Source organism: Parasteatoda tepidariorum, chromosome 8 (genome assembly GCF_982258835.1).
Source record: "Parasteatoda tepidariorum strain Cologne lab strain chromosome 8, Ptep-v5.0, whole genome shotgun sequence".
NCBI classification, from domain to species: domain Eukaryota; kingdom Metazoa; phylum Arthropoda; class Arachnida; order Araneae; family Theridiidae; genus Parasteatoda; species Parasteatoda tepidariorum.
In genome coordinates, this window is record NC_141762.1 from 59,023,078 (window position 1) to 59,144,029 (window position 120,952).

The 120,952-nt window shown below is 27.7% G+C and overlaps 5 protein-coding genes across 6 annotated transcripts; 3 read left to right on the forward strand and 2 right to left on the reverse strand.

Moving 5' to 3' along the window:
• Nucleotides 1-8,449: 8,449 nt before the first annotated feature.
• On the reverse strand, nucleotides 8,450-44,688 carry LOC107444620 (uncharacterized). Of its 2 annotated transcripts, XM_016058833.5 has the most exons (18): nucleotides 44,542-44,687; nucleotides 41,585-41,748; nucleotides 38,839-38,978; nucleotides 36,995-37,063; nucleotides 35,467-35,627; nucleotides 34,627-34,728; nucleotides 33,147-33,332; nucleotides 29,469-29,570; nucleotides 28,200-28,340; nucleotides 28,016-28,112; nucleotides 25,635-25,701; nucleotides 23,136-23,219; nucleotides 20,609-20,727; nucleotides 18,480-18,684; nucleotides 13,562-13,637; nucleotides 12,167-12,320; nucleotides 10,730-10,809; nucleotides 8,450-8,738 (listed from the first exon to the last, which is right to left on the reverse strand). In XM_016058833.5, exons 1-18 carry the CDS (start codon nucleotides 44,616-44,618, stop codon nucleotides 8,597-8,599), a joined length of 2,166 nt encoding a protein of 721 aa, XP_015914319.3. In that variant the 5' UTR covers nucleotides 44,619-44,687; the 3' UTR covers nucleotides 8,450-8,596. The 2 variants fall into 2 exon arrangements, 1 of the variants encoding a protein (XP_015914319.3); XR_015428765.1 differs by lacking the exon at nucleotides 12,167-12,320 and having other exon boundaries at nucleotides 44,542-44,688.
• A 138-nt stretch (nucleotides 44,689-44,826) lies between these two features.
• Nucleotides 44,827-51,053, forward strand: LOC107444621 (guanine nucleotide-binding protein subunit alpha homolog). The gene is made up of 3 exons (XM_016058834.5): nucleotides 44,827-45,375; nucleotides 46,873-46,923; nucleotides 49,689-51,053. Exons 1-3 carry the CDS (start codon nucleotides 44,899-44,901, stop codon nucleotides 50,262-50,264), a joined length of 1,104 nt encoding a protein of 367 aa, XP_015914320.2. The 5' UTR covers nucleotides 44,827-44,898; the 3' UTR covers nucleotides 50,265-51,053.
• A 9,556-nt stretch (nucleotides 51,054-60,609) lies between these two features.
• On the reverse strand, nucleotides 60,610-91,690 carry LOC107444610 (leucine-rich repeat-containing protein 45). Its single transcript, XM_043041077.3, has 20 exons — nucleotides 91,515-91,690; nucleotides 90,242-90,378; nucleotides 89,034-89,095; nucleotides 88,857-88,927; nucleotides 87,701-87,788; nucleotides 84,898-84,988; nucleotides 83,526-83,654; nucleotides 82,284-82,396; nucleotides 80,387-80,445; nucleotides 77,548-77,625; nucleotides 74,828-74,963; nucleotides 72,936-73,013; nucleotides 71,808-71,919; nucleotides 70,225-70,295; nucleotides 67,700-67,792; nucleotides 65,844-65,936; nucleotides 64,932-64,997; nucleotides 63,895-64,002; nucleotides 62,913-63,057; nucleotides 60,610-60,969 (listed from the first exon to the last, which is right to left on the reverse strand). The coding sequence occupies exons 1-20, from the start codon at nucleotides 91,601-91,603 to the stop codon at nucleotides 60,752-60,754; spliced, it is 2,037 nt and encodes a 678-aa protein (XP_042897011.2). The 5' UTR covers nucleotides 91,604-91,690; the 3' UTR covers nucleotides 60,610-60,751.
• Nucleotides 91,691-91,697: 7 nt separating this feature from the next.
• On the forward strand, nucleotides 91,698-97,150 carry Sce (E3 ubiquitin-protein ligase Sce). The gene is made up of 2 exons (XM_016058837.5): nucleotides 91,698-92,887; nucleotides 96,016-97,150. The coding sequence occupies exons 1-2, from the start codon at nucleotides 91,963-91,965 to the stop codon at nucleotides 96,237-96,239; spliced, it is 1,149 nt and encodes a 382-aa protein (XP_015914323.2). The 5' UTR covers nucleotides 91,698-91,962; the 3' UTR covers nucleotides 96,240-97,150.
• A 4,678-nt stretch (nucleotides 97,151-101,828) lies between these two features.
• LOC107444629 (ATP synthase subunit C lysine N-methyltransferase) lies at nucleotides 101,829-111,752 on the forward strand. The gene is made up of 4 exons (XM_016058840.3): nucleotides 101,829-102,250; nucleotides 105,960-106,097; nucleotides 111,398-111,448; nucleotides 111,571-111,752. The coding sequence occupies exons 1-4, from the start codon at nucleotides 102,020-102,022 to the stop codon at nucleotides 111,736-111,738; spliced, it is 588 nt and encodes a 195-aa protein (XP_015914326.1). The 5' UTR covers nucleotides 101,829-102,019; the 3' UTR covers nucleotides 111,739-111,752.
• Nucleotides 111,753-120,952: the final 9,200 nt, after the last annotated feature.

Below are 120,952 nucleotides of genomic sequence, written 5' to 3' on the forward strand. Positions count from 1 at the left end.
TTCTTGTTTTATTTTTTTTTCATTAATTTTTTTTATTTTATTTAATTTTCTTATTTTATTTAATTTTTTTTATTTAATGTTTTTAGTTTATTCATTTTTTTGTGTTTAAAAAATTAAAAAAATGATCAAAAAGTTTACGGTGGTCTTAATTTTTCGGGTGACTTTACCCTTGCGTCCGATTTACCGAAAAGTAACCAATTTTGTTTTACAATAAGAAAACTTCTTATTATTATCTTTCATTTCAAAACTAAAATTTAAAATTTCTTGCTTCGAATACAAATACATTTATTTGAAGTTCATAAGACATTCTGGTAGAAGAGAAGATAATAAAAAACAGTTTTTTTTTTTTTTAATATTACTAATTTTAAATGCTTCTAGGTGTGTATGAGCCCTGTTTCGGAAAATTTGGTAACTATGCAAGTGGTAAACTTTCGCAATCGCTTTTTTATTTTATCATGAAACATGAAAACATACAAAATGCCTATTGTATCCCCCCTCAAAATCATTTTCTATATATCTCGAAAAACTTACATTTTCTTCAAAAATTTCCAAAAATTGACCTCTTACAATCATTATTTCGAATTTACGGAGCGAGTATGGCTTATTGCTATCTCAGACAAAAGCCTTTCCCAAAAATTCTCAAAAATGGTAACGAAAATCTCCTTATAAAAATTTAGATACATTTCCTCACAAATTGATATTTCAAAACGGAAATCAATATTTTGAATTGAAGACACGAATATGGCTTATTGCTATCTCACAACGAAAGGTTTTCTTATCTATTCATTAATAGGGTTACAAGAATCTCATTCAAAAAATTTTACTTTTTCTACAAGCATTTAGATACATGTTCCACGCATTGACCTCTCATAACAGAAATCAAAATTATGAATTTATGGCGCGAATATTGCCTAGTGCTGTCTCACACAAAACTTCACAAAAAGGATTGTTAAAATCAGTTCCTGAAATTTTGCTTTTCCAACACAAATATAAATACACGTTCGACAAATCGACATTCAATAAGAGAAATCAATTTTTTGAATTTATGGCGTGAATATGGCTCATTGCTATCTCACATAAATCTTTCCCATATACTCACTAAAGAGGTCACATAAATCCCCTCCCATAAACTTTTTTAACATAAATTTATATAGATTTTTTTTTCAAATCGACTTAATGACCTTCATTGAATTTACGATGTGAATCTCCAAAGTATGTAGCGAAAGAAGAAGAAGAAAAAAAAAAACTCTATCTAGTTGTGAAAATAGTAGAAAAAAAATTTGTTTGACTTTTCGTGAAATGAGTCATTGTATTTGAGAATCCCCCAGCAAATGTGCGGCCGGAACCAACATTTTGGGAGATGGGATTCGATTTCCACTTTTCAATTAGCGCCATTTCCTTTTCTTCTGAGTTGACGGTTTCAGATGAGCAGTCAACATTAAACTGTTGCGTTAACGCCAGAGTTAATGTGTTTGCGCTTTCTGCAGAACCGGCGACAAGTTTTCAATAGTCTTTCCATTACGATTAAAATATCCTACATTAGAGCATAGCTGCCAACATTTGCCCTTTTCGAGGTAGTTCTTTTTCCCTAGATAAAAAATTTATTTGGTAACTATAAACAAATATCTGTTTAAATTTTGCCAGCCCCGGTACTCACATGTGATAATGAGCGAGCAATATAATTTCGTAACATTTTCTGGGTTCCTAGTTATTTTCTAAGATTTTAAAACACCAGGAAAATTCCTTGATTTAACAAATATATTTAAGAATAAATAATTTTCATCATAGATGTCGAATTTCTATTTATTTTATCGAGTAAGTCTGGTGATCAGGAACACATTGTAATATATTCAAGGGGGCCAAATTCTCCGCTTTCTGCAAAAGTTGTTAAAAAGTGGTGGAGTATAAAAATATTTAAGACTTTCAGAAATATTGTCATTCTTGCTAACGTTTAGAAAAGTTCACTACGAGAATTTTTCACCTATTTATACTAAATGGTGGACAAAATGACTTAGGGGAGAGGGGGGCACATGTGAACAATTTTTTTTATTTCTTCACTTTTCGAAAAATATCATCAATTTTTCATAGCAAAAAAGTCCATATGTTTAAATAGTATTTTCTTTGTCTTGTGGAATTTTTTGAGATTTTTCAATAAAATATTTCTTTACTTTATAATATTTTAGAAAAATGACTTCAGTTGTTCACATGTGCCCCTATTGGGGGCACATGTGAACAGGCCTGGGGCACATATGAACAAGATTAAAAACACAAAGCAATCATCATATTTCAAAGAAAAAAAATCTTTAATATAACAGATATAGATACGCATTATACTGAGGGGGTTGTAGCTTACTATGTGAATTTAAATTGTACAACAGTACTGTCAATAAGAAAATAATTTTTCAGCTGTACAATAATTTATCCGTAATTGGGTTTTTCACAACTTCATGTTCCACGGGTGTTGTAATGGGCCTTTTTCTTTCTTCTCTAATACTCTTTCATGCTTTTTTTTTCATTTTTTCTATCTTTTCATTTGTAGCTTTAACAATTCTATTTTCTCAGGTGTATCAGTTAATATGCGTGATGCGCGATCAACCATTTAATAAAAAAAAATTTTTTTAAAGGAAAAATTGATAAATTAATTTTGGAAAATTAAATAATGATAATTTTAAATGCATACATATTTTTTAAACTTATAATATCATGAGGATAATAATCTTAATACTATGTAGGGGCACTTGTGAACTGTTCACATCTGCCCCAGATGTTTTGTTCACAAGTGCCCCTATCATCCTTCTTAAACCTAACTTGAAAAATAAAGAACTTTTAATTGAGTAAAAAAAAAGAATAATTGTCATAAACTTACCTGAATGTTCATATAATGATCTGCAATAGTTAATTTTAGTTTATTAGTTGATTTATATTATGCTTTCACTTGGAGAAGCGAGCGATTATAATATATGCAACACCAGCTGATACAAAGAAATTGTCAGAATAGACCAACAAAATGTCTCATTGTTCTGAAAGTTTTTCAGAGAGGTAGGACTAGTACTGCCATCAATTGAAAATTTTTCGAGATTTTTTATTTCAAATCATATTGGTAAAACATACCATGTTCACATGTGCCCCCTGTTCACATGTGCCCCCCTCTCCCCTACCCCCGTATTCACCGTTGACTCTGACCTAACGCGTAACTCCCAGTTCCAAAACCCCCGGTTTGGAAACTTCGACCGAGAGTTCAAAAGCGATTCCACCATTATTTTTTGACCGTCGGTTTCTTAACTGCGAGTTACTTGACCGGCAGTTACAGGAGGTAGAGTGCATCGCGGCGGTAGATTTATATCCGTATTAACAGCGTTTGCTTTCAATTTTCGTTGCTATTTTTTAAAAAAAATTTCTATTAAAAGAAGAAGAAAAAAAGATTGCATCGAGTTATTAAATTTGAATCTCTCTTTTACTGGTCAAATAAAAAATATGTTTAGTTTCGTTTTCCTAACTGACTTGTACTGATGAGCAAAAGGATCCGAGCTTTAATATTATGATTTTAGATATTTTATTATTATGGATATCATAAAGCCGCAAGCAACCATAGAAATGTAACTGAAATTCAATTAAAAATACTTTTATTTCACGCAATTATTTTATACTTTTATTTTACACTATGATCAAGGGGATTATGCTAACATCATTATCATCCTTATTCGCTTATTTTTAATCTCCCCCCCCCCTTCATAACATATAATCAACAACTTAAACCATTGAGAAGAATTTTTTTTTTTTAATTTTAAATAAAATTGTATATAATAAACTTCTTAGTACAGATAAGCATAAATCAACACATTCATATTATTCAGAAGTTATAAATGACTACTATTGTGCTGCCATCTGCTGATGATAAGAGAGAATCGACGTCGGTGATATGGTGAATAAGATAACTATTTTTTTAAAGGAAAATGTCATAATCGGAACAAATATTCCGAAACTTTAAAATTTTAAAAAGAATTATGCCTTTAAAAATTTAATTATTTAGATAATTGTACATGGAAATATATCAGTTTTATAAATGCCCCATATGTCATAAAGTAGTCAGGCTATATATTAAAAATTACAACTAAAGACGGGCATTTTAATTTCATATAGTTTTAAGCAATAAATCTCTTCCAAATGATCCTACTTTTTCGAAATATTCAGCAGATTATTTTATGCTTATAAAATTCTAAATTTCCTGATTTGCAAAGTTATTTGATGCAAATTATTGTGTAGTTAAAATGTTACCTCGGATCAAAATTCGCATTGATTAAGTAATATTTATTTCAGCATAATTTCTAATATATATTTAAAATAATGTATATGTTTTTAAATTTAATTAATAGCTTTATTTTATGTATTAAAAAATTTTTAAATTCTTTTCGTTATCTTCATATCTAAATATTGCACATTATTTTGGAAGTTCAACTCTAAACTATTTTTATTTTTGGGCAAGATCTATCATCTCGATAGATATTATCGAAATCTAAAAACATTTAATGAATTACATTCTTTTTTAAATTTTATATTTCTTTCAAGTATCGATTGTTTTCTTTCTTTTAAAAAAATAAGTAAAAGTTAGTTAAATTATTTATAATCTTCTTACTTACACTATTCATTTGAATTATTGTAGCCGCAATCTTTATTATCCACGACTTTTTTTTTTCGAGTGAAAAATTATTTAAGTGCTGTAACGACTGCTAATAATAATTTGAGAAATATATATAGTATCTTCTGTAGAAGATACTAATTCAAGAAATTTTCATTTTATTAATAAGCACTTATTTGATATAAATTAATCATAGTTACATCGAGTAAAAAAAATGATCTTATTAAACAGAAAAAAGCAACCGACCATCAAAATAAAGTGTTATTTAATTTTCATTTTATTAATATATTTTCATTTTATTAATATTATGGTATGCTATATTTTTAAGAATGCAAGGCAAAGATATAAATTAATTATAGTTGCATCAAGTGAAAAAATTGACCTCATTGAACATAAGCAACGGAACATCAAAAGTGTTACTTTAGAAAACATAAATAAATAAAAAAATCTCCTTCATATCCGCATTTGCTCAAACCGGGGAAATCTGCAGGTTAAAAATACAAAAAAAGAATCGAAATTCAAAACAATTAAAATTATCAAACGAAAAAGAGCAGAAATATAAAAAATACCGACGAAGAAAACGAAGTAAATGAACAAACACTCGTTTACTGCGCATGCGCGGTTACTCTAACCGGGAATATCTTCAGGTTAAAGTTACTTAACTCTGGGTTAGAGTAACTCGCAGTTACGTACACGGTGAAATGAAATTTTGGACTCTGACCTAGAGTTGCTCTCATAAAACCTGTTTTGAACTCTGACTGAGGGTTAGGGTCTTACAAGAATCTTACATTAAAATCTTACAAGAATCTTACATTAAAATATATATATTGTGACCAATCGAAAAAAAAACTTTTTTTCCGTTGTAGCAAACGGAACAAGTTGGTATCTCTGTATATTTTTGAAAACAAATAAAACATTTTATGATATAAATTTTGCTAACTGCTTAATTACTTTGGCAGACCACTGAAAGCAATGTATTTTGTATATAATAATCTTTAATCCGGGGAAAATAAAAAAAGAAATGCCAAGAAGAATGATATAATCAAGTTTTTATCTTTCTTAAAGGAGAATATAATTATAAATATATATTCATAGGAACATATTCATTATCTATATTATGAACACACTAATTTTAATAATAGCTAAGAAATAGAATTTGCTGACATAATTGCCACATGGTGGAAAGAGTTTTATTTTAATGCACAGAATACAGAAGTTCTAGCTCCCAGCAATGCTTAAAAACAACAATTAACGTAATCTTAATTTGTTTAATTTTGCCAGTACATAAAAACTTCATTCAGCGATTATCAGTTCATATATATTTGTTTTAACTGTTTTTGTATAGTAGCTGATAATATCAATGTAAATCAAATTTAATCAATCAAAATTAAAATAGTAAGCACAAAATTTATTGCAACTTTAAAGTTTTTCAAAAGAATCTCCGGTTTAAATACGGCACGTCTATTTTCGTATAGCTATCGATAAAAATAAGTTAAACAAGAAATAAAAAGAAAAATTATTATATAAACAATAAATATTTATTATTCTTAAAATTTAGCTCTGTTAGTCTTTATTTCTAACCAACTTTCATATTAAAACCCTTTTTTTTGTCTTTTTTTTTTTGTTGTTGATATGCTCACAATAGTGATACTGCTTTTAATTTTAACAAGACTTTTATTTCCTAAACTGGGATTGGTTAAAACAGATGAGCTGGAGCAATTGTATTTCTTAATGTAAAATTCTTATTAATTTTGAATAATTCCGACTTTTTCATGTTTTAAATTAAAAGTTAGCAAAATATTTAAGAAAGCTGAATATAAACTGTTCAAAATCAAGTTATTTATACTTTTATTGAAAGAGAAAATATTGTTAACAAAGCTAATTTCTTTTTTATTCGTAGATGCTAAATGGTATATTGGTATTTAACTCGTCAATACAGTTTCTTTTTACACATAAAATTCTAATGTTAGTAAATACTATTATTAATTTTAATTGTTAAATGCAAGGTTTTTAAATTTAAAGGGTAAAAAATATTGCAATTTAAAAATTAACCGATTCTCTTCATAAGTTTCAAAAATATTTCGAAATACATAAAAAAAAGAAACTAACAATAAGGAACAAACTTTCAACCGCCCGCGTGACATTGAGTTATTCGGACCATATTTTTTTGATATTGGTTACCTTCCATATTTTGAGGATCCAGAATCAGGGTTCGTATGGCTCAAAAATTAGAAAATAAAATGCCTTTTTATAAATTCGTGTCCACCGTTACGCTTAATTTTTCCAATTAAATCCCGTAACAAAATCAGTTTTTGTATTTTTAATATTGAATTGGAAGCTGATAAAAACTTTTAAACTTCTTTTTATTAAAATAATATCGCTTTTTAATTTTATAAGGATAGTTCAAGCCCTGTCCAGAATTCAAATCCATCAAAAAAGAGGTATGTTTATTCATAGAAAGTATGTTTTTAAGTCTTCCTTGAAAACTTAAAATATCATCAGCACAAATTAGCATATTTAATGCTAAATCTTCAAACCATTAAGATCCAGTGCCAGTACGTAAAAATCCGATCATTAAATCAGAAGTTATTTAGGCATTTTCCCCTCTTTCTTACTCTCTGTACGGTAAATAATGATTAGGGGAAATCTCAATCAATGCAGGGAAGAAAACGTCACAGCTGTTTTGAGCGTTCAACTTAATGTAAAAAAATTTTTTTTTTGCTCAGCATAAACTATAAGACTTAAAAACCTTAAATTAAGTAGACGTGTAGAAAAATGCATAGGGAGTAGAATGGAATAAAAAATTCAACATTCGATTATAAATTCGAGGATTATTAACAATTGTTAAACTTGCAGTAAAAAAATGCAAAACGAGGAGTTCTACAAGCTACAGAAATGCAACTACAAAAGTGAAATTTAGAGTTCTGAAAGGGCCATCTTTATTTACGAACTTAACAACTTAATACGGGTTTTTATTTTTCGTAATTCCATGGAAAGTTACTGCAATTTTAAGAGCTTTTTTCCCCCTTAACGCAACTTTTTTCACTCATAAACTACAAGACGTAGAAACTTAAAATTAAGAAGGCTTTTAAAAAAATGTATAAGGAGTATGATGGAATAAAGAAAATTAACACTCAATAGTTAGTTTGATAATTTTTAACTAGTAGTAAAAAATATCACGTAGGCCACTCTGCAGTCCACAGAAAAGCAATTACAGAGTTGCTATTCGACCTGCTGCAAAGGCCAATTTCCTTTATGAACTTAAGACATCGTTTGAAAGTTATAGCAATTTTTTTTTCACTTTAAAAAATGACTATCCAATGCTGTAAAAAAATATCAAGGTTATGTGATTGAATAATGATAGAAACAAATCCCTATTTGGATTTGCTTTTCAACAGTGATAATAAAATAAAATCTGTTTAATATGAATCCCTTCAAGTAATGATTCTTCATATTAACTCAAGAAAAGTAGTATAGTTGAAAATTGGAATTTAAACTCTTTAAATTCCTTAGAAATTAGGTAAAAGACATTTTTTTTTCGATAATCAAAAACCTTTTACAAAATCAAAAAAAGCATTTGGCTATAAGTTAATGTTTCTTTTCTTTCCTTTTTTTGTGTGAAAAGAACAGCAAAAGTGTAAGAAATTCAGGTACTTTCTTGATATAAAGGTTAAACTGAAATAATATATATGTATAAACGCAACATTCTCTGTATGTTGCATGCTTATAAAGCACAACTAAGTATGTAACATCAAATTTCTCAACTTAAAATTTCAATTTCGTGTAAAAACTGAAGAAATAAAAGTCAAAGTAGTCTACATAATTTAAAATTTTTATTTACACAAAAGTTTCTTAACACTATATTAGGAAGTCACAATATTACATCTTTAATTATTGAAAAAAAAATAGTACTTTTCCAATATTTCGTTTTGTTAAAAAGTCTATGGTTAAAATCTGTAATTAGATCTGTTTATTTATTTTGCAATTTGTTAAGTCTAAGTCATCCAATAAAGCATCTATGCTTGGATCTCGGCCTCTAAATTTTCTAAATACTTCTCCAGGATGGCAAGCACCTCCAAGAGATAAATACGTGTCTCGGAATCTAAAAGTAAAAAGCAATGATTACATCAACATCATTGACATCAAAACATCAACATCACTGAATAAACTATTGGGTTCTTCGGAAAGTAATTTCGTTCTTTTTTTCCCTAACAGAGTACTTAATTATATTTTTTCACAGCTTAAGTCACACTAAAGCAGCGTAATCATTACATATTTCAACAGTTGATAAAGCAAGGCTTGCTTGTAAAAAACCTTGATAAAATCAATGCAGTAGTTTTCGTTGGTGCCCGTTCAGACATGGAAAGAGATATGCAGAAATTTTGGCATGTATTTTTTTGGAAATGTAAAAATGCAATTTAAGAAACAAAAAAAATATTATCTGATGGGTATGAAGAAGATGTATTTGCAGCTGCCAGTGCCAAAACTTGTTTGCAAAACTTCGCTTAAGATACAACAAAGAAGTAGAATGCCAGTTTAAGCTGATGAAGATACGATAAAGGCATTAATTGATGCAAACCGACGAATAACAACTTCTGAGATACTTGAAACATAAAATTTATAGTAATCAACTGTTCATGATCATTTAAAAATCCTAAGGTTGAATCTCAACATTAGGGTTAATCATGTTCTTATGGAAAAATATGCGTGCCATCACTTTGATATCTGTGATTTGCCACTCAAACGTCAAGAAAATGATCTATTTTTGAAGCGCAGCATCACTGGGGACGAGAAATGGGTTGTCTACAACGATATTCTGATCTCTGTAAAATTTTTTAGATGGTAAAACTTTTACTTCAAATCAGGAGTGATTGTCGCATAGAATGAGAAAACCCAATCATTGTATTAAAAAAATCGATATCAAGATAATACTTTATATATCATACAAGTTTCATATCTAACGTAATTTTTTTTACTAACATTTATAATTAAATTATTTACTAATGAAGAATATCACACTTTTATAGTAACTAATTCAATAAAAAACTTACTTCTTACAAGAATCGTGATGTTGCAGTTTAAAATCGCGATATTCGATTTTTAAATCAGATGAATATAAATTGAGATATTGGACTTCAAAAACGCGAAAATACAAATTGCGATAATAAATTTTTTAGATGGCGTAAATATGAATCATGATGGATAATTTTTAGATCCCGTGAATAAGAATCGCAATGTGAAGTTTTTAAATCACGTACAAATACGAAAATTTATGTTTGATACTGCAATCGCGTGAATACGAATCACAATATTGGATTTTAAAAAAGCGTGAATACAAATAGCGAAATTAAAATTTTAACTAGCGTGAATACCAATCACGATATTGGGTTTTGAAAACGCGTAAATACAAATCGAGCTATTGGACTTTTGAATCACGTGAATAGGAATTGTGATGTACGATTTTTAAATTGAGTGAATACGAATCGAAACACGTAACTTTTTTAATCAGGTAAATACAAAAATTGATATTTGATATTAAAATCACGTGAATAAGAATCGCGACATAAGCAGATTGCGGTGCAGTTCTAAATATTCAAAATGACGAAAATTCGTCAAACCAAAAGAATCCAACTGGCAGATGAATCACGTGTATGTAAACGTCTCGTTAACAGGACATAGCAAAAGTTTCAAAATTTTGTCGAATTATAAGTTTTTGATTCGTGGAAGTCCGCAAGCCAATTCTCTGGAGATACGGTTAACGAAAAAATTCCATGACCAGCTTATAGTTTTTAGATCCGGAGAATTGAAACGAAAAACCCGGAAATATGACGTATACAATCAAATCTGTCAAATTAGGAGGTCAAAAATGGAATGGATCAGTTTTTTGCCACGAAAAAATAAAAAATTTGCGCATGTGGAATCATGCTACCACCAGAAGTTATTGGGCCAGAACAGACAATATACGATTCAATAAAATATTTATTCACACTAAGAAAATAGTCTTTAATTTTCATAAGAAAGAACGAAATTATTTGAAAAATTTAGGGAAAAAAACTGCTGCAAATTATTTTCAAAAATTAGTCATTTGCTTACCTTTTGCCTATTTGCTTCATATTTTCAGGATTTTCAAGTCCAGCTTCTTCAAATGCATTGAACAGATCAGCAGCAATCATCTGAAAGTAATCCAGGACAGATATGTAATAACGATATGATTGAAATGAACAGCAAAGGAATAATGCCATTTTCTGTTCATTTATTCACTTTGACTTTCTTGTATCAAAGCAAAATATGTTACATTTTAACACTAAAACGACCGAACATTTGTGTTATACGTAGAAAGACAGAAGGAACCACATTTGGCTCTTTCCAGACAGCCAAAATCTTAAAATATAAAAATTAATTTAATGGAATTATATTGCAGAATTGATCATCACAATTCTATGGTATTTAATTTCATTTCAATTACTGTTGTTGTAGTTCATTTACGTCGCACTAGAGCTGCACAATGGGCTATTGGCGAAGTTCTGGGAAACACCCCTGAAGATGATCCGAAGACATGCCATCACAATTTTGATCTTCTGCAGAGGGAATGCCAACCCGACTTCGATAACCTGATGACTTGCACGCGAAGTCGAGCACTTTACAATAGAACAGTTTAACGAGGACCAATACCGCACACCCTCGGTCCCTACGCAAACTAATCCAAGTGGTCCCCCACCCGCACACTGACCACAGCCAGCGATGCTTGACTTTGGTGATCTGCGGGGTACCGTGTCTTAATGATCAGTCCACTGCAGGACAATTTCAAATTAAAATATTTGATTAAATGGAACACTGGCATTTCAATTATAGGTATACATTATATTTTATATAATTAAATTTCCTCTTAATAACAATAAACAATGTTAGAATACTCTTGCTTGTTTTTTTTTAATGAAACGGGGGTACCTTATATATACCAAAGAGTAGCTAATACTCTGAACTAACTAAGGTTATGGGATATCTACCAAACTGTGTAAAAAGCCACTCTGGCCTCTCCTGTCATTCTTGATCAAATCTCTATATATAAGGCTAACGATATACATAGAACTATAACTATATATAGAATTATAAATATAGATATATATATAAGCTTCTATAAGGGTAATGCATGAATGATTAAATAAGCACTTAAATTGGATAAAATTATGAAAAGTCAGAAATATTTAGCGTTTTTATTTTTCAAATTACAGAACAATAAAAAGTGAGAAGAGCCACATTTGTTTTTCTAGAATATGATTTATATAATGGTCCTTTTTTACTTTTTTTTTTATAAACAGAAGCTACAAAATTGTTCTGCAAAAGTTAGCAAGTTATTTTTATGCTGATTAATAAATAATTGTTTAATAGCTTTTTATAATTATTGAAAATAGTATATTTTTTAAAAAAAATTTGCATGAAGAAATTTTTAAGAGAAATAAATTCAATTTTTAATTATAACACAGTATCTACACATTCATATCAAATAAGGAAATATTAAATAATACACACTTTCGCCCATAAGTTGGAGAAATATGCAGCAGGATATTGTTCACTAAATATTTCTGGGAAAGAGCAAGGTTTAGCTGGTTTGATATCTTTCGGATAGTCTAAAGGCATATACTTTTTCCAAACTTCTTTCGTAATTTCCAGCCAAAAATCATTTCTGAATAAAAATCAATAGCGGCATGAATACAAACTAAATAAATAAACACAAATCAAATATACTAATAATACAAGCATATTTAGGTTACTACAGGTGCAAAATGTTCACTTGCCAGCTCACCATTAAGGCTGTTAATAAAGAGTTTCAAATTAAACTACTACATTTTTGTGTTGTGAGTTTTCAGTGGACAAATATTAAAAATGGAGAGGAGGTGTCTCGGGATAGAACACTCGCCTCCCAATGATGTGACATGGGTTCGAATCCCTGGTTTATATCAATTCCCGACCTGGCTCACATCAACCACAGTGCTGACGTAAAATATCCTCAATGGTAGACAGATCATGGATCAGAAACCCCTTTCCATGAGGCTAACAGTGAGAGGTTTTCGTGCTTTTCCTCTCTACGTAACACAAATGTGGATTGGTTTCATCAAAAAGTCCTCCACAAAGGCAAATTTCTCTTAATACTTGATCCAGAAGTTCCCTTGTCTTTTGAATTGGTATCAAAATTACAAGGCTACAGAGTTGGTAGCAATAAACTTAAAATTGGGTCAGCTTTTTAATGATGGTTCTAAAATAAAATATTAAAAATGGGGAGCAATAGTTTTAGCGTTTAAGAGGGAGATTAGTCAAACACGTGCAAAATATTCATCACAAAAAGACTACAATTTATGTAAACAGATGTGTTAACATCTCTGCATGTTTTTGACATCTTAAGTTGACCCTCTAAAGAAGAAATTTTTAAATTTGGGATAAAGGAGAAAAAGAAACCAATATTTTTGTGCTTTATTCTACCAGTAATCACAGCTTTGTGTGAGAGAGGCTTCAGCTGTCGCAATAGTCAAGTCAAAACAGCTAACGGAAACTCTTTGAAGATTAGGGCAATAGATAATTTGATTAGAATTTCTACAAATTGACCTCTTCCCTAACAGAGCTTGAAATCACTCCAGGATTTGATAGATAGTAATTAAGTATCGAAAGGCAGGGTTATAAAAATAGTAAACGTTGAAAACACACAAACATTTATAATGTCTTCATTTTTTTTTTAATTTAATTTTAGGGATTTTAAATGATATATGAATAATAGGGAAACCATTCTAATTTTTTTAAAACTTATATCAGTATTTTTTTAGCAGTAAGCATTTTTCATTTTTTATTTTTTTACATTATTTTATGGTTTTGGTCACCAAAAGTTCTTTAAACAACATATATGCGACATCGTGTGAATCATTTTAAAATTACCTGCTATAGAGTTCCAAATCAAGAGCAGAGAGGAACAGCTCGTCAGTTAGCTGCAAACCACTCATATAGTTTTCCCCTGAAAATAAAACAAAATCACAGTTCAAAATGGCAATTTTAAAGAAAAAAGAAATTAAAGATATATTATGTAAATATATCACATGATGATAATGCAAATATGATAATCACATATGATAAAGCAAATAATACACGGAATAAATATTATTATTTGTTAATAATATTAAAAAATAACTCTTCTCTCAAAAAATGTTTCTCTTCAGTGTATATTTTTTGTATGATGAAGTTATAAGTTACAGAAAGATAATTGCAAATCAAATTCTTTTTTTTTTTTTTTTTTAAATTCAATCAAAAAAATATTTAAAATTTTAAATACATCATACTTATACTTCAGGTTTACATATATAACACTCAAGAAATAATAATAAGTATTAAATTAAATGGGTTATGCCATAATATGACACATTGTTTCTTTAAAAAATTTTAATAAATTTTGATTTTCATCTGAAACATTCAGAGACATAATTCGCTTAGATATGTTTTAAAGAAATTTGGGCATTATGGGAATTATCCGATAATTTGCAAAATACTGTTCAAAATTCTAGTTTCATTTCAAACAGGTAATATTTACAATTGCTTTAGCAAACAGTTTATGAATATCACAAATTATTCTGTATACATAATTCAATAGATAGATATTTTTCTTTATCATTAGTAAAAATACTGGCTGTTAAAAATATAAGAACTATGTACACTACTGGCAATTAAAATTGCTACACCAGGAAGGAATCAGAATGATATTTATTGGGACATACATTATAGTTGGAAGAACAAGTGATTAAATTTTCATGATGTTTGGATGTATCATGCCTGAGGAATCAATATTCAGAGCAGCCTCCCCTGGCAGCAATAACAGCAGTTGATCTCCTGGGCATCGAGTCGAACAGAGATTGGATTGCATGGACAGGTGCAGCATTCCATGCAGCTTCAACATTATGCCACCTTTATCATCGACCGTAGTGATGAGTGGTGGAGTGCCAGTCGTTCGGCAACCATTGATCAGACGTTTTTAATGTGCTGGCCAGGGCAACAGGCAAACATGTTCAGTGTCAAGGAAGGTCAGGACAGTGCGGTCGTGCATTGCCTTGCTGAAACGTAGCATTATGGAGGCCTCGAAGATAAGGCAGAGCAGCTGGCCCTAACACATCAGAAATGTAACGGCTGCTGTTTAAAGTGCCGGCAATGCGAACAAGAGGTGGTCGTATCCAATGACCCCATACCATTACTCCAGGTGATGGGCCAGTATGACGATGCCGAATGCAAGCTGCCAATGGGCGTTCTCCACAATGTCACCAAACATGGATGTGGCCATCATGATGCTGTATACAGAACCTGGATTTGACCTTGGATTTGTCTGAAAATATGAAATCACGCCATTGGAGGTGTTCCTGCGTGTGATAAAGGGTCAAGGGTAGTCGAAGCCATGGTCTCCGTGCGGACAGTCTATGTTGCTGTAAAAGTCGTCAAACTGTTCATGCAGACACTCGTTGTCTTGCAAATGACCCCATTTGTTGACTTTGTGGACTTATTTCTCCTTCTTAAACGAGGCATAACAAAAAAAAAAAATTCCCAAGAACAACGCTCAACTTCGATTCCTGTATAGGAAACTTACTGTCAAATCTCTTCTTTTATACACATTGTAGGTGTCGCCACCACTGCCTGCTTTGCATGAATGCTCTGATAGGCTAATCATTTGCATACCACAACATGCTTTATCCGTCCTGCTAATTTCACAGTCGTGGTGTGTCGCCTTCCTGGTGTAGCAATTTTAATGGCCAGTAGAGTACAGTGAAAAATATAGAATGAAATATATATACAGAAGAACCGCAACCGATCATTATTTTCCACTGGTGGAAACGGGAAAACAACGACTATGGGTGAACATTATCTAATACTGACTTTAAAAAGTATGAAAAGTAATAAACTTATAAAAATAACAAAGAAGTAATAAATTCATAAAAATAATAAAGTAATAAATTTATTAAAATAATTAAGAACTAATAAATTTATAAAAATAATAAAGAAGTAATGAATTTAAAATAAATGTAAATATTTTTAATTGAAAAAAAATATGCTCTTACTGCAAAAATTTTTACAATGCCAAAAAAAGATGAACACAATTTTTTTAAAACATTTAAAAATTTTAGTTTGAACACATTCTTTTCATTTCAGCGCAAACAACAAATTTTCCACAGTTGTAACAGATCGCTATTGATTTACTTAAGTTCATGTGAATACAATAAGTTCCTCGTTATTTCAAAGGCTTTAAGGTTTCTGCACTGGTTGCGATTCTGTCATCATGGGTTACATTTTCACTTCAGTTTCTGCAACCATTTTTTCAATCAACATCACAAGTTTTACAATTTATGTAAACTGATGGAAAATTATTAAGTGTGGTGTTTAAGGAATTTAACCCAAACTTTAACAAATCATCATTTTCTTATTCATTAAAAAATAGTTTTTCTTTCTCAGAACAAAATAACTTCAATTTTTCTCAAATGTTGGTAAAATTTCTGAGCCAGAGACATGGGAAGCTTTTAGCTTCAAAAATGATCTAAACAAGGATTATAACATCATAAAAAAGAACGTTTGTGATAGAACCAATGAAAATAGACAATAAATACAGGAAAACAAAAGATGGGGGAACAATGGATCAAAGTTCAACTTTGTATATATATATATATATATATATATATATATATATATATATATATATATATATATATATATATATATATATATATATATATATATATATATATATATATATAAACTGCTGTTTGTAGAAAATGCAACACCATGAAAGAATCATCAGAATCAAATGAAATTTAATGCAGAAACGACTTGTACTGATACAAATAAATGATGAAATTTTCAAAACAAAAGAAACAAATTAAGCGTCCGAAATCAGTATTTGGTGCAGCCACCACGCGCTGCAATAAGTGCTGCTATACGACGTGGCATGGAGTCAAACAGATGTTGAATATCTGCTTGAGGAAGAGAATTCCATATCGCTTGTATGCGCAACCAAAGTTCGTCTTTGGAAACTGCAGGACGCGGATCACGAGTGAGACGCCGACCAACCATATCCCACACGTGCTCAATAGGCGACATATCCGGCGAATAAGCAGGCCAAGGAAGAAGTTGCATGCGTTGTGCTGAACAGAAGTCTCTAACAGTCCGCGCAACATGTGGGCGTGCATTATCCTGCTGAAAGATAGCTCCAGGGATGCCTTGAAGGAAAGGAACGACTTCGGGCTGTAGCACTTCACGGACGTATCTGTTGCTATTGAGATTACCCTCAATTCGTATCAAATTGGATCGTCCATGATACGAAATCGCACCCCAGACCATAACTCCGGGTGTTTGACCACTATGTCGTTCAATAATACACTCAGGAAGGCAGCGTTGACCGGCATAACGTCTAACACGAACACGGCCATCATGGGTCCGCAAATTGAAGCGTGATTCATCTGAAAAGACAACTTGGTGCCAATCAGCTCGCCAGTCTCTGTGCTCAAGAGCCCACTGCCGACGCAGCCGTCGATGATCCACCGTGAGGGGAATCCTGTATAATGGCACCCTTGCACGCAATCCACGGCGCAGCAGACGACGACGAATTGACGAAGCCGACAATTGTACACCTGGAGCAGTAGACCAATGTGCTGCCAGCTGCCTGGAGGAAGCTGTGCGATCATTCACCGCCATGCGGAGCAGGTGTCGATCATCGCGCTCTGACGTCACCTTCTGTCGTCCAGAGCCTGTTTTTCGAGTTGTTCGGTGCTCGTCGGTCCACTGCTTCCAAACTCGCATCACTGTGGAACTGTTCCGCTGCATACGAGCTGCTATTGCGCGATAGGAAAATCCTCCTTCTCGAAGGCCGATTATCCTCCCTCGTTCAAACTCCGTAAGTTACTTGAATTTCTTATTCTTCCGTCGTGGAGGCATACTCAGGTCTCACTAAACGTTTGCCACTAACAAATAATCATAGACTATTTTCAACGTCCCGCTACAGCACTTTATTTATACGCTTTCAGCATCAATTCAGAGGGCGCTGCGCGCGCCACGCACGCGCGATGGCTCTGAAACTTTATTAATTTGCATAATATCCTATAATTGACATTTGCTGCGAATTTCATTTGATTCTGATGATTCCTTCATGGTGTTGCATTTTCTACAAACAGCAGTTTATATATATATATATATATATATATATATATATATATATATATATATATATATATATATAAACCCAATAACTTAAGCAAAAATGGATAAATGATTATAAAACAATGAACAAAAACTTCTTACAGAAAAATAATGGCAACTACAAGTTTTGAACCGCCAACTTTTTGAATAAAAGATACTTGTTTCCCCTTGCATCACAATAACTGCAATTTTTTCGATTATATGCAGCATAAAACATATTTTTGAGGAGCAAATAATGCAAGAACCATCTAAGTAGCCCCAAAATTAATGACATATTTTAATTTAAAATCTAAACAGTTTCATTTAACATCAAAATTTTAAGTTGTACTTTTACTTGGACTAATTTTCTTGTAAAATTTGAAGTAAGGAGCCCCAAAATGAAACTTATTATCTATGCACAAGTGATAACAAAAACAAAAAAAAAATATTCGCTTTATTATTCAAGCCAAGAACAAAACACATAAATATTAAAATATAGTGGCTACATAATAAAGTTATTTATGCTTAATGTAATCACTTCATAAGAATACTTGAATATTTAACTACATTCGGATTCGATTATACACTTTCCATATGATTTAACTTTAAAAGAGAATATAAAAATATTTTTTCTAAAAAAATTAAAATCACTTACGTTTTATAAGTTCTTGATGTAAAGCAGGAGGTAAAGGTTTTCCAGAATCAACATGGCTACTGAGTCTGGAAATAACACTATGATGCTTTAGGAAAGAGTTCATTACCATTGGGCAAACATTAACAACATCCCATTCCAAATTGGTAAGGCCAGCTACTTCTGAATAAGGAATGGTTGTCAAGGAATGTTGAAGTAGATGTCCAAACTACAAAATACATAAAACAAATAAGTCACCTCCAACTGGAAAAATTTTATTACATTTTGATTTTGCATATCTAATTAAACTTATATTAAAAAAATAAAATTGATGAAAAATTAAAAAAATTACAAAACGTTGAATATTGCTTTACACGTTACATTAATATTATTTTGCACATTTGTACGTACTGTTCTGTGCATTCTAATTAAATCAGTATGCTGATAAATGAAATATTATGCAAATTAGAAATTAAAATTTGTAATTGAATTTAATATTTTACATACTTTAAAAATGGTGTAATCATTTACTTAACTGTTAAAAGTAAATTGAAAAATAAATTCAATTTTTTCTATTGTATGTTTAAGATAAATACCTCATCAATATTTTAAACAACAAAGAAAAAAAAAACACAAAGCAAATTTGAACACTACCTTGTTAGCAATGAATATTACAAAGAACACATGATTATTTAGAATTTATTACACTTACTCTCGTGATAAAATAGTAATAAAAAAAACTGTAACTGTCCAGCTATTTGTGCAAGTACAACAATTTCTAAACTGAGCAGTAGTTTTCTGAGGAACATGTATATAAAATGGTTTAGTATACAGGACAGCAAGCACAACTTGTCTTAAACTATATCTGAGATTGACAATAAAAGTTAAACAAGAATAAATAAATAAATTAATTAATATATGAAATATGTAAACATATTTTCCGATAATAACAACTGGTATTATAATTTTCAAAGCAACTTTAACATATTCCAGAAAAATTCATTTTTAAGACTTATAATAAAAAAGTAAATAGTTTGATACTTCATTTAAAAATTACAGATAATTTTTTTACAAAATTAAATATTTTGAACTTTTTTTCAAAATCATGCAGCAGAGGATAAAAGATTGATATTATTATTATTGTTTTATGCATAGTATATTTAGTGAGGTATTTGTCTCATTGAGTATTGACTCTTGAGGAAAAAATTTTATTTTTGTTTGACTTAAAACCTTGTCACTAACATTTTTTTTTTTTGTGGTTATTTCAGATTAAGTACTTTTAGCAATTGAGAACCACTGAATCATATAGCTACATTTTAATTCTTTTTAGAGTGCATGGGTGCAATACAGATAGTAATTGTAGCTTGCATTCTAAAATTACTTATAAGTTAACTCTTTTTCCATCTGGGAAACCTTTAAAAAAGTGTAAAAATAACTGTTATTAATGAATATTGATTTATATTTTACAATTAGCTAACAAAAAAGTAATGTTATGTAAAAAAGTAAAAGTTATAAAAAGTAAACAAAAAAGTAAAAGTTATGCAATACAAAATAACTGTTATTAGTGAATATTGATTTTTATTTCACAATTAGTTAGCAAAAAAGTTATATTCCAATTGAATACAGTATTCAACCTGAAATATTTTTAATTTTAATAAAATTTTATTCCATATTTCCAAATTTAGTGATAAAAAGTGCAATTTTGTAGAAGTACTAGAAAATGATGTAAAAAGGCTGTTGAAGCTTTGGTAATGTTTAAAGGTTAGCTTTGCAGGAAACATTTATATATTTTCCTTAGAAAACATTTGAATTGAATAAAGTAGTCATCTTGTCACAGTTCACAGTTATTAAATTACACCAGATCATCTAGAACTTAAAAATGATATAGATGCATGAATGAGGTGGTATGATAAACATACCACCTCAGAGAATAGACTCAATCCATAATAAGAAAAACCTCTCTAAGTTATCTCAGATCTAACTATGACTTAATGATTTATATTGTCATGCCTAGAGATATATGTAATATCTGTAGGGGTGACAAATTTTTTGTCTGTAGAGCTCACGTTTCCCATTAAGAAAGGTACACATTTTTCTTACAAAAAAGCATCTTAGATACATTAATAAACCAAACAAAAAAAATTTAAACTAACTTTTTGAAATAAATTTTTCAAATCTTCAAAGGATAATAAACATGGCTTTCCAAAAGCAGGCGGCTGAAAATTGAAAACCAAATATGAAAGAGGTTTGGACCCAATAACATCACTTCGACCTGCAATTAATACAAAATAAAAACATTAGTATCCCACCATATTTATTATTCTGATTTACCAATAAGTATGATGTTGGTAAAATTCTAAAATGTATAATTTTTTGGTATCAAGGGGAATCTATTCAAAATTAAATTCAGGCAAAAATATATTTATATTGGTTTTTTTAATTTAATAATTAAAGAGAGTAGTTAAGTTTAAAAATTAAATTTAATAAATAAGTTCAATAATAAAGTTAATTAAGATTCAAAGTGAATAATGCTTTCCTATGTATTATTTTCCTCAAAAAATATTTCTTAACTGCAAAATAAAATTGTTTATTCAAATTAAATAGAAAAACATTTGAATTATTCTATTAAAAGTCATTTATGTGATATTTACGTAATACATAAATGAAAGAGGTTTGAGAAGAGGAAATTAAGAGACAAAGATGAAAATCAGTATTTAAACTTTTATGCTTCTCTAATGCAAAGGATTCCAAAGCATTCAGTACTAGTGGGTTAAAATATTTATATCTTAAGATACTTCGGCAAGAATTTCATGATCTCAGGGTGAATAAAATTCATTCCTCAAAACAGGAAATGAGTAAAATACGGTGTCCTATAATCACCACTTTTAATATTAATTTTTGAAGTGGTAAAATAACCAATTTTACGATGCTCTGGGAAAAATAATTTTTTTGTTGAAAAGTTAGTTACTAGAACATATAACTTTACATTTTTGTAAGCTATTATAATCATGTCAACATTATTTAACTTGAACATGTTGAAACACTATAGTTAGAATGTCAAGAAAACTAAATTATTAGCTCATATTTTTTACCCCGGTTAAAATTAGATGTTCTTATTTACACAAGACTGAATTAAAATTGTATATACTAAAAATTTCAAACTTTATTATTTCTCATTAATAACGATTAGGATTTTCAAAATCTTTTGGCCATACGTAATTTCAAATGAGCAACTATACCAAGGGGCCAAAATGAAACCCATTACTGAAGAAATTAAACATTGCAGATGGACGTGGATTGGACACAATCTGAAAATGTCTCTGAATTTCTTGGTGTAGCTCTCAACCACCAGAAGGACAAAGGAAGTGAAGAAAACTGAAACTAACATGGCAAAAAATTATAGCCACTAGAATGATGGCCACTAGAATAATAGCCAAAGAAAGATAGGGGGTGAACGAGATGTGCTTGGATGGTACAGCTGAAGCTTGGTTAGGAAGGCTGCTTGGGACTGTAAGAGATGGAGGACGAGACCTCAAGCTTTAAGCGCCAGACTGGTGTAAAGAGAATCTAGATAATGATAATATAGAAACAAATACATTTTTATATCATTAAACAAACTAGTGAATAAGTAGAATGAAATCCAAAATAAAAATATATAATTCATGGATAATTCAGAGAAAATGAACAATTTAAGACACACTATGCATTTTATAATTCAACTATTAGAAAATGTCTTGTGTCATGTATGAGTCATGTGGTATTGGTAGAATTTACGCTAGTGATTTAAGGAATGGAAACTTCAAGCAGAAAACAGAGGAAAGGATCATCTTATTCAGCTTATCATTGCTCTCTTCTCACATTCTTCAAGAGTTTCCTTTATGCCTGGGACAGTTTGAAATAATACGCTAGTGTTGTTAGTCGCTTTTTTCTTCTTTTTTTTTGCTTCCTGAGTGAGAATACACAGACTACCAAATTCTACCACTTTTTTCAACAGCAAAAAAATAAATAAATAAATTTGTAAGCTATGTACAGCTCTCATGAAACATAAAAAGTTAAACTATTTGAAAAAATTTCCACCACAGTCAGCGACCAATTTACAGATCTTAAGGCCTCAGGCACAATTTAGATAGGGAGTCTTTTCAGATAACATTCTTTTGCAAAAACATGGTATTATTTTCAAAAATTTTCAAACTACACACTGGAATATTATTTATTACAAAATATTTTTATTCAAGTTTCAGAATTTTGCCTTAATTTTTAAAATCATTTTTGATTACAGTGAACCTAAGATTTTGAAAATGTACGAGCAATTCTCACTAAAAGAAAAAGAGCACATATATCACAGGTTTCTATTGTTCAACTTTAGAAAAAATTAACTCATCTACTGAGCTTCTTTGCCAATAGTAACTTCTTTTTCTCTACTAAAATATCAATAATTTTTGTAACCATAACAACAAGCAAATTTTTTTATCGTTTGAAACAATTACATAATGTGTGTGGGGAGTTTTACATAAAAAATTTATTATTATATTTGAAAAATAATAGTTGGAAAAATTTATTATTAGTAGTAATGTACTATATGTTATTCTTGAAATATAATTGCCTTGCATATAAATATGTTTTGCTTAGAAAATATAAATTATAATAACATACTAAAATTTTGATTAAAATTATACTTACTTCTACCAATTTCAATTAAAGAGCCTTGAATTTTTTCTGCACCTCTAAAATATGGATCCATATAAAATGATGCTAGTTCTTTACCTATGAGAATAATTAAGATTAATTAAAAAATTTCTAATTATGATACATACAGTTGTTTACAAAAAAGATTAATTACAGAGGTAAATGAAAAAATAATTAAATTTAAATTGTTTCTAGATTGATTTAGAAAAATAAAATAATTGTAAACACAATTAAACATTCCCAACTATTTTGTCCTTCAAATATTTATTTCCCAGTGAATAACAATTAGGCCATAAAAGCAAAAAGACAATATAACAAAATATTTTTATAGCGACATTTGACAATAGAAGATGGAATTTTTGTTTTAATGACCTTGTCATTATAAGCAAATACAAAGAGTCAATATTAAAATAGGAATTTAAAAAAAAAAAGACTTGAATGTGATAGTATGAAATAGTTTTTAAAGTCACTGACAACATTGAATGTTGATTTCAATAGTAAGATGTAAAATAGTAAGCTGTACTGGGTATGAATTCAAGAGTCATGGTAGATATCAGGCAAAGAAATGGCAAACACAGGGGCCTGAAATAGCAAGGGATTTATTTTTTTTTTTTTCTAAGGAGGAAGAAAACTTGTCTGATCGTTACCCACACATGTTTGCTTTATAAACATAAAGGATTAAGATTCAAGGAAGAAAATAACATAAAATGATCTTTGTTTTCAACTTTATTATGTGATATCAGATATAAATAAAAATGCTTTCCATTTTGACACTTCTCACACAATGTTGCCCACTTAAACACCAGAAAAATGTTTCGCCCTCAAACAAAAAATTTGTCGCAATAGCAAAAGGCTAGCAATTTTTTTTAAATAGTATCTTTATCAGCATTTTGAAGGTAACTTAGAGACTTGTCATAATAGCCAACTTCTTGTAAAATGCCACACTCATTATGTCAAGCTTTAACTATACCTTTGTAAATCTATGTAAAGTTGGTAGTAAACTAATGTTAAAAAGCGCTTATTTTCATCCAATTCTTAAATTCTTATAATTTTCAAAACTGTACTGATATTTTTTTTTTAAGTATACAATTAAAATTAAATATAGCAAACTGTGTACACTGAATTCAAGATTGGTAATGTTTTTATATATTTAGGTCCAAGTTTTGTCTTTCAAAAAAATACCTTAAGAACTTATGATTAGAATTACATTTTATGAACATAATTAAAATTGTAATTTATATTGAAAAATCTTATCAATATAATTGAAACAATTTTACATAAGAAGTAGAAATATTTATAACGTTCGCAAATTTAAGGAAAATGGTAAAGAAATACCTCAATTATTATAGCTAAAAAACAGGTTAAATAAATAGACAACAAATTTAACAGCAAATTTTTTTAACTTCTGAATGATAAAAAAAATTTGCTGCCATACACAAAAAAACATTTATTTTAACTGAAATTTGACAAAGAAATTTTCATACAATACCCATTTTTTTGGACTTACTTACTTACCCATTTTACTTACTACCAATATATTTTACTTACTACCAATATATTTTACTTACCACCAATATATTTTACTTACCACCAATATATTTTACTTACCTCCAATATATAATTATCGGATATAAATAAAAATGTCTTCCATTTTGTCATTTTTCATACAATGTTGCCCACTTAAACACCAGAAAATTTTTTTGCCCTCAAACAAAAATTTTTTGCAATAGCAAAATGCTAGCAATTTTTAAATAGTTATAAACATACAATATTAGTATCTTTATCAGCATTTTGAAGGTGACTTAGAAACTGGTCATAATAGCAGACTTCTAGTAACATGCCATACTTATATCAAGCTTTTACTATGTACTATACACAATCAGACATTTACTTTAACTGAAATTTGACAAAGAAATTTTCATAGAATACCCATTTATTGGATTTACTTACCCATTTTACTTACTACCAATATATTTCACCATTTTAATTACAATTTTACATTTTATCATTATTTACCATTTACTTGTTTATTTTATTATTGAAATTACCCATTTATTATAAAAATAATAACACATAAAAGAACTTAACATAGTAACAAAAAAGCAACCAAAATTTATTTATACGAAGACTTTGTTTTAAATACAACTTTAGGATAAATTTATTTTAGCTTATTCAAAGAACTTGAAGATTCAGAAACATGTTTGCTACATTAAAATAAAATACGATTTTGAAGATTAAGTTTTAAACTGAAAAATTATAAAGAATTTCATTAGAATCATGAAAAAACAAAATTCATTAACTAATTCTTGCAGAAAAAAATAGAAATAAACTTTCACTTTATTCTTTAATATAAGATTTATAAGAAAGAATTATAAGAGTTTTAAATATTATTTCAAAAGTGCAGGGATTTATTACAAACCACTTCTTCACACAAGGTGATAAAGGTAAAGAAAGGTAGGAAGAAACTATTTTTAAACAAGTTAACATATTTACCCTGTTCATTTAATACTTGATAAAATGAGACATCTTCATGCCATACATCAATACCACCTTTTACTTCCTGAAAAATAAAAATAACGAATGGTCAATCATGTAAAATAAAACTCAGCAATATATAATAATAATAATAATTTATAAACTATTAACACTATAATATAATTATGTGCAATTTTTAATAACCTAAATATCAATATTTAATTGGCATAAACTGGATAAAAATATTTTATTTTATATCCAGATTTCATTAGTTGTCACCAGCATAAAGTTAACAAAAAAAGTTATAAAAATATTGTTTACCTGTAAAGCATTTCTTTATACCCACTTTAAAAATGTTTACTTGCATGTTTTTGGTTTTGATTATTATTCCAAATTGAAGGTTTAAAACTAAAAGCAGCATTTATTTATTATAAAGTAATTCTATGATTTTATAAGCATTTTATTGTAAACATATTTAAATCAATATATAAACTTATAGATCTTTTCCTGATTATTAAACAGTAAATAAGTTATATTCACTTATATTACAAGCTTTACGGTACAACTGCACGCAAAACTGTGCAATAGAAATAATGAATCTACACTTAAAACAATACAAGGAATTAATTTTTTGCACTATTACTAATTTAACTCTTTGCCAAAAAACATCTAATGAGTCTTTCAAGTAATCAAAATTTATATAGGAATTAATAAAACAAAATTGTAGATGAGGTTGCAATGATATCGCAGCAAAATAAATATGTTTAAATTTTATCCCAATAAAATCAGAAACTAAATCTGTGTTAATATAATAAAACATTTGGGGATAATTTGATTGAATAATTTTTTATTTAGATGTAACAATCTCTTCATTGTCAAGAAACAAAACATGATTGTAGCAATTTGTGGGGTTGGTCAGCAAAGCCACTTAGTTTAAAAAAATATTTTTATTAGATAGAAACAGATAGATCTTCACAAATTTTAGCTCTAAATCAATACTATGACAAAAGAGAAAAAAAAAGTAGGGAAATTTATTTTGTTTAACAATCAAACTAGGGGATATATCTGATTTTGTATAATAAAGCTGTATTATTCTTTTTTTTACTATCCTATTTTATCAAGATTAAAACTGACAGATAATGAGGGAAGAAAAAAATTATTAGAAGCACAAATCAGCTAAATTAATTCTACTACAATTGATATTGTTATGAAGCTACAAGCATCTTCATCAATCTGCTTTTAAAGCTATTTCCTTTCCTATTCTATTTTTAACAACCAGCTGCTGATTCACCTTCAAAAATGAATAGCACCTAGCTACTTCATAATATTCTAGCTTTGCTAACAAATGAATAAATTAATAAAATGAATGTATATAAATATAAAAACTGGAAATTTTAGAAAGTTTTAGAATAGACTTGGCAACAACCGGAGAACATGATTAGTTTTTTTATTAAATAATTTTATTAAGCAAGAATCAATCATAATACTAAGAACTAAAACAATTTCAAAATTATATAATATATATATATATATATATATATATATATATATATATATATATAATATATATATATATATATATATATATATATATATATATATATATATATATATATATATATATATATATATATATATATATATATATATATATATATAAAATATAAAAAAATTTATAATTACAAAATGCTTTACATATAAACAATTATACAAAATTATATAATATATATATTATATTACAAAATTACATATATATATATATATAAAATATAAAAAAATTTAAATGCAGAGTCTACAAATTTTTAAATTTGACGCAAATAAGTTCTCCAAACTTAAAATTATAATTTTTTTTAATTTAATTTTCATGAAATAATAAAGCTGCAAGAAGCTACAGAAAAAAATTAAGAGATTGTTATTTTCCGATGCCTACCATCCTTTGGTGGTTTTTGGAGTAACCTGAAGGCACCTTTTTTTGCAAAACAAAAAAGGTACCGGCATTCTTAAAAAGTTCCAGAAAGACAAGGTCTCTTATTTTTAGACAACTATTTCATCAAAAAACTTCCTGAGATGCTAAAAATAAGTCCTGAATTGTACTAAGTTCATACATTTCCTTGCATCCTGGTTTCAGGCCCTACATCAGCTGTAAATGTATTTAAACTTTTAACTGAACATGATTGTTCCAGTTTAATTTGATTAGTTGATTCTGACCATACTGTGCCTAATGTAATTTTAAGCAATGACTGCTATTCCTCTAGACATGTGTTTTGCACTAAGTGACTTGAATTACATAATCATGAAAAAATATTGGAGAGCCCATTGCATAATGACTCAATTGTTAATGACTTGGCATCTGCTAAATAAAAAAAAAAGCTAATTTATAAACTAATGTATAATCTAACCTGAATTGTCACATTAAACAGAAGTTGGCACAATTGGAAAAGCCCTTTTATTGCAGAAGGAAAAGGGAAAAACTGACGAACCACATCATCATCAACACTAAAAAAAGCAATCAAGTTTAAATATACCACAGTAAAACAACATATGATTTATATGAAATTACAATTGCTAACAAAATAAAATTACTTAAATAGTTCTTCTCTCTGCAATCGTTGAAAATATGGGACATCCCAGAGTTCTAATTTATCTGGAAAGCCATTTTTGTTAGCGAATGTTTGTAGTTCATCTAATTCCTGAAAAGTCTTTGGTTTGCTTTTAACATGAAGTCTGTAAAGAACAAAATAAAACGATCAAAATAGTAAAAAAAAATATTTAAGACAGGGTTGGCAATGTATTTACCATGTGAGGTTTTTACCGGCATTTACCATGGTTTTTACCATCTTGTGAAAAATCTGTTTTTTCCCATTGTTTTTACAAATGTTTCGCATAGTATTAACTGTAAAGAAACACTTTTCATATCCCCAAATAAATTTCTTATTGTTTATGCTATATCTGTGCACTTCTTAAAATCCTTCATAAAGGAGGTATTGAAACAAGAATTTGGAACATCTGAAATAGTTTTGTATTGTAACATTGCAGTGCAATAAATGATGATTTTAAAAACTAATGCTCTAAAAAGTTTTGTGAAGGTTGAAATTTTCTTGATATTCCTAATAAAAATATTTTGTCCTGATTTGCCGGTTCTCTTGCTTTTTTTCTGTTATAGAGCAATACTATGACTCCTTTATAATGCTCAATATAACAAGCACGACATATTATGAGATCCTGTTTTAAATCCTAATATTAAATTTAAAAAATGAACGTTTGCAACAAGTTAAAAATTACTGGCCTTCCCTTTCTGCAATTTTTTTTCATGTTTAAATGAGGAATAATTACTCAAAATAGAGATAAGTAAAATACATTTGTTTTCAAATTTCTGGTATCAATATAGAAAAGTGAAGAACAAACATAATTTCTGTTTGTTTTCCTCTTAGAATCTTAAACTGAAATGTCGTAGGAGAACACTAGCTAAGTAGTCTTAATCCCTAAAATAAATACCTCTGCTATTTTTGGAAATTCTGCTGCATACTTCACCTTTACTTTTGTTGATCACAATCTATCATGCCACCTATTTTCTAACTTATAACTAACTATTCAGATCAACATTCAGTGTTATCAACGAAGTCAAAAGCCATTGCACTTCATTTTATTTTTTCCTAGCAATTTGCAAATACTTTTTCCCTTTTAGCAATTTGTAGTTGGTTATTAAATTGTTTGAGTTTTAATGTTAGTTAAAGTGTTGTGTGTGGAAGAGAAATTTAAAAGATTTAAAATTTAGTAGAATATACATATCTGAAACATAAATGGACAATTGCAAGAAAAAGGACAGAAATATTTAGTAGAAAAAAAACTTACGTTGTGATCATTTCCATTACATTTTCTATGGTCCCTGCCATTTTAGTTTGCATGGAAAACTCTGCATATGATTTAAAACCTAAAATTGTGGCTAATTCTTTCCTGAAATTGAAAAAGAAATTTCTGACAGCTGATAGATAAAAATAATGTATAAAGGTCCCAAAAACAATTATTGATATATTATTTAAAATGTATATAGTGCAACATAAAAACTTGCACAATTCTTAAAAGCCTTCCAATAAAATTTAAACAGCACTAAACATATATCTATCTCAAAATAATTAAATAGTTGATTTTATTTCTACTACTTGATTATTATAAACATTAAGTTATTTTGTCTTAAAACTATGTAAACAAAATATAAAGGCATTTTATAATTTTAAGAATAAAAATAGAATCCTAATCTGAGTTTATGTCATGTGAAAGCTTATTGAAAACTGCTTACAATTAAGATAACATTTTCAATTAAGTTTTTCTTCTCTTCTTTTTAAGTATAAAAAAACACAACAATGAATTTGTACTGTTCTAAAAATCTATATCTAAGAAAGAAAATCAGATGCAAATACTTTATTTGCAAAAGTTAAACAATATAAACTAAAAATAAATTATAAATTAAAATGCACTTTGAAATATCCAAAATTCAGTGTCCTACTTACAATTTTTTGAAACACTATTGATTTTATGTGAGCTACAAAAATGAGATGAATTTAACCTGTGCCCTAAGAGCTTGATCTCTAACTTGCACTTGTGACAAGTTATAACACTTTGAACATTATTAAATCTTTATTTAATAAATTAAATTACTGATTAAATTAGAATAAAAATATCCTATGAGTCTAAGGAATAGACAAAGAAAGATAGCTTTATAAAGTCGATCGGACTGTTTAGTGGTCAGAGAGCTGCTCTCACATAAGAAAGGTCCCGACTTTAAATCCCGGATAAGGTATGGTTATTCTTTCATTCTCTGTACTATCTGTCCTTACTGAGAGAGCAACACTAGCCCACCTAATATGGTGCTCCTGAAAAAGTGGTCAACAAATCTGCTATACTGATACCAGAATGACGAGTGCCAATCAAGTGGGTATTGGAGAAAAAAAAAGATAGCTTTATTAATTAGTTATTAATTTAAGAATAGTATGCAGTTTGTGCAAGTGTATAAAATTTAGTCTCCTGTCTCACAAAATTTGCTTTAAACTTACATGAAGTTTCGAACAAGATGAGTGTTCTCAAATATAAGCAATTTTCCATTAAGGAAAAAACTTAGGTAACATTTCAAAAATCACGAAAAAATAAAAATTTCACAATTGTTCTTATTGTATATCCTAGTTAATTCTGAAGAGAAATTTGCTGTCTTTTCTTCCTTATAGTGCTCTATATATTTACATTTAAATAAGTTAAACTAAGAACAACTTAATTGTATACGTTACAGAGAGATAAAGAAAACAGATATTTAATCAAATATTTGAGGCAGATAATTCATTCACTGAAGATGTTAAAATAACAACTCTTTGATGTGATTTCCCTAAAAATTGCAAGTGATTAATAGTATGTGATTTCCCTAAAAATAGTAAGTGATTTGATTAAATTCCTTTAGTGAAAAGATGAAATAATATTGTTGAAATGTTAAGATCAAAATATTTAATCAGTTAATATTAATAATCTCATATATCATAAATAATAACCAATAAAGTATGATCAATAGAAGAGTCTTGAACTCATTTGGCTAGATTTCCAATATGATAAAAAGAGATTTCTATAATGGTAACTTCCCCCGCAAACAGCTAGACAATATCATTTGTGTGTTTACTTTGGATGCAGATGCCTGCACTTTGTTTGCAGTGTTATTTTATTTTATTTTTTTTTGTGCTAATACTTTGTGCTGGAAATCTTTTTTATTCCTTTTATGTTTTTTAAGGCACTTAACCTTTAAAAAACACATCAGTATTAGGTTTTTCAAGCAAATGTGTGTCGAACAGTGGAAATAAACATTAAAAAAACATCAGTGTAGGATATACCGGAAAAAGTGTACTGATCAGTGGTACTTAACATTAAAAAAACATCAGTGTAGGATATACTAGACAGTGACATTTAGCTTCAAAAAAATATCAGTGTAACATAAACCAGGCAATGGTATTCACTTGCCTTCATTTATCCGATTATTAAAAATAATAAACTACAATTACTATCAATAGCCGCATTCCATACACTAATATTTTCATTAATCTTTCATCTTCATCATCATAGTTGGCTAGACAGCCCAATGTGAGCCAATGCCTTCCTCCAAAGATTTTTCCATGACGACTTCCGATTTATCTTTGATCTCCAATTTTTTTCATTAATTGCGAGAAAATAAGACTCCACTGAGTCAGTTCATCTCAACCGCAGCCTTCCCCGCTTTCTTTTTCCAGTGGGTGTAAAACGCAGTATTCAAATCACGTGGGCGATCCAATTTATTGTACTTAATTTTATGTATTTAATAATATCAGGTTGTTTATAAATCTTGTACAGTTCAAAGTTAAATCTCCTTCTCCAGTTATTGTTTTCATTTACACCACCAAGTATACCCCGCAAAATCTTTCTCTCAAATATTGCGATACAATTTTCCTCCAATTTTGTCATTGTCCAAGCTTCAGAAGCGTATGTCAAGACTGGCCGGACAAGAGTTTTGTAGATTAAGAACTTTGTTTTTCTAGAAAGAACAGCCCATAGACAGCCGTATTCGAAAAATAGAGTCGGTTTTTTATTTCAGGAGTAATTCTGTTGTCAATGGTAATAGTTGATCCTAAGTAAGTAAAACTCCTCACTGTTTCAAATCTATAAGAATTTATTTCAAGGTAGGGGTCTGGGACTCTGTTTCTTGAGAATAACATATTAAAATTAATGAACACAAGATTTCAAGAATTATCATTTTTCAATGGATATGATATACAAACTATTATTTTATTTAAAATTATTATTTTAAATTATAGCATAAGTAAAAATCTATATGTTCATTTCATCTTTGTTACTTTCCTCTGACTTGTTTATTTCATCTTTTCACTAAAATAAGTACGATCAAATCTCTATTTTAGTTTCACTAAAATTGAGATTTGATCAAATCCCTATTTTAGTTTCACTAAAATTGAGATTTGATCAAATCCCTTACTTTCTTTAGAGAAATCACCATCACACAATAACCACTGAGTTGTTATCTTAACCAAATTCTGTGAATTGATTACCAACCTTAGGGATTCGATATCAAATCTCCAATTCATATTTTCTTTGCAACACATATTTTAATAGTTTCATGTATTTCTTTCGCATAATCATACAATTTTTAGCAAGTTAGCATCAATAATTATTCTTTGGAAGCTAAATTTCACTCAAGAGAAATAATTTTTTGATGTATGTTTTTGAGTTTTTAATCTTAGCATAATGAATTTTCATTATTAAAAGGCTTCCCTGTCTTTTTTAATTTGAAATTACCAGAATTGACTGCCTTTATTTCAAGCAACACCCAGACATGAGACACATACTGTATTTATAAGTTTGTAAATATTTGAAGAAAAAATACCGTATTTATAAGTTTGTAAATATTTGAAGAAAAAATACTGTATTTACAAATTTGCAAATATTTGAAGAAAAAATACTGTATTTCTAAGTTTGTAAAGATTTGAAGTAAAAAAAGCTGTTTTTCACCTTTGATGTCTAATTTCTTCAACAGTTACACTGTTGTTGTTATCCATTCCTGATATAGAAGTAGCTCTTGTATTATAAGCATTCCATACATTCCACCTTAATGTACTATTTTCACAATACTCTAAGAACGCTCTATAAACATTTGGCTCTAGAGTTACAGTCCAAGGACCTTTGGAAGGACTAGTTCTATAAGAATAAATTCATCATATAACAAAATAACAAAAAATTAATGTTAAATATAATTAAAAAAACATTAAAAGTTTGACACTGTTTAAAATTATTGGTCTTAAATGATTTACACAAATTAAGAATAAATACTAATTCAAACGATATCCGTAAAATTTCAACAAATAGCATTAATATTATTCCTCATCAGTTGTACTTTTTTGATGTATTTAATAAATATAAAAGAAAACATTGTTTTTTAATATGAGCATTATTTTTTAAATGCTTTTTTATGTAATAATTTCAGCAAGTCAGCAAAAATAAATGCAAAATGTATTTTCTTCTAAAAGATTGGAAATTAAGAAAAAAAGTTTATTCATTTTAGTCAATAAATTAAAGAAAAGTTTGGATTTACTACTTTTTATAAAAACACATTATTCCACATAGAATTTACTGAAGATCATCATTAGAAACAGTTATCCAAACATAAATACTCATTGACAGTAAATTAAATAACAAGTGACACAGAAGCTGAAGCAGTGACACAAAGACTTTTAAATGGCGTTGATAACTTAAAAAATATTCTGATAGCTTGGAGAGTTGTACTCATATGAGACAATTGCATATTTCATTTAGTAACTTATCATTAAACATTACACAGTTAAACCTCATTTAACAACCTCTTAAGAATCATTATATGCTTATGAATGTTGAATATTTTTAACAAGTTTTACATTAGTACGAACTTCTGGACTAAAAGATCTAAACAATCACTACACGTGGCTAGCATGAATTAATGTTCAAGATTTACCTCAGTTGACTTCTTCCTCCTTTTCAGTTCGAAAATTTTGATTGTTTCAATTGATCATGCTTAAAATGTTGTTGATTTTGAAGGTACTGATAGAAATTGAGTAGTTTATATTAAGTAAAAAAAAAAGAAGGAAGGAGGCAACGATGCTAATGAAAAAAAGCTGCCAAAAGATAGAAAATTCTTATATATAAATTAGATAAAATAGGGCAATCACACATCACTCTCAATAATAATTAATACCTAAAACATAAGTTTGGCTTGAACAGTACACAGAAAAAAATACAATACATTAAAGGGGAGAATCAAATATTATGTATAAATGTAAAGAAAGGAAGGCATATGCTCTTGATTTATAATATCACTAAATCATCACTAATCTTCTAAATCCCTTGTAAGTAATCAAAAGAAAATTAAAAAAATAATATGTAAGAATAGACTCTTACACAATGTCTGAATGGGATCCCACTGTAAAATTTTACAAAATAAATATAAAATACATCTTACTTGTCAGCAGCAAAAATTTGAAGAATATTAGGTGGGAAATTAACTACATCGTTGAATTGCAAATCATGAGAGAACTTAGATGTTGTTTCAAACAACTTTTTTCTGTAATAAAAAGAATTAAATAAAAAAGAATCAGTAAAACAGGTAACAATCGTTTTAATCTTTAATTTCAACTATTCTTAGCTTTATCTTATAAATCATGTGATATTATGTTGAATCAATGGATTCAATATATAAATTTAACCTTCAATTAATATATTTGAAATAACTTCAAGAAAATGCTTAAAAAGAGGGAAGCAAGATTTTAAAAAAAAAATTTTCACACACATCAAAGGGCTTACATTATAATTCATTGCAACACTATATAATGAAGTACAATACAAAATCAAAAAAATTATTATTTTGTAGAAATAATGATACAAAACAATAATAAATAAACTAAAATAATTTTAAAAAATATTATAAAATTAACTTGCAGTAAATAGTAAATAATTATAAAAAACTGTCTGTCAAAAAAGTGAGGTTTGTATGGAACAAAAAGTTTGAAAAACAGAAAAAGAAAATCAAAATTTCATTTATTTATTTTTAATTTTTTCAAGAACATCAGGCAACTCCTGGGAACAGTTGCTTATTTTTAAGCCCTTGAAACATGCCGACTTTTATTACCATCTTCAGTTTTTCTTTAAGCCAATGTAGCTTTTAATTGAGTATATATTTCTGCTACAATTTCTCAAGATTATTTATTTAAGATTGCAGGAAGTTAAGTTTGATTAAAACTGCCATAGAAAAATATTACATTATTTTGATTGGCTAAAAAAATTAAAAACTTGTATTATTCACCTATAAATTACTCTCTGCTCATCAAGTTTTTGCATGGCACTTTGAAAATGATTATATGGACCATCAGGTAAATGTATACCAGAAAAATGAGATTCCAATAAATGTTTATCAGTTATCCTCCTTACTGATTCGAGAAGCTGAGCTTCATTATCTTTTAATTCCTAAAACAATAAAAAAACAAAACATTCTTACTAAAAGAGCAATTATCATTAAAACAGCAAAAGTATCATTAAAAATATTACCATGAAATTAAAAAAAAAGAAGTTTTTTTCTATATGTGTTTATAAATTCTAAATAATAATATATATTTTTTAATCTTCAATCAAAAAGTGATTCCACAGTCCCCAACAATTATATCAAAATACATCTAAATAATTTAAAAATTAGACAAGTCTATAAATATAAAAATCAGTGGTCAACGCTACCAAGCTACTAACAGCTAAACTACTGTAGTCATACTTTTTTAGTAGTTTGTATTGTAGTGTGCTTTTTTTTTAAAAAAAAAAATAGAGTAGAAAGTAGTTCTATACAAAAAAAATTATAGTTTGTAGTTATTCCTGACAACTACTTATAACATTAACATTAATTTAGTAAAAGAACAAGTTTCAAACACGAGCAATTTTGAGAATCTAATTTATCCAAATTTTTAAGTTTATCAGTAGTGCATTGAAAATAACCTTGCAGCTTAGCATTTTAGAATAAACAGTATAATTGCTTTTATATAAGAAACATAAATAACTAACAGTTCAGCACCAGAATTTCCCCTCTTTCTCTCAGTGCAAACTTAAAACAATTCTTTGGTAGAACATCTAAAGGATGCTAAGCAAACAATATTTAATGAAGCTAACAACTTGATATTCTTATCATTGTTTTGCTTTTTTATAAAATGTCACTGTTTTTATTGTAATTGTCTCATCTACTCTATTTGCCTCATTAACACATTTTATTTCACCAATATGGTCTGCAATTCTTTCCCTTTGTGACTATTTTCTTTTTCATGCATAGTAACATAATTTAATAATGAAATGTTATATTTGATTTCAAAAACATCTCTGTTTTTATTCCTAACCACATAGTTAGATTATAACTTTGCATTTTGCAAAGGATATAAAATGTATAGAATGTTTCCTATTATCAAATAAGATATTTCATTAAAATTTCAGTTCTTATAATATGAAAATGTCAACATGCTTTTTAGTTAGACCTCAACTATTTGATGCTGTAGTGAATTATTGTTTTCAGTAGTAGTGAATGAACTGAATTTTCTTTTAAAAAATTACAAGAATTTAAGCATTTGTCTACATCACCTTATATGTATCTGTTTAAATTACTTGTGTTTAATGATGAACAAATTTTTTAAAATTCTGATTTATAAAAACATTACTAAAACTACACATGCAGATTATTTTGCCTTTTTTTCTTCAAATTGACTGCATGCCACCTCTTAAAGGACTGTTAAAAATTTTAAAGTAAACCGACCAATACATTTGCAAATAAAATGGAACAAAAAATTCATCGGATAACTTACTTTAAATGCTTGATACAAGGAAGGGCTAAAGTACTTTTCCCGCTTGGCCTTTATAATTCTGGAGTGTAACTAAAAACAAAAAATATTTACTGTAACAATGTTAATAAAAAGTTTAAAACAGAATGTCCTTCATAAACTAAAATATAAAAAATGTAAATGAGAAAACATATCTACAGATGAATTCATAGCAAAAAAAAAAAAAAAAAACTGAATTAATAGCATCATCAATTACAATGTTATGTTTTAAATGTGAAAATCTAGATGGTTTGTTGATCATTTGAAAAGCTGATTGATTGATTTTGGGAAAAAGGAACTATTACATTTTCAATATAAATCATAAAATTTATGCAATATTTGGAGCATCTGTAAAAGGTAGCAATGATTAAGCTGCAACGAAAGGAATATCTGTTATGATATATCAGTAAAACTTCCTATATGACTTTGTAATAAATAAATATATAAAATAGTAATACATAATCTATGCATTATAGAAAAAATATAATTTTTTATAAAGATATATAAAAAAATAATCACCAAGTATGGAAATGAAACATATTTAAATAATTAAATTCTTAAATAATTTGGAGCACTTGTTAAGTACACTGCACAAAATAAAAATGTATCATCATTAAATTTAATACAAAAAATATAAATAATCCTAAAAAAATTGTTTAACGCATGAATTTGTCTTTTGATGGTAAGATTTGTGTATAAAAAATCTGATTTTTTTATCTCTAAAACTAACATACAAAGGACTATATTTCATTCATAGTGCTCGTACTAAAGATGTTTTATATTCCACATTATAATATAAAAAAATACATCGAAGTTTTGTTTGAAATGACTCATTTTATCTTAAATTTTACAGATAATAAATAAAAAATAATATCCAAGTTTTAAAATTAATACAAACAAGGTAAAAAATATTTTAAACACTTTCTGAGGCAATGGTTTTCAATTTTTTTCCTAATGGTGGATGGCACCTTTTGTGGATTCATTATACTACATGAAGATTAAACCGCATTCGGTAATTATCTCAATTATGAATGTATATATACAGTGAAACCTCTCGGGAGAGAACACTCTGTTTCACAGCAAAATGGCCGTTTATGGAGGTTGGTCATTCTTATGAGCTATCTTCATTGAATTCAAAATGTTATCAAATGTTGTTAAGGTACATGATGACTCAGTGTCCTTTTCTCGGAGTGGAAATTATACTTGTGTTGGCATCATGAAAATTGGATCCATGAATAAAATTTAGCATCAATAAAAATGACCTTGACCTTTACTGACATAATTATGGGTAAAGACAAATTTATTACAAATAATGAATTATACAACTGTATTAAATAAATATATTTTTTTTCATTCATGTTAGCATTTAATTTTATATCATAAAAATTAGTTAACTTTAAGAAAATGAGAAGAGGTGTGTTTGTTTAAAGATGCTTTGTTTTTTCTAAAATAATTTTTTTTTAAATTTAACTTTCAATTCTAAAAATAAATCATTGATAGCATCGTCTTTAGTACACTCTGACTGCAACATGAGGTTGTCAATCTCTTTCAGAGATCATTAAAAAGATCTCTCTATATAAGAGCACTAACAAATATTTTGGCTACATTTAAATCTACTTATTTGTTTTCTTAATATTTTCTGTATTGATAATTTTTCAAGTTTCTTTATTTGACCATTTGCGCATTCGGTGTAGAGGTTTACTCGGTCTATGGCAGATGTTTCAATGGTCTCTCCTAAAGGATTTCTTTCACATAAAGTCTATAGAAAAATTTCTGTCAATAAATAAATTTTTGCAAATATTATAAAAATATTTAGTATAATAAATTACTTTTATATAAGATTTCGCTAGGTCTTCATTTCTATGAACTGTATACAGAATTTTAAAAGCACCCCAAGCATAGTCCAACTGACCAGACAGTTTATCTAAAGGCAAAATAATATTTTCGACATTTCTCTGAAACCCATCATCTAAGAATAAAAATCACAACAGAATTAGTTTCATATTTATTTTGAGGTATACAAAATTTATTAAACAACTATAAATTAGTTTTGAATTCTTTAATAAATCCTTGAAATTATGCAAAAAAATTAAATTTTTAAAAAGATTAAAAAAAAAAAAAAATATAGAAACTGCTAATCTGTTTCTTACAAAAATAAGAACCTTAAATATCAAAAATACTATTTCAAAACTAATATGTGCAGCAATTTGAAAAAAATACTAAAAAAAACTGCTCTTTGAATCTTTTATAATGTCTTATAAGAAAAAAAAAACTTAAGCTTTATCCTTTTTTAAATGAAATTTTGAAGATTGAACATTAATTATATTGGATGGTAATTCTAAATAGAAATTAAGTCTTAAAGTTTCCAGAAGAAGCTATGATACTTTTACTGACATCCAAGATTCCCATTTTAATTAATATTTTTAAAATTTATTGCACTTATTTAATTATTAGTTTATCTATAAAATTTTTGATTTAACGATAGTAAAACCAGCAATCAATAGCAACTAATGTAACACAACAAACAAATTTAAAACTAATAATCAGCTAACACAATAGTTTATAAATCACAACAATTTATAAATCTATAACAAGAAAAAAGAAATCCAATAAAGAATCTTTGGCACATTAAAAATAACACCATGTGGTATATAAAATACATTAAGTATAAAAGCAATGCCTTTTGAGGATTAAAAAACAATAAAGGGAGTAAAGGTTTGGAGAGAATGTCAAGCAAGAATATCAAGAACTTGGCCCTTCAACCAATATCAGGATATTTTTAAATGAGTGAAAACTGAAGAGCAACAATTTTTAAGTAACAATTGTTATGAAATTGAGAATAGAAAAAAAAAATGTAGAATCGTATTATAAAGAACTCTTAAAATATAATAAAATTTTATTAATACAATTAAATTATCAAACAACATAGTAAACATATAATTTTTTACAAAATCATATATAGAATTCACAATTACAAATTACCCACTATGTTTCATAATCAAATACTGTTAAGTTTAATACTCAAAATACTCCAGCTGACTCTTAAGTAATATGATAATATAATTTAAAAATTTGGTATAAATAATCAAAAATAGGCCTAATATATAAGCATAATATATATATTAGGTTTATTTTGGCTAAGGTCCCAACTCTGATCACAAATCATACAATTTTGTTAAACATTAAGAAGTCTAACAAAAATTATTTATTCATAATATTATCACTATGCAATGTAATCAAATAATCAATTATGGTTGGAAAGAGTCTCAAATATACGATTAAGGAAAAAAAATTCATAAAATTAATCATAGAAGTCAATGGCATTATTTCTTTGGGGAGGGGGGACAAAATTAAAATACAGAATTACATGACCAAAAAACATGAAAATTCATGAAATTTTTTTCTTCTTAATGTCAATTTCTTATATTATTATATTTTTGATTATTGAGTTAAATTTAACTCAATTAGAAAGTAAATACATATCAACGGAACTTTTATGATAACTTTTTGCAATTACAACTAAATAAGTTATATTTACTTGTAATAAATCATATTAACTTTCATAATAAATATTATGATTAACTTTGCTTTAGCAAAATAAAACTCACACCTTTGATTAATGAGGTTTGAGTTTTCTTCTGCTAAAATCGTTCAACATTTTTTTCATCTACCGAACTTGATTTTTGAGAGTCATTCCATATTTTGAAATATTTTTATAATTTAACTAAGCATCTCTCAATTGCACAGTTTCCCAATATTTAGAAGTCTATTCCAATTTAATCTGTAGTTGCACCCTGGGGTTCTTACAAATCCTCTCACACATGTTTCTTATCAATCCTTTTTTATTATTTTTGTTCAAACTTGTTTCTTTGTCCCTATTGGTTAAACCACTTTACACAATGTTTGTCCTTTTACTTCTCTAACATCACTTGGTGTTTAGGCACTGAGGAAGATTCTTCTTTATAGACCAAAATAAGAGTATGCTTATTTCTGTATTTTAATTTGTACTTTATTCACATTGTTTTTAGGCTTTAGTCAAACAAAATAGGTTTAAATTTTATCTTAATAGAATTAGAAAATAAAACTGCAAAATCTAAGTTACTACAATTAAAAATTTAGGGATATACCTTTCAACTGAATAATTTTAAATTCCAATTTAAGAGTTTATTCATCCCCAAAAAATAAAAATTATTGCAAAAAGTAAATGTGAGTTTGGAAAACAAGGGATAGAAATCTTTAAGCAATAGTTAAAAAAGTATTAACAAAGAAGGTTTTTATAATATGTATGTTTGAGATAATAGAGGAAATAAGTATCATTATTCTTCTGTGGGTCAGTAGAAATTTACATTAAAAAAATCTAAATTTAGCAAACTTTTTTTTTATCCCTTATGCATTAACCAAATACCTTTTCAATGAGCAAGTCTTCAAATTAAGCAATCAATAAATGAGCTGCCATCATCAAAATTCAGTATAGTTAGATTACAATATACATGTTACACTAAAAAATTAGTTTTAACAAAATCTGGTACTTTTAACTTTAGAGAATCAGATAGGACAGATTGTTATTTAACTTACTATAAAGCCTTTGATCTAGGTCATGAATACTTGACTCATATTCAATCACAAGCTTTCCCACAGCATTTACACACTTTTCTACAGTTAGCTGGCTAAATGGTGGGAGCTCATTAGGCCGCAAAAGGGGATTAGTTTCTGCAGTATCAGTAGGAATTTCTGGCAATCTAATAAAAAAACATATTTTTTTGAATAGAAGAACAATGACCAACAAAATAACCTTTTCAGGGTTGCCACAGAAAAAAAAGAGTAAAATAATTGCTTTTAGTAGCCTAAAGCATGAAAATAATTGCCTAAATAAGAACAAAAAATTTTCAATTACATAACTAAAATTTTATTAGACTTAATTGACCATGATCTATTTAGTCAAGTTGGTTGCAAATATGATTCTTTTTGTATAAATGTTAATGTTTTAGCAGTAAAAGTTTATATAAAAATTTTTTCCCTTTCATTAATAATTGATTTAGCAAATATATATATACATATACTATATTGTAAAAAGTGATTATTCAAATTCAAAATTCACGCATCATAATATTGTATTAAAAATCAGGTTTAAAAGCATGTAGAATTTCGTAGCAATAACCGTTGAAACCGCAATCTAGAAACAAAATAGACTTACGATGAAATCTGTGCAAATTGAGAACATTAAAAAGTAATAACTCAAATTTGCAATTGAAAATCTTACACATTTTTCGAGAAAAAAGAATTTATCATGTTCAAAACCTCCCACTGGCTGCAGTTTGTCAACCAAATTTATGCTAACAAACATTTCCAGGAGTACAGAAAAGTCTCCCAATAGTCTCCTTTTCCTGTAGTTGCATTTTAATACTTTTAAGGCAAAAAAAAGTTGTCGTAGTCGCCCCAGGTCGAAAATAAATGCAAATAGTCGCCTGTGGCAATCCTGTCTTTCAAATAAAGCTTTTGACTTTTTAGAATACACAATATTGTTTTCATTTACATGTTTCAGAAAAATTGCATGAATTTAGTAAATTTAACTTTAATTTATACATATCAAGCTGTTTTTGCCTTTTTTATTTAAAATTTTGACATTGAAAAAGGTACTTCACTAAACCAAAACTATAGTATGTTGGTTTCGGGGCACTATATGCACTCTTTTCACATTATTTAACTTTATTCATCCTCTGCAGAGGGGATGGCTTCCCCAAATTTGTAACTTAATGACCTGTGTGCATAGTTGACCATTTTACAGTAAAGTAATTTAGTAAGGACCGATACTACCCACCCTTGGTCCCATTGCAAGATGATCGAAGTTGTGTGTTCACTAACGAAGACAGTGAAACTTCACTGCGATATTCTATTGGGAGTCGAGATGGATGCAAACCACCTTCGTCTTTGCCCGGCACTGGGGGACATCTCTATGTGTGACCGTTACTGGAGCGCAAGACACTTATTGGGTTCATAGACTTTTCTTGCCACGTTTGTTTTTGTTTATTTTGTTGTTCCTCCCTTTGTGGTGAGTGGTCTTTTGTAACCTTGGCCATTGGAAATATAAAAAAAATTCGATTGGGAGCAGTGCCTTATGATCAGTTCACTGTGGGACTTACGATCAATAGACTTTGCCATTTTAAGTAAATAGACGATGTCTCTATTTAATATACCATCAAAAATTATTTAAATGTAGACTTTTAAATTATTTTTCAGAATCCTGTTAATCCTTTAAAGAGCATATAAAAATAATTTTAACGTAAGTAGATCATTGTAAATTTTTTATTAAATTGGAAAATTTTAATTATTAAGATTTTTCACCATAAAAAACTTTAACCTTTTAAACCATTTTGATTACTAAAAAATCAATCAGTTTAAATAGATCAGGTAGATATCTAGAATGAATAGTGCTTGACAATTCCGCTTATATGCTTTAGCGTGTCAAATACCCCCAGAAACTGTAAGGAAGAGGCAAAAAAAGATATGGTGCATCCTTAGGCTGTGTGGTTAACCACTAGCAAAAAATAGAAAAGGTAAAAAAAGCACACCTACAGGCTAAATTAAATTAAACTTTTTTTTTCTGAGTTAAAAACAAGAGAAGAAAATAATTTAGATGATTTATAAATTGATGGAAATTTTGGTTCTAATTCTTTGTTGAATAATTATTACCGAAGCAATTAATAATTACATTTTTTCTCTAATCATAAATATTTATTTTTTATGTAATCTATTAAGTGGATATTTGTATCATTTTAAATAGGAGCCTGCTTTTAGCAATAAATGATCCAGAAATTTGGAAGTTCTGCATCCTATGGACGTCCGAATGGAACTGAAGTCTTGTGTCCTAAGGACTTCCTAGAGTCAAATGGAATCACTGGGTGCTAGCCTATATACCCTTTGAGTTGGTATCCTTCTGTGATGTTTTTTCCAGTTTATCGCAAGTTGCTGCACCTAAGTTGCCAAGACTGGGCAATAATTCTACCACAGATAATACGGATATAATTCCGATTTTTCCTAGTTGAGCAAAATGTAAAAGTTAAATAAAGGTTGTTTTTTTTATCTAAAAAATACTTTTTTCCATCACTTATTATTAACCTAAAAACATATAAGAAGCCTTCTGCCTCACACTTTGTGCAATGCAAAATGCACTGTTGAATGCTTTTTTTTTTTTTTTTTAAGCGCACAGTATGCTATTGATAAGTCTTATATAAATCTAGTCTAAAAATAATAACACCACTAAATAATTTTAAAACTTTCCTGACAGTATCCTTAGCATTAGTTTTTCGCGCGTAGCGAAAATAACATTTAATAACTTTTACTTCTTAAATTATTAAATATTATATTAATTGAAATATTAATTTTGCTGCCGGGTCTAAATGTTTTGGTAAATTTCTCGAAGGAATCAATGTTTTTCGATACATTTTCGATATTGTTTCATAGGCTGATTCGTGAAAAAAATTAAATCTGAACTAAGAATATGAAGCTTTGGATCAAAGATCTAAATTACTTACAAAACCACATATTTATTTCTTTGTTGCAATAATTTGTAATTTTCTTTACGAAATCTGAGAATTCCCCTAGCAAACATCGTGAAGTCTCCGTATTTTGTTTATAAACATTTTACGAACTACGACAGTCACAGTTTGAAATATTTTGCCACCCTGTATTTAATTGCATTTTGCTTGAAAATATTAATATAATTTAGCTACGAAATTAAAGTAAGTTTACGAGATTCTTATTTTTTTCTTAAACTATTGCTGATCAAGATGCAATTTTTCGAAAGTATATTTTAACATTTCCTGAGGCAAAACAAAAAGATAACCGTTATGTCATTGGCAATGTAAACAATCAGCTGTCAAAGCAAAAAGATGGCCGGGGTGAGTTTGTGTTGTTCTTGTTTCGAAAGATTAAAATACGGTCCGGAAGAATTAGATCAATTTCAACGAAGCAGAAAAATTGATAAAATGTTAGAAATGGACAAAAAGGCACGTAGAAAACTTGTAAAATTACTTTTACTTGGTGCAGGGGAGAGTGGCAAAAGTACATTTCTTAAGCAAATGCGAATAATTCATGGTTTAACATTTGACGAGGAAACTGTTGCTGAATACAGAGTCACTATATTTCAAAATGTTGTGAAGGGGATGAAAGTTCTAGTTGACGCTCGCGATAAATTAGAGATTGCCTGGCAAGATCCTTCTCGAAGTCAACACGGCGAACGTGTGATGAGTTATGAAAACTTTTTCTTAGATAAATCAACATTTTCTCAGTACGCTCCTTCTGTTAAGGAACTTTGGAAAGATAAAAGTATCAGAATAGCTTACCATAGAAGAAGAGAATTTCAACTTGTAAGTTTTGGATAGAAGAAGTGATGTATTAAATAAGTTATTTTAATTATAAGTACCTATAACTTGTTTGAAGCCTGTTATTTAGTTGATACTAAACGAATCAATGTTTGCCTTCTAATTAAATAAAATTTCAAGATTTTTTTATAAAAGAAATTGATGTCTCAAATGAAGTATTTCTATTCTATAATATAAGATTCTTGAAATTTCAATGTGATTGCGAAACTTCTATGGGATTGCGAAACTTCTGTGGTATTCGGTATATTGCTTCTGCAGTAAAACAGGAGAGTAATATTATTTTTTAGGCTTGTGTAATTATTATATAAGAGTGTAGGGGAGATTTCCGTATCGTGATCTGTGGCAGAATAATCAGCAAGTCTTGGCATATCAGTTTGTTACATATTTCATTTGTTATGCAAATCATATTATACATTTGTATTTGATGCATTTCACTCGTTATATGAATAATATATTATGTCATTATTTACTGCATCAGTATAAAATAACAGAACTGATAAATTTATTTTATTTAAATCAGTATTGTCCTCCTAAAGGAAATATTGAACTTCACATTTTTAAGGCCATTTAAGTTGAAATGATTCCATCCTTGTATCTTTAAAAACTGGTATTAGTTCGGAATGTTTTAAAAACTTAAATTGGTTTAAAATATACTTTTTATCACCATGTTACAACCACTCAATGATTTAATTTTGAGAATTTTAATATCTAACTGTGAATGTCTTAAGTATTACTCCTTTGATGTCTTTTTAAATTCCAAATAAATAAATTTAACCTATACTCGAGGTTTTCTGAGAAATTATCCTACATTATAATATTAATAAAAGGAGAAAATATTTCTGTTATAAAATAAGCTTGTGGTGCTAACTTCTCATTATATTAGGTTTTTTGAGAAGCAGCAAAATGTGATCTAACATTGTACAATTTTAAATAATGAAGACATTAATGTTTTAACTTTTGTTTTTCATATTCTATTACAATTTCTAATGTTGTATTCAAATATTGTGTTTGAGTAATTTTCAAATCTATGTTGCATATTCTATTTAGTACTCAATTTAGAAACCACACTCAGTTATCACTATTATCGAATGGATAGTTGCGATAGTGATGCTGTGAGCAGGACAATGTTAGAAATTAGTTATATAGTAGGGCTACTGCTCTATTTCTTCAAATGCTTAATGTTAGTCAATTTAAATAAATGTATAAATATGTAGTTTTTCTTCAAAATATTTGGTATAAAGCAAAGAAACTTTCTTCTCAAATGTTGCTAATTTATCAATAAGTGTTAAAACCTTACTGACTAATTTGCACCTTACCATATTACTATAACAGGTATAATTGTATTTTTTTCATTATAAAATTTTCAAAAAAGCTTATGTCTGAATTTGTATTGAAATACAATAAAAATTGATTTGTAATTAGCCAATTGTCCAAACGTTGAAAGTTAAAATAATTTATTTACATATAATTTTTTTTTTCCAGAGTGATAGCGTACAATACTTTTTTAACAATCTTGATAGAATAGCATCCACCGTAAGTATAGTTTTTAGTATTTTTATTTTGCACAAATTGTTTTTTTGTCAAATCGTAATTCATTGAAAATTTCAATACATAATTATCAAAATTTTCAAGATTTAATTATCCCTGGGCATTAAATTTTCAAAAAGTCCCTACATTAATGAATATACTTAATTTAGTGAATTCATTGTGCTGAACATAAATATGGCAAAAAAAGGTTAACTTTTTTTCCTTGTGATGTTTACACATTCCTGGTAATAATTATGCAAGTGTGTGCATGCGTATAGATTACAATTCATTTACGAATTATATTTTACTTCAGATGTTCAAATTCTTTTGGCTTGTAATAAACGGGGTAGCAGTTTTATTGACTGTGGAACATTTACTGGAAATTAAAGAAACCTTGAGAAGGAATTTAAAGCACCGAAACTGCTTAAAGAGTGCTTAGTTGTAAATTTCATTATAATAATGGGATTTATCTATGTATGAAATTTATTTAATTTATTTATATATAAAAATAATATTTATTAATGATTTTTATTTTTTTTTAAATGCATTATTCAGCTAATTTTTTACTCGAATACTCAGTATTTAGAAATTTTACTATTCGTTACTTCCCTACTTTATAACGCAAAACAATTTAAATATCTCTACAATAGGATCCAATTAGCTTTATTTCCCCAATTTCACATTCATGTTCTATTGAGCATTAATATTTTAACAACAAAATGTTTTATATAAAATGCATCTGTTTATTTTTATTTATATTTGAACAATCATTATTAGATTTTTATAAGCACAGCTTGTATTATAATTTTGCTTTAGAGATTAGACTATCTAATAATTGGCAATCAATATAAAGCAGCAGTATATTACATTATTTTGGTACTGGAAAAATAACTCAGTTTATTTATGGTAAAATGGCGGAAATTTGGAAAATATTGGGTTGATGCATAAGTTCCCACGTTTTTTATTTTTTTATTTAAAAAATTTGCATTGAAAATGAAGTGTTTTGGCATAATCTTTTATGTTATTCGAAAGAGAAATTTTTGCTCTATAAAATAGTGTATTTCACTTTTTTGTTGACTTTAATTTTTGTTACTTTTTAGAGCATTTAATTTAAATGGAGTGTCAAGTGGACAAAAAACGAGCATTTCCGACACCACCTTATTTTTGCGTTTAATCGAGGTGCCAAAGCAACAGAAGCTGCTAAAAATATTTGTGCTGTGCACTTTTAAATGCTTTATGCTGCGTTTCATTCAATAATGACGTCGAATTATGGGCTTCATTGGACGACTTTTTTGAGACGCTTCCGGGTGAGTTCTGCCTAAGAGGCGTCGAAAAACTCGTTGAGCGTTGAGAAGAAGTCATAAACAACAACAGAGAGTACATTATTGATTAAATGGTTGTTATTTTATGTCAAGAAATAAAGTTACAAAAAAAAAATTTTAAAAAACGTGGGAACTTATGCATCAATCCAATATTTAACTTTTAATGTAACTGCAATTATTATTTAATTATAATTACGTTTTATTATATAAAAGTAATTCAATGACTAACTTTCTCTCTTTAATATCATTATAGCTTCTCACTAAATGTTTTTACTAAACTAATATGGCTTATTAACACTTATATGTTTTTTTTTATTGCTGTAGTTATTGTTTTCTTGTAGATCTTGTGAGCGATCTACATTAAGTTCTTTAAACATTGATGAAATAATTTATTCACTGTATAATATGTAAAATTACAAAACCACTGTTTCTCGGCAGCAAATAAACTACTGATTGTTATTACTATCTATAAAGATTATTGGAACTGATCTATTGATTGGAATTTTAACCCTCTTATATAATACAAGGTCCGGCTATTAATTTCCAGGACTGACGTAACTGTAGGAGAACGAAAAGCCGGAAGATGGCGCTAATGATTGCATATTGAAGAGTGTTTTCTTGCGCATGTGCCGTGCAATCGGCACCATACTGAAGTAAGTGGTTCTCATAGAAAGGCGCATTAAAACATAGCTCTTAAATTCCTATTGTCGAAGTGAAAATGGAGCAAGAATAAACATTAAATGTTGCTTCAAATTGGGCAAGACAGCTGCAGAAACCTACAAATGATTTAAAGAAGTTTACGGCGAGGAAGCATTATGTCGCTCCAGAACTTTTGAATGGTTTAAACGCTTTTGAGACAGCGCGAAAGCGTGGAAGATGATCCACACACAGGTTGGCCGCAGTCGTTACGCACGCCGGAAGAAATTGAAAAGGTTCGCTTCCACACATTGCGTTGCCTGTGAGGCGATTCTTACCCCAGCATGGTGTCGTTGAAATGCAGCATCCACCATACTCTCCAGACCTAGCACCCGCAGACTGTTTCCTAAGCTGAAAAATTCTCTGAAGAGGACAAGATTTCAAGATGTCGAAGCCATCAAGAAGACTGTAACGTCACTATTAAAGAGCATTCCAAAAGAGGACTTTAAAACTTCGATCCGAAATTTGCACTGCCGAGCACAGACGTGCATTATGGCTGATGGGGGTTACTTCGAATAATATTAAATGGCTATGTGTTTAATTTTATTTTCTTCTGAGTTATTCCATGAGTCCTGGAAATTAATAGCCGGACCTTGTATAATATCTTATGAAAATAACTTTTAGTTCCTAATGACTTTAATTTGTTTATTTATATATCCTAAAAATGTTTTATATATTATTATTATATTATAGTATCATATCTCATTGTTTTATTTATTAATATTTTTATTTATTATATTATATATATTTTAGGATTATACACCCAGTCACCAAGATATTCTTCATGCCAGAAAAGCAACCAAAGGAATTACCGAATTTACAATTACAATTAATGAAGTACCATTTTGTTTTGTAGATGTAGGAGGTCAGCGATCTCAGAGGCAAAAATGGTTTCAGTGCTTTGATTCCGTCACATCCATCTTGTTTTTAGTGTCTTCCAGCGAATTCGACCAGGTGCTACTCGAAGATAGAGCTACAAATCGTCTACTAGAATCGCGGAACATTTTTGAAACCATAGTCAACCACAGAGCATTTGTGGAGGTGTCTTTTATCCTTTTTCTTAACAAAACTGATTTATTAACTTACAAAATTTCTAACAAAATGTCTGACATTTCATTGTTTTACCCTGAGTTTAAAGGTGATCCTTTCAGCATAGAAAATGTTCAAAAATTTATTTTAGAGCTATTTGAAAACACAAGAAGAGATCCAAATAAAGCTATCTTTCACCATTACACTACAGCTATAGATACAGAGAATATTAAAGTAGTGTTCAATGCCGTCAGAGACTCTATCGTGCAAAAAAATATCACTCAACTGATGTTGCAATGATATGTTGAAAAAGTCCCCTTTATATCATGTAAATTTTATTATACTATTTAAACTTGAAGTTATACTATGTGGTGTCGATTATTAAGTATTTTGAGTTTTAAATTATATTTAATTGGCAGCTGTTTAGTATTTCTTAAATTAATTAAATGAAAAGAATTCATTTCCATGTGCATTATTTTGATTGAAACTGAAATCAACATTATAATATATCTTAGCAATTTAAATAATTTTCCTGCCAAAAGATTCATGAACTTTTTTCTCTAATCATAAAATCAAAGTACTCCAGTTATCCATATAATTGTAAAATTTATTAAATTAAAAAAATATATATTATTTCATTGACATTCTCAAAAAAAATTTCCTTATTATGTATTAAAAACTAATAAATTAATTTGCTATCTTTTTTTTCTGATTTTAGATCTGCCAATTACTTCTCATTATTTGAATCCAACTAATGCTATATCTATCTTTGAAAACCTTATATCTCCCTCCTACTTAATTATCTTTATAAAATTAGTTTCATTTCATTAAAAAATAATTCTAAAATGTGAAAGTAAGTCATGAATAAGACTTAAACTATAAGATCAATGATTAGTTTGAATTTACGTATTGATATTGCGTAAGAAACAAAAACCATTATATTGCTTAGTTTAAGAATCCCCCAAAATATGCTGATAAACATGCAGTAACTATAATACTAAGTAAATTTAATTGAAAAATACATTATTATAGTGAATTATTTTATATAGGTAAATGTTTTATAGCTTTACATTAAAAGTGAAAAAGAAATTTATATATACCTTAACAATCATAACTAAAAAATTATTGTAGTTAACAAAACACTTCAGATTGCAAAAATTGTGATTTTTTTTAAAATTCGAAAATAAAGGCTGTTGGGTAATTTTTGGAAATTATAATTATGTTTTTTGAATCAAGGATTTGAATATTTTTTGTTTCTTATGCTATATCAATATGCAAGTTCAAATTAATCATGTCATTATGAAAAAATTTAACATTGTACTTATTCATTACTTTCTTGAGCATTTTATGCCTTGGAATTATCGGAGGATATCAAACTAATGCTAAATAATTAAGCTATTGAAGTTGTGTATTATGAATTTTAAATGTTCATTTTCATTAAATAAATATTTTTAAGAAAAACTATTAAAAATTTTAACTGAAAAAAACAAAGGTAGAATTTGATTTTTATTATTTAAAAGTGCATTCATTTGAACAGAATTCTTTAATTTTTCAGAATTTTTATTTGGAAATTATAATTTGTTTGTTTTTTCGTGATCAATCTAAAATGTATTATTGACTTAAACTGAATGAGCTTAGGAAACCTAATAAATGTAGATATATGTTTGTTCTTATACATACTTTTTTTTTTGTGGGAACATTAAGCATATATTTATTTGTGTATGTAAGCATTCTTCTAATTGCTGTAAAAAAATTAAAAATTCTTATTCGGATTTATATAAACTAAAATTTTTTTTAAAATAAAATATTAATCAGCTTATTTTGTAAGGAAAGTATTATTTAAAAAATATTAAATTTATTGCTATTATTCTAAAACAACTTTTTTTTTAAATTTAATAAAAGGCAGCTTTTTTTTTTCTCTTTTTTTTTCATATAGCTTTGGTTATTTTATTTTTTCCTATTTTCATAGTTATAACACTTTAGAGACATTCCACTTTTTTGGTAGAAATCAGTTATTACAATTAACAAAGTTTTCTTCCAATGTCTCTTTACTTTGTGTCAAAAACATGTTAGCTGTTTAGGCTTCATTTTGCTAAGTTTCTTTTCCTAATTAGGGAATGTGTAACTATACCAAAGTTGTGTAAATTGATTGACTGATTCAGCTTTTTGAATATAAAAACGTGTTTCTAGTTTTAGTTTTTTGACAAATTTTCTAATAAAATATCATCTTAGCAAGAAAACTTTTGTTTTAACACTAAAGTTTCTTTTTTTTTTTAGCATATAATATCATAAATAACTTCAATAAAGCCAAGTATAGCTATCTTATTTTTTAAAAGTAATTTATTTCAGACGAATTGTGGATTTTTAGCTATAATTTTATTCAGAATGGTTAAGATAAATTTTAAAGGCAAGGGGGGGGGAAAGAATATGTTCTTAGTACTTATAATTTTGAGGTACTATCAACCTTACCTCAGTACTATGTCTATGCACATCATGTTAACTCGATGTGGAAATTTTTATTTTATAGATTTTTGTCTCTCAAACAATCGCAATTCCATGTAAACATAATTCTCTAAACTATATTTAAATGTAGGAACTTAAGCTTCTCCGGCTGCAAATGCTAGCTCATGCATTGTTTCTCAAAGTAAACATTCCTGTTTCCCAGCATTCCTTATCTTTACTTTGATATTGTAAGTTTGCTGCAATATGTAAATGTAGATGAAATTGAAGGAAAAAAAAACAATTTCTGCATTCTGTAGATATTTTTTTAATATCATACTTAATAAATGACTAAAAAAAAAAAAATAGGGTGGAACCACACAAAAAAATGGTTGGCAAGGGGGTGTTTAATTTTATACTTCGATGAGTTCAACATTAAAAATTTGTCACAAAGGGCAACTATGTTTTCTATTTTATTAAAATCTGTAACATATTTATATTATTAATGGAGTATGATACTTATTGTTGGAAATTCTTTTAGCTTGCTACAGTTAAAAGAAATTTCTTCATTTGTTAATTTATTACCGATTTGCTTCATGATTACTTAAGATATCATTCTTCATAAACAGAATTTTTTATGTATACACGCTTTTATTTTCTATTGCTCTCTTTTTTCTATTTGTTTGTTTATTTTTGTATTAAATTTTGTATTGTTTTAAATTGAATGCTGTATGTATTCGAACTTAAGTTATACTTTTGTAAATTTAATACTTTAGATATACTTTAAAATCAGATAAGATGATTTTAAAAAGTTTATTAATTTTAGCTTCTTTTGCTTTTTTTAACGTGTTCACATTTAGGAAAATTGATATTTATCTTTCTATGTTATTTTGTGTTAAAATTTATTGACCTCAATCTCATATGTCAGCTCAATTATTGTTAGCTATTTTATTATGTATGATGTTCACTTTCTAGTCTAAAATAATATATGTATTGAGTAAATATTTTTTAAACTAATTTTAATATTTAAAAAAGCATTAAAATTTCGAAAAAAATATAGAAATATCAATTGTAGTATTTAAAGATTTAAATCCTTAGCCTTTTTAAACTTTGTGGAATTTTTTTTTTACCAAAACGTATTCTATTAGAATGAGATTTATTTATTTCAAAACTAAAAAATTACAAGATTTATTTAATAATTAATAATGTAACAAGTTATATAAAGCAAATTATAATGAATAAAATTATTTTTCTCTGGGAAAATTTTAAAACTTGCTATGATTTAATTTTATTAAAAGACAGTGCATGCAAAACTACAAATAATATCAAAAATATTATGCTTCTACTTTTTTCATGTATAAAGTTTACTGTTCAATACATTATTTTTTATGTGAAAATTATATAGTTTATATTAAACATAAAAATAATTAAAGTTATTCTTGATACAAAATCTCAGTTTATTTTATCCCTTGAAAAAACAGATTTTTTTTCGCCTTCTCTGAAAAAAAGATTGTGCACCCTTAGAAGAGATCACTAATAAAAATAATTGAAGATTGGGTACTAAAACACGTGTTTCATTGCTAGTGTCAAGACCCACATCTCAGACAATGAGATCTCCTGAGTTTTCCTCCTTTATAATTTGTCATTGCAACCCAAGTTGTTCTATAATATTTCTCTCCATTTCCAAAAAACAATTATATTTGCTGTAATTTTAATAGTCTTTCTTCAACTATTTTTATTTTTTCTCTTTACTTTGTGTCCTGTTTAGTTCAGGGTAACCATCCTCTCTGTTTCTAAATCAATTTATTAATTAAACAACCATCATGTAAAATAGTTTTTCTTCAGGGGTCTGTTTAGAAGAAATTTGGGTCCGTTAACGGACCCTTCTCAAAATATCTTTTCTTAGAAACGAACCCTTCACAAAATAATTTATCTTTTAATCGTACCCTTCACAAATTTGTTTATCTTCATTATTGTTTTGTTAATCGAATAAACCCTTCTAGGGAAAAAGAAAGAAAAATGGCTGGAAACGAACTAAGTTTTCATAGTTTCCCTAAGTTTAAATTGCAAATGTAGTATTCTAAGAAAATATTTCTACTTTTTCAAACATTGTGTGCACATTCTTATTGATATTAATATTTTTTTTCCTAAATAAATAATTGATCAATTTATATTTATTCATAAAATTAATTAATAGAATATTATATAAATAAAAATTAATTTCTGGCAATTTTTTAAATAAAATATTATAAATTTATGAATTGTTTAAATTTACTTAATGCGTAACACATTAAAAGTGATGCATAATTAAGTTGTTTTATTTAAAATATGTCAATTGAAATTATTAAAAATGTGTGTGATTTTGTTTCCATTATTCGTCTGAAATGAATATTCTGCATTGAGCAGTATAGGCTAAATTCCAAATATTTATATGTTGCATCTTTAATTTAGTAGCAGCAATTGTTGTGTATAATCTTGTATCTATTTACAATTTAAAAACTTCTTGAAAAGGTTTTTAGCAATTTTTGCAATAACAGGACCTTATTTGCACAAATTCACAAAAGCAGGACCCTGGTTGGAAGAATATGACTTAACACTTATTTTATATTCACAAATTATGAGTAGTTTGTTCACAATTTTACAAAAACAGGACCTTTCACAAAATGTCTGGACAGACCCCTGTTATGAGTTAAATACAGTAGTTCAATAAATTTTGCTCAAAGGTAAACCATGTTATTTGCAAAGTTTTAGAATCTAGCTTGTGTTTAAGCTTTTTTCTTGTTGCAATTCTTCCTATTGTTAATTCTATAAAGATGTTTAACTATTTTATTTGTTTCATTACAATGTTTGATATGAATATCTGTGATATTGGCATTGTGAAATATACAAATGGTATTGAATGTGAAGAATTTGTTTTTAATTGCTTCTTTTGAAGAAATTATTATAGAAATATTTAATTACGAAGAAGATATAATTGTGGATTTTATTTCTTTTGTTAAGATATAAATATCAAATTAATTGTTTTATCTTTTCTTTATTTGAACTATTAAAATTGATAACATTAAAGTAATTTTACTTCTATTTGCATTCAGTTTTGACCCTAAAGAGTGTTGGAGCTTTCATCTAGTAAACTTACTCAATTTATTTTATCGATATTATTTGTTTTATTTTGTATTGGGTAAGTTTTCTTTATCTCATAGAAAAATAGAATAAATTAAATAAACCATTGAGATGCTTCAAAGCGGATTTTGCAATCTAATCACTAAAAACTGTTTTTACTAAGTGACAAAATAAAACTACAATGTATTTTTTGTATAAATTGAATGTTTGAATATTTACTATACCTTAAAATATTCTACAATTTTATGCTACATTTAATTTTTTGAATTTGCACATCTGATGATTTGTTATTGAAAAAAGTCATATGCATACTAAAAAGTTTAGTTCACTGATTAATTTTAGAACTTGTCATGAAAGTGCTAAATAGTTATTATAAACTAAAATTTGGTCACAACTGAAATAATTCCTGTTTCTATAAATATAATTTCTTTTAATTCTCATTATAATATTTTTATAGCATTTCCTGACATGTTTTGGAAATACAGTTTGTATAAAAAGAAAGTAGTGAAGTAATAAAAGTAGGTACTATCAATACATAACTGAAAACTTTGTCTTTAAAAAAGAACATTATTCAAAATATTTTATAAAACTTTGTAAAAGTGTGGGTACATGTGGTAAATATATTTCTTCTGTAAGATGAAACTTGTTTTAATGTTAGACATTTTATAAGAAGAATTTTGTAACTTTTAAAAATTCTTCAAGAGGTTTTTTTACATGATGTTTGGTGCTAAGTTGTTTCAAACCAACTGTTTCTTTCTCCACCTTTAAAATTTCTAATTGCAGCTACATTGATAGCAGCTCATAAATTTAATACTTTGCTGTTGTTTTCTTTGCTCCATTTAACTTCTGCAGGAAATTCTCAAAAATCAAAATATAAAGGTTGCTCAAATAAAAAGTGGGCAGAAGTGTGATAGCGTTAGATATGAAGTACTTCCTTTAAAACCCCGAATGGTAACGTCAACACTAGTCTGGGTTTTAAAGGAAGGTTAAAAGAGGAGTGTATTGCAAATTGCTTATAACTTATTAATAATTTTGACTTGGAACATTTAAAGTGAATTAATGTAAAGTCGAGCTAAGAAGAATGCATTCAAAACTTAACAATAAATAGTCATAAGATTTTTAGGGGCAAAAGATAATTGCACCATTCATTTACTCATGTCAAAATGCTGCACAGATTTCATAAGTAGTAATACTTGAATTACCTCTTATGAAATCATGCCATTTTTTTCCGTTTGGTTGGCTGATCGAAAATACCTGATGATCGATGGTGTTTGTCATAAACAGAAGCATATGACAATAAATATTCACATTACACCCACATTCTACTTCTAAAAAATCTTATTACCAATTATTGTTCTGTTCTGGGCGCATTTATCTTAGTACTACTTTACATTCACTTTAAATGCTATCAGTCAGGATAGTTAATTATATCATATTTCAACAAGAAATGAATTTTTTAGCCAATTTTTATTAATGTTGTTTATAAATTGAATTCCCATATTCTGAAGGTGGATGGGTATTTCAATATTTTTGACAATCGTACCCTTTGCAATTTTACTAATGCATAATTAAAACAAAGAAATTTTCTTGAAAAAAAAACCCTTTTTATTACATAAATATACTTCAAATAATAGACCACTATATGCTTAAAAAATATCCATTTGAAGAAGAAAAAAAAGACCTCCTTATAGTTAGAAAAAGAACTTCAAACATTCTAATAATTATTCATAGCCATCATTTCTTTATATAAAAAAGTAGGTAATATAAAATTTTAAGTTAAAAAGTCAAATTAGAGCAGATTCCACAGAATCCTTCAATATTTTACTACATTTTTATTTAACATTTTCTTCATGCAGTTCTAAGACTATGAAATTAAAATGATTAATTATTGAAATTAAAATGGAAAAAACTTAACATAGAAAAGAAACCTCTCAAAAGAAACTTTTCAATAACATGTAAAGTTAAATAAAAGTTGCTTTTTGATTTTTAGTCTATTTAAAAATTCCTATATTTATAATAATAGCATGCAAATCAAAATTACTATTAAATGTTTCAAATATGCATGGACCACAAACATTAATCTACTTGCAATATTTCTCTTCGATCTTTAAGCTCTTCAGTATTAGTTTTTGTGAGTGCAATATGAAATGATCAAAACAATTGTTTATAATTATTTGCAATTTTAGAGGAATTATCACTACCTCTTCAACTGAAATCTATATAGAATATATATTTTTATTAAATCAGTTTTAGTTGCAGGGATATTTTAGAGATTATTAAATAAAATAAAAAGTATTTTATATTTTATTATGTTTCAAATTTTGTATTTTTATTTAAATTTGTCGAGTTTATTCTACTTTTTATATATATTGTGTTAATTTTATTTGAAATGCAACTATGTATTTTTATGTGTTTCTCTTTATATCTGTGCTAAAATTGTGCTGTCATAATTGATGCTATGTTAAAAAAAATTTAGATTAAAATCTTATTACATTGGCAGAGCTTCACTTAACCATTGCCAAGTTCAAGGTACTAGTTTAACAAAATAAAACTATTCTTTAATGCAACCTTTAGCAATTGATTATTGCACGTTGATTGAAATGTATCACTTTACTCATGAATTATATTTTTAATTATACTTATTTAAATTATTTTACATGTCTCTGATGTATAAGTGAGCAAAAATGGTCGCTTGACTTTAATTAAAACCCAGAATTGCTTTCTTAAAGTTTGCACTACCTTGTTTAAGGTAAGACATGTTGTGCAATGATCCTTTATTATATAATTCTGATTTTTATCTTTATGTAAATACATAAATATATAGTCTTATTCAATTTTCTACCTTACTCTCATGTTTTGTAAAATTTTACAAAATAAAATATTTTTCATTTGATGATTCAAATCTTTATAGACAACATAAGCATTACGTATATATAGTTTTATTAACGATCTCAAGGAAATTTTAAAAAAATAAAATATTAACAAATCACTGCCTGTTAATGCTTTTTCAGTTTTTTTTTTCTCAAAAATTTATTCACAGTCATTATTTATTCTTTGGTGTTTGCAAAATGATCCTATTAGTCTCAGTTTTATAATTATTTATTTATTTATTATCTGTGCATAGGCTTTTGTGGGTCATGTGATTAATTTACATTTAATACACTTTTAAACAGAGTGTAAATTATTTAAATAATACGAGAAATCAAATATACATCGTGAAACTCTTATTTTGAATATAAATTCTTTCTACGAAAGCCTTTCTTTCAAATGGAATCATACACTTAATAAATGAGTTTACACTTTATCTGAAAATGCAGTCAAAATCTCATGTTTTTGATGAAATTTTGACTGGTTTTTAACGTTACTGAGGATAATTAAGAAATTAATTTCACACATTTATACACTAAATGAAACCAATATTTTTTACAAAAGTCATTCTTCAAAAAAGAGTGGTATACATTTTAGAATTGAATTTAATCTAAAAATGGCAGTTAAAATATTACTTTTTAGAGGGAAATGTGAGTTTTTATGTTGCAAAGTATAATTTCACTTACAAAACCTATGTTTTTCAATCATCAATGTTTTCATTGTAAGTTAAATTTTGATTTCATTGAAAGTGAAAGCACCCATATTCAGTTTAAAAGAGAAAAAGTTTCAACATAATGTAACTAATCTTTCTGTTCAAAGGTCACCTTAAGTTGATCTATCCCAACCAGAGCTATGCTTTATATATTAACTAGTTGCTAAACTTTCCTCCAGATAGAAGCTATCATGCTAAATCATAGAGAAGACAGATATCGTCATAACGTCTTGGACTCAACACAGGTCATTGAAGAAAATGTAGTGAAAAAAGTTACTAAAACTTTTTAAAAAGTGACAAATAGTGACTTAATTAAAACGGTGAACAAATATATAGAAGGCAACATCTTAAACAACCTTAATATACAAGTTAAAAATTTAGAAACATTTATTTCTGTAGAAATCAAATAACTTTACATTTTAATTAACTGCTATCAAAATTTCTTTATTTTTTTTTTAAGAATTACGTAAAACAATATGCAAGACGTAAAAACATCTTATTTTCAAAATAAAATTCAATTTTTTTGAAAAGGAAAAAAGTAATAATGATAAACATAATATAAAAGTAAACATATTATTTACACTTTGTCAAAGAAAAAGTAAGGACTTTTAAGCACTTTAAACGAGAAATCGAAAATTTTAAGAGTACTTAATTTTTATGATGCAAAATTAGGCACTTTTAAGATGCATATGTACCCTATAAAAAAAGTAAATCCAATTCCAGGAGAAATGCACAAAATTTCATATCCTGGCAGCTCCCCAGCAGATAAGAAAATGAAAAGTTAAGATAGATGATAAAATCATACCTCGATACTGTGATTGGTTCTCGTGCATTTCAAGAGATATTCGTTTGAAAGTGGAAGCTCTCGATTGTTCATTACATATTCAATCCTCTTCTATGCTCCACCTATTCTGTTGAATCTTACTTTACTAGCTCAGGTGGATCATAATATCGTGGGTTTAATGGAGGGGGAAATGTGAAATCTTTCTTTTAATTGAAAAGGAGATAAGTGACCAAAAGTTACTATTTTTTAAGATAATGACATTAAGTGACTCAATCCGAGCCCTGTAGCATCTAAAATCAGCGTGCAACATCAAAACCTTTGAAATGCTAAGTGGACTAGCAGGCAATTTAGTCCTTCATTCACATTTAGAGTAATGATGAATATACAACAAATATTCACTGAATGAAGTTCTTTCATATCAAGTGTAGATTATTTATTAGTATGAGTAGGAGGCAAAATAATAAAATGCTTTGTCATAACACAGTTATTATTAAATAAAATAACAATAAATGTTCAATGTTCGTTAATTTGCTTATGGAATTTTTTTTACCCATTTTCTATGTGCCTATGAGGGATTTACCCATTTTTATGTGATATTAGCTTATGTCATGTAGATATTTTTTTAAAAATCAATACAAAAGCCCGAGTTAAGAGCTATTCTTTTGCAGGTACAAAAAAAAAAGTAGGTTCTCCAATAAACCTGAAACTAAATAAATCAACTATTTATATACATTAAATTTTATTTACATATTTACACAGACATCATTTTATGCAGAGAAAATTTAATATAAAAATATATATTTATTTTTTGCAAACTTTAAATTGATAATTGTTTTGTTTTGCGCATGTAAAAATAATTCTTTATCATAAATCTGAATCACCTGGCACAAAACCAGAACTTATGGCAATTCGATTGGAAGAAGCCAGATATACTTCAAAAGCATTTCGTAACTGCAAAGTTCTTTTGTCTTCTTCTTCCAAGATCTGGTTAAATTTATTTTTTTCTTCTTGGATTTGGAGTTTTAACATTTGGATCTCTACATCTTTGGATACTAAATCTTCTTGATGTTTTGTTTCCAAGTCTAAACATTAGAAAATAAAGAATATTATGAAAATTGTCTTAAAATTTTTTATTTTGTTTCAAAATTAATAAAGCGTATTCTGGGTTATCTGAATAGCTATGAACTAAGGTATTTTCTCATTCGAACTTCACAATTATAACAATGTATGTAAATATTGAAATCTGCTAAGTTAAAGGTTATTGTTCTAGATATTAATTTTCATGATTTTCTCTTCTGTAACTAATAAGGAATTCAGTTAATTTACAAGAATCACACACAAAGTGCCTAAAAAAATTAACTGTCGTATTTTATAGACATATAAGATTATTAATAAAAAATACATTTAACTCCTAAAGTCTTTCAAATGAATAGACAATCCTGGATAAATAATAAGTATTCAATAATTTCATTTAAATATGGTGAGCTTTCTTCTTTTTTTATGTATATGGGTAATTCTCACGAAACATGACAATTCACTATCCCTTGCTCCAAGATCTAATACTATAAAAGAACTTTTTTTAAAAAAATAATTATAAATAGCATTGCTGTTAGCATTTCAAAATGACTTTGCACTAGCATTGACTGTTTTGTATACTTAAAAATTTTTATTGAATATCAAAATGTCATTTTCGTGGCATGTCCCAAACAATATTTCCAATAATAACTAGCTTTAAAACTTCCCATACATTTTTCAAAATCTAATTTTTTTTATCTTATCCTATGTAAGCATTTCTTGAATATATGCAGAGGGTATTGTTTACTAAAACTTCGTTTAAAATAATTTTTTCTGTCAATAATTTGTTTGTCCCATGAAAATCTGTCATTTTCCTGGCTACTTTTATTTAGTGATTTATAACCAAAATAGATAGCGCCAGGAATCAATATCTTATGTTAATAGATTGATTAGATACCCTTCTATCTGAACATGTCTTGTTGCATGAATAAAGAACCAATTTTCTGGCTCAAAATCTATTTCAAAAAATTTTTCAAGGTGAGTAGGTTTTTATGCTGTCATTTTCCTGGCTTCTTGAAATCATTAATAACAAAAACTACATTGATTTATCTGAGTTATTTTAAGAAATACTGTTGTTTTCTGCAAAATATAAACGTCTTCGGCAAAATATTAAATTAAAGTAAAGTTATATGCTATAAAATGGTGAATTTGTCATTTTCCTGGCTTATGAATGACAGGACATTGAAGTGTTACCAGAAATTCTTTTTAACTGCTAATACTGTAAAGAGGGAAAGCAAATATTAACCTAATACCAAGTTTATGTATGATTGTAATATGCTTGGATGTAATCAAAGTTATTTATTTATTGAATGATTGATTATTATACACAATTTTATTCTGTACATATCAGCAACAAAAAAAATTTTGTTTCTTTCTACAGTGGATAAAAAGAATTAATTTAAGCAATTTATGGTCCATCTAACATAAAGGTTTAAGTTGAGTTACTTACTATTAACTTAAAATGACTGTTTTTTAAACTTCTAAGGTAATATGTCATTTTCCCGGCGTTCAAGATTTGGTGAATTTCTATTTTATTTTTTTTCTCGATCAAATGTCAATAAACTACACTGCTGTCTATAAGATATTAATAAGTGTAGCTAAAGAAGTATACAAAAAAAATTTAGATTATTTTAAAGACTTTAAATTTGAAGAAATTTTTTGGTCCGAATTGTCATGTTTCATGAGAATCACCCATATATCAAAAAAATTATTCTATGACAACAGTTTTTAAGTTGGGTGAAGTTTGAAAATTTATTTTTGTGTATTTTTCTAAGAAATGCGAATGCATAATTCTCCCACACTTTACAACTGGAAACAATATGACAAAATATTATTAACAGCTATCATTTTTGCAAAGTCATATAAATTATAAACTGAGATTAATTAACTATACATATAAAATAGTTAAATTGTCTATTTTATAACCATAAACTTTAATTTCATGTTTTACCTTTTATATTTTGTTTCAGAAGATTAGTTGTATCATTAACTTCTATGTGTAGTTTTGACCTGTCCAGTTCTTCAAGTTGCTCTTTAAACTCTAATTTAGCTTTTGCTATGGCTGCTTCTTTTTCAGCATCTTTTTCTGCAAGTCTCTAAATTAAATTAATTTGCTAATTAATAATTTTTTCAAATAAAAGAAACTAAGATTATTTTTAACTATAATTTTCAGTTCTCTTTTATTGTGTTAAGTTTCTTCTAATGTGCCAGGGGGGGGGGGGAAATATCCAACTACCGATGTAAAAATTTATTGTGCTAATTCAGTATCTCTTTATAAGGTCAATAAACTACAAGTGTTAAGGGATAACATATTTTCACTGTAAAATTAAACATTCAGTATTGTTTGACAAGGTTAAAATAAGATTAATGAATTTTGTGTATTACAAAAATGTTTGACATGGTCAACAAAATAACTTCAAGTGTTACTAACTTTTGTTGAGTTGTTGAAAAAAGTACTTTACAAAAACCATTAAAAAATTTAAACTTTTAAAATATTTATCTGAGATAATAATTATAATTAATCATGTATTAGTATAATAATATATATCTAAGAAAATCTTTTTTCTCTATATTAAAAAAAAAGATTTTTTTAAATATTTTTTACATTAATAATAAATAATCAGCCGAAAAATGCAATAATACTTATATTTATAATAATATGACATTTTTAATAAAATTACAAATTTGAAGTAGCAATGAGTATCAATTTTAATAAACATTTTTAAAGTATTCAGTTTTATTATCTGAAAAATAATTTTTAATCTGAATTAAATTAATAAATAATGAATTCTAAAAGCAATACTCATGAATGATAAAAATTAATTATAAAAGAATACATTAATCATTATTTAATTTTAAAATAATGCTTTAGTGCAAAATGTAAAACATATTTAGGAATTATTAAAAAAAAATTAAATAATCAAAAGATAAACCTGTTCTAAATACTGCTCACGGTGTTTTTCTTCAGCCAAGGCTAGGTCTAAGGCAGTCAAGTTAGTTTTCAGTGTATACATAGATTGTAAATGTTGTTTCAACAGGTCCTAATAGAAATAATAATAATATACTACTAATACTTATTCATGTTAAATAAAGAAATAAACTCCATCGGCAGGAAAAAATAACATAATTCGGTTTTGTATTTGGTCTTTTAGCACTAAATTGTTCTTGAAAATAAGACAATATGATACTTAACTATCAAGTACAATTAAAAACATTATTATTCTAAAGTATCACTTGATTTACTTCTCTTTGGTTTTAAGTTAACATTCATGCTTATTATTAAACAGTAACAGGACATAATGATGAGTACATTTCAAAACCGGTGTCTAATAAACCATACAAAGCTTTGGAATTAAATTGATTTTACAAAAAACTGCTAAGAATAAAAATAAATTTTTAAAAAATGGCGTTAAAGAGCCATTAATTCTGAGTTTACAACTATCAATATTCAACTTTAACCTTGTAATTTTGAATCCAACCCAGAAGAGAACTTCTAGATCAAGCTTGGGAGAAAGTATCCTTTGCAAAGGACATTTTGATGGGGGGGTGCTTTTTGCATTTGTGTTAAATGGAGAAGAAAAATTACCTGGGTTAGCCTGACAACAAGGGAATTCCAACCCCAGATCTATCTATCACTGAGGATATTTTATGTCAACATTGTGGCCGGCGTGAGCCGGTAGCAGAATTCAAATCAACCAACCACCGCTGGAATTCAAACCTGGGTGACCTCGCTGGGAGATAAGGGGACAATGTATAGCTCAGATGCATTAAAATATTAATTTATGCTGGTATTTTTCTTTCCTCCGGGACCATTTGACACTGGGAAAAATTTTAAAATGGTCAATCTACATAAAAAAACTAGTGCCATTTAACTATTTATAATTTCTTAATTTTAAAATGAATAGAAAAAAAAACAATTATATTATTATAAAATTTATAAATACATAAGCAGGGAAATTGCTGTACATACTTCTTGATTCTTATTAACATCTTCAAGAATTTTAATTCTTTCTTCCATTTGGGTCTTCAAGATTTCCTAAAAAAAAAAAAAAACTATTCCAACCTAAATATCTAAAAATTTATAATATTCAGGAAAACATTCTTTATCTATGAATAGCTGTTAGAAATGAAAATATTGTGTGATTATAACTATTTAAACAAACTTTTATAATACATTTGGATTATATTCCACTAGACCACCTACAATTGAGAAATTTTTCTTTGTAAAAGTTGGTTTTTTATGCTATTACACAGTTTACAGAAGTTCAGTGAAAAGAAAATATCATAAATTATTTATTCACTGCTATAATTTAAAAATATTTACAATTCATAGTAATTTTAACAAGACATTCTTATGAATGCAAACGATTGAAACTAAATAATAATAATTGAAATTAAAATTACTCTTTCTACAGTATAAATTTATAGACATGAATTTCAAAATTAAAAAAAAATAATGGTGTGAAAATGTTTTTTGAAAGAAAGAAAAACTTGAGCAATTATTTCATAAAATCAACTATAGCTATAAAAGTATTCTGTACAATTTAATTATTATGTATTTATAAATTATGACAATTTCACTTCAATCAATATTTAAAAAGCAGATACAAACTGTAAATTCTGCTGAAAAATTCTAAAAGATACTGAAAAGAAATTGAAAAATTTTAACATTGAGTGCTGTGTCCTTTTTTTTTTTTTTTTTTTGTAAACGATCATTAAAAATTAAAATAGCAATAATATAATAGAACAATAATCATTATGCTGTAAACAAGCTAAAAACTTCCATAGAGTCTAAGAAATTTATTGAATGGGGACAAAATAAACAAAATACATTATGGATAAAATGAAAGAAGATAAAAATATATAGATAAATCATTTTTACGTGCTCAGACTTCATTTTCTTTTCAGTCTGATGCAACATTTCTTCAGCTTTAGATTTCTCAGTTAAAAGTATCACTCTGCTTTCTTTTAATTCCTGCAAGATAAATAGCATTAAAAGTTACTTAACTTTACAAACGATTCCTTTCACTCTTTCACACAAAAATTTAAAAGTACACAAAAATATTTCATAAATTTTTATCAAATGATTTGGGATAACAACACAAACCAAAATTTAAATTTTAGCTCCACTTTTTATTTTACAAAACTGCAAGTGAAAAACTTTCATTAAAAAATTAGTGACCACAAATCAAATTTCAATCAGTGCTGTAAAAGATTTTGTTACATTTTAAAATTTGTGTGCATCTGCATAATTATTAAGTAATAGTAAATAATTATTCACTAATAGTAAATAGTTAAATTGAATAATTAAGAAATAGTAAATAATTATGAAAAGGTTTTGCAACATACGAGGTATAGTTAATATTGTTTTATTTAAAAAAACAGTGTTCATTCCTGAGGACAGGTGTTGATGAAACTTGGTATACATTGTATGAATTGCAGGAAAAGAAACCTTACAAAAATAGATAATATTTCCACGGAAATATGCCGCTTTTTGTGTTAGAGAAAGGATGTTAATACATTTGGAGTGATTTAAAAAGCAAATAATCATGAAATTATTTTATACTATGACCATTTCAGAATAAACAACTGGGGAAAATAATTACTAATTTTGAATAGACTGGGTAGCTAGAAATGTGCAGCAAGTTTCAAATGAAACTGAATAGAAAGCAAGTATAAAAGTGGCATACTTGTGTTTACTGTTGAATCTTTTTGTTTTATGATTGAACATATACTTTGATTAAACAAAGTTATATGTCTCCAATTTGTGTACTTTGCTTTTTATCTACATTTTTTTCTTCCTTGGTGGTCAAAATTTGAACCTTTTTTCTAATGGATTAATTATCTGTGTTTCATGTAATGCATATACATCAAAATCCACCAATAAAATGAAATCAGTGTAAGTCAAAAAAAAGGTAGTTTTTATTATAACCACCCTGTACACATATTATTGCATCACATATCTTTAAATTTTTTTAAAAGAAGATTTTGTCTAAAAACAGCATAACAAAAATATTGTGCTCAAGTGTTAACTTAAAGTGTTCTATACTTACAAAATTATATAATCTTACAATTAATTTCTATAATCATCCAATGTTAAGTTAATTAGCCACCTATTTTTTGTTAATATGTGGCTTTAAATGATAATTTAATAATTATAGTCTAATCCTTTAGCAAATAGAAATGTTCAAAATTTCAATCTTTTGATTATTAATGCAATATGTTATAGTATAGAAAGATAAGTGTTAAACAACTAGAAAACAGATCTTACTGCTATGAGTCATAATAGCCTTTTTATAAACAAATTTTAAAATTTACCCAACAATATTTGTTAAATGATATAAAAATACTTATAAATGAAGATCCAGCTTTACATCTCAAAAAATTTTCTAAAAATATAACTGACGTGTAAGAAAAATAAGATTTAAAAATGAATGAGCAAAGATCAGAGTAAAGATCAGAAATGGGTAGGAACTTTTATTTATAAAATAATTCAAACACAAAATACTATATTATATATATATATATATATATATATATATATATATATATATATATATATATTCTTATTTAAGACTCTGATGTTATAAAGACGATGACACAAGTGAGTAAAAAGTATAAAAGCAATAACCATTTTATAACAAAGAATTTTAAATTAGTTTTTTTATCAAAAAATAATTAAAACATTTACAGGAACTGTTACAATTTTATTTCTTAAAAAGAAAGATATATACATACTTCAGCGAGTTCTGATTTTTGAGTTCCTAACAATAAAATCTTTTGTTGTAAGTTCTTTTCAATTTCTAAGTATTCTTCTCTGAGCTTTGTAAGCTGAAATAAAGAGGAAAATGTTTTTTTTTTTATAAAACATAGTCACATAATAATGCCATAATAAAACTCTGAGATATTGAAGTTTATTGAAAATAAATGCAATTAGCTATACTAATTATTTCCTTAACATTACTATTTTGTTTTAAAAACACAAAACTGAGATAAGTATAAAACTATCACTGGAAAGAAGTGCATATATTTGTTCTAGTTAAAACGTTGTACACAGTTGCTGCTAAGTTTAAATTTCTCTCAATACAGAGATAATTGTGTCAAATTAATTAGTGAAGGTCATATGTTATTAGTTATAAAAGAATTTTATTCATTTTTAAATTTAATATAAATTTCACTGGGGGGGGGGACAGCTCACTTTCTGATTGCCATAATCCACAACCCCAAAAATTGCTTTCCTAGTTCCTATCAGATTTTTATCTAATTTAAGTCTGCTTCATTTGCTCATTGGATTCTAAGATATTTAAGTCTAGCTTCAAATGACTGCGTGGGGAGAACAGTTTTAAATTCTTTATTGTATTATGGACTTGTAAAGTGTATAAGAACAAAAAAAGGTAATAACATTTTTAAATAAAGCATAGTATCAATATAGATAAAAATAAGGGTAGTATTTCGAGTTTAAAGCAAAATTTTGGGTGCAAGGTCACTAATCATAAGTAACATAACAGAAGGCTATCTTGAAAATCAAAAAAATTTTTTTATATATATATATATATATATATATAATCTTATTTCATAACAGTCGTTGAACAGTCGACCCAATTTATGGGTTTACGACAACCAATATTCAACTTCGTAGCCTTGTAATTTTGAACCCAATCCAGAAGACAAGGGAACTCCTGGATCGAATATTGGGAGAAATTTGCCTTCGTGGAGGACTTTTCGATAGAGCTAACCCGTATTTGCGTTACATGGGGAGAAAGACCACGAGAACCTCCGACGGTTAGCCTGACAGCAAGGGGAATCTAACCCATGATCTGTCTACCACTGAGGATATTTCACGTCGGCACTGTCGTCGGTGCCGTAATTTTGAATTTTGTACCCAATCCTTGTAATTTTGAACCCATCCAGAAGACAAGGGAACTCCTGTATCAAATATTGGGAGAAATTTGCTTTCATGGAAGACTTTTTGAAGGAGCTAACCCACATTTGCATTACATGAGGAGGAAGACCACGAGAATCTCCCACGGTTAGCCTGACGGCAAGGGGAGTCTAACCCATGATCTACCTACCACTGAGGACATTTCACGTCGGCACTGCGGGTGGTGCAAGTCGAACCCAGTTTGCTGAATTGAAAAGCGAACGCTCTATCCCCTGAAACATCGCGGCTCTAATATATAGAATTGTAAATTTGGGAGTTAGGAGACACAACAAAGAGAGAATTTAAGGATCTTAGCAACTCTCATTTCTTGATTCTAACCAGTTCTATGTAGTTTTAGGCCAGTTTGTTTATGTTTTTTGTTACCAATGTGAGAAAATAATTCCATTATTTTATGACCACATACATATACATAAACGTTTCATAAAATATATATCATTAACGACTCATAACAGGTGTGGTATTGCTTACTGTGTAAGTAATATTTATTTATTTCATTTTTCAAGTTCCAAAGCATTATTGCCATTATAATTTTTCAATATCTATTACTAATTTGTGTAATTTTATTTAACTACAATCTTGTTTGCTTAATTTACTTGACTAATTTGGTTTAATAATTTAACAAATATTATATTATTAATTTTGGTGCATTTGTTTGATTCATTCAACTCTATTTTCCCGTTCGTTTCAAGCAAACTGCAGAAAGCATGGAATTAATTTTGCCTGCATGAATTGCTCATTCTTTGAAGAATCCCTTGTCCCCATTATTCTAATGCCACCTTAAAGATTGAATATTTTTTGTAAAAATACCGAATATTGTCTAGGTTTAACACTCAAGGGCGCTTCTTTCTTTCTTGAAATTTTACTATGCTTAAGGATTGAGCTGATAAGCCATAGAAGAAGAAATGTTCCCTCAGATAAAACAAAAATTATTATGTTTCAAATAAAATTCAAAAAAAATTATAAAAATTATGCACATCATTTGTTAAAATCTTTTACACATGATGCACTAAAATTCATGTGATGTATTCAAAAAGAACTATAGTGAAAAATAATTAGAATAATTTTTAAAATAGCTAAAAAAATTTCTCTTATCAATTCTAAAAAATATGAGTAATAATCTAAAAATTTAAAATTTTTCCAGATTTTTTAAATTGTCTAAATTTTTCAAAACTAAAAGTGTGAAAAAAGACTATGATTTCACCAGAATGTTAAAAAAAAAATTCAAAGAAAAAAATATTCTAACTGAATGATTTACAATAATTAATTTTTAAACAAAATGAATGCAAAACGTAGTGTGAACCATTTGATAAAACATTCTCACCTCTTTTCGGTGTAACAACTTTTCTTCTCGCAATATTTCAGAATGTTGCTCTTTCAAAAATAGAAGCTGTTCTGAAAATGAAAAAGATCTTCCTTTGTTTGTAATATTAATTGTAGACAATATAAACAAAAACTTTTAAAGATACTCAAGATAGAATTAGAAATTATACATTAATATATATAATTTATTTATATATATATATGTATGAACAAAGTTTATGAACATAAATGATTATAAGTCTAAACGCTGAACAGCACATTTGCATTATTGAAAAAAATATATAACAAATATACAAGAAAACTTATGCTTATTTATAGTAGTGACATAACGTTTCACAGTAAATAAGAGCTTATTATGAAATTACTAAAATACTGTACACAAATAATTAAAAAAACAAAAAAAATGTAAAAATGCATTATAAAATAAAACTTTTCTTTACAGTCTTCCATACTTTTCAATTAAAATTAAATTAATAAACATATGAAAAACTTTTTTTCCAAAAACAAGAGCAGAAATTTCTGCGTTGATGCCAGTTTCAAGGAATGAAAACTTTATCATTGAAATATTGTATAACTATATTAAAATTATCATTAATAAAATCATATTTTTTTCAAAATACTTAATACAACAGTTTGATTAATTGATTGAAAAGCATTTTAAGATTAGAGACGCATGGCAAATCTTTTTAAAAGAACAAAACATTCTGATAAGTAAAAACCAGAATTGTATCCTTATTTTACATGATTACAGAAGAGCAGTAATGTCCTTTATATTTGCTGTTCTATTTAATTGATAAAATATATTTTTATTACTATCTTGTTCTATTTTATATTCAGATAACCACTAAAAGTCTGCTGAAAAAATTATTGTTGTCTTATGCTACTTGTCAATACTGACAATATTTTTAAGGCAGAGTACACTTCTTCGCGTTTCCCAGTGGCGCTACCTATGGCCGATAATTTAACTTCTGCCACACACATACATCACAGCCCGTTTTACAGGAGAACGCCTTCACACACCATCATCCTAAGATCATAATTTTGAACTGAGCTAGAACATGATTAATCTCTGATCCAGTACCCTCAGAGGTATTGATTTGTTATAGGACCTTGAAGGACTTTGCGACCCCAATAAATTTAGAATGAACCAGTCACCATTTTGTCTTCGACCAGCATAGATCGAACTCATTACCTCTTGGACATGGGATTAACGCCCTACCAACCAGGCTATCCTGGTTGATTAAAAAAATATTTTGCATTACTTGAGTATCACAGTTGAAAAAAGAAGTCAAGAGAAAACACGACTCTGTGACAAAATAGTTTGGGAAAAAAGAATACAAATTAACTAAAAAAATATTAATATCAGAACTGCAAAGAATTCTAAAAACTGAGAAACTGTTTGAATTAAGAAGTTAAAAATGTTATTAGATATCAATTTGTTTCAGTTCAACAGTAACAATAAAAGCATTTAATAAAAAAATTTCAATTCAAAACATCAACTGATTTTTACTATTTCTTTTATGAAAGAAAAGAACAAATGTTGATAGTAATTTACAGTTGGAAAAAAAATGAAAAATTGTATACCTTCATAAGCATCATGTTCAGTTTTAAATTGTGTATCAAGTTTTTTAACAGTAGTTTGCAATTTAGCAATCTTCTCTTCATGATGTAATTGTAAGTTTTTTAAATCATGAATCTAAAAAGGGGTAAAAACAATTATTTAAGTGCAAAAAAAACGAATTACAACGAGAACAAATAAAAAATGTACTCTTATAAAAACATTTACATGCATAATTAAAAAAGAGAAATTAAAAAAAATTTAAAAACTGTAATATGAAAAAATATTTTTAAACAATTTAGTAATAAGTTTATTTTAAGATAATTTTTTTTAAAATTCTTTTAGGTTCTAAAGAGTGAAGCTTGTGGAAAAATAGGCAAGGTAGGTTGATAATTTATAAATATGGATATTACATTATTCATTAAAGAATGCATCAACCTTCAGACCAATAGTATAATTCCAGGTGAAAGTCGATTGAAATCACACTATTTTCTATGAAAAAATTAATCAAATTTAGAAAGAAGTGATTGCTAGTGGGGTATGCCTGGTAAATGTGGATAATAATGAAGTTCTGATTTCAATTCCCGTAATTTTACCATGGTCATTTGTGAATAGTGTAATCTAGGAATGTCATGCAATAAGATAAGACCTAATTTGTAAACCAATTTAGATTGTTTTTCTTAAGTTCTTCCATCATTTTTTTCAATTCTTGCACTATATTTCTAATGTGGTAGTCTGAGAAGGGTCAGTCTCAACAGAGACTTTTAGTTCATTATTGACCTCCTATTTTAGGCACATTTGCAAGGTGAGAGAGGTGCAACCAAACAGGGAAATTTCATAATTTCTCTACCCCCCCCAAAAAAATGAATGATAAAATATTAACTGTTAAATTTGGCAACATTACTAACTTCAAATTTCATCTTTGACAACTTAATAATTTTACCATAATTATTCACTACAATAATGTTTATAGTTTTTAAAAAATATTCTTAAAAAAAATATTTTTGATAATTTTGACTTGTTTTGTTTAGTTACAAATACTTTTTCAATAAAAATTTGAAAATTGAATGTTACAAATTTAAAAATTGAATAATAAAAATTTAAGAAATTACAAATTTTTAAATTCTATTATAAAGTATTTTATCTTTGTGTACCTGATTTTTAAAAAATGAATTTTCCTGTTTAAGAGAACCTATTTCTTTCTGCAGCCTTTCCTCTAATTCTTCTTTCATCTAAGAGAGAAAATAAGTATATGAAATTGTTAAATAATTTTATATCCTCAAATATAAAATTCTACATGAAACCCTACTTCCTTTAAACAAACATTCATACACATGAAGTTATAATTTATTACTTTTTTAAAGTTAAAGAAAAATGGAAACTTCTACAATTTAAATATTTAAAAAGATTATTAAATTATTTCTTATTCAAATGCAGTTAAAACCTTGTAAAATAAAAAGCAAACAAGAATAAGTAGGAATAAAAGACTATAGCATACATGAAAAATACTAATAATAATTTGTAAGTTTTATTAAACAATTGCTAAAAAAGTACCGTATATTCCGGCGTATAACGCGCCCCGGCGTATAACGCGCACCCGTAATTTCTAATAACTTTTTTTAAATTTTAAGATATACTCTTCGTATAACGCGCATGAAAATTCGGATTGTACATGTGCAATATCTCGTCTAGTATCTATAGAAAACCAGAAAGACTTTTAGTGTGGGACATGTTTAGGTCCCACCTTACAGATAATGCAAAAAAAAAATTTTGAAAGAATGTAACACCGATGTGGCAGTTATTACGGGCAGATTGACACCATTAGTTCAGCCATTGGACTTCTGCTCTTAAAGCCAATTTTAAAAAACAGTGGAACACTTGGATGTTGGAGGGCGAGAAAACCTTTACGAAAGGAGGACATATGCGTCATGCAAGTTTGGAAACAGTGTGTGAATGGATATTAAAAGCATGGGATGAAATTAAGCCTGAGATGGTTAGAAAATCATTAAAAAAATGCAGCATTTCAAATAATCTGGACGGATCAGAAGATGACTGTTTATTCATGGATGAGGGTAACACAGATGATGAAGACGAAACAGATTGTGATGACGCGCCTGAAGAAATAACGAAAGACGAATATAATGAACTATTTATGTAATAACGAAAATCAATAAAGTATATAGGTATGTTATTTCTTTAAAATAAAAGTATTTTTCTATATTTAAATTTTTTTAGTCTATAATTTTTTATATTCGGCGTATACCGCGCACCCGTAAATTCCAATGTTATTTTTTGCATTAAAAGTGCGCGTTATACGCCAGAATATACGGTAACCAGAACTTAAAATGACATTCAATAAAAGAAAGTTATTTTCTACAACAAAAACTTCCAGCAATAACCATTAAAAAAATTGTTGGTGACAACTATTTATCAATTATCCTGAGGACAAAATATGTCAGATTCAAGAAAAAAGATTATTCTACATGAAATATCCTTTAATAGAGGGTTTATTTTAAAATGTGAGACAATAAAGTTCCAAGAATGCTGTTCAAAATGAAGTCAAACATTCCAAATTTAAGAATAGCAAAATTTGAAATTAAAAATGAATGAAAAATAAATCCAGCTAGGCTAATGATTATGAATAGGACTGAATTTTCAGTGTAACTACAACTTCTAAAAGCTTTGAACTAAATGAGGTCATAAAAAACTATTCTTAAAAAAATTGAATTTATTTTAAAATGTGAAATAAAAAAGAACATACCTATGTTCAAATTTTAGTTAAAAGTAGGATTAATATTTTGTTAACTTCCATTAATTATGATAATAGATATAATATTTTTAAAACATTATTCTAAAGTTACTTAAAATTTTAAAAACATCAAATTAAATTTTTTATTTATTTTGTTCATTACGCTTATATTTTATTTATTTGTTATTTTATTTTAAATTATTTTAATTAATTAGTAAATTTTTTAAATTAAATTTTAAATTTATTTTTAAAAAAATTAAAACCATTCAATTCCAATTGTAAAGAAAATATGTATACTTTTCTTTCTTTGCATAAAATTTTTTCATACTCTTCAAGATGTTCTTTGTTTCTAATTTCCAATTCATTTAATGAAAGAGAAAATTTATTTCGTTCTTCAACTGTTATAGATAGAGTCTTCTCCAATTCGTTCACCCTAAAAAAAGAGTTTTAGCTTGAAATAAATTAAAATACAATTTGAACTAAAAAATAATGCACAACAACAAATTAAATATTTAACAAATTTAAGTTTAATAATGTATATGAAAATTATTAGTCAGAGGTACTATATCTACTCAAGATTAATATGACGCAACAAATAATAAAATATTCAAAAAATTAATACGAACACTTCAAATTTAATGCATAAAAACTATTATTATACAGTATGATATACATTAAAAATAAAAATTAACTGATAAATTCTGAAAACTAATAATGTCATTTTTTAGAAAAAAATTAAATAAAATTAAAATTTTACCAGCATATAAAATATAACAGAAAAATTAGGAACTCAGAAATTATAAAGATACAACATACTATTAGACACACAAGTTAAAAAGGTAAAAAACAGCTGTTCAATGCTTTGGAAAAATAACTTGCACTAAAATAAATTAGTTACTAAAGGACAAGTTTTAAAAAGAATAAAATACAATTTGAGCTAAGAAAAAACACACAATAACTGATTAATAATTTAACGAATTTAAGCTTAGTAATATAAATAATAATTATCATTCTGAGTATCTAGAATCAAAGTATCTACTACTTCTTCTACTAAAGATTAATATAAACTATCAAATAAAAAAATATTTAAAAAATTAATAATAACATATCAAATTTTCAAAAAAGATTTTACTTATAATTTTTAATAATGCATAAAAACTATTATTTTGTAGTACGGTATACATTAAAGATTATTATTAACTAATAAATAATGAAAAGTAATAATAATATTTTTTAAGAAAAGAATGAAATATAATTAAAATTTTACCAGCATATACAATAATAGAAAAATTATTTACTCAGAAATTATAAAGATACAACAAACTATTAGAAATACACAAGTTAAAAGGCAGCTGTTTGATGCTACAGAAAAATATTTTTTTATAAAGTTACTTCTTTCACTTTATGTCAGTGATTACAAGTAAAACTCGCTACAAAATTCAGGTTCAGTAAAAAGTAAGTTAAGCGAAATTACATACTTTATAGAATAAATTTTTTTTTTCTAGAAGAAGTTCTGTTTTTTTTTTTTTTTTTCAGTCTAGAAATCATCTGTTTTTCAAAATGTTTCCAAAAAAATTATGTTTTAAACAGCTATAAAATACTAAGAATGACATTGACAGTTATAAACATATTTTTTGCAAGCCTACAACTATTTCGTAGGAGAATCACTGTTGAAAATCACAATTTTTTTGAAAAAATAATAATAATAGTAAATTGGTCTAGTAATAATAAAAACAATAAATTTTGACATATATATCTAACACAGGGACATATGATATCTTGCATGCCACCTGTTCTAAAAAAATAATAAAATAAAATATATAAATAAATATTACGATTTTTTTATTTTTTTAAAAATATGTGTAACATTAAAACCAAATATGCCCAAAACTATCACCAGCTATTAACAAACATGCCTAAATAATAATCCTTATTTAAAGCTCTACCTTTTTAAAGTCCATAGAACTTTGACCCTTCTCTTAAGTGTAATTTTGAATACAAAGTATACAATAATGCAAAACTTGACTTTTCACAAAAATGAGAATGTAAGTTTTTAGAATTAAGAATGTTTTAATTTGCATAGTGATTAAATTTATTTATTCATTTTTTGTGATTAATAAAAGTATTTCATATTTTGCGAAGAGTTTTTTGCTCATTTAAATATGTTACCACAAAACAAACTTTTAAGTCGATAACAACTTGATTCATGTTATCAAAATAAATTTTAAACCATGTTACAAGATATTAGTACCATTGAATAAAAAAGTCTTACTTATATATTCAAAACTATATAAGACCTTTCTGTTATAATCATCTAATTATTTTCCTGATAGCTGTAACCATTAAATAATGACTGACATGTTCAATTTAAACTTAAAAGAATAAAAACTTTGTTCCAATTTGCCCCAAAAAGGGCAGGAGAAAAGAAAAAGTACAGATATGAGTAAAGAATTTTTGTGTGATTTTTATTTCTTTTACCTAAATATATATAACATTAAAAAAAACTCATATGTAACATAAAAGAAAACTTCTTTTTTTAATATCACAACTCATTAAATCAACTTCCCATAAAGTTATTAAAAAAATCGTTTTTATCTTATTTTTTTCATAACTATATGAATTTAATGACAGGATTTTAATTTGTTATATATAACAAATCGGAAAAAAACTTTTTTTTTATCACAACTCATAAAATCAACTTCCCATATAGTTATAATTTTTTTTTTTTTTAATGCCAAATCAAACGTGTTTAAAATCATTTCCCAGTCAAAAATTTTGAGAAAATTTAAAATGATATAGCATAAACAAGTATAAACTTGCATTAATTTGATTCTTGTCATATTCAGATCTAACAAGGCTTAAGCATAAAATTTTAGAAAATTATTAACTTTAGGTTAAAATTTTGAAACATTTTTAAAATCTAAAAAAAAAAAAAAAAAAAAAACTAAATTAAAAGTCAGTACATATAAAATATCAGTTTTTTAATGCTATAATATAATATAATATATTTGACTTACTTTGATGTTAAAGCTTCAAGATTTTCAACTTTTTCCACTAATAATTCTTTAAGTTCAGTAATTTTTGAAGAGTTCAATCTAAAATATAAAAAAAGAAAATATAGTAACAAAAGCATGTATTGTTTACATTAAGTACGTTACCTTATATCACATGAAAATAGATCATTATTTTAATCCATTGATTAATTCAAGTTATGTTTCAAGAGAATCAAAGAATGTGATATTCCTTCAAAAAATATTTTTCACTTTATTTCAAATTTAAATTTTTTTAAAAATAACAGTTTATACTTAGAGAGAAAGATAATGGACTACAATATTATACACTAATTATGAAAGTATATACTTTTTTACCAATAAAAAGCAATACAAAGTTTAAATACAAATGGAAAAGCACAAGCAACATTATGTATTGTATAATTTAGATATTAGAAAGCATCCTAAAAAGTTTTAGTATAACCAAAATAGTATTCAAAAAAAATTTTTTACTGCATTAGAAGGCATTGATCAGAATATTGAAATATGTATCAGATATAGATATAATTGTTTTGAACTAATTAGTGTTTAGAAAGTATGTTATACAATATTTTGTAACTTTTACTATAGTAATAGACTATTGTAAATGCTTCAAGCTAAATTGAAATATGAAAACTGTTAAATTATTGCTGTATGCACATGGAAAAATATTTATAGTTAAAAACTAAATCCGTGTAAAGGTTAAAATATGCCTAAAATTACGTTTATATGGGAATTTAGAGTACACTAGTAGTTGTTTAATTTAAATTATCTTTTAACTAAACTTAATGTAATAAAAATATAAAAATAACAACCAATATTGCGATTAATCAAACTTAATTTAACAAATATGCTGATGTTTAATTGATTACTTTATTCAGGCAGAGGCTGGAAAAAGAACTATAGGTCTGAAAATACAATTTATGTGGCTGGGATAGCCTGGTTGGTAAGGCACTGGACTCACGTTGTGAGAACGAGAGTTCGAATAAAGTTGGCCGAAGACTCCCCGTGTAGTAAAATGGTGATTGGTGCATGTAAAATCTGTCGGGGTCACAAAGTCCTCCTTGTTTCCATAACAGAATATATATCTGGGGGTACTAATTTGGAAATTGGTCCTTCTTTGGCTCAGGTCAAAATTACGATCTATGAATGAATGAATGGACGTATATATGGGTCCGCCTTACAAACGGGTGTGACAGAATTCAAATTCTTAGCCGCCATAGATAGCACCACTAGAAAACAGGAACAATTGCACCCCTTGCCTTAATGGCCTACAACAACAACAACTCATATCATAAAAATATAAATAAAAAGTACTTGAAACTACTTAAATTATTTACATACTTAAAGTTTCTTTAACCAAACGTGTACATTGACAGCCCAACAAATATTGTCAAATTGACAAACAGTCTGAGGATTTGCATTTACATTTTATAAAATCCATAATTGCGTTTTTTTTTAACCCACATTTTTAAGTTGTGACACAATTTCAAAGCTTCCAATTCCACAGGAACTGTAAAAATTCAGAAATCCCGAATGTTGCGCAAAAATAACGCACGAAATTAATACGATACATAAATCTCGAATCACGCACTTAAGTGCTCATCTTTTGATAGGCTCTATTTTGAGCCGTTTTTATCATAAATCCATATGGTTTCTTTAGCAATTATTGTTACAGATTTCTAAATTGTTTTCTGAAATCAAGATATTTTAAATAGGATATAGTAAGTAAATTTCGAATCCCACATTTGGATAATAGCTTTTTGATGCACACGTTTGATATGTGATCATTTTGTCGTGAATTCACATTGTTATTCAAGAAACTTTTTCGTCAGTTATAACAATGGATTTCTACATAACTTTAAAATCAATATATTTTTATTCAAAGCTATTACGACACGAGAATTCCAATTCAGCATATGAGCAATCACCTATCGTTGATAATTTCAGTTCGATTTTGCATTAATTTAATCGTAAATCCATGTAGTTTCTTTCAGCAATTGTTTTAACAGATTTCTGCTAATTTTTTTGAAATTCCGATACCTTTAATCAGATATTATTACCGTAGTGAATTTCGAATAGTGCATTGGATTAATAACTCTTTGACCTACGCGTTCCATTTGCAATGATTTAGCTGTGAATACATATTGTGTTTCGAACCACTTTTTTGTCGGTTTTATCAATAAATTTCTACGCAACTTTAAAATCCCAATTCTTTTAAATCGAAATTATTACGACGCATGAATCTCCAATCGTGCCATATGAGTAATCACCTTTTGATTTCCAACCACGTTAGTTGGATTTTGCACCAATTTTATCGTGTTTTATTGTAATTTCGCAGTTATTCTTATAGATTTATATACAATTTCTTAACTTCCTATTTTTTAATATAATATTATTACAAAACTAGGAATCAGAAATTTGAGTAATACACAACAGTGAGAAGATAAATAAAAATAGGAACTTTCTCTTGTAATTGTTAAAAACAATCATGTTCAGTTCTCAGATCGATTTTTTTACATAATTATTGAATTGCAAAAAAATTTCAAATCATAATTGAAAAGCTAAAAATATAGTAGCCACTCAAATTTTATTAGTCGCCATTGGCAATCGGGTGATAAAAAGAATAAAATAATCATGATTAAAGAGTTAAACTTAGTTTAATTATATAACAAAGTTTAGGAAGTCGGAAATTCTGTTAGATTAGAAAAATTCCATGTCTGTTTATTGTAACCAATATCCAAAACTGAAAGTCTTTCAGGGACTTGAATTCAATTTATCTAAGAAATAATTTTCAAACAGTTTATAATTCAGAAAAATATTTTACTTTTCATTGTCACTGGACTCTTTTTCTTTCTTGTCCAATACTTCCATCATTGATCGCAACTAAATTTTTGAAAAAATTCTTTGATTATTTAACTATAAGAAAAAATATATATTCATAGTGCTATATTTATTATAAGGAAGAAGAAAAAAACTTCTGAAATTTTTTCATTAGAAGAAATTAACTTTTGTAATAATTTTTACTGAGTCTATTAATAATTTATTATTATAAGAAAGAACAATTTTTTAAAAACTTTCCAAAACAGGAAAAAATGGGGTATGTAATAATAACAACATGTTATATTCTTTTTATGGTGGGCATGCAACCATTTTCACCAAGAAAGTTAAGGGCAAAAAATAATCTGGATAAAAAAAGATTTCATGGTATATTAAGCAAAAGTATTAAACCTAAACAATATATACCTCACCAATATTGAAAAAAAGTAATTTACGTTTATGCATAGATGCCAACTTGGAAACTCTTCTTTATGACATTTAAGAAGAGTTTCCAAGTTGTTAGCTTTAAGCAAAAGTAATATAAACAAATCATCTTTCCCTCTTAATGAAGTTTAAATGAAGGTTACATAGGTTAGAATTCAAACATTCAATAACGAGAAAAAATGATTTAGCTCTATATTTACTAGAACAATGGGTGAAAAGTTAAAACATTAATTTTGAATAAGGGTAATATTCAATTGGTTAATAAATATGATTTTAAAATACAATAAATCAATTACATTAAAAAAGCATGCTTTGTGAAAAGTAGTGCCAGGGCTATTAATTTTTTTTAATAATAAAAGTCATAAGACCATAGATGAATTGGCAAGAGCAAATTAATAATAACTCCCACAAACTCTAAACAATTTTATTTTCATATAAAAAGCTTCACTTTAAAAATGCATTCTAAAGAAAGGTTTCCCAGCAATGGAAGGGAAAAGTAATAAGTTTTTCTTTTTCTTTTATAGCTAATGCAATTACGTTACTGTTATTGCAAAGCAAAAAAATAGAAAGAGTTTAATAAGAAAATAAAAAGAAATGTTAAATAGGAAAAAAGAATGATAAAAAAGAATATATGATAAATATGATATGATATGAGAATATATGATAAAAAGAAGTTAAATCAAATTGCAACTAAGTTTAAGCTAATTGTTTATTTTCATAGATGCTTCTTCATTTTGTAATTTTTTTAAGAGTCAAAAATTAAAAATTATATTATGCTTTTAACAACTGCTAATGCAATTACGTTACTGTTATTGCAAAGTAAAAAAAAGAAAGAGTTTAAAAAGGAAATAAAAAGAAATGTTAAATAGGAAAAAAAATGATAAAAAAGAAAAAGAAATGATAAAAAAAATTTTTTTAATCAAGTTGCAATTAAGTTTAAGCTAATTGTTTATTTCCATAGATGCTTCTTCATTATGTAATTTCTTTAAAAGCTTAATCATTAAAAATTATATTACGCTTTTAAATAAAGATAAACAATTAAATAAATAAACTTTCTATTTCAATAACTATCACTATTTACAGATTTTTTCTGGCAGAATAAGCATTTATGAAATTTAAAGACATTATTTTTACGATTGTTTTTCCAGCTAGACAAACAATTTCCCCCTCAATAATAAAATAGTTTAGTATGAAGCAAGGTACTTTTCTCAAAAATAGTCAAAGTTTTTATTTCAAGAACTATTACAAGTTTCAAAATTATTTTACCGGATTGGCCATTTATGATATCTTAAGACATTCTTTCACGGTTTGTTTTTCCAGCAAAAAAAATTTACCCCCTTGTTATTCAATAAAAATTTTGAGCATTTAACAGGAATTTCTATACAAACTTGTCCAACATACATTATAATAAATTGTTGTTACATTATAATAAATTCCTAAATCAAATTTTATCAACATACTTGCAGAAACTTTTCTTCTTGAACCTCCTTCAATTTAGAAGTCAAAGAATTTGTTCTTTCAGTTTGTTCAGTGGTTAACAAGAACCTATCAACAGATGCTAAAACAATTGTTTCTAAATAAAGAAAAGAGCGAATGAAGCAATTCTGTCTTTTTTTAACATAAATACTATTAAACTAAAAGCAATAAATAATTTGTATAACAAATTTAGCTTCGAATATTCTCTTTTAATTTCTTTTTTAAAAAAAAACCAATAACAGGAAATGGCTTTGACTTTAATTCAGCGTTGTTTTCTATTTAACTTTTAAAATAAATGTAATGTTATTAAATCAAAACAACATAGAACAAAACTTAACAATTTTTTTCATCATAGAGGTTCTTAAAAAAAAAAGAAAGATAGACATTATAAATAATTATGTTATGCAAAAGTCAAAGATTAAAATCACATACTTCGGAGAAATTGCATAACATTAATAAAAAATGAATCTACTCTTGAACAAAAATAGTATGTCATTTAGCAGTTAGAGACATTGGAGAATTATTTCACACGGAACCGAGAAACAACGGAAAAAAACTGGAGGAAAAAAAACGGAAATGGGAAACAACAAGTTTTTCATGAATATTCTTTTACCATAGATCCTCAAAGTATGATTTCGGTTCACTACAAAACATTAATTTATATAAAGAATTAAAAGGGCTACCCATGGCCAAGTGAAAATACATTCAACAAAAGTAATTTAATCATCAAGAGTTTTGATTGTGAATAGACTTCTTGTCAATAGAAACATAAAATAAATAAAAACTAAACCAAATAAAAAAACAAGTTTTGGTAAACAAATAAATCTTTTTTTTTTCACTTAGCTCTTTGGAAATATCATTAGATAAATATACATTAAATAAACATAAATTTTTAAAACAAAAAAAGGAAAGAAAATAGCAAGAATTTGGCTACAAATCAACTTCTTAATACACAATGCCATTGTTTATAGGTTGTTAACAATGAAAATAAGAGTTTCAAACCCTAAATCATGCAACACACAGTGCCTTTTTTTAAAATTATACAATTAATTTTAAATGCAAAAGAAAATGAAAATATTACCTTAGCTTTTATTATTTTTATAAAATTGTTAAAAGGTAATATATTTAAATATAAAAAAACAATGACTCATTATAATAAATTTTTAATGTCTGGAAATAATGAGTAAAATTGAAATATGATAGCAAAATCCAAAATTGTTAATTACCTATGGAGTTTTGGAGGTCTTTAGTCAGATTATTTCCATTTACTTCTAAAGAAAGAATGCTCTTGTTTCTTGACAAAGCACTCAGAAGAGCGCGACCACCAATTAAACCAATGTTGTTCCATCGCAAATCTGATAAGTAAATCATTTATTTATTTTATTCAGAAGTATAAGAGCAGCAAGTTAAAAAACTAATTAAATAAAAGAATGATATAGTATAATACAAAAATACTAAATAACATTTAATTAAAAGCATACCATTAAACTAAATTAAACTACCAATCTATAATTTTCTAGGTTCAGAAACAATAGTACCGTACCTAGAAGTGATTAATTTTTATAAAGTTTCTCTACGTCATAATGTCAATTTTATTTCTTATTTTTATAACAATAAATAACAACAAGGCTAAAAATAAAAAAAACAATAAGAATATGAACTATAAGAATAGAAAAAAATTAGCACATTTTAAGATTTTGTTAAGGGCATAAAAATTAAAACAATTTTTCATATATAGTAAGAAATTTTTAAGGATTATGAAAACATGTAAAAAAAACTCTGAAATGCAATACAGCCAATGAAACTCATGTAAGATATTCGGAAATTAAAAAATACATGAACAATTCACCAATTTAGAAATGGAAGTAAACTTATCCAGTTAAGAATACGAGCAAAAGAAATTTTATAAATTAATTTAAATAAATTCATTTTAAATTTTCAAACCACCAAACATGTGCAGCTTTTCTGTTTGTTTTTTTCACTTTTCTGACTTTTAATAGTTTATCCCGACCAAACCTCATGCTGAAAAGGTTGATCTTACTTTTTGTAAGAGGCCTATAGACATCTAACAACCAAAGACATTTTTTAACATACTCAAAATTTATACTAACATTAATGATATTAATTTATGAACAAAGTCCAAGAAAAAGTTTTGCATTCTTAAAATATATAAAAATGATATTTAAAAATAACAAACACATAACAATTACTGACACTGCATTACTAAATGCTCAAAATATATTTAAATAATTTATGGTTCATAAATATTCACACAATAGCTTATCAGTTTTAAAAAAATTACTGTTATGGGTGAAATAGTTGAAAGAATGACACAAACTTTTAACTCACTCTTTAACAATTAGATTAACTCTAAGGAAAATGAGTTTAAAACTAAAATGATGCATGATATAAAGAAGATCGAGCGTAAAGGGTTTTTCAGGTTATGTGTAGATATGTGTCAGTATATATAGCAGATATTAGTATATGTGTTCAGTATATTTGAAATTTTTAACTTTATGAATTATATTTTTGATTACAAAAATAATTATTAGTATCACAATATAGAAAAAGGGTTTAAAGAAAAACACTTCAACATACCTAGTTTTTGAAGGGTTGTATTTGTAACTAACACATCAGACAAAGTCTTTGCACAGATATCATTCAATTGATTTTCCCGTAAATCAAGAAACTAAGCAAAATTTAAAGAAAATAAAGAAAAGAAATTAACTAAATCTACATAAGAAAAAAATAAGAGCTGCACTAAATACTAAAAATAACTTTAAAAATATATTTAAGATAAAAATTAATTTAAAGAAATTTAAACAAATAATAAGTATTTACAATATAAGTGAGAAAAATAAGAAGGAAAATAGATAAAAGGCATTCCAAATCAATAAAATCATAATTATAATGAATTAAAATTAAAACTCCATAATTATTCCACTGTAACATAAACTTTCAAAACAATATTTCAAATTAAGTTTGCTTTAACCCTTTCTAACTAATAGCCTAATAAAATATGTCGCACATTTTGCAAAATTCCTATGTTGCCAAACCGGTCAACTACATCCCAGTTACAGTACATTTGCAACTAATTGAAGGGATCTCCCAAAAAGGACAAATTTGTAACTAATTAAAGGAATTATTTAAAACAACATCAACATTCATAATATGTTTATAACTAATTGAAGGGGTCACCCAACAATAAAATCATAGACATAGTACATCAATAACTCACTGAAGAAGTCACCCAAAGATAACAAGTGCAACTATAGATAAAACATCTGTTATACATGGCATTACATAACTGACTGTCTAAGCAATCCATCTTGGATATGGTTGCATTACATATCTAAATAAATATCCATATTCGTAAATATAAAAAATTGTAGGTTGGAGCTTAAAAAATTTGTCCTTAAAGCTTAGAAATTTGTCATTTCACACAACACCTAATTAATTTAACACTTCACTTTAACAAAAACAAATTGATTGAGGAATAAAAACCAGAGATTAGAGCATAACAGAGGTGAAAAAAACAGACATGAAGTTATAAATCGTCATCACTTGTTCATAAAATTGAAAGCATTTTAATACATTAAAAGGCTAACAGTTTAAAAAATAACTAGAACAGCTATTTAAATTTTCTATTCTATATAAATAACAAAATAGCAAAGAAAAATTTAACAATAAATAGATTAATTCTAGCATTATTAAATTATAACCCTCTAGCTGAAACACTATGCGCTATTATACTTGCATTATTGGTCAACAAAAAAAAGTATATTATGCAAAAATTTATAAATGCAGAAAAGAAAATCTGTGATATAATGACTTTCATGATATTAAACAAAATATTTAGCTTCCGAAAAGTAAGAAGTTTATTATTCTAAGATGAGTACTTTCTATCAGATATTTATCAGATAGAGAAGATTCCTACAATAAATTAAATTAAAAAATGCAAATAAAAAGTGAAATAATATCTTGTAATTTCCTTTTTAAATGTCAGGCACTGAAGTCTCGTTGTTTGCTTCTGAAGATGACGGAAGTGTTGCACATTTCAGGTTACTCGGTGGGCACCTGTGAACCTCACAGAGCTGAGCAACATTACTCCCGCCATACTGCCACAGATACTCCGACATATGGTGAGTCCCAATGAAACATCATACAACAGAGGGAAACGTTCCTTCCCTGAGCAGGATTTGAACCTGCAACCATTAGTTCCTCAGTCAGGCACACTAACTACTCGGCCAACACACCGGCAGTATTTTGTAATAAATGTATATGATTCTGTAAATATATGATATGCCAGCATTCTATAGAATGTCACATGATTTTATAGCATACTTGCCTTTTTTAGGGCAAAATTTAAAATATGATGTGAGGGAAGACTTTGCTTCCCCGTCATTAGCCGTATAGTTGATAGTGGTATATATGAGTGTTCATTTAGGCCAATATTGAATGAATAAAACAATAACGTTTCCAGGAAATAATGTACAAATTGTTGAATGTATATTTAGATTTTATTAAGTATAATTTAAGATTTCGAGTGGCCACATTTTCATCCTAAATAAGAAATCCCTTAAAGGGATGAAATAATAATACTCTCTATTGAGAGATCATAAAGCCAGAACAACATTTCTGACCGTTAGAAAATCGAGACTGGGAGGCCCCCAAAAGGGGTCCCAGCCTCACCAATTTAGAAATTAAAAGTGAATATATTTATTCTCAACGGACAGAGAAAGAGTATGGGTAGGAGATCCAAAATTTGGCGATTTATCATAATATATCATAGCCAAAAACAAAGCCAACTAGCATATCCACATGGGTTTAAAAGAACACCTTGGCGATCACGAGTCGCCAACAAATTTATGTGAATTCTTATAACCATGCAACCGAAACATTTTAGCCGTTGGAAAATTAGAATAAAAAGTTATAAATAGAATTTTGTTTTTGATTAGAGGCGTCAGTGAATTAATATGTCTGCATAATAATGAAATAAAAAGAAAGTATCCGTTACATTGATCTGGAAGAGAAGAAATAAATATTTTATGTTCGTTTAAAAAGATTAAGTTTTTGATTTATTTTAAAAGTAATTCTTCCATTAATAAAAATAAGGTTAAGTAATGAAGGATATTTTAAAAAGATAGGAAATAAATATGTAATGCCAAATTCTGGCATCACATATGAGAAATATTATGTACTTTGCCTAGTCAGTGTGTAAAATGTCTGTAGGTATTTCTTTAGTCATTTTATCGAAAACTTAATCTATGTGTAAAATATAAACCATTCCATACTTTGTTGGTCAATTCTAGTAACTCTAATATCTCACTACTGTAATTTATAGATTGACGATAACACATACACATTTTAATTTTAAAAAAATATTGGAAAAAAAAATTACCTTTAAGGCTTTATTGCAAATTAAACCTTCACATAAAATAGCAAATTTTTCAGGAAAAATTCCCACTCCATTCCACTCTAAACACAAACTAAAATGAGAAATAAATTACTATATTAATATAAGTTAAGTTTAAATCTATGAACAGTAAATAAAATACTGTATATCTCAATGTATAAATCAACCCCTTATATTTGATTATGAGATAGCAAAAATCTGGTGCGTAAGTCGAAGTTTGTCGATAAATCAATTATTATTCCTATAGATATCATGAGTCAAATCATACTAGACCTGTGACGAAATGTAGATTCAAATGTTACTACAAAATATTTTTAAAAAATTAGGAATTTTGAATTCTTTGCATGGGAGTGAGGAGGATTTTTTGTGAGACTCAGCACAAAATTGCCGAAAGTCTATTCCAGAGTGGGATACATTTGCCAAAGTGTAAACAATTTCCTTAATACAACTCATTCAACAGTGCAAATTGCAACAGTGGCATGTCGCATAATTAATTACTTTTGTATCCTAACTCTTAATATAATAATATTTTTTTTAAAATAAATAAATAAAAACTGCAAAGCATCTAATGATACATGTTTTAAAATTGATGCATTAATTCATAGTTTTCTGAATTTATAAATTTTTTATTTATATATTTTACAGATTTTTCATATAATATTTTTTAATTTATCACGTAATTTATTTATAATATAATTATCAAAACTTGCTATAACTGACACTAATTAAATGTTTCAGTTTTTACACGTTAAAGAAAAAAAATTATATTAAAGATTTTTATCTTAATTTAAGCTTATATGTTTCATAACCATCAATTCTTCAATAAAATTATAATTAACGTTTATAAAAGTTAACATTTTCATCAAAATATTTTAAAAGCATCCATAAGTATTCACATGAATTATTACATTAGATTAATCAAAAATGCAAGACACACCTTTTATTTCAATAAGTATAAAGCTAAACACTAAAAATCAAGTAAAAAAAATTAACTATATAAGAACAACAACAAAAATTTGGAAAAAATTTGAAAATGTAAGAACAACAATAAAAATTTGGAAAAAATTTTCACTTTTTTCAATTTAAAAACATCACAAATTACATCATAAAAACAAACAAATATCAACATGAAATACTTTACTTTTGTAGATGATTATTATGACGTAAAAATTTTCCAATAGCTTCAGTCCCTAAGCTTCTAATATTATTCCCCTGAAAACAACAAAATTTTTTGCAAATGTGTGTTAAACAACAAATATTTTAGAAACTAAATAAAAATTGAATTAAACTTTCAGAAACTGGATTAAAAAATACTCACTTTCAAGTTAAGGGTAAGCAAAAACCTATTTTTTTCAAGACCTGATAAAACATCTATTAAGCCTAAAAAATAATCTATTAATAAATAAATCATAAAAAATAATAAGCAAATTAATGTATTTAAAACATGTCAAAAAAACTACAAAATTTTAAATTTAACTACTTTAATGCATTTATAATAAAACTAATAATACATCTCTTGTTAAAGCATCCAGTATAGTTAACAAACAGATAACTGATTGATTTTTATCAATGGACTTAGATAAAATGAAAAACTTTCCGCAGACACCAAATCTCAAAAACTTTCTGCAAACGATTATAACTAACTCAACTAATTTCAACCCTTTTGTTATCCCCAATTTTGGGGCATTTTGTTTAAAAATCACTGATCATTTAAAAAATGTTTCAATTTTTAAAAAATCTATATTAATGACTATAAATATCAGCATGTGATAAATATAATGCATTAATGTAATCGAGATCTAAGTGCGAAGCAGAAAAAGAAATTCTCATATCAATCTCTGCAAGATGGATCCGTCGGTTAAAATTGGAAAAATTTGATTGTTTCTTTCCTCCTCTCTCTTTTTTTTCCGAGTAATTCTAGAAAACTTTCTGCGATGTTTAAAAATATAGACTGTTTAAAATAGTAGAATTTTGACTGGTTCTTGTTTGTAATGGCTTTGCTCAATGGTGACTAATTTTCCACGAATAACATTCGCCAGTTCATGCATATTATACATATCTGTTTATCAATATATTAAGTTAATATTTTGGTTGTATTGATTAATTAGTTATTATATTCACATTTAAAAATTCACACAGTTTGTATAAAATAGCTAAACATAAAACGCACATTGTAAATTTTAAAGATTAAGTTGCTTTATTATTTAAATGTATGTTTGTTTTATGCAGAAAATGAAATTGTACCAAAATAATATTACCAATATTAATTAGTGATTAATTAAAAAGTAATCAATTAACATGGGGAAAAGTAATTAACAAATATAGTTTATAGAATTACAAAAGTAATTAATTAATCTGTCATTATTACAAAAAATATATTTTACCCAACCACAACACTGTTGATTAGACACTAAATATCACTTAAAATATTGTACCAAGATCGTTAACTGTAAACAAGTCATTACAAAACTATACAAAAAAAAGTTTCCAGAAATGCATGAAAATTATGGATATTAGTGCATATACCTTGATCTGATAATAAACAATTACTGCAGTCTAATTCTAGTAAGTGCACATCTTTAGCCAAAGCACATCCTAAAGCTCTCCAACAATCTTCAGTATACTGACCTCCAGATAATTTGAGAATACTTGATTTTAGATCCCTTAAAAATTAATCCTTATTGTAATTTTTAAATATTTAAATGAAAATATCAAACAAATTCATTTCAATAAAATATACATTACTTAAAATATCAGATGTATATACAGTCAGTCCCACTTAAAGAAATACCAATGATTCCAGTCAACTATATTTAAATGAGTGGATTATTTAATTATAAGAGTAGTGTATTATTCAATCTTGAATAATATTTGTTTTTACAAAATTTTAATTTAAAATGGTATATATCACGTAGTATAATGTTTTAAGGGAATTAAGCCTATATAATAATCAACAAACAATTATAGTTAGAGCTGGTAGTGTTAGTATCAAAAAATAAAAATGACATTTAAATTTACATAAAAAGAGTTCAATGCTTATAAAAATAGTATGTACTAAAATACAATTTATTTCTGACTAAAATACTGATCAATTCCTTGCAAAAAAATCTATTTAAGATTGTTTGGACCCACATTAAATTAACATTTCTCGGCTCTACTAAAGAGGCTAACAAGATTTGACCCTCAAACGCTTCTTTGGGGTCAGAAATAGTTAGGAAATCCCTGATGAAGTGACCACATATTGTATTCTCATCTGCTTAACTGAAAAACGAAAATTTCACTTTAGCTGGTGAAACATTTTATAAAAGTACTTTTATTTCTCTTCCTTATGCAATTAAATAAGGACTGGCAACCAAAAATTATTGCTTAAATAAGAAAATTTAATGTTTTCATATAAAATAATTCAGTTCTACTAAATTTTATACATATAAACAGGTTATCTGATATGCAATTAAGTGGGGAAAACTGCAGTTATGCACAACTTTTTTTGAAAATGAGACTCATAAAAAATATTTTGACTTTCATTAAATGATAATTTAAATAACATAACACTAATATAAATTCCTACAACTTTGAATGTAAACAATTAAAACGGAAACGTATTAATAAAATTTTAAATCAGCTATAAGCAACAAATTTCGCCCAATTTATGCATAAAAAAAACAGTTTTCTGATGTTACTTATCTATGATGTTAGCTAATGCTTAATCAAGAGAGAAATAAAAGAACAGAAAAAAGTTGTTAAATTTCTTTGTTATGGGGATGTAAGTTTTTAATGAAACCTTAAATAAAACAATTACTCTTCGATTCTTGAAATAATACTTTCAGATGGAATGACATTCAATGCAAGAGAAGCTTGTTCGTATAAAAACTTAAACGTCTCCATCATTCACGAACTAATTAAGAGGTAGTTTTGACACGGTAATAAACCTGAGTGATTTTAGATCATTGTTTTCGTTTCCACGGCAACGGAGGAAAGAAACGCTTCCGGTTACTTACTACTTTGCAATCGAGAGATTCAAATTTTATAAATATAATAAATAATACATTTCCATTATTTAATCAAAGTTTATTAAAAGCATCAACTAAAAATTTAAAAAGTATTCAATGGAAATATATTTAAAATAGCGAAGACTACTCTAAATTGGAAAATGTCTGAAAGGAAGTGAAGCAATCGATCTGTTGAATGGCTTTGGCTGTTGTTGTAGTTCTGGAATCTACTATAAAAACTTTTATACTTTGAACATAATGTCTTGTTCCGACACACAAACATCCAACAAAACATGGGAACTAAGTTTGTACGAATTACACAGAACTCCACAAGAAGTGATTACAGATGCTACGGAAATCGCAGTGTCGCCAAGAAGTTTGCACAGCGAACTGATGTGCCCAATTTGTTTGGATATGTTAAAAAATACAATGACAACCAAAGAATGTTTGCATCGCTTTTGTCAAGAATGCATTATTACAGCATTAAGAAGTGGAAACAAAGAATGTCCAACTTGTCGGAAAAAACTAATTTCCAAACGATCACTTCGTCCAGATCCTAATTTTGACATGCTAATATCAAAGATATATCCCAGCCGGGATGAATATGAAGCTTTGCAAGAAAGAGTGTTAGCATCCTTAAATAAAAAGCACAATCATGCCTTAGCACACAGTATTGAAGAAGGTATGAGGATACAAGCACTCAATAGAGCACAACGTGTGAGGAAAAACGCTCCTGAAGAACCGAATGATACAAATAATAACAGTAATCCACCAACTGCAGTCGCTACTCCAACTGTTAACGATAGTATAATTCCTCCACCTGTTAATGAAAATAGTAATAGTATGAGTGCGCCTCCTAGCACAATGACTCCTGTTCCAACGCCTCGACAAACCCCTACTCCTGGAAGTTCTAGTGATGCCAATTCCTCACAGCCTGCTCGCAAAAGGTTAAAGACACTTTCAGAAAATGAATCAATAGGATCAGGTGTAGATCAGGACAATGATAATGATCTTGCTGAAGAGAGCACTGAAGGTACTAATCAAGATGCTGAAGTGGAAAGTACTTCAGATAGTACCTCTACTGTAAATGAAATAGAGCTTGTTTTCAAACCATACCCTCAAGATGACAGTGAGCCTACCTATGCCCAAGTCCGTTACATAAAAACCACTGCAAATGCAACTGGTATGAGTTATCACTGTCATATTTATTTATCTTTGTATTAATCTAATTCTGGGCTGGGTATTTTTCCGAGTTGAGTATTTATGTATTTTAATATTAAACTGAACTGTGGAGTCAGTGTTTTACTATGAACTTTAGTAAGTTCATAACCCCGTGGCAGAATCACGGCGACATTGTCGCAGAACGTTACACAGTTCTTGCAGAGAGATTTTTCTCTTGAAAAAAATTACTTTTCTTTTCTACAGAAATTTACACGTAATATTTGAATCATGCATTTATATAATCACTTTTTGACGTTCTCAATTTACGACAATATTGTAAATCGATGTAATGTTTCATTCAATTGTATTTTCAGCAGTTATTGATATTGATTTCATGTAGATTTTAAATATCCCAATATATTTCATACAATATGGAAAATTCAAATCGTGCACTTAAGTATTTGCTTTTTAAGGCAATAATTCTATCGAGTTTTTGGCAGTTATTGTTATTGATTTCTCCATAGTTTTTTAAATCCGATGCTTTTTATGCAATATAATTTTTATTACTACAACTTGATCTCGAAACTAAACGCGCATTTGAGAAGCCCGATTGGCGTAGTTTTGTCAATCTTTTTTTCGGCTATTACTACTGCGAATTTCATGATTTTTAATTATATTTTGTATTGTGATAATTATTTACAAAATGCGAAGAAGGAAATAATTTATGTGAGTCCCCCCCCCCACACACACAAAATTCAAGAATATCACTCATAATAGAAAAAAAAAATTTACATGTTTTATTTTTAAAAAAAAATTATCTAACTTTTTTTTTCTAAACGCAACGCTTTTTTTATTTTGAATTAGTAACATATATTTTTGTATTATTTAGAGTATCTTGCAGAAAGATATTAGTGCTAGAGTGTTTTGTCGCAGATAGCTGGAAAAAATTCTGCCACGGGGGTTCATAATAATTCAATGTAATTAGTAACTCAACTTGAAATCCAATTTATACTCGTACAGAATATTAAAATTACCATTATAAGCAATGTTCTAAATATCAATATCTCTCTGTCATATTTGCATAGGCTGAAAAAGTTCCTTTTATAATAAATTAAGTTTATAGTAAGTTGCTTAGTAATATTCATCTAGTAATTCTTGTAATGTTTTTGTTCATATCCATTTTTATTAGATGAAACTTTTCTCTTTTTAGCCTATATTATCTATTTTTTGACCTATTTTATTTTAGTAAATTTCTTGTCTACTCTGACTCCATATTCAAGCATATTGTTTCATTGGTAAAAGCATTCACAGAACTACATAATCAAAATGTGTATAAATGCTCAGGTTCAAAAGTTAAGGAATAATTTTGAAAACAACTAAAAAAATATTAAACCAAATCAAGTTTCATTTTTTTATGAAAATGCATCAATTTAAAGTAGGGCAAAAACAACCAAAAGGTAACGTCGCAAACTCTAGATCACGAGTTAATTGGGATCCTCATCACGCCGTGACAGTCGAAAAATGTTGTAGCATCTGTGGAAGTGAGTGATTAAATTTCAGTATAGCTGGATTACGCTATTGGGCAAAAATGATATCACTACTTGTGAAATGAGATGGTATGTATTGGCTGGCGTTGACAGGATTTGAGAAATTGCTGGAAATTTTACGTCTAAACAAAGTAGCTTTTGATTTCTCTGTTCAAAAAGTTTCTTATTTAAATAAAAGAAAAGCTGTTCAATAGGCAATAAAGCAATTTGTTGAATTTTAAAATGGCTCTGATAGCAGGAAAAAAAGTAACGATGCTACTGAGGTTAAGTTTTTATAAGACCTAGTAGGTAATTAATATAAATAGACAGTAATTTGTTTTGTATCTGTTACAAATGTTCAGAATATATAGACAACTAAATAAGTATTTCTTTTAATTATTAAAATTGTGCAAAATAAGAGTATTAAAGTGAAACCTCTCAGAAGTGACCACTCTCCATTCCACAGAAAAATGCTCGTTGGTGGTTCTTACATGTTACCTCCATTGATTTCGAAATAGTTATCGAAGGTACATGATTTTTCTCAAGTAATTTTATTTTTAGTCAGTGTCGTTTCTTGGGGTGAAATGCCACTTCTGTTGGCGTCATGAAAAGACGGATTGATGAATAAATTTTAGCATCTATAAATATGATCCCAACATATATAATTATGTTTAAAATCAAATTCAATTTAACTTTCAACTCTTAAGTAAATCATTGCTAGCATCGTCTTTAGTGCACTCTGAGTGCAACAAAAGGTGGTATCGTCAAGAAGAGCTTCCTAAATAAGATCTTCAGAAAAATATTTTGAATGCATTTTAATCTACTTATTTGTTTTGTTAATATTTTTTGTTTTGATATTTTTCTCATGTTTCTTTATTTGACCTTTTTTGCATTTGGTGCAGATGTTTGCACGATTGCTGGGAGAGGTTTAAGAGGCTGCGAGAGATCTCTCAAAAGTGATCATAAATAGAGGTGGTCTTTCCTGGAGGTTTCGCTGTATTTAGAATTTCCAAAATTTCGAGATAATTTCTATTATAGTTAAAGTCATGAAAATAAAATTTAATACTGATATTACATAGACATTTACAAGAATGAAATAAAACCAGAGCACACATAACGAAATCTGTAGATATAAACGCCATCCAATACATACCATCTCCCTTCTCTCACTTACTGAAGTCATTTTCAACCAATAGAGTGATCCGGTCTCTTTGGACTTTAATCACTCATCTGTGGAAGGTTTAATATTTATTTTAAATATATAGGGTATGCCCTGCTCCCCCAATGAAAGTCTCACTAAAACTCCCATTCTGACTTTTGGAATTAAGTATATCAGGGGTCTGTCTAGGTTTTTCTGAGAAGTACCTATTTTGTGAAACTTTAGACATAATTTGTGAATATTAAAAAATCAGCACAAACATAAAATTTTTAAAAAAATATTTAGTAAAACTACATTTTTTCCTAAAATTGAATTTGTGAAGGTACCGCTAAGCGGTAGTAAATTTGGCCTGCGCAGATCCCTGTATATGTACAGTACAATCCTGAATATTTTCATTAAATTTACATTAAATACTTTATGTACTAAACACTTTTTTTAAATCCTAAAATATTTTACTTTTTCTAGTGGATCACTTGTCCAAGTACTTAGCTATGAGATTTGCTTTGGATAAGCAAGATGAACTAGGCTCTGAAGCACCTACAGAAATTTCACCTTTTGCCATCTATATTGCTGTAACTCCAGGGCAGTTCTCTCTCCTGGATGGGAATGTTACACTTGATCAAGTCAATGAAAAATTCTGGAAGGTCAACAAACCTCTTGAAATGTTTTATGCAATCAAAAAAACTTAAGATATAGGCTTGTATAGGACTTCTTAGAGACTTAAGCAGAAAAAGATTTTATTTCATTGTATTATATTCCCATTCAATTATGTATATATAACTTTGTTTAGAAATAACTGAAAAACTGGTAACATCATTTTATTTTTTAAATTTACAATAATAGTGATTTTTATAATTCACATTTTCGACTTTGTGTTTATCAAAACGAGCTTCATTTCATGCAAAATTCTTTTCTTTTTTTTTAACTGTTGGTTTTAAAATTTGTTTCAATATTAATTTTGTTTTCTGCTTTATATAATTCATTCATTTCAAATGATTTACGTACATTTAAGAGTCTACAAAAAAAAAATTTTAAGAGCCTGTATATTTTGGATCATAAAGTACCATAAAAAATTTTTTGCTTTCATTTCTCTAAAATATTAGGCACCAACTATGATTTTTAGGTGTTTTGATGCCAAGGATTTCTTGATCCCAATATGTATACATATAGTTTCACATTTGATTATCTCATATTTAATTATTATTGAATTTGTTATATTGTTATTGTTTCAAATATTGCCATCTGTATAGTTATCAGTTGTATATTATCTTCATCTTACTCTGTAAAAGGATTATAATCAACACTTTCAGTTTCACATAACATTATAATGAAATGTATTAGTGATGTAAGTTGTTAATTTTAACTTATTCATAGTAAGTAACACAAATATTTGCTTTCATTTAAAAAAAATTGGGTCTTTTACAATAAAAAAATGTCATACTATATTTCTACTTCTTGTTTTTGTCTCAATCTAAAGTTGATTTACATTTTGTTCTTTATATCAAGCATCTCAAAACTTCGGGATTTCCCAACTGGACGCCAATCTGACTTTATTAGCATGCATTGTATTAAAATAAAGGAAGAATTAGAAACTGAAAAATTTGAATGAAATTCCTTTTTAACTCATCATACCCGACATGCTATAATAATTACAATTTCGACACAAATTTTTTTATTTTGGAACTATCTAGTTACAGGAGCTACGCCATTTATTTTAAGATGAATTTCGTTTCATTAATTACAATGAAAATGTTCAATTCAGTATGTATATCAGTTAATGTGTTTATATTTTTATTTTGTATGATATTATTATGTTATAATTTTAAAAATAAAACTGTGTCAGGGTCTTTACCAAATGCCGATTGGTGAAGCTTATGGGTTCTTCAGACTTTTGGCTAGTTTCAAAATATCTACTACATACTATTGTTTTCTCAATTAATAAATTGAAACACCTAATGTTCTTTTTGATATTGTTTGACACTCTAGCAGAGTAATACTGGAAATCTATGTGAATTTGAATAACATATAAGTCTATTTTTTACACCCCTAAAATTTTACGAATATCAGAGGATCGACTTATACACAGTTAATAAAAGTAGACATGTAATATTGATGCATTATAAAAAAATTAGATAAATTTGAATAATTCTTGAGTCGATGTACCTCTTTCAAAAACTATTTTTAATATGTTATATTCAATTAATTTTGCATTATTCCCTCATCAAATTTTTTTTACATATTAAGCGTTTTTTAGAAACAATACTTTGAATTATGTTCAGAAAGATAAATTAAGAATAGGAAAAGTTAAGATAATTTATTCAAGAGTATTTAAATATGTATAACAATGAAAATTTTTAAAATATACCATAGAACTGTTAAATTTAAAGATTCCAGAACATCATCTGTGTTATCTGCTAACGTTATGAACATCATCATAACGTTAGCAGAGTCATCATGTGGATTCGACATCATCCTCATCTGTGCTGCCCCACAAAAAATAGTCTTCACTGCCAATTAAAGAATTCGAAATTTCACTCTTCATAAAAGATTCGACAATAACATTTGAAACCACATTTTGCAACATGTTTAGCGTCAGTTGACATATAATGTCTACAAAAGCATTGCAGAAATTTCCAGTGTTTTTGGTGTGAAATACAGAGTAATTCAAAATTAATATACCGATTACAAATGGCTATAATTATTTAATGAAAAATAATTTATCTTCACCTTACGTAAAGAAATTTTGAAGTTCCATCTACATTCTATGTTAATCTTAGCAATAAATTATTTTTCATTAAACAATTATTGCTGTTTGTAATCGCTATATTCATTTTGAATTACCCAGTATTTTTAACTTGGGATAATTTTTTTTAGTAAGTTTAGATACTTTGTTTTTTTTTAGCGATTAGCTTGTAGACATGAGAAATTCGCTATATCATAATCAAAAAAAGAGGGTTGACCTATTACACATATAACTGAGCGATTTATACATAGAGATATACGGTAGTAGAAAAAGTAATTGAAAATAAATGTCTATAATACGTAATTTTTAAAAGCAGGTGTAAGATATTAATTCACTTCACACAAAATGAATTCATTGTTACTAAATGACTTCTTTAACTAAGAATTGCTCTATTAAACTTTTCTAATACTAATGAAACTGGCTTACTTTCAATCTTTCATGGCATTATAGCTTACGTTATAGTTGAGCATAAAGGTGCAGCTATAATTTGAACTCTTCAGCTGGAAATGTGATAATAAATTTTATTTCCTGATAAATTCTTCTTGCAGTGGTCAGGAAACCATATAAACTTGTGTTGAAAATTGATTACTTTATATCAAACTTTAGAAACGTCTATGGTGTTAATGCAATACAATGATTATACTTAATAATTGTGTCTCCAGATCACAGCAATAACCAAATTTTTGTGTCAGCAAATTGTTTAGTAGCATATTTATGATTACTACAAAATAATGCATATTAAATGTAAAATAAAAATTTTTGAACCATTAATAAAGGAAAATTTCCAGAATAAGTAAAAAATTTCTTTTGCAAGAAATGGTGAAATGCTGAAAAACAAATTTACTACCAAATGTAAATAACCAATTTCTTGATATTTACAATACATCATTGCTAATGTGAAATGATTTACAAAAAATTTATGAATAAAATTTAAAAAAACTTTGATCTCATAGAAGTTATTTGAAAAGCATTTATAATTATTTGAACTAATTTTAAAAATTTATTAAATAAATATTTATATTTCAATTAGGCATAATATTTCAGTAATTTAAATTTTTTTTAAATGAATTCAATCGAAAACTACAGAAACTAATCATGAAATAGATATCAAATTACACAGATCTAGAATTGCTATTTTTTTGTCACCATATTGCATTGGAATCTATGTTTTTTAATTATTATTTTGTCAGTGCCATAGCTTGTCATAAATTTGAATGATCAAGTTTTGGAATAATCCCATTCTTCATGGTGTATTTCAACATGAACATTAATTAGTTATACTTTAGAAATATTATACTATTAACTTTATTACTATCTTGGTTTTCTAAATATGGTTAAGCTGGGATATTTAGAGGAGTGGATCAATGAGACCCTTGAAATGCAAGAAAAGAAAAGTAATCTTTTCAAAAACCTTATCTTTTTCACTTAAAGCAAAATGCACATTCATCTAATGATTTACATTTTTTTTTCATAATTTTTTTAAATCAAATTTTAATTATACTTTTTTTATTTTATTTCATATTCAAATGAATATATTATCTTTCATATTTCATTTGGAGGAATATGATTGAAAATCTTATTCTGCTTATTATTTCTCAAATAACTGAGTGTTTCATTATTTATCACAATTTAAATTACTTAATTTTTTTTAAAAATAACTTCTTTACTAGTGTTGATGCAATAATACCTTTCTAGAATAGAAAATAATTATAAATGTAAAATAATAGTAATCTTTAACAAAATCCAAATCTGTGTTTTATCATTGAAATATGTATTGTGATTGTGGTGAGCAATGTGGATTATTTTTTTAATTTTAAAGATTGAATTTTACAACCTTTTGCATACATGGCCATTTCTTTGTAGGTAGACATGAAGATTATTGTTGGAACTAGGAAAAAATTATAATACCAGTTACAAATTTTTAAACACATTTCATTCAAAGAAACATTAATCTACATTAAAAACTATTTTACTCAGTACTTAAAGTGAGGAATACTTTACTATAATGTTAACCATTTAATTATCATAAACATTACAAAATAACTCAAAACACAAGTTTATTTAGTGATTCTTTCAATCTTTATTATAAAGTTAAACAAAAGTTGACCCAACTTAGTAATAAAAAAAACATTTGAAATATATTATTCAATTATCATTTGAAAAACTATGAAAATCATTTTCACAAAAGAAAGTATCAATCTTCGATAATTAAAACAAAAACATTTTTAACAAAGTAAAATTATAATATTTTATACCATTCACATAATTTAATGTACAGGATGAAAACTTAACTATTTATAAAAAATACTAATTTATTTTCCAACTAAATTAAATTTCTATCTTCACAAGCAAAATAAAATTACAAACCTTTAATAAATAAGAAAAAAATTTCACAAATATATTTTTAATCATATTCAAGATATAACACTTTTTATCCCATACGCATGATTTGATGTATAGGATAAAAATTTAATTTTAAAAACTCATGCTTACTAATGAGTCACTTCAAATATTCAGAAACATGAACAAATCTTTGAGATAAAAAAGAAAAAATTTCACAAGTCGCACATTTTTATCACAGTACATCCCATGCACTTATTTTACTTCACTACATTAATTTTTCCATGTATTTTTAAATGTCTTTTAAGCAATCTATCCTGAGTAAATCCTTTATTACATACTTCGCACAAATACATTTTTTCTGCTGTATGCAAGGTGGTATGCCTGACCAAATCATTCTTGCGTGAAAACTGGCTATCGCACAATTCACATTTATAAGGCTTTATTCCTCTATGGATCATTTCATGGCTACGGAGGATACAACGTTGCGGGAACATTTTACCACAGAAGTAACAAGACCAACCACTTGGTAAATGAAGAATACAATGGTTTTTTAGATGGTCTTTCCTTGAAAAACTTTTAGTGCATATTAGGCATTTGAAGGGTTTGATTTTTAAATGGGTGGTAGCGTGATTTACCAAATGATCTTTTCTTTTAAATTCTTTCCCACAAGTACTACATGCGTGAATTTCTTTAAATTTTAAAGTTGTTTTATTGCTAGAGTTTTTAAATAATACAGGTTTTGAATTTGATAAAATGAACTCATCACGAACAGAATACTCCACTTTTGATATGGGAGATGTCTTATAAGATTTATCGCAAATCTGCAAGGATAAAGGCATATCTTTGAAATCCTTAATAGTATTATTCATTGTTAAGGTGTAAATAATTGGTACATTTCATAACGAATATTTTCCGCGACTACTTGAAAACTGGGATTTATGATTTTAAAATACTTAATTTAAATAAATTAAAAATTTGAATTATTTCTTTTTTAGCCAATTTAAAATACTTTCATTCGAAATTGTACTGAAAGCAAAATTGAATTAAGAGGCAAATCTTTTATTTACATTTTTATCAGTAGTACATAAAATTAAAGTTGAAGTATCAAAAGCCAGTAGCTGGGAACGTATCTAAACCTGAATTTGGATTGGTTGCAGTTTCGTTAAAAGCGAAATAATGTGCTGAAATAGGCAGCAAGAAACGCTTCTTTTATATTAAACAAGAGATTTGTCCTTACCTTAAAAAGCAGACGAATTTGAATTTAGTTAAGTTAATAACTGTTGAATAGTTCAATTAAGAAGCCTACTTTTTAATATACAAATGTGCTATATTAATAAATAAACAATATTCGTTTTTTCTTATAGAAGAGTAAACCATAAACAAATGAGTAACAATAGTAAGCATAAAAATGTGGTTGGTTTAATAGCTGTAGGGACTTTTGGAACTGTTGCTGTGGGTTTAATTGCTGGTTGTTTCCCTTTTGTTTTGCCTGCTTTCCGAAGAATTTGTCTCCCCTATGTTCCTGCCACGGACACACAAGTTAGTAATGTAATTAGACTTCTTAAAAAAAGAAAAGGAAAGGTTATAGATTTAGGAAGTGGAGATGGTAGAATTGTAAGTTATATTTCAATCTTATATCGCTCCTTTTTAACTTCTACCCTTTAAATTTTGCTCGATTTCTGAACTTCTGTTTATTTCGTAAATTCTATTTTGTATAAATACAACAACGATTCCAACAAAATGTATGAAATATTTATATTATCTTGTGATGTCTATAAAGTTTCTTTTTTTTAATTTTTGTTTTGTTAAGTTATGCAGCGTATGCTTTTAATGCTATCAGGCCTGTAATTAACAAACTTTGCTTTTGTAAAATTGTTTTTTTTTCTTCTTTTCTTCAAAAACTAAATTTGAAGCTTTACTGCATGCTAGAAAGAGTCTACCACATTATAAGAAAACTTCTGTATCATAATTTGCAGTAGAATAATCACCAAGTCTTGGCAGCTTCTAAAAAATCAAAAATCATGGAAGGAAACTAACTTGAAGAGTGATTATAACTCGTAGCCCCCCTCGGGCAAACCTCTACATGTTTTTTTAAAGAAATTTTAAAATCCATGTAGTGCCTTGGCAAATTGAGTTGGCATGTCAGTTCATGATATGATTTATACATAATTTATATTATATCCAAAATATAAATATAGGGCATAAAATTATTATGATTCAGTATGACTCGGAATAAGTTCAAAGAAGTTAACCTATGTTCTATACTGGCTTTTTCTAATTCCCAAAAATTTTCTGATTTCCAAAAAGCATTTATCAGTTGAGAAGATTTTCTTTGAAAAATCAGTTGTGTAACAGCAGATGACTTTTATTTTCATTGTACACTCTTTTTCCCTTCATTTTACAAATTCTGTTTAAATAAAAGACTATATTCAATCAGTCTCAGTAGATAATCCAAAAAAATTTTCAGCAGTGGAAAATCTTTTTTGAAAAAAAATTTCAATTATCCGGAAAAAAAAGAAAACAGTTTTTTTTATATAAACTTTCTTTTCACAAAATTTTGCCCTACAAAAAGCAATGATTAATATTCTCTGACAATTTATAGATAATTATAAAATCAAATTTAAAATATTATTGATAAATTTAACTACTTAAAAAAAATAATTGATTTATAATTCATTGGAGTATTTTTTTTAACTTGTACTAAAGGGTGTCCATAAAATCATGGTGCACTGTTAAGTCCAGTGAATTTAGAGACACATTATATTTAGCACATCGTATACATTTGATGAATTTTTTAACATTGAAAAATTTGATTTTCTTAAGTTATAAAAGGTTGAAAATAACTTACCATTGACGAAACTCAAAATTTAAATCAAATACAATAAGAATCTAATTTGGTGGTAACTCCATAGGTATTAGCTACTACGTCAAAAGTAAATCTGTCCTGGCAGTGCTCTATTTCTGATAATAAAAAAAAATGAGCATATCACACCAAAATTAATTGGAAATCTTAAAATTATCTTCTTTCTTTGTGCTTTCTTCTTGTTTATGTGTTTAATTATTATTTTTATTTTATTATTGTATTTGTATTTCTCCTATTTTGTATCATGTATTTTATTATTTTTTTTACACTTTTTTTAACAAGGATGTAATAACTGTAACCTTTTCTGGAATGAATAGGTTATTTTTTATTGGATAAAAATGTAATCCTTCCTACATCTTTTTTTTTCCTAAAATTATAATCAAACCATTTGCCTTGCATTTAACATGTACTTATATCATAGTTTGATTTTATTTCCACCTTTAATTGTTTAAGATAGATGTTACTTGTGTAAAGATAGAATTTTTCTCATTATTCCTTTTCCATAACCAACCATCATATTGATAAAATTAAATTTAGAACAAAAATAAAATAGATATATTTCAAAATCAATGGCCTGAAGAGATTTAATGCTATTGAAAAAAAGAAGAAAAAAATATATTTAATTTTTAAGAAAAATTATAAAAGGATATAGATAGGTATATTGATAAAAATGTAAATCCATACTTAAAATTTATTTCAATGTAAACATGAACAAAAATTATTTTTGTGGAAGAAAAATTCCTTTTCAAAGATCTTTTTTGAGTGCTGCACAAAGAATATTTACAATTTTATGATCTGAAACTTAATTTATTTATTTACTTAAAATTCAATTTTCTAATAAAAAAGTAACAATAGATTTATTAATAAAATAGTTATTAAAGATTTAAAAATTTAGCATCTTTAATTGTAAAATGAATGTCTCCACTACATGACACTGTTGGGTGATCAGAAATTAACTCAATTTTTTTTAATAGAATTTTGAGAAAACCATTTTTCTTAAAAACTCAGGTCCTATTTCCATGAAATATATATGTAACATAGAAAGCTTCAACTAATCTTTTTAAGTTATTTCTTTATCTTAATCTTCTTCTTAATTTATTATTCAAAACTAAATGCCTTTTCACACTTTATTATTCACTTCCTGTGTCTTAATCTATTTTCGGCTTCAAGTTATGCATTAGTTAACATTTTATAGTTTTCCCTTTTCTAACTGTAAGAACTATATTCGCTTGACCTATTTTTATTAATCAAGTTTCCCTTAGACAAAACATATTAAGGGACTATTTTGCAAGATTTTTCCCTAGTTTTTATTCGATTTTGTGTCACTTGGATATTCATTCTCTGATTATAATGGTTATAAAGTTTAATTTGCTCTTTTTCAATCCTATACTTGTCTGTCTTGTGTCTAAATCTTATATTTCAACAAATTAGATATGCAATACGGCACTGAATTTAATTATTTTTGCATTACTTAACATTATATCACCTAACGTTGATTAACATTGCGTTAATTAACATTCTAATTTATGTTAAGTAATTTTACGTTAATTAACATTCTAACTTATGTATGGATGGTGTTTTCAATAGAAATGTAAACAGTACCAATCTCGAGCTCGGGACCTACTCTAGTTCCGGTTAAAAAGTTTGCAGCTGCTTACTACATGTTATTCTGATAGGCGATGTTTTCAAACGGATAATTTTGTTTTCAATAAAAGAAATAAACTAGATAATTTCTGAGCTCAAATCTGCCGTATTTCATAAGATATTAATGTTATTATGTAATTCTGGGGAGTTTGGAGTGAAAATTTGTTTTAGTTATTTTGTTATTTATTATTAAAAAAGGTGACATGGTTGCTAGATTTTGAATAACTCGCTTTTTTGGCAGTCTTGATTTGGCCTCTTTCCATTTGTTTATTACTGTTTGTTCGTGTTACAAGCTGTGCACCATCTTACGTTAGTGTTAACACTTTTAGTATTGTAAACAGTATTGTTAGCATTGTAAACATAAGTAATAAGTAATCAAATGCATTGTTTGCAAGAATCTCAAAACACAATGATGCCAAATGGCTTTAAAATACAACTGAAACAGTAACCCGGAAATTTAGGCAGTCCCGAGCTTGCAGCGCTCCCTAGTGTAGAAAACTCCATCCATAGAAACTTAGCCCAATTTTAACGTGCCATTTTGCTTATGAACAATCAGCTGGTGCTAACGTCATAGGTCGCGTGTGTGGGTATCCTTTATCTTCTTCTTAAAGTACAAGTACCCAATTTTTGAAAACTATGTTGAGTTGTTTTCGTCAAGAAGGTTAAAACTGTCAATTGGCAAAAGCTTATAAACCTTCTAAATTGCTTTATCTTATTAAAGTTTTACTTAAAATCTTCATCCATAGAAATTTTTCTATTATGTTTAAGAATTAATAAATAAAAATTTAATATGTTATTTTTTTACCTGATTTTTAGGTACTTTCTGCTGCAAAATTAGGATTTGAATCAGTTGGAGTAGAACTTAACCCTTGGCTGGTGCTTTATTCTAAATGGAAAGCTTTATCTTTAGGTTTACGTAAAAAATCTAGTTTTAAAAGACAAGATATTTGGAAAGTAAGTTTGCAGAATCTTTTTCTTTTCTTTGATTATCTTTTAAAGCTATTATTATTCATTTTAATTTTTCTCATTGAAATGTTATGCAGTAGCTTCACGGGGAGTATAGGGATTTGCAACAGAAATCTATTTGTGAAAATGTTGTAAATGCTTATTACTTTTAAAGAACAAGTGCATTATGCTCATGTGTATAAAAAAAAATTTAAAAATGGTAAGTTAATTAGGTCCCGACTCCCCCCCAAATATGGGTATGCTGGAAAAATTTTCAACTCGTCGTCGCGACTGTCTCCCACCCTGCCGGAGGTGGACAGTGAGTATCTGGCACACGCACCAACCTAGAGGCTCGGCAAAGCCCCTCCTTGGCATTTATTTAAAAACAAGAAAAAACTTAGTACTATTTTGGCAACAGCCCGGAGGTAATCGGGCAAAAATACAAAAGTTACAAATTTACTTCAAGAATTAAAACGCTTTACGTGTACAATAGTTGTGATTATTCAGACTATTAACTAACAGGTGAAGTTAAACATTTAGAGTGATGTTTGCAATAAAATATATGAAAAATTTACGAAAAAAAAAACTAAATTAAAGTTTATAAATAGGCCAGCTGGCCCTTATAAATAATTGAGGATGAATAAAATTTACCATATCTACCATGTGAGACACAGAATCTGAATGGAGATAAGTCAATGTATAATGGAAGTTGATTCAAGTTTTGTGAAAAGTATTTTTGGGTCAAACCTCATGACCGAAAACTGGTGGTTTAAAAATTTACAAATTTAAAGTTTAAAATACAGATAATATAATAAAAAATTATAAAGGACAATTGATAAAAGGAAAAAAAAAATATAAAGGCTTAAATTATACAATTGACCAAAAGGGTCTAAAAATTCTAGATAAAAATTAGTAAAAGATCGAGCGTACTCTCAAAATCGATGTAATAAGACATAAAAATTACTAAAAGATTAAAAATAAATGTTGCACTCAAAGTAAAAAGATCGAAATCACAAAAATGATTAAGAGAAGTGCAGTTAAAATAACACAAAAGACTGACATAAAATAGTCAACATTAAAATCAATGTAAAAAACAGATTAACATAAATAAGAAAAAGTTGTTAAAATTCATTGACTAAAAGACACGAGGTCAGTAAAACAATAGTACAATGAAGGAAAGTTAAAAATTTGTACCAAAATAACGTTAAAGCCTAAAATAAGCAAGATAAAATCAAAACAAGTAAAAGTGTAAGTAGAGTAAAAAGGTGGTCTAAAATCGTATAAATACACTTTAAAAACTTGGGTCGTGGTTCATAATATAAAAATGACTAGCTGTTCCGGAAATGAAGGTATTAATTAGTTGTTAAAAACTTGTGTCAGCAGATCCTCTAGAACGGTTTTGATTATTTCTCTACATCTATTGTTTGCAAAAATTTGTTGGTCATTTTTATCATTGAATAAATTTTGTCGGAGTGCTTGGAGAGAAATAGGCTAGATGTTCAAGTGTTTGTTTTTCGTTACAGTATTTACATTTATCGTCTTTGTTAAAAAATCTCTTTTGATAAGTTCCAAACACTCCGTGCCCCGTCAAATATTGATTTAAAGAAAATTTTGCTTTAGTCTAGTAGTTGACGGAGTTTTAATGAATTAGTAGGTCTGCCGACCTTTACTCGATTCTCCCCATTCCCTTTCCCATCTCGCCATGATAAGTTTTCTTATGTCTGTTTTAGTCATCTTAGGGGTCCTCAGACACCGGAAATCTTTAATGTTTGAGCCGATTGCGTTCTTTGCGGCTCTATCTGCCTCCTCATTGCCAGGGCCGGCTTATGCATGTCATGGCCCCTAGGCAATGCTCGTCTCGGCCCCCCCCCCTACCGTCTTCTAACTTCCTAATATATTTTTTCGCTAACACAACACTTTATTCATAATTACGCTGTTTTTTACTACATAGGTATATTATCACATTATTCAATAAAAATATCGAATCAAACGAAAAGAATATATGTAATTAATTATGCATTTAAAAAAAATCATATAATAAGCTTAAATATTAACTCTTCTAACTTTTTTTGTTACAAAATCGTTCAAGACATCCTGAAAGTTAACCTTTTCCAATACATCATTTTCAATTGCGATTATGGCCAATGAATTTAAAAGGTTTTGAGACATAGTAGAACGAAGACAGTTTTTAATTAATTTCAATTTGGAAAATTTTCGTTCACCAGTGGCGTTTGTAATCATTAGACTTCTATATATTTGCAAAGCTGTCATTACATTCGGGAAAGTTGATTGTGCCATGTTACCAATAGTCAGTTTGTAAGACTCTTCGGCAGGCACAATTTTTTTTCCGGCGTCTTCTAATTGCAAGATGAAGTATTTATACTGCACCATTTCGTCTATAAACTCAAGCTCAATGTCCTCGAAATAATGTTCCTTAAACTTTGTGCAAGCCTGTCTAATTTCAGCGTCGGATTTTGACAAAATACAACGTATGTATTTAGCGGATCGGGGAATTCCCCAGTCTTGCGACGAAAGAACCAGTACTGCCAACCTTATTTTTACATACTCTTTGGTAGCTTGGCCATAGAATATACATACCTATGGTAGGTACCAGAACAGTAAGTGTGCATTCACAACGTAGAATTTTGCGCGTTTTTCAAGCGTGTTGTGTTAAAAAAGCTGCTCTTGCTGTATAGTCATCTGATTAGTCGGCGTTAAAATTACCGCGATAAAATTGCTTGCGATTATATTACTGCGTTATATATGAACTAACTACCATAATATTAATATCTTATTTGGAATGCGTTCAGAAATGTACTAAAATAGCGTCGATGTAATGTACAGAGCAAGACAATCATCTTTGAAGTTTCGAATTAAATTTTTACTGTTTAAGAAACATTGTCATTTTTTTTCTCTGTAGCACAGGGCCCCTGAACGTGGCGAGGGCTCCTAGGCAGTTGCCTACAGTGCCTAATGGATAAAACGGCCCTGCTCATTGCCCTGGATACCAACGTGCGCCTTGGCCCAATTTAATGCGATGCCCTCTCTCCATTTTCTTTTTGTTTGTTCGATGAGTCTGGAGGAGGGTTCTGGGTCTGCCAGGTCATGGAGGGAAGAAAGCGAGTCTGAAAAAATGGTAATGTTGTTTGTTATAGTCCAGTCTAGAGCCGCATCGATCGCCATCAGCTCAGCAGTAAAAATTTTGGTACTGTCCATGACTCTAGAGGAAACTTGATCTACTGTTATTCCGTCAATCATAATGATGACTGCGTATGATGTCCTGAAGGAACTTTTATTGTCCGTCTCCATTCTAGAGCCATTTGTAAAGATCTCCAAGCCCTGATCGATTAGTTTGTTACATCCCCAAGTCAAGGCCCTTTACGCGTTTTAAGTCGGAGACATCAAAATTAACGTGGAAATCAAAACATGGTGGTAAAACATCAATGCTCACGTGTATAAAAAAAATTATAGAAAAACATGATTTAACTTACAGGATTGTCAAAATCTATGTATAATTATTAAAATGTTAAATCTTTTTAACATAGAAATACGATAATTGGTCTATAACTAAACAATAAAAATACAGCCAATTAGCTATAACTCGAAGTACGATAACTCGAATATTACTATAACGCGATTTCTTTTATGAGGTCCCGACCCTTTTATCTTCAATTTCATGTTAATTATTCTCGATTACTCGAATTTTACTCCCTTTAACTCGATTTTTTTTTTTTTTTTTGGATCTTTTAAGGCAAGAAAAAAAACATAGGAGCGGACATTTTGCCCCTTCCTTTGCAACACACGAACAATGTCTTTCGCACTCTTCATGGAGAAGCTAAAGCTGTCCCTCTTGAAGTATGTGAACAGTGGTTAAATGAAACGTTACCAAATTTACTTCAAGGATACAGTTAAAATGATGTTTTCAATATTGATGAAATGGGTTTATTTTTTAAATGTCTTCCAAATAAGACTCTGATGTTTAAGGATGAAAACTGCTCAGGGGGTAAAATGAGCAAGGAACGTTTGACTGTCCTAGTTGGAGGAAATGCGTCTGGGACAGAGAAATTGCTCCTACTTGTTATCGGAAAAAACCGAAATCCCCGATGTTTCAAGAATATAAAAACGTGTCCTTTGGATTACAAGTCTAACAAAAAGTTTTAGATGACATAAGTTTTATTTGAAGACTACGTAAGAAAATTAGATCGGAAATTCTTCGCTAAAAAAGAAAAGTGATACTCTTTATGGATAAATGCACAGCACATAGTGATCTACCTAATTTGAAAGCAGTAAACTTGCAGTTTCTCCCACCAAACACAACAGCAAAGTTGCAGCCGATGGACCAGGGTATCATAAAAAGCTTCAAACAGTGTTATCGTAAATGGCTTGTCAGAAAAATGATCTTTAATATTGTAAGCAATTAGAAGATTTGTAATTAATAAGCCTTAATTAAATAATCCGACAATATTTTGAAAGTCTAAAACCGAAGCTAACAGTAAGTCGAACTTCCGATATGTCGAAGTTTTTGTCAGTCCTATCAGATTCGAGTTATCGCGAATTCACTGTATAACCAATTTTACTAACCATGTTTTTCACGGTTATTATTAATATATTGTGCATTATTTAGAATAATCTTTAAAAAAAAATCATTATATGTTTATGAAACCTATTGTTCATATTCTTGCCCTTTTAACTTTATATATTATTAAAATACATCAAGCAATGGTTGCCTAGTGGTTAGAAAATCGATGGGCCGGAATGCTATCCTCGATCCGCTAAAATCCACCGTGTACATATATGCTCGTAAAATCTGTGGAATCGAAGACCCTATGGTCGGTCGCTAATCAGTGTACTGGGTTTAGGGATCTAGAGAAAATTTCGTTTCCCTTCTGATCTGTGTCTAAATTGAAGTGGCCTCACGAATATAAGTAGTGCTGCCATCTATCCGTGGGGTTCTATGTAAAAGTGTGTTTTCAATTTTGCGGTGCTCTCTTGTCAAACGAAAGGTGCACTTTTCTGGCTTAATCTTTAAAGACCAATGGCTACCGATTGTCCAAGTGTTATTAGAAACCAACAATACGTCAAAATAAAAACGATTTTCACATAACTTGGCATACAAAGCTTTGTTCTTGTTTTGGTCAAAATTAATTTTTTTACGTTGCTGTCAGTATTTGAATATCACAGTTTCGTTTGAAGATTGTTAAAAATAATATTGAGTTCATTTCATAAAAAACAAATTAACAAAATTCTAAGTACATTTTTTTTATTATTATTGTATCGTGTCATTCTATTTTCATCCTCTTGTTTTACAGACTGATTTGAGAAATTTTGAAAATGTTGTCATTTTTGGAGTGGAACAAATGGTAGTTACCTTACTTTTATATAAAATTTTTGGTCATTTTATTTTGTCATTTCATTTAAATTTTTTAGTCATTTGACATCGTTCAATCATGTATTATTTAATACTATGAATATTATTTTGCAGATGTCTCAGCTTGAAGAAAAATTAGTAACTGAGCTCAGTGAAAATGCTTGCGTCATTGCTTGTCGATTTCCTCTTCCGAACTGGAAAGAATCTCTTTCTGTTGGTAAAGGGATTGATACTGTTTGGATATATGAAAAAAGGCCAAATATTTATTCTTCAATAAATTGACATTTCTTTTATTATTCTGTATTCTTTCTCTGTACCACTTACATCGTGCACATCTAGGCGGATTCTTTTTATAGTTTTAATCTATTTTACTTGTTAATGTTATTAATAAATTAAATCATCATTATACATCACAACAAACAAAACAAATACACTGAAGATCCATTACATTATGATCACCCTCCATCTATAACAATAGGCTCGCCCAGGTTTTTATGGTTTCTCGCCCAGAAACAATGTTTTCATGGGGCACATTAGGACCCATAAGCCTCATAGAACAATTCCTGTCGTCTGTAAGCTACTTGAACATAGTTGCAGACCAGGTTCACCCATTCATGACAACAGTTTTTCCTGCGGGGGATGGTGTTTACCAACAGGATAATGCACCATGTCATAAGGGTCGAATCGTCGAGGAACATTCCAGTGACTTTCAAGTCATGTCTGGCCCCCCAAGTTCACCTGACCTTAATCCAATAGAGCATTTGTGGTCCTACTTAGGAAACCAAATTCGTGCTGCCACGCTACCCCCTCGCAATGTGAGGGAATTGCAGGACCAGTTGGTGAGCGCTTGGTACCAGATACCTCAGACTACCTATCAGCACCTTGTGGAGTCAATGCCACGGCGGGTGCTAGCAGTTTTGAGGGCTAAAGGTGCTCCTACATGTTATTAGCAGGGTGTTCATAATGTAATGGCTCTTCGGTATATATAGGAATATATAAGGGAACTTAGGCTTCTAGGAGCACAATGAATATCAATGTTTTTGTTGTCTAAGCTTGATTTATCATAAGTTCTAAAAGGCCTGGGCTGCTTAAAAGTTGCAATTATGATATTTTTCGTCTTTCTTTTTCATTAAGAATTGTTTATTAGAATTATAAATTAACAAAAACATTGAAATTTATGTAAGCGTAAATTTTACAATATATTTATGTTATAAACAATTAAAAAACATTTTGTATGCATACAAGATGTAAATTTGGTTCAAGTTATAACGGCACCATGTTTGTTCTATGCCCACTGCCCCAGGATTTCTAAATATGGGCTTTGTCCAAGGAGGTATTGCTATCGAGTGGAAATGAGTAAAACTAGATCAACATGTTACTGCTCAACTACATAACATGTATAAATTCGACTTTCTTGAGTTGGTATCCGTAGTATTTCTACTGTATTGTAACCAATGGTGATTTTGTTACCAAGGCATAGTGCACAAAGTAGATATGCATACTCCCTAAAAAAAACTTTTCATATAAAGATCTGATTTTCAAGTGCGCAGTCTGAATTTTAAATTACGTTAATTTGTGCAGACGGTAGCTTAAGTTACGAAATCAGGCACAAAAATGTACTTTTTCCGAACAAATATGCTTTTTTTTTCTCGAAGTGTTAGGATTATTGACTCTTAACATTCTCGGAATGATCGTTATCTACAAAATACCATACAAATGATTTCACCTGGGGGGAAAATGAAAATGTACTTTTTGCCACTTTTCGTACATTGCGAAAAATTTTTACGCAAACTTAAGGCTTGTGCACAGTACATTATGAAATCAGTTTATCTAAAGATATAAAAAATAGTTTGTAATGTCTTTTTTTTATTTGATAATGGACAAAAAAAACTTTTTAATCGTAATGTAAACTAGTTTTTATATTATTTTAAACAATGACATTTTAATAAAATTTTAAAAAAGTCTGTTGAATAGTTTCTGAGAAACAAAATTCCAAAAAAATACGTTTAAAATTTTTATTTCGCAAGAACCATTCAGCCGATTTCCTTAAAATCCAGGATTTCCAATTATGTAAAATTTTGTATGCCTTACAATTCAAAAAATTTTTCATCAGAAATTAATTCAAGAATTATAAAAAAAAATTATGTTTTACATGGAATTATCTTGAGTTAAACAAGTCATAATTATGTGCAAATTTTTTTTTATTCACTTCATTATTTTTGAAGAAATGGTGATATAGACTAACTACCGCTCTCTTGCTTAAACTGCTGCGACCATCAGCTTCCTTCCAAATTTTAAGGAACTCTAATTCGTCGAGTAATAAGTAATCGAATACCACGTTTGCAAGAATCTCAAAATACAACGGAAACAGTAACCCGGAAACTTCGCGGCACCGAGCTTGCAGCACCATCCATGCAACTGAAAGGAAGAGGTGCGGCCAAAAGCATGGAACCGGTCTTCTCCCTAGATGGCGCATTCGAGCGTTGCGATCGCGAATAGGCCAAGGCTCCCCAGCCTTTCAATCGCCGTGGACCGGTCAATGTTTGATATTTTTTCTGTGGCTCTCTGAGGAAGAGGCTGGCTTTAATTAGTTGTTTTTTGGACAGTATGGATTTACTAATTTTATTGCAATTGTATTTAAACTAGCCTTAAAGCAAAATATAGTTAAATTCGTGGTATTGCTGTGGATGGGCCACGTTCATTTCAGCAACAATCACTTCATCGACAGGCCGTTATATTGACCAACTATTAGCTTCATCAACTATTTCGTTGACTGGGAGCTCAAACCTCGCAGACTTCGAACGAGCTAGGAAGAGAAAAATGACGTCATTTTGACGTCACGTTTCTACTCCTAGGGAAAACCTGAAACCTCGCGCTTTCGAACGGATTTTGCTAACGGGCTGCGATCTTCATTTTTCCTCCCATCTATCGGAAAGCTTTCACCTAACAATTTGCTGGTGAAAGCAATTCGAACGTTCGAATAGGATGCGTTTAACGCTGGGATTAAATTAGATTTCCGATTTCAAAGATAATTTTTACCCAGATATTTTATGATTTTTTATAATCATTTATCAAGATATTTTATGAATATATTTCAGACATAATTTTTCTCTCACAAAGTTATTATTTCATATAATAAATGGATTAAATAATTAGTTTCGGTTTCTAGCAGAACTTATAATAAAATCTATAATAATCTTGCACGACTTTAAATAAAACGCGAACATTTTTTCTGTTCCAAATTTTTGTGTATTCTTAGCCATAATATGTTTAATATAATTATTGCCGTGTTTTTATTAACTTTTATTTTAATTACCTCGTAATATTTTCAAAATATCTGCAGAAAAAAATGGAATTTTTTTCTTTAAAAAATTGGTGAGTTACGACTGAGATTAGTGCCAAATAAATAAAAAAGATTACTATAACTAAATCGTATATAATTTAAATAAGAATTACTATAAATTGTATGCTTATTTTTAATCCGCTATGCAATTTTCTATCAGAGATTTGAAAGAACTGAAGCTTTTAGAATTTGATCGGTTTTGTAATTTTTATAAAGTAGTTGATTAGTTTAGATGCATAATTAAGAAGCATAATTTCATTTATTTTCACTTGTCTTTTGAGTTGGGTAGAATACAAGTGGGTAATAAAAAGCATGGAATATGAAGAGCGGAAATTTTTTCGATATAATCGTTTTTGAATTATTATTAAGTTGCAGTTAAATTTAGATGCATAATTAAGAAACATTTTTATTATTTTTTTTATTTTTCTGTTCATACTTTAAAAGCGAAAATTTCATCTTTTATTTTCAAAGACAAAAAGATATTTTTACTCTTATATCTATCTATAATGCCAAAATATATTCGACAATTTATATTTTGAAAAATTATCTATTATTTTTAGGAATAAAATTTGTTAAGATTAAAAAAATTCTAAAATCACCTTTTTTAAATTTTTTTTGTTGTTAGAAATAGCATTAAAAAAGCAATTGAATAAGAAAAGCGTTTTAGAGTTATTTCTTAATCTTCTGTTTGACATTTGATCTTTTTAAAATAATTACTCCTTTAATAAAATGGTAAGTAATAAGTTTTAGGGTGGAAAAAAAACTTAAGCATTATTCTCTTTTCTGTTTTGAGATTCTCCATTAAGTATCAGCTAAGTTATTCTAAAGATATTCACTTATATTTATTTGTTATTATTAAACTAGCGTTATTATGTTTTTATTCAAGTAATAATTATCTTAATGTATGCGATTAATTCTACTTCAAAAAGCTTTTTTCGAATTTTTGCGGCGTCTAAAAAGAGAGAATTTTTTTTGAATTGCTTTAGCATAATTTATTTATATACAGAATGGTAAATCATAAGAAAAAAATATCCTGCGTCAATCAGAAAAACAATTGAGAAAATTTTGTTCTTGAAAATGTGTGCAATAAAAACTAGTTGATATTTGCATCGAGCTAAACTACTAACACTAATTTGTGATAAAATAAAATCACGAATAATCCTTATGGCTAGACCATTTTCCATTGCTTGCTGTACATACAACGGAAATGTATAACTAAAAGTTCTAACTCCCAAAAGTTCTAACAAAGTTCTCATGACTTCGCACCCTTGTCTTCTGAGTTGGATTCCATATAAGAGCATAATAAAAAGACCGGAATATAAAGGAAGAAAACTTTTTTAATAAAATTGTTTTTGAATTAATTGTTTTAAAGTTGCTGGTAAATTTAGATGCATAATTAAGAAACCTTTTTTTATTATTTTTTTCCTTAATTTTCCTGTTCTCAATATTCCAAGAAAAAATTATTTATATTTCTAGTCTTATAATTATGACATCGAAATATACTCAAAAATTTGTTTTTTAAAAATTATGTATTATTTTATGAAAAAAAATTGTTAAAATAAACATTAAACAATTTCTAAAAAAAATCACGTTGTTTTAAATATTTTGTTTAAAAATTGTACTAAAAAAATTCTAGACTAAAGAAAACTTTTTAGTTATTTCTTAAGCTGTTGTTTGACATTTGAATTTTGAAAATACTTATTGTTAGTATTACAAATTTTAGGGAGAGAAAAAATCAAGCATATTTGTTTTCTCTGTTTTGAGATTTTTTTTTTAAATATTAGTTAAGTATTAATAATTTGCTAAGTATTATTAATTTTTAAATATTAACTAATATATTCTGTTTTACCTGTATTCATTGGTAATTATTATACTAATCTTTTTTTGGTATTATTCGAATAATATTTTAAGTTATCCTCATTGATGCAATTAATTCTAATTCAAAAAGTCTCTTACAAATTTATGTGGCACTTAAAACAAATATTTTTCCGAATTACTTTTTCATAATTTATTTACATACACAATGATAAATGATAAGGCGAAAAAAATAAAATCCAGCCTCAAATATAAAAACAATTGAGAATATTTTGAAATTGAAAATGTGTTTAATTGAAAGTATTAAAAATACTTGTAACGAGTTAAACTTTAAAAACGAATTTTTGATATAAAAAAAAATCACGAACTGCAATTATGGTTAAAACGACAATAGTGAAATTGTGTAACTAATAACTCTAGCATGAAATTCTTAAATAAAGTACAACTACTTGGCATCCTTGTCTTCTGAGTTGGGTTTAATGTAAGAGGGTAATGTAAGGCAAAAAATTCATTGCAGAGAATTTTTTTCCAAATCTAGTTCAATGTAACACAACGATTGAAAATACCATTTCCAAAAAAGAGATAAATTATTAAATTTGAAAAATAAATATTGCATTGTTTGAGTTGCGAATTGTAATTTATTATAAAAATATTATAAAAAAGAAGAAAATAATGTTTTTCTTGAAAAAATAACTTACAATTATTAAAATGTATAAGTGTGCAATTGCGAAAAAAAAAAAAAAAAAAAAAAAAGAGGAATCATAAAAAAGAAAGTGAAAAATTGAAAAAGCAGTTTCTTTTAAAATTGTAAAGCAATTTTTTTTAAGATTATTTAAACTAACAATTATTTAAAAAATGCTAGTTTAAAGTTTATTTCATGCATTCTACCGATTTATTAAAGTTTATTTATTGCGCGTAATTTTGATACTTATTGTAGCTTTAAAACTAAAAGATTTTAGTGTTATAAAGTATAAAGCTACACATTTTATCAATTGCAAATAATAAAAAAAAAAAATTATAAATAATAGAAGGTAATAAAGTAATCATAAATATAATAAAAATTTTATAAATAATAAAATAAGTAAAAATAGAAAATTGCAAAATTTTGTGATATTAAATATTAATCATTAGTTCTTTAAATCTAAAAGCACTCGATAATATACATATAATTTCTAAAGTTTCATAATGTAGTGATAAAATTTCTAATTGACTCAATTACATTTATTTAAAACAACATTCAAAGTATGATTTTTAGAAAAGGTAATAAATAAAGATGTATTGGATTTGTATTATTTGACGTATTATTTTTTATTTTAAAAATATTTCTTTTTTTTGGCAAACTGTTAGTAAATATAGTTATAGGTAAATCGATTCTCTAATAATAAATACAATAATGCAAACAAGTTTAAAACGAATACTACATATTAAATTCTTGAAGAAAGATCAAAGATTAAAATATGTAGATATTTATTTTAGACTATGTATGTAACTGTCAAAATGAAAGAAGAATACAACCTCTTTCTGAAAGAACACTGTAAACTCTGGGATAGAGGTCACGACCCCTAAGCGAAGGGAGAACGATTAAAGGATAAACAAAAGCCATTGGTCACTTTCTTATAACTATCGATACAAAACGTCACTTCCTAGGGGGAGGGTCCGAACCTTTCTTCGAGGGCTGGGATTCCCTTCACCGCTCTCTTCGGGAGTTGCGAGGTTTGGATTTTGTTTTACTATCGGACGGTGGTATAGAATAGACTTCGGGGGATAGTGACGTCACCGTCCGTGTTCGAAGTCTGCGAGGTTTGGGGTCTGGATCATTCCGTCAACAGAGTTGTTTCGTCGACAGTGCCGTTTCTTTGACAATGTTCACCCACAATGAATAATTCGCATTAATACAGTTTAAAATCTTATCGGAAAAAAATGAACAAGCTTTTACAATAACAATGGCGGTGATTACAAAGAATTTAAGTCCCGCAGTGGACTGATCGTTAAGACACGGTTCCCAGCAGATCACCGAAGTCAAGCATCACTGGTTACGGTCAGTGTGCGGGTGGGTGTCCACTTGGATCAGTCTGCGTAAGGACCGAGGGCGTGCGGTATTGATCCTCGTTAAACTGTGCTACCGTAAAGTGCTCAACTTCGCGCGCAGGTCGTCGGGCTACCGAAGTGGGAGTGCCATCCCCTCCGCAGAGGATCAAAATTGTGATGGCATGTCTTCGGATCATCCTCCGGGATGCTTCCCAGGCTGTCGCCAATAGCCCATTGTGCAGCTCTAGTGCGACGTAAATTAACAACAACAACAAAGAATTTAATCAGTAAAACGAAAATTTTTTAGATAGCTAGTAAAATTGCTTCTTATTTTATCACAAGTGAAAATGTCCTATGTTTAAATATTTATTTTTTCAAGCACAGTTGATTTTTTTTTTCATATGCAAACAATCATTCATTTTTTTACGATTGTATATTAACAAAATTTTCTTACATAAAATTTCATTAATTATATTTTTAAACTTTTTTTTCTTAAAAAAAAATATCGATATTTAAAAGAAAAAAAAACTAAGATCAATGAAAGGTTATTGCGAAGGTTGGTAAACAAGAAGCGGAATAACTTCTAAGAATCTTAAAAAAATGCATGTTGGGAAAATAAAATGAATATCCAACTTGTAAAACACATTAATTATGAATAAATTTGTTGTAACCCTCATAAGCATAATAAGCATATTCATTCATCCTGTCCTATTGTTAAAGACACTGATTAAAAAGTTTAAAATTGCAATTAAAGTAAAAATTAAAAAATTATTTTTCCCCTATAAAAACCTAGATTTTTTTTTTTTTTTTTTTTTTTTTTGCTATTTAACAACTTTGTGTTTTGTCATGTAACTAAATGTAAAATTGCAACAAATATTTTCCTTCTTGCCAAATTTGGATTGATAAAATATCAGAAACATTCTTTTTTCTACTTTAACCTTAAACAGTCCCTTATATGTTTCGAAACTGCGTTTTTTTAAATTTACTAACAAGATACCATGTGAATCAGTTTACTTATGCATACATAATTATTTAAGGCCTGTGATTATTTTCATTACTATAGGAAATACACTGAAGACTATGGCTTTGCTAAAGTGAAATTAAAAATATTGAAATTTTTTACAGTGAAAAATTGAGCTTTACCCTTCCCCTCCCGAAAACATCTTTAAAGTTTCTTCGTAATAAATTTTTATTACTTTTAATTCTAAGGATATCCTTAGAATTATACACTGAAGACTATGGCTTTGCTAAAGTGAAATTAAAAATATTGAAATTTTTTACAGTGAAAAATTGAGCTTTACCCTTCCCCTCCCGAAAACATCTTTAAAGTTTCTTCGTAATAAATTTTTATTACTTTTAATTCTAAGGATATCCTATTTTATTAATTTGACTTGATATTAAAAATTATTTGATTGTTCACGTCACGCTATATCACTGTTGACAACAGTCAGTATATGATACTTAGTAATGATTTGAAAACAATCCTTACTAATCTTGAGAACAAGTGTTGCTCTATTACAGATGTCGAAAAAGTAGAATAAAAGAAAGTAGATATGGAAAAGTAGATTTTGATACATCAACCGTTCTCAATTAAATTCTTCTCAACTACCTATCAATGTATTTAAAAAGCGAAATTGAAATATTTTCAGTTCTAAAATTATATCCTTATTCTCTCTAATATACTTTTTCCAGTTTAGATTTATGAATTCATTTTCTTTTCACCTTCATTCACTTGCTATATCACGAATCATTTTCAGTACTTATAGTAATTATTTTTGTGATTCTAATCATCATAATTACTTTAAAAATAAAACAATTTTTCTGAGAAATAAATCCTTGAAAAATACAATACACTAAAGTTTCGTTTTTTTAACTGGATGTACGGCTAAAAAAAGGCCGAAATACTTTTTTTACGGCAATTGCAACAATACACAGCAACAACCTTAGTGTTGCTTTACAAACAATTTGCTTTGGTATAAAAGTTATATAATAGTATTTTTCTTATTAATAATGAAAATATTTAGCTTAAATCCCTAAAAATAGTTCCAAAATTACCCGTGATCCTGTTAATGAAATGGTCATATCGACCAAATGATCCGGTCTATGAAATGACCCCGTCAACGAAATGACCTTGTCTGCGAAATAACCTTGTTGACGAAATTACCCTATAGACTAAATGACCCTGTAGACGAAATGACGTTGTCGACAAAATGAAACTGTTAACGAAACGATCCTGTCGAGGAATGACCTAGTCAATGAAATGGCCTGTCGATGAAGTGATTGTCAATGAAATGAGCAGCATGCCTAGTG

What these genes read in the sequence shown, in the direction of transcription:
- LOC107444620 (XM_016058833.5), bottom strand. Translation starts at nt 44,618, where the DNA reads ATGTTTGCTAGGGGAATTCTCAGATTTCGTAAAGAAAATTACAAATTA. An exon ending in CAAATTTTTGCTGCTGACAA is followed by an intron (nt 33,333 to 34,626) that starts GTAAGATGTATT and finishes TTATTCTTATAG; the next exon opens with AACTAGTCCTTCCAAAGGTC. An exon ending in CAGAGAGAAGAACTATTTAA is followed by an intron (nt 28,113 to 28,199) that starts GTAATTTTATTT and finishes TGCTTTTTTTAG; the next exon opens with TGTTGATGATGATGTGGTTC.
- Sce (XM_016058837.5), top strand. Translation starts at nt 91,963, where the DNA reads ATGTCTTGTTCCGACACACAAACATCCAACAAAACATGGGAACTAAGT. An exon ending in AACCACTGCAAATGCAACTG is followed by an intron (nt 92,888 to 96,015) that starts GTATGAGTTATC and finishes TACTTTTTCTAG; the next exon opens with TGGATCACTTGTCCAAGTAC.
- LOC107444629 (XM_016058840.3), top strand. Translation starts at nt 102,020, where the DNA reads ATGAGTAACAATAGTAAGCATAAAAATGTGGTTGGTTTAATAGCTGTA. An exon ending in GAAGTGGAGATGGTAGAATT is followed by an intron (nt 102,251 to 105,959) that starts GTAAGTTATATT and finishes CCTGATTTTTAG; the next exon opens with GTACTTTCTGCTGCAAAATT. An exon ending in AAAGACAAGATATTTGGAAA is followed by an intron (nt 106,098 to 111,397) that starts GTAAGTTTGCAG and finishes CTTGTTTTACAG; the next exon opens with ACTGATTTGAGAAATTTTGA.
- LOC107444610 (XM_043041077.3), bottom strand. Translation starts at nt 91,603, where the DNA reads ATGATGGAGACGTTTAAGTTTTTATACGAACAAGCTTCTCTTGCATTG. An exon ending in AAGAAGAAAAGTTTCTGCAA is followed by an intron (nt 80,446 to 82,283) that starts GTATGTTGATAA and finishes TCAAAAATTTAG; the next exon opens with TTGCGATCAATGATGGAAGT. An exon ending in CTTGAAGCTTTAACATCAAA is followed by an intron (nt 74,964 to 77,547) that starts GTAAGTCAAATA and finishes CTCTTTTTTTAG; the next exon opens with GGTGAACGAATTGGAGAAGA.
- LOC107444621 (XM_016058834.5), top strand. Translation starts at nt 44,899, where the DNA reads ATGGCCGGGGTGAGTTTGTGTTGTTCTTGTTTCGAAAGATTAAAATAC. An exon ending in GAAGAAGAGAATTTCAACTT is followed by an intron (nt 45,376 to 46,872) that starts GTAAGTTTTGGA and finishes TTTTTTTTCCAG; the next exon opens with AGTGATAGCGTACAATACTT. An exon ending in TTGATAGAATAGCATCCACC is followed by an intron (nt 46,924 to 49,688) that starts GTAAGTATAGTT and finishes TATATATTTTAG; the next exon opens with GATTATACACCCAGTCACCA.